The sequence below is a fragment of the Amblyraja radiata genome, chromosome 14, assembly GCF_010909765.2.
Source record: "Amblyraja radiata isolate CabotCenter1 chromosome 14, sAmbRad1.1.pri, whole genome shotgun sequence".
Taxonomy (NCBI): domain Eukaryota; kingdom Metazoa; phylum Chordata; class Chondrichthyes; order Rajiformes; family Rajidae; genus Amblyraja; species Amblyraja radiata.
In genome coordinates, this window is record NC_045969.1 from 3,996,278 (window position 1) to 4,138,521 (window position 142,244).

The following is a 142,244-nucleotide window of genomic DNA, read 5'->3' on the forward strand; positions in this document are numbered from 1 at the left end:
GAAGGATGAGAGGGTATCTTATTGAAACATAAAAGATTGTTCAGGGTTTGGACACGCTAGAGGCAGGAAACATGTTCCCGATGTTGGGGGAGTCCAGAACCAGGGGCCACATTTTAAGAATAAGGGGTAAGCCATTTAGAACGGAGACGAGGAAACACTTTTTCACACAGAGAGTTGTGAGTCTGTGGAATTCTCTGCCTCAGAGGGCGGTGGAGGCCGGTTCTTTGGATACTTTCAAGAGAGAGCTAGATAGGGCTCTTACAGATAGCAGTCAGGGGATAAGGCAGTAACGGGGTACTGATTGGGGATGATCAGCCATGTTCAAATTGAATGGCGGAGCTGGCTCGAAGGGCCGAATGGCCTACTCATGCACTTATTGCCTATTGACGGTGGAGACAGACATGACTGTGGTGTTTTGGATCGACACATGGATAATGCAGGGAATGGAGGTGATATGCATCAGGTGCAGGCCGATATTGGCCGGTATTGCTACAACAAGAATCGGCCGGTAGAACTGAACGTAGCGGGCAAGTTGGGGACACCCGCCATTCCTGTCACTCCCATCACCCTGCCCCAAAATGGCTGATGTGGAGGAAGAGCCTCCTTCACAAAGCCCAGCCACTGTCTCCGCCTCCTCAAGCAACCAGACTAGCCTGGTGGGGAAAAGAAACGCAGCGAAAAGCACCACCACGTAAAGATGCCGAACCCAACCGAGGAACAGCCGCCACCTGGTCACAGGTGTGACTGGAAGATCCGGAGGTCCCTGGATAGGCTTCGTACCGGGATGGGTGGATGCAAGGCCAATATGAACACATGGGGCTGTGCAGATGTGGCAGTCACAGAATCCGAATGTGGAACATCTGTACAACTAGACAATAGACAATAGGTGCAGGAGTAGGCCATTCGGCCCTTCGAGCCAGCACCGCCATTCAATGTGATCATGGCTGATCATCCCCAATCGGTTCTCCGTTCCTGCCTTCTCCCCATATCACCTGACTCTGCTATCTTTAAGAACTCCGAGCGTCCATCCAGCCAACTGAGACAAAAGCACACTGGATGGCCACCAAGTGGTCACAGGAGTGGAGGGCAACCTCATCTCCATTACACAGCTACATCTCTTCACCAGATAAAAGGTGTCCAGGGTCTGACCTCCCCAGAGGAGCTTGGGTGAAGCTCAACAAACTTGGTACTGGAGTTGGGCGTTTCAACGCCAGCGTGTGGAGATGGGGGCTCCCTCCGCCAGAGCCCAGCCTGTGAATGCGGAGCAGAACAACAGACAGCCAACCATGTCATCTCTGGGTGCCCGCTCTACCACCCACCCAATGGAGCTCAGGGCCTGGCAGACATTGACGCCAACAGAGCCAACAACCTGGCTGCTCAACGCCCGGCTTGAGATCTAACTATTCCTTTGGTTTGTTTATGTTTCATTCGCAAGAAGAAGAAGAGGATCTGTGCAGTCCACGCCACACCTACTAAGATGCCCACTTCTTGGTGAACAATGCTGCCTGGAACATCTAACGGTGGCAACCGAGAAGGCTGTCCACTGTGTAAGAGCCTGGCCGAACATTTAGGGGTAACATGAGGGGGAACTTCTTTACTCAGAGAGTGGTAGCGGTGTGGAATGAGCTTCCAGTGGAAGTGGTGGCGGCAGGTTTGTTGGTATCATTTAAGAATAAATTGGATAGGCATATGGATGAAAAGGGAATGGAGGGTTATGGTATGAGTGCAGGCAGGTGGGACTAAGGGAAAAAAATTGTTCGGCACGGACTTGTAGGGCCGAGATGGCCTGTTTCCGTGCTGTAATTGTTATATGGTTATATGGTTATATGGTTATTTGAAACATAGATGATGGAAACGAAAGAAGAAGATAAGAGTTAGTTGTCTTCATGTTCAACACAGACATCGAAGTTCACTCCGAGGTTCAGTTTCAGTTTAGTTTATTGCCATACGTGTACCGAGGTACAATGAAAAGCTTTTTAGTTGCGTGCTATCCAGTCTGTGGAAAGACAATACACGATTACCATCGAGCCATTCAGAGTGTATAGATGCAGGATAAGGGAAGAACGTTCAGTGCAAGGTAAAGCCAGTAAAGTCCAATTAATGTTCAAGAAGGAACTGCAGATGCTGGAAAATCGAAGGTAGACAAAAATGCTGGAGAATCTCAGCGGGTGAGGCAGCATCAATGGAGCGAAGGAAATAGGCAACGTTTCGGGCCGAAACCCTTCTTCAGACTGATGCAGGGTGGGGGGGCAGGAAGAAGAAAGGAAGAGGAGGAGCCAGAGGGCTGAGGGAGAGCTGAGAAGGGGAGGAGATAGCAAGGGCTACCTGAAATTGGAGGTCAATGTTTATGCCGCTAGGGTGCAGGCTGCCCAAGCGGAATATGAGGTGCTGCTCCTCCAATTTCCGGTTGGACTCACTCGGGCCATGGAGGAGGCCCAGGACGGAAAGGTCGGATTCGGAATGGGAGGGGGAGTTGAAGTGCTGAGCCACCGGGAGATCAGGTTGGTTAATGCGAACCGAGCTGAGGTGTTCGGCGAAACGATCGCCAAGCCTACGCTTGGTCTCACCGATGTAGATCAGCTGACATCTAGAGCAGCGGATGCAATAGATGAGGTTGGAGGAGGTGCAGGTGAACCTCTGTCGCACCTGGAACGACTGCTTGGTCCTTGAATGGAATCGGGGGGAGGGGGGGGGGCGGGGGATAAAGTGACAAGTTTGGCATCTCTTGCAAGGGAAAGTGCCCGGGGAGGGTGTGGTGCAGGAGGGAAGGGAAGAATTGACCTGGGAGTTACGGAGGGAGAGGTCTTTGCGGAAAGCAGACGCGGGGGCGAGATGGGAAGATGTGGCGAGTGGTGGGGTCATGTTGGAGGTGGCGAAAATGACGGAGGACTATTTGTTGTATGTGGCGGCTAGTGGGGTGGAAGGTGAGAACTAGGGGGACTCTGCCCTTGTTCCGAGTGGGGGGGATGGGGAGAGAGAGCAGTGTTGCGGGGTATTGAAGAGAGTCCAATCTAAAGTCCAATTCATGGTGTGGCCAGTGGTGGGATCCCGTTGGAGGTGGCGAAAATGTTGGAGGATTATCTGTTGTATCTGTTGGATTATCTGACAACAGATAATCCTCCAACATTTTCGCCACCTCCAACGGGATCCCACCACTGGCCACATCTTCCCATCTCCTCCCCTTTCGGCTTTCCGCAGAGACTGCTCCCTCCGTAACTCCCTGGTCAACTCGTCCCATCCCACCCAAACCACCCCCTCTCCTGGCACTATTCCCTTGCAACCGCAGGAAGTGCTACACTTAATAATAATAATAATAATAATAATATAATCATAATATATTTTATTGTCATTAATAATAATAATAATAATAATGGATGGGATTTATATAGCGCCTTTCTAATACTCAAGGCGCTTTACATCGCATTATTCATTCACTCCTCAGTCACAGTCGGTGGTGGTAAGCTACTTCTGTAGCCACAGCTGCCCTGGGGCAGACTGACGGAAGCGTGGCTGCCAATCTGCGCCTACGGCCCCTCCGACCACCACCAATCACTCACACACATTCACACACATTCACACACATTCACACACAGGCAAAGGTGGGTGAAGTGTCTTGCCCAAGGACACAACGACAGTATGCACTCCAAGCGGGATTCGGACTGGCTACCTTCCGGCTCATTGCACATAAGTATGCAGCTTCCATCCGATGTCATGACATAAATAACTAATAAGATTTAGATTTAGATACCCCGAGAACATGGATTGTAAAAAGAACAGTAAAATAGACAAAACAGTTCAAACAGACTAAAGTGCAGATGTGTCTGTGCGACGTGACCATCCGAGGGAGACAGTCCAGGGAGGATGGGGGGCACTCAGCAGGGCCGGTTCAGAGCCGCTATAGCTTTGGGAATGAAGCTGTTCCTGAGTCTGGAGGTTTACCTCCCCCCTTCACTCCGTCCAAGGACCTACGCAGTCTTGCCAGGTGCGGCAGAGGTTCACCCGCACAACTCTACCGCTGCGCTATCGTGCCGCCTCATGTTATCCCGCTTTCATATCCACTCCCCACACACAGTGGCCAATTTACAGAGGGACAACTAACCTGGTTTAGTTTAGTTTAGAGATAGAGCATGGAAACAGATCCTTTTGCCCACCGAGTCCAGGCTAATCACCTGTTTACACTAGTTCCATGTTATCCTACTTACTCGTCCACTCCCTGCACCCGGGGCAATTCACAGGAGGTCGATTAACCTACAAACTCGCACGTCTTTGGGATGTGGGAGGAAAGTGGAACATAGAAACATAGAAACATAGAAAGTAGACGCAGGAGGAGGCCATTGAGCCCTTCGAGCCAGCACCGCCATTCATTGTGATCATGGCTGATCGTCCCCTATCAATAACCCGTGCCTGCCTTCTCCCCATATCCCTTGACTCCACTAGCCCCTAGAGCTCCATCTAACTCTCTCTTAAATCCATCCAGAGACTTGGCCTCCACTGCCCTCTGTGGCAGGGAATTCCACAAATTCACAACTCTCTGGGTGAAAAGGTTTTTTCTCACCTCAGTCTTAAATGACCTCCCCTTTATTCTAAGACTGTGGCCCCTGGTTCTGGACTCGCCCCGACATTGGGAACATTTTTTCCTGCATCTAGCTTGTCCAGTCCTTTTATAATTTTATATATATGTTTCTATAAGATCCTCCCTCATCCTTCTAAACTCCAGCACCAAGAGGAAACCCACGCGATCACAGGGAGAAGGTGCAAACTCCACACAGACAGCACCCAAGGTCAAGGGCCACATTATCACACAGAGGGTGGAGAGTTACATAGAAAGACCTGCCGGAAGAGGTACTTGAAGCAGGCACAATAACAAGATTTACGGGACATTTGGGCAGATGCATGGATAGGAAACGTTTAGTGGGATATGGGCCAAACGCAAGCTATTGGGATGACCTTAGATGGAGGCATGTTGGTCGAGATGTACAAGCTGGACTTGAGGACCTGTTTCTGCGCTGTTATACCCTATGAGAACCAAGGCTCCATTTTGGGGTGAATTCACAGTAGCGCAGCGGTAGAGTAGCTGTTTTATAGTGCCGGAGGCCCAGGTTCGATCCTGACTACGGGTGCTGTCTGCACGGAGTTTGTACGTTCTCCCTGTGACCTGCGTGGGTTTTCTCCGGGTGCTCCGGTTTCCTCCCACACCCTGAAGACGTGCTGGTCTGTCTGCAGGTTATTTGGCTGCTGTAACTTGTAAACTGTGTCCCCCTGGTGTGTGTGTGTGTGTGTGTGTGTGTGTGTGTAGGATAGTTCTAGTGTGCGGTGCGATGGCTGGTCGGCGCGCCGGTGGGCCTATTTCCGCGCTGTATCTCTAAAATCTAACGGGAAGTAAAACAATGGGAACCCTTTGAGCCAATTCGTGGGAGAATGCATTATTGTTTCAAATGGGAAGTGAAAGTGAAGGGAGCTTGAGTAGTGGGGACCAGTGGATTCGCATCTTAACAAAAGGAAGGACAACTTCCCGTTTAAAAATGCAATCTCACACCGCACAGAACCAGTGTATCTCCACTGCTTTTTGCTTGCGGAGATAGACCAACGTCAGGCTTTTTGCATTCCCGTACTTTACTTTAGAGGTACCGTGCAGAAACAGGCCCTTCGGCCCACCTAGCCCATGCTGGCCAGCGATCACCATGTGGACTAGGGGAACAGTTTAAAATTTTTACCGAAGCCAATTAACCGACAAACCTGCACGTCTTTGGAGTGTGGGAGGAAACCGGAGCACCCGGAGAAAATCCACGCAGGTCACGGGGAGAACGTACAAATTTCGTACAGACAGCGCCCGTAGTCAGGATCGAACCCGGGTCTCTGGCGCTGTAAAGCAGCAACTCTCCTGCTGCGCCACCGTGCCACCAAAATGTGTATGGTGATAGTCTTGCTTAGTTGTAGTTTAGTTTAGTTTAGAGATACAGCGCGGAAACAGGCCCTTCGGCCCACCGGGTCCGGGTCGACCAGCGATCCCCGCACATTAACACCATCCTACACCCACTAGGGACAATTTTTACTTTTACAAAGCCAATTAACCTACAAACCTGCACGTCTTTGGAGTCTCGGAGAAAACCCACGCAGGTCGCGGGGAGAATGTACAAACTCCGTACAGACAGCGCCCGTGGTCGGGATCGAACCCGGGCCTCCGGTGCCGCCTTCGCTGTAAGGCAGCAACTCTACCGCTGCGCCACGGTGACCGCCCCCAAACGAGTATGCAAATAAGTATAGATAGACACAAAGTGCTGGAGTAACTCAGTGGGACAGGTAGCACCTCTGGGAAAAAGGAATAGGTGACGTTTCAGGCTGAGACCCTTCTTCAGACCCTTGGTGCATGTGATAATAAATAAACCATTGAGCAACCCCTAGGTACACAAAAATGCTGGAGAAACTTAGCGGGTGCAGCAGCATCTATGGAGCTATCTCCTTTAAACTTGTCTCCTTCCAGACAATAGACAACAGGTGCAGGAGTAGGCCATATGGCCCCTCGAGCCAGCACCGCCATTCACTGTGATCGTGACTGATCATCCCCAATCAGTACCCCGTTCCTGCCTTCTCCGCATATCCCCTGACTCAACTAACTTTAAGAGCTCTATCTAACCCTCCCTTGTAAGCATCCAGAGAATTGGCCTCCACTGCCTTCTGAGGCAGAGAATGCCACAGATTCACAACCCTCTGTGTGAAAAGGTTTTTCCTCACTTCCGTTCTAAATGGCCGACCCCTTATTCTTAATCTGTGACCACTGGTTCTGGACTCCCCCCAACATTGGGAACATGTTTCCTGCCTCTAGCGTGTCCAAACCCTTAATAATCCTATCTGTTCCAATAAGATCCCCTCTTATCCTTCTGAACTCCATCCTTCTAAACGTCTGAAGAAGGGTTTCGGCCCGAAACGTTGCCTATTTCCTTCGCTCCATAGATGCTGCCGCACTCCAGCATTTTTGTGTACCTTCGATTTTCCAGCATCTGCAGTTCCTTCTTAAAAACATTGGGCAACCCCTTGCCTGCTTGCTATCGTTTCACAACCTGTGACCTCAATAACGCAAGCCGATAAGCCCCAAATCACTTATAAATGATGTAAACAGTTATGGAACCAAGATGGAATGCAGTGCCACCCAGTTAATGAGATCTTGTCACGTCACCATGTCTCCACTTTGCATCTCAACCCGAAACGTCACCCATCCCTTTTCTCCAGAGAAGCTGCCTGTCTCGCTGAGTTACTCCAGCTTTTTGTGTCTATCTTCTATATAAACCAGCGTCTGCAGTTCCTTCCTGCATTCTCCACTTTGCATTCTGTGGGAAAGTCAGTGTTAATGCATTTAGTGTTAATGCATTCAGTGTTAGTGCTTGCCTCCTACGCATTCCTTGAAATACCTTTGGTTAAAGTGCCATTGCTTTAACCACCTCCATTCAAAGTGCTGGAATTCCCATCCGAAGCCTCTCCACCCATCCTCCTCTCGCTCCAGCTTCAAGTCAAAAAGGCATCACATTCCTCGAGCTGACTGCTCTATCTAACTGCCAGACACAAGGAACTGCAGATGTTGGTTTACAAAAAAAGCGGCCACAGATGTGCTGGAGTAACTCGGCGGGTCAGGCAGCAACTCTGGAGAACATGTTAGAAGAAGGGTCCAGACCCAAAGCGTTGCCCATTCCATGTTCTCCACAGATTAGTTTAGTTTAGGAAGGAACTGCAGATGCTGGTTTGACAATAGACAATAGACAATAGGTGCAGGAGTAGGCCATTTGGCCCTTCGAGCCAGCACCGCCATTCAATGTGATCATGGCTGATCATCCCCAATCAGTACCCCGTTCCTGCCTTCTTCCCATATCCCCTGGCTCTGCTATTTTTAAGAACCCTATCAAGCTCTCTGTTGAAAGCATCCAGAGAACCTGCCTCCACCGCCCTCTGAGGCAGAGAATTCCACAGACTCACAACTCTCTGTGAGGAAAAGTGTTTCCTCATCCCTGTTCTAAGTGGCTTACCACTTATTCTTAAACTGTGGCCCCTGATTCTGGACTCCCCCAACATCGAGAACATGTTTCCTGCCTCTAGTGTGTCCAAGCCCTTAACAATCTTATATGTTTCAATGAGATTTCCTCTCATCCTTCTAAACTCCAGAGTGTAAAAGCCCAGCCGCTCCATTCCATCAGCATATGACAGTCCCACCATCCCGGGAATTAACCTTGTAAACCTACGCTGCACTCCCTCAATAGCAAGAATGTGCCAAAGATTGACCCAATCTTACAGCAAATGCACGCGCCGGAGACCCGGGTTCGATCCCGACTACGACTGCTGTCTGTACGGAGTTTGCACGTTCTCCCCATGACCGTGTGGGTTTTATCCGAGATATTCGGTTTCCTCCCACACTCTAGGTTTGTAGGTTGATTGGCTTGGTACAAGTGTAAAGTGTCCCTCGTGCGTGTAGGATAGTGTTAATGTGCGGGGATCGCTGGTCGGTGCGGACTCGGTGGGCCGAAGGGCCTGTTTCCGCACTATATCTCTGAACTAAAATACTGGAGTAACTCAACGGGGCAGGCAGCATCTCTGGGGAGAAGGAATGGGCGACGTTTCAGGTCGGGACCCTTCTTCAAATTGAGAGTATGAGTCTGAAGAAGGGTCTCGACCCGAAACGTCACCCATTAGTTACGGGCGATCGTTGATCTACGCGGTCTCAGTGATACGGAATGCCGGTTTCTGTGGTGTATCCCTAAACGAAACTAAACCAAACTAAATTAAACTTAATCAAACTAAACTGTAAACGAAACTTAAATTTAAATTGCTGACTACCATGTGATTTTAATTTGCATTCTTTGTGGTACTAGTTTAGATTACTTGTCATCTAATCCAAATCTCACAGGGCTTGAGGCCATTCAGCCCTTTGCAACTATCCCAGATCCTTGAAGCAATCAGATTAGTCCCAGTGTCCCGATCCCCCGGTGCAACATGGTGTTTCAATAGACAATAGGTGCAGGAGTAGGCCATTCGGCCCTTCGAGCCAGCACCGCCTTTCAATGTGATCATGGCTGATCATCCCCAATCAGTACCCCGTTCCTGCCTTCTCCCCATATCCCGTGACTCCGCTAATTTTAAGAGCCCTATCTAGCTCTCTCTTGAAAGCATCCAGCGAATCCGCCTCCACCGCCCTCTGAGGCAGAGAATTCCACAGACTCACCACTCCCTGTAAGAAAAAGTGTTTCCTCGTCTCCATTCTAAATGGCTAACTCCTTATTCTTAAACTGTGGCCCCTGGTTCTGGACTCCCCCAACATTGGGAACATGTTTCCTGCCTCTAGCGTGTCCAAACCCATAACAATCTTATATGTTTCAATAAGATGCCCTCTCATCCTTCTAAACTCCAGAGTGTACAAGCCCAGCTGCTCCATTCTCTCAGCATATGACAGTCCTGCCATCCCGGGAATTAACCTTGTAAACCTACGCTGCACTCCCTCAATAGCAAGAATGTCCTTCCTCAAATGAGGGGACCAAAACTGCACACAATACTCCAGGTGTGGTCCCACTAGGGCTCTGTACAACTGCAGAAGGACCTCTTTGCTCCTATATTCGATTCCTCTTGTTATAAAGGCCAGCATGCCATTCGCTTTCTTCACTGCCTGCTGTACCTGCATGCTTACTTTCCATTTCTTTTTTGCCACCTGTGTGGTTTACTGTGCTATCTGCTTCCATCACATGACATGGAGCACCTGTAGTGCAGCGGTAGAGTTGCTGCCTTACAGTGAATGCAGCGGCAGAGACCCGGGTTCGATCCTGACTACGGGTGCTGTCTGTACGGAGTTTGTACGTTCTCCCCATGACCTGAGTGGGCTTTCTCCGAGAGCTTCGGTTTCCTCCCACACTCCAAAGACGTGCAGGTTTGTAGGTTCGGTAGCACTGTAAATTGTCCCTGGCGTGTGTAGCAACAGTATTAGTGTGCGCTGGTCGGCATGGACTCAGTGGGCCGAAGGACCTGTTTCCGTGCTGTATCTCTAAAGTAAAAACTAAACTTAACATAGAACAACATAGAACTCCATAGATGCTGCTGCACACGCTGAGTTTCTCCAGCATTTTTGTGTACCTTCGATTTTCCAGCATCTGCAGTTCCTTCTTAAACACATAGAACAACATCCGTTCCTTCCCTCCAGAGATGCTGCCTGTCCCGCTGAGTCACTCCAGTTTTTTGTGTCTATCTTCGGTTTAAACCCAGCATCTGCAGTTCCTACATATTCATTGGGGTACTGATTGGGGATGATCAGCCATGATCAAATTGAATGGCGGTGCTGGCTTGAAGGGCCGAATGGCCTACTCCTGCATTGTCTACGTACATAGTACGATACAATACAGGAACACCACCTCATATTTCACTCGGGCAGCTTTCAACCCAGCCGTGCGAATATTAATTTTTCTCATTTCCGGGTGCTCCGGTTTCCTCCCACATTCCAAAGACGTGCGGGTTTGTAGGTTACTCGGCTCTCTGTAAATTGCCCCTGATGTGTGGGGAGTGGATGCAAAAGGTGGGATAACTTAAGATGAATGAATGGATGAATAAGTTTATTGGCCAAGTAATCACATACAAGGAATTTGCCTTGGTGCTCCGCCCGCAAGCGACAACATGACATACAGTCTGAAGAAGGGTCTCGACCCGAAAAGCCACCCATTCCTTCGCTCCATAGATGCTGCCTCACCCGCTGAGTTTCTCCAGCATTTTTGTCTACCTTCAATTTTTCCAGCATCTGCAGTTCTTTCTTAAACACATGACATACAGTGACAGGAATGACACATAAAATATTAAACATTAATAATAAAACATTATCGATTAAATATGTGAATTAAATAAAATACCAGAGCAAACGGAGGCTACAGGTTTTTGGTTGTTGAGTAGAGCTACCACTCGTGGATAAAAACTGTTTTTATGTCTGGCTGTGGCAGCTTTGACAGTCCGGAGTCGCCTTCCAGAGGGAAGTGATTCAAAGAGTTAGTGGACAGGGTGAGAGGGGTCAGAGATGATCTTACCCGCTCGCTTCCTGGCCCTTGCAGTGTACAGTTCATCAATGGAGGGAAGGTTGCACTGGTGTGATCGGGTGATTTCACACACTAGTGTGAAACTAGTGTGAACGGGTGATCGATGGTCAGTGTGGACTCGGTGGGCCGAAGGGCCTGTATGCATGCTGTCTCGAAACTGAACTAAATAATCACCAATAGCACGCGGCTAATCTGGCATCACCATAGACCCAGGAGATAGACACAAAATGCTGGTGTTACTCAGCAGATCAGGCAGCATCTCTGGAGAGAAGGAAATTGCTAACGTAGGGATTCCAAGAGTGAAACTATTCACTTGCACAACCCAGCGGGTATGAATATCAATTTCTCTAATTTCAAGAAACCCCTCTCTCGACCCCTCCCTCACCCTAGTCGTCGAACTAGTTTCAGTTCCTATCCCTTCGTTGTCACCTCTTCCACAGCCAACAATGGACCATTGTGGGCTCCTTGGTCATCGGTGCCGGCTCTGATTTGTACTGTACCTTTTCATACCTCTAGTTTCTCTCTCCCCTGACTCTCAGTCTGAAGAAGGGTCTCGAGCAGAAACGTCACCCATTCCTTCTCTCCAGAGGTGCTGCCTGTCCCGCTGAGTTACTCCAGCGTTTTGTGTCTATCTTCATAAATCAGTATCTGCAGTTCCTGCTTACACAGGAACAGGCACTTTGGCCTCTAAACTCCATGCCAAGTTAAACTAATCTCCTCTGGAAAAGAGGGGACAGGGGGTGGGGCGAAGAAAAGGGGGAAGGGAGTCGGGGAGGGGAAGGGTGAGGGGGAAGAGAGGGGGAGGGGTGGAAGAAAGGGGGAGGGGGAGCGGGGGGAGGGGAGAGGAGGGGAAGGGGGGAGGAGGGTGGAAAGGCGGGAAGGGGGAAGTGGGGGGGGAGGGGGAAGAGAGGAGGGAGAGAGGAGAGAAAGGGGAGAGAGGGAGAGTGGAGGGGAGAGAGGGAGAGATGGAGGGGAGGAGAGAGGGGGAGGGGACGGGAGAGAGGGAGAGGGGAGGGGAGGAGAGAGGGGGATGGGAGAGAGGGAGAGATGGAGGGGAGGAGAGAGGGGGAGGGGACGGGAGAGAGGGTGAGGGGAGGAGATATAGGGAGACGGAAGAGAGGGAGAGGGAAGAGAGGGAGAGGGAAGGGAGAGGGGGAGAGGAAAGGGGGGAGAGGAGAGGGAGGGAGAGGAGAGGGGGGAGAGGAGGATGGGAGAGGAAGGAGAGAGGGAGGAAGGAGAGAGGGAGGGAGGAGAGTTTAGGGGGGAGAGGGAGAGGGAGGGGAGAGGGAGAGGAGAGGGAGAGGGGGGGGGAGGAAGGGGGGAGAGAGGGAGAGAAGGAGAGAAGAGGAAGGGGGGGGGAGGAAGGGAGAGAAAATGATGGAAATAGAGATGAGAATGAAGGTGAGCTTGGGCAGGGATGAAGGAGGAGCGGGAGGAGGCGGTCATTGAGGTTTGCCTCCGCCCATTGGACATGATGGTTGGTTGGAACAGATGCCAAACAGCCAGCAGCTGCAGAGGGTAAACAGGCTGGACGAGAGAGAGACAGACAGAGAAACATTCTGTTTATGCTCTTGGTACCAGTCTCACCTGGTGTCCCTGCATCCTGCGCTCTGCTGTCCATTGGTGAAGGCAACCAAGCATCATTTTTGTTTAAAAAAAAAAAAATTCCCATATAGTTTTCTTTTCTTTCCTTTCCCCCAAAATTTCTACCCTCTGCTTAAAAATACTTCAATTGCCACATTGCTGAGTCTGTGTGCGGGTGAGTTCTGTCATTTCTCTTTATTCTTTAGAGGTCTTTGTGTGGGAAAGGGGTCGATGCGTTGTTACCGACCCAGAGGAACAATCTCTTGGCAAACGTTGCAAGAGAAGGAAACGCTGCCTACCCTTTCATCACCCGTCTCTTCGATAAGCCAACGTTTAAATCAGTGTTGATTGTCTCCTCTTGGACCCAATCCCTGCACATTTGTTGTTTAAAATAAAGTTTCTTGCAAAAAAAAAAAAAGCTTAAAATTGTATCTTAAAAATCCGAGGCGTCACATCGAGGTGAGTTCATCTTCCAATACAGTTAGCTAGCGCACTCTGTATTAATAGACCTTGTTCATCTCATCAAAGCATTGTTAATAATAATATATTTTTTAAAGTCATCACGATTTTGTGCATTGTTTGCAGATCTTTTTTTCTCTTGTGTTTTGCATTTTCTGTTTTGATGCAACGTTAAAGTGTTGAATAGTTTGTAGGATTTTGGAAATCGGCTCTGATTATTGTTAGTAGGATAACCACTCCATCACTGCTATTGGTTTGGTTTTCATTGACCGAAAGTAACCCCCGCTTATTTTTCTTTTAACCGCAAGGGGGGCAGAACTGAGCAACTGGAAAATGCTGCCAACGTTGATGTAATAATGTTTACTGTAATCAATATTAAACAAGGAATGATATTGCAAAACAATATTTAATGCTGTATTTATCCCCTTGTAGCTTCAAACCCCCCAACCCTATTCTAAAGAGGTTGAGAAGCAAATGTGAGAGATACAAGGAACTGCAGATGCTGGTTTACACAAATAAAGTGCTGGAGTAACAACCACAGAGTTCTTTCAGTATTTTTTTAAAGCAGAGATAGACAGGTTCCTGATTAGTACGAAGTAAGAAAGTCTGAAGAAGGGTCTCCACCCGAAACGTCACCCATTCCTTCTCTCCAGAGATGCTGCCTGTCCAGCTGAGTTACTCCAGCATTTTTGCTTTTTTAACCAGCATCTGCAGTTCCTTCCTGCACAGGGTGACAAAGGTTACAGGGGGGGGAAGGCAGGAGAATGGGCTTCAGTGAGCGGTAGAATCCCAGAGTTGCAGTAGAGAATTAAAAAAATGGGTATAGTATAGATAGCACATGCTTGGTGGGCCGAAGGGCCAGTTTCTAAGCTATGTGACTCTAATTAAATAAATACCTGATTGATTCCAGCGTGTGGCAAGAAATAAACTGCTGGAGGACATAAAGTGCTGGAGTAACTCAGCGGGTCAGGCAGCATCTCTGGAGAACTTGGATAGGTGACGTTTTGGGTCTTCAGATATCAACAATCCTTGGTCTCTAGAGATGCTCCCTGACTCGCTGAGTTATTCCAGTATTTTGTGTCCTCTTGTGTCAACCAACATCTGGAGTTACTTGTTGCTGGGGGAAACTTAGCGGGTCGGGCAGCATCTGTAGAGGGAAATGAAGAGTCAATGTTTCGGATCGAGACCCAACCTCTAGATTCTTGCATGCAGTCTCTGAACAAAGTCAATGGGTCACAAGATAGACACAAAGTGCTGGAGGAAGTTGGTGGGCCAGGCAGCATCTCTGGAGAAAAAGGATGGGTGACGTTTCAGGTCAGAACCCTTCTTCCCACCAAAGATAGACACTGCAGCGGAGTTACTCCAGCATTTTATGTCTATCTTTGGTATAAACCAGCATCTGCAGTTCCTCCCTGTAGATCAAATGGGTCAAGAGACCATGAGTACCGGGAATGGTCGAGAAATGTCTTAAAATTCTAAACAAACTATGCTACCGTTAGACAGCTGTGGAGGCCAAGTCACAGGGTGATGCTGAGTAGAAACAGGCCCTTCGGCCCAACTTGCCCACACCGGCCAACATGTCCCAGCTGCACTAGTCCCACCTGCCTGCGTTTGGGCCATATCCCTCCAAGCCTGTTCTATCTAGCTGTTTATTTTCAAATGTTGGGATAGTCCTTGGGTACTGATTGTGGATGATCAGCCATGATCACATTGAGTGGCGGTGCTGGCTCAAAGGGCCAAATGGCCTACTCCTGCACCTATTGTCTATTGTCCCTGCTTTGATTACCACCTCAGCCAGCTTGTTCCATACACCCGCCACCCTTTATGTGAAATTGATATTTTTAAGGCAGGGATAGGAAGATTGATGATTAGTACGGGTGTCAGGGGTTATGGGGAGAAGGGAGGAGAATGGGGTTGAGAGGGAAAGTTAGATCCGCCAGGATTGAATGGCGGAGGAGAGTTGATGGGCCGAATGGCCTAATTCTACTCCTATTACTTGTGAACTTATAAATTGTCCCGAATGGCCTGATTCTGCTCCTAGAACTTAGGCACCTTTGAATCTTAAGAAGTACGTTGATCCTAATCGAGGGTTAGCTAGAGAGAGAGTTAGATTGGGCTCTTAAGAGAGAGTTAGATTGGGCTCTTAAGAGAGAGCTGGATAGGACTGTTAAGAGAGAGCTGGATAGAGCTCTTAAGAGAGCTAGATTGGGCTCTTAAGAGAGAGTTAGATTGGGCTCTTAAGAGAGAGTTAGATTGGGCTCTTAAGAGAGTTAGATTGGACTGTTAAGAGAGAGCTGGATAGAGCTCTTAAGAGAGCTAGATTGGGCTCTTAAGAGAGAGCTGGGTAGGGCTCTTAAGAGAGGGCTAGATAGGGCTCTTAAGAGAGGGCTAGATAGGGCTCTTAAGGATAGCGGAGTCAGGGGATATGGGGAGAAGGCAGGAACGGGGTACTGATTGGGGATGATCAGCCATGATCACATTGAATGGCGGTGCTGGCTCGAAGGGCCGAATGTCCTACTCCTGCACCTATTGTCTATTGTCTTGTTGCCGTTGCAGAAGGGATGGCGGATGGCAAGTCCGTGTGCGTCTCCGTCGACGAGGTGGTCTCCAACGGTACGGCGGCCCGGCAGGTCCCCCTCTTCCAGGGGCACCTGAAGAAAGTGGAGAACAAGGTGATGGACCCACACCGCTTCTCCTACCTGCCCAAGAGACTGGCCGTGTCCATCGAGTTCCAGGACCTGTCCTACTCCGTCTCCGAGGGCCCCTGGTGGAAGAAGAAAGGTATGGACATTAGGTGGGCGCAGAAAAGCTGGAGTAACTCAGCGGGACAGGCAGCATCTCTGGAGAGAAGGAATGGGCGCCGCCCATTCCTTCTCTCCAGAGATGCTGCCTGTCCCACTGAGTTACATCAATCTTCGGTTTAAACCAGCATCTGCAGTTCCTTCCGACACAATGGACTGTGGATGTTTAGTGCTGGGGTTGGACTGAGCTGGATGGACGTGGGATGCGACAGTGGGAAGTAGGAATATTGGATTCCCAACCCACTCTCAACTAATTACTGGTAGTCACAAGATGCTGGAGTAACTCAGCGGGACAGGCAGCATCCATGGAGAGAAGGAAACATAGAAACATAGACAATAGGTGCAGGAGTAGGCCATTCGGCCCTTCGAGCCTGCACCGCCATTCGATATGATCATGGCTGATCATCCAACTCAGTATCCCATCCCTGCCTTCTCTCCATACCCCCTGATCCCTTTAGCCACAAGGGCCACATCTAACTCCCTCTTAAATATAGCCAATGAACTGTGGCCTCAACTACCTTCTGTGGCAGAGAATTCCACAGATTCACCACTCTCTGTGTGAAAAATGATTTCTCATCTCGGTCCTAAAAGACTTCCCCCTTATCCTTAAACTGTGACCCCCTAGTTCTGAACTTCCCCAACATCGGGAATAATCTTCCTGCATCTAGCCTGTCCAACCCCTTAAGAATTTTGTACGTTTCTATAAGATCCCCCCTCAATCTTCTGAATTCAAGCGTGTACAAGCCGAGTCTATCCAGTCTTTCTTCATATAAAAGTCCTGCCATCCCAGGAATCAGTCTGGTGAACCTTCTCTGTACTCCCTCTATGGCAAGAATGTCTTTCCTCAGATTAGGAGACCAAAACTGTACGCAATACTCCAGGTGTGGTCTCACCAAGACCCTGTACAACTGCAGTAGAACCTCCCTGCTCTTATACTCAAATCCTTTTGCTATGAAAGCTAACATACCATTTGCTTTCTTCACTGCCTGCTGCACCTGCATGCCTACTTTCAATGACTGGTGTACCATGACACCCAGGTCTCGTTGCATCTCCCCTTTTCCTAATCGGCCACCATTCAGATAATAGTCGACTTTCCTGTTTATGCCACCAAAGTGGATAACCTCACATTTATCCACATTATACTGCATCTGCCATGCATTTGCCCACTCACCCAACCTATCCAAGGAATGGGTGACGTTTCGGGCCGTTAAAGCTCCGAGTGCCCGGGAGATCATGTAGGATGCTCAGCACATTTAATGCCCCTGTCCCACTTAGGAAACTTAGGTGAGTGGGGGAACACAGATAGAATGTTGTCAGAGACAGTAAGACTGCATCTCTGGAGGACATGGATAGGTGACATTTCTAAAGACTGAAGAAAGGTCACCTATCTCCAGAGATGCTGCCTGACCTGGTGTGTTACTCCAGCACTTTGATTCTTTTTTTTTGGTAAAACAGCATCAACTGTTCCTTGTACCTACAGTGTCATTAAAAAAAAAAAAGAAAATCAGCCTACGTACTGTTCCGTTCAGTTAGTTTATTGTCACGTGTACCGAGGTACACTAAAAAGCTTTTGTTGCTTGCTGACCAGTCAGCGGAAAGACATTACATGATTACAATTGAGCCATTCACAGTGTACTGGTACATGATAAGGGAATAACGTTTAGTGCAAGGCAATGCCCAATCAAAGATAGTCCGAGGGTCACCAATGAGGTAGATAGTAGTTTAGCACTGCTCTCTGGTTGTGGTAGGATGGTTCAGTTGCCTGATTACAGCTGGGAAGAAACTGTTCCTGAATCTGGAGCATGTGCGTTTTCACACTTCTGTACCTTTCTGCGCCGACCTTTGATCCCCGTTACACTAGCACACGTTACACACTCGGGATAATTTATACAATTTTTACTGAAGCCAATTGAACCTACAAACAATAGACAATAGGTGCAGGAGTAGGCCATTTGGCCCTTCGAGCCAGCACTGCCATTCAATGTGATCATGGCTGATCATCCACAATCAGTACCCCGTTCCTGCCTTCTCCCCGTATCCGCAGACCGCTATTTTTAAGAGCCCTATCTAGCTCTCTCTTGAAAGCATCCAGAGAACCCGCCTCCGGCGCCCTCTGAGGCAGAGAATTCCACAGACTCGCAACTCTCTGTGTGGAAAAAGTGTTTCCTCGTCTCCGTTCTAAATGGCTTACCCCTTATTCATAAACTGTGGCCCCTGGTTCTGGACTCCGCCAACATCGGGAACATGTTTCCTGCCTCTAGTGTGTCCAAACACTTAATAATCTTATATGTTTCAATAAGATCCCCCCCCCCTCTCATCCTTCTAAACCTGCACATCTTTGTAGTGTGGGGGGGAAACCGGAGCATCCGGGGAAAACCCACATGGTCAAGGGGAGAACCTGCAAACTCCGTACAGACAGCACCCGTAGTCGTGATCGAACCCAGGTCTCTGGCGCCGTGAGGCAGCAACTCTACAGCTGCGCCACCGTGCTGCCCCTTGGCTCAAACTCCCTCACTCCCACACCCTGTCACCCAATCTTCTGACTGTCTTTGACATCATTAGTATTTTTCTCATCGCTCCCAGAATCTTCACAGCGCTGGGGTTCGATTGAGCTGGATAGGAGACGGATGTGACATTAATGAAGAAAGAATGTTGGGCACGAGATTCCCAACCGGCTCTCAACTAATAGACACCGAATGCTGGAGTAACTCAGCGGGACAGGCAGCATCTCTGGATAGAAGGAATGGGCGACGTTTCAGGTCGCGACCCTTTTCCAGTCTCGACCCGAAACGTCACCCATTCCTTCTCTCCAGAGACGCTGCCTGTCCCGCTGAGTTACTCCAGCATTCGGTGTCTATTATCGGTTTAAACCAGCATCTGTAGTTCCATCCTGCACCATTTGCAAGTAATTATTGTTTTGTCAGGGCGGCACTGGTGGGGCAGCGGGTAGAGCCACTGCCTCATAGCCCCAGGGACCCCGGTTCAATCCTGACCTCGGGTGCTGCCTGTGTGGAGTTTGTTCTTCCCGTGACTGCGTGGTTTTTCCTCACAAATCCCAAAGACTTGCCTGTTTGCAGGTTAATTGGCCTCGGTGTGAAATGTTTCAGTTTCAGTTTAGTTAATTGTCACGTGTACCGAGGTACAGTGAAAAGCTTTTAGTTGCGTCCTGACCAGTCAGCGGAAAGACAAAACATGATGAATGAGAGAGTGGGATAACACAGAGCTAGTGTGAACGAGTGATCGATGGTCGGCACGGACTTGGTGGACTGAAGGATCAGTTTCCTTCCACACTGCAAAGACATAAAGGATTGCTCGTTAATTGGCTTCGGTAAAATTGTAAATGGTCCCTAGTGTGTGTAGGATAGTGATCGTGTGCGGGGGTCGTTGGTCGGCGCGGACTCGGTGGTCCCAAGGTCCTGTTTCCGCACTGTGTCTCTAAAATAAACATGTCTGTTTTAGATTGAAGATAGAAACAAAAAGCTGGAGTAACTCAGCAGGACAGGCAGCATCTCTGGAGAGAAGGAATGGGTGACGTTTCGGGTCGAGACCCTTCTTCATTCTGTTTTAGATTATTGTCCCTGCCAGATCTCGGGTCTGTTGCTTCTCGCATCATTCTAAAAATAAGAGCTGGTACCAAAGGCATCTTCTAATCTGGGAGGGATCGATGCTGTAATCAGGTGCAGTGCAGCATAAATGCATCATCGCAGCTGCTAGCGAGGTTACAAGCGGGCAGTGTACGATAGTTACCCTCCCGATATGCTCAACACCCACTGATTGGCTTCATCCCTGTTGCCGGGGCGAAGAGAAGCAGCGATGTATTTTGGGAGGAGAGGGGTTTGATGTGGAGGACAAGCGTGTGTGTCTGTGTGTGTGTGTGTGTCTCTCTGTGTGTGTGTCTCTGTGTGTGTGTGTCTCTCTGTGTGTGTGTGTGTGTGTCTGTGTGTCTCTGTGTGTGTGCGTATGTCTCTATAACTGTGTGTGTGTTTCTGTGTGTGTGTGTCTCTCTCTCGGTGTCTGTGTGTGTGTGTGTGTGTGTGTGTGTCTCTGTGTGTGTGTGTATGTCTCTATAACTGTGTGTGTGTTTCTGTGTGTGTGTCTCTCTCTCTCGGTGTCTGTGTGTGTTTACGTGTGTGTTTCTGTGTGTGTGTTTGTGTCTCTGTCAGTATGTGTGTCTGTGTGTGTGTGTGTCTCTCTCTGTCAGTGTCTCTCTCTCTCTGTCAGTGTGTGTGTCTCTTTATGTTTCTGTGTGTGTCTCTGTGTCAGTGTGGAATAGAGATGGGGAGACAGAGAGGGGGAGACAGAGAGAGTCAGACAGAGACACAGGGACCTGCTGTTATGACCAGCAGGATTAATGGAACTGGGTGCCTGCATCTGTGAAACAGTGCACAACACTATTAGCCAGTCTGAAGGTCTCCACCCCAAACATCACCCATTCCTTCTCTCCAGAGATGCTGCCTGTCCCGCTGAGTTACTCCAGCTTTTTGTGTCTATCTTCGGTTTAAACCGGCAGCTGCAGTTCCTTCCTGCACACATCCAGCATGACAGGGGTTGATTCCAGCCCTGTGTTGCGCCCAGCCCTGTATCTGCTTGTCTCTCACGCACACAGGAGTTCCTGCAACACTCTCTCCCATGCTCCTATTTTTATAAATTATTAATACAAATTCCGATTTATTTAAATCCCTAATCTGCTCGTCTTTCAAATTTCTGGAAAATTAACCAGTATCTCTGATGTGTACATAAAATATGTAATGGCGATGGAATATACAATATGAATGATATTTCTTTTGGTGTCATCCTTGCGGTGAAGGTGAGTCGTGGTATTGCACGGATATCTACAAGGCAGGTGGTGTTTGGAGAGTGCTGGAGGAACTCAGTGGGTCGGGCAGCATCTGTGATGATAATAATAATACACCTTATTGTCATTGTATATACATACAACAACGTTTCAATACACAATAGACAATAGGTACATGCCCTTCGAGCCAGCACCGCCTTTCAATGTGATCATGGCTGATCATCCCCAATCAGTACCCCGTTCCTGCCTTCTCCCCATATCCCCGACCCCGCTATTTTTAAGAGCCCTATCTAGCTCTCTCTGGAAAGTATCCAGAGAACCGGCCTCCACCGGCAGAGAATTCCACACTCACCTCAACTCTCTGTGAGAAAAAGTGTTTTCTTGTCTCCGTTCTAAATGGCTTGCCCCTTATTCTTAAACTGTGGCCCCCTGGTTCTGGACTCCCCCAACATCGGGAACATGTTTCCTGCCTCTAGCCCCCCCCCCCCCCCCCCCCCACCCCACAGTCAGTCTGAAGAAGGATCCCGACCCGAGACAGCACCTATCCATGTTCTTGAGTTGCGAGTCTGTGGAATTCTCTGCCTCGGAGGGCGGTGGAGGCAGGTTCCCTGGATGCTTTCAAGAGAGAGCTAGATAGGGCTCTTAAAGATAGCAGAGTCAGGGTATATGGGGTGAAGGCAGGAACAGGGTTACTGATTGTGGATGATTAACCATGATCACATTATTGCTATGACTGCATAGTTGAGAGGGATGATGATTATATTATAAAGGACTGTGCGTGCCATCCCACTGCGTGTGGACTCTTGGCTCAGTGAAGTTCGATGATGTGTTTATCGCAGACCCAGGGAAATAATGCTTGTCCGTCGAGCCCCCCCCATTCTGCTACAAACTGATCCGTGCGGGACAAAATGGGAGATTGAAGAACTGAGTGTTTACAGTTCAGTCTAGTTTATTGTCACGTGTACCGAGGTACAGTGAAAAGCTTTTGTTGCGCGCTAACCAGTCGGCAGAAAGACAATACATGATTACAATCGAGCCGTTTACCATATCATGTACAGATACATGATAAGGGAATAACGTTTAGTGCAAGGTAAAGCCAGCAAAGTCCGATCAAGGATAGTCCGAGGGTCACCAATGAGGTAGATAGTAGTTCAGGACCGCTCTCTGGTTGTGGTAGGATGGTTCAGTTGCCTGATAACAGCTGGGAAGAAACTGTCCCTGAATCTGGAGGTGTGTGTTTTCACACTTCTGTACCTTTTGCCCGATGGGAGAGGGGAGAAGAGGGAGTGGCCGGTGTGCGATTCGTCCTTGATGATGCTGCTGGCCTTGCCGAGGCAGCGTGAGGTGGAGATGGAGTCAATGAAAGGGAGGTCGGTCTGTGTGATGGTCTGGGCTGCGTCCACAATTCGCTGCAATTTCTCGCGGTCTTGGATGGAGCTGTTCCCGAACCAGGCTATTAGCGCGAGTTATTAAACTATGCGCTCTATGTGCGGTGACAGAGAGTCAACACCACTGGGTAGGCTTTGGAGAAGTGGGTCAATGACCTGCAGTGACCTCCAGCTGTCTGCCCCGAGCCAAGAGATTATTGGAGTTGGTATTGGTATTGACTTATTCTTGTCACATGTTCAGTTTATTCTCACGTACACGGAAGTAGGGTGAAAAGCTTTTTTTTTTTTTTTTGCATGCTAGCCAGTGAAAGAAGAGACTATCCATCAAGCCGTCCACAGTCCACAGATGAAGGATACTCACTAGAATTTAGAAGATTGAGGGGGGATCTGATAGAAACATACAAAATCATTAAGGGGTTGGACAGGCTAGATGCAGGAAGATTGTTCCCGATGTTGGGGAAGTCCAGAACAAGGGGTCACAGTTTAAGGATAAGGGAGAAATCTTTTAGGACCGAGATGAGGAAAACATTTTCCACACAGAGAGTGGTGAATCTCTGGAATTCTCTGCCGCAGAAGGTAGTTGAGGCCAGTTCATTGGCTATATTTAAGAGGGAGTTAGATGTGGCCCTTGTGGCTAAAGGGATCAGGGGGTATGGAGAGAAGGCAGGTACAGGATACTGAGTTGGATGATCAGCCATGATCATATTGAATGGCGGTGCAGGCTCGAAGGGCCGAATGGCCTACTCCTGCACCTATTTTCTATGTTTCTATGTTTCTATGATACAAGATTCAGTGCATGGGGCGGCATGGTGGCTCAGCGGTAGAGTTGTTGCCTTACAGTGCCAGAGACCCGGGTTCCATCCAAACGGAGTTAGTACGTTCTCCCCGTGACCCGAGTGGGTTTTTTCCAGTGTCCTCCCACATTCCAAGGACGTACATGTTTGTAGATAAAATTGTAAAAGGAAGTGTGTGTGTGTGTGTGTGTGTGTGTGTGTGTGTGTGTGTGTGTGTGTAGATGTGTGTGTGTGTGTGTAGGTGTGTGTGTGTAGGTGTGTGTAGATGTGTGTGTAGGTGTGTGTAGATGTGTGTGTGTGTGTGTGTGTGTAGGTGTGTGTAGATGTGTGTGTGTGTGTGTGTGTGTAGGTGTGTGTAGATGTGTGTGTGTGTGTGTGTGTGTGTGTGTGTGTGTCTCTCTCTCTCTCTCTCTCTCTCTCTCTCTCTCTCTCTCTCTCTCTCCCGTTGGTCAGCGCGGACTCGGTGGGCCGAAGGGCCCGTTTATTTTAGAGATGCAGCGCAGAAACAGGCCCTTCGGCCCACTGAGTCCACACCGACCAGCGATCCCCGCACACTAACACTATCCTACACACACTGGGGACAATTTACATTTATACCAAGCCAATTAACCTACAAACCTGTACGTCTTTGGAGTGTGGATCTCGGAGAAAACCCACGCTGGTCACGGGGAGAACGTACAAGCTCCGTACAGACAGCACCCGTAGTCAGGATGGAACCATGGAATCTAGCGCTGTAAGACAGCAACCACCGCTACGCCACCGTTCCGCCCGTTTCCGTGCTGTCACTAAAATTAAAACTAAACTAAACCCCAGTAATGAAAAGACTTTGTAATAATACAAATGTCCTTGTGCGTGTTGTGAAGTGTCATTCTCAAGGGGAATTTTTTTTTTTTTCTACTGCGGAAATATTCTCCTTCCTGGAGGGCAGTGGAAGCTTTGACGTTGATCACCTGCGGGCATTTGTGTTGCAAGGGTAGGAACTGCAGATGCGGCCTTAAACTGAGGTTAGACACAAAAAGCTGGAGCAACTGGGCGGGACAGGCGGCATCTCCGGCGTGGAGGAAAGGGCGACGTTTCGGGTCGAGACCCTTCTTCAGACTGAAAGTCACGGGAAAGGGAAACGAGAGATCTAGACGATGATGTAAAAGAACAATGAATGAGAGACATGCAACAAGGGAACGATGATAAAAGAAACACGGGCTGTTTGTTGGGTGAAAGACTAAAGGGCCTGTCCCACCTGGCGATTTGTTTCGGCAACTGCTGGCGTCATATCAGTGTCGCCAAAAGATTTTGAACATTTCAAAATCCAGCCGCGACAAAAGAAAAAACACCGCGTGCCATGCGTCATCACGCCGCGCCGCGCCACGTAATTTTCGGTGACCTGATACGTCAGTCAATGATGCCGGCGGTCGCCGAAAAAAACCTCCAAGTAGGACAGGCCCTTAACCCTAACCAGTCTGAAGAAGGGTCTCGACCCGAAACGTCACCCATTCCTTCTCTCCAGAAATAGATGCTGCCTGTCCCGTTGAGTTAGCCCAGCTTGTTGTGTCTTCCTTCGATATTTTTGTGTTGACTTTGTCACCGGTCGCCCTGTAAATGAATGCAGTGACCGATTTATGTTTAGAAGTTTTCACACTCACTCTCCTTGCTGTCTGGAAGGTTACAAGACTCTGCTGAAGGGCATCTCGGGCAGGTTTAGCAGCGGAGAGCTCATTGCCATCATGGGTCCCTCGGGAGCCGGCAAATCAACGCTGATGAATATTCTGGCTGGCTACAGGTAAGGAGAAACTAGGGCAGCGATCAGCTGAACGTCACAGCTACCGTAATTCCCACAATACACCCGCCCCCCGCCGTTACCAAATCTCGGAGAGGAACAATTTCTCTCCTCCTCTGTGAAATCTCCTCGATTACGCTTGTATCGAAGACGTTCTCCTCCTCCTCCTCTCTCCGAGGAGAGTTCTACACCGCCCGCTCACGGCTCTGCCATTCATTTGCCCCCAATCACCATAAGTTCTTGAAGCTGAATAAGGCCATTCATAGAAACATAGAAACTTAGACAATAGGTGCAGGAGTAGGCCATTCGGCCCTTCGAGCCTGCACCGCCATTCAATATGATCATGGCTGATCATCCAACTCGGTATCCCATCCCTGCCTTCTCTCCATACCCCCTGATCTCTTTAGCCACAAGGGCCACATCTAACTCCCTCTTAAATATAGCCAATGAACTGGCCTCAACTACGTTCTGTGGCAGAGAGTTCCAGAGATTCACCACACTCTGTGGGGAAAAATGTTTTTCTCATCTCGGTCCTAAAAGATTTCCCCCTTATCCTTAAACTGTGACCCCTTGTCCTGGACTTCCCCAACATCGGGAACAATCTTCCTGCATCTAGCCTGTCCAACCCCTTAAGAATTTTGTACGTTTCTATAAGGCCCATCAAGTCTACTCCGCCATTCAATCACGGCTGATCTATCTTTCCCTCTCAACCCCATTCTCCTGCCTTCACCCCATAACCTCTGATACCTTTGCTAATCAAGAACCTACCAGTCTCCACCTTACAAATGTCCACTGACTTGGCCTCCACAGATCCAGCACCCTCTGACTAAAGAAATTCCTCCTCATCTCCTTCCTCCTCTTGCCACCTAGCCCACAGCCAACAATGGACCATTGTGGGCTCCACCTTTCCCTGATCATCCTTACTTTTTTTGCAAATCTTTCATTCATTTGTTCTATATCTCTCTCTATATCACCGTCTCCATCTCTCGTTTCCCTTTCTTCTGACACAGTCCGAAGAAGGGTCCCGTCCCGATATGTCACCTATATCCTATATTCCAGAGATGCTGCCTGACCCGCAGAGTGACTCCAGCCTTTTGTGTCTCTTGGGTGACACCTGTCACTGTTGGTTGGTGGTGATGCCAATGCCGTAGACGCCAAGTTCGGCAGTGGCCACACCAACAGGCACAATAGACAATGGTGCAGAAGTAGGCCATTCGGCCCTTCGAGCCAGCACGGCATTCAATGTGGTCATAGCTGATCATCCCGAATCAGTACCCCGTTCCGGCACAGTAGAGTGAACCTCACCATTTCTCTTCACATTTACCTGCAGCAGTTTAGTTTAGTTTAGAGATACAGCGCGGAAAGGGGCCCTTCGGCCCGCCGAGTCCGTGCCGACCACTGATCCCCGCACACTAACACTGTCCTACAAACACTGTGGACAATCTACAACCATACCAAGCCAATTGACCTTCAAACCTGCACGTCTTTGGAGTGTGGGAGGAAACCGGAGATCGCGGGGAAAACCCACGCAGGTCACGGGGAGAACGTGCAAACTCCGTACAGACAGCACCCGTAGTCAGAGAGTGAACCAGGGTCCCTGGTGCTGTGAGGCAGAGAATTCCACAGACTCACCACTCTCTGTGAGGAAAAAGTGTTTCCTCATCTCCGTTCTAACTGGCTTACTCCTTATTCTTAAACTGTGGCCCCTGGTTCTGGACTCCCCCAACATCGGGAACACGTTTCTTGCCTCTGGTGTGTCCAAACCCTTGACAATCTTATATGTTTCAATGAGATCCCCTCTCATCCTTCTAAACTCCAGAGTGTACAAGCCCAGCTGCTTCATTCTCTCGGCATATGACAGTCCCGCCATCCCGGGAATTAACCTTGTAAACCTACGCTGCACTCCCTCAATAGCAAGAATGTCCTTCCTCAAATTATCACTAAACTAAACCACACTAAACAGTGTTTCTGACATTTTCTGGTTATATCTGGCAGTATTATTGGAAGTCCATTTGTTAATAATCCTTTAATGTCGGGTTGAGATACTGATCATGCCTTGTTCTTTGTGATCCTTCGTACAGAGAGACGGGAATGAAAGGCCAGATCTTGATCAATGGGCGTCCTCGCGAGCTCCGATCCTTCCGCAAGGTCTCCTGCTACATCATGCAAGATGACATGTTGCTCCCCCACCTTACCGTCCAAGAGGCCATGATGGTAGGTCAATGCCGTCGCCACCCTGTACCACTGCAACATGTTGCATGCGCCTGGCTCCACTCACTTGAGACCACATCTCAGGAGCACCTTCATAAACTCATACAGCATGGATTTAAGGTATCGCTCTGTTTGGAGATAGCACGGACTTCGATTGATTCAGCATGGAAGCAGGCCCTTCGGCTCAACTTGCCCAACATGTTCCATCTACACTAGTCCCACCTGCCTGCCTTTGGCCCACATCCCTCTCAACCTTTCCCCATCCATATATATCTGAATGTTTCATAAACGTTGCGATAGTACCTGCCTCAATAGACAATAGTCAATAGGTGCAGGAGTAGGCCATTCGGCCCTTCGAGCCAACACCGCCATTCAATGTGATCATGGCTGATCATCCCCAATCAGTACCCCATTCCTGCCTTCTCCCCATATCCCCTGACTCCTATATTTTTAAGAGCCCTATCTAGCTCACTCTTGAAAGCATCCAGAGAACCTGCCTCCACCGCCCTCTGAGGCAGAGAATTCCACAGACTCACCACTCTCTGTGAGAAAAAGTGTTTCCTCGTCTCCGTTCTAAATGGCTTACTCCTTATTCTTAAACTGTGGCCCCTGGTTCTGGACTCCCACAACATCGGGAACATGTTTCCTGCCTCTAGCGTGTCCAAGCCTTTAACAATCTTATATGTTTCAATGAGATATCCTCTCATGCTTCTAAACTCCAGAGTGTACAAGCCCAGCTGCTCCATTCTCTCAGCATATGACAGTCCCGCCATCCCGGGAATTAACCTTGTAAATCTACGCTGCACTCCCTCAATAGCAAGAATGTCTTTCCTCAAATTAGGGGACCAAAACTGCACACAATACTCCAGGTGTGGTCTCACCAGGGCTCTGTACAACTGCAGAAAGACCTCTTTGCTCCTATATTCGATTCCTCTTGTTATAAAGGCCAACATGCCATTCGTTTTCTAAACTCCAGGTGTACAAACTCCAGCTACTCTCAGCATATGACAGTCCCGCCATCCTGGGAATTAACCTTGTAAACCTACCTCAACTACCTTCTCCAACAGCTCCTTCCATACACTCGCCACCCTCTGTATAAAAATAGGTTACCCTTCAGATTCCTAGTAAATCTTTCACCCCCCTCACCTTAAACCTATGTCCTCTGGTTCTCGATTCCCCGACGCTGGGCAAAATACTCTGTGCATTTACCCGATCGATTCCTCTCATGAGCTTATACACGCAGACTGGATAGCACGCAACAAAAAAGCTTTTCATTGTATCTTGGTACACGTGACAATGAACTAAAGTCAACCATACTGACATTCCCCCCTGAAAGTTCCCCCCTCAATCTTCTAAATTCTAGCGTGTACAAGCCGAGTCTATCCAGTCTTTCTTCATATGAAAGTCCTGACATCCCAGGAATCAGTCTGGTGAACCTTCTCTGTACTTCCTCTATGGCAAGAATGTCTTTCCTCCGATTTGGAGACCAAAACTGTACGCAATACTCCAGGTGTGGTCTCACCAAGACCCTGTACAACTGCAGTAGAACCTCCCTGCTCCTATACTCAACTTGTGGTGACTTGGTCTTCGTTACGTTTCAGGTGTCGGCAAACCTGAAGCTCCAGGAGAAAGATGAAGGCCGGAGGGAAATGGTGAGGCCCATCTCGAACTTGGACCCAGCTCCTCCTGACCCAAAGATGGACACAAAAAGCTGGAGTAACTCAGCGGGGCAGGCGGCATCTCTGGAGAGAAGGAATGGGTGTGGCGTTTCGACCCGAAACGTCACACCCATTCCTTCTCTCCAGAGACGCTGCCTGCCCCGCTGAGTTACTCCAGCTTTTTGTGTCTATCTTCGGTTTAAACCAGCATCTGCAGTTCTTTCCTTACACATTCCTCCTGATGCCATCTCCCTTCCCAATATAACGACCGCCCTACACAATGGCTGCATGTCGAGTGGATAGTTCGCCTGGTCCAGAGGGCAGGCAACTTGGGTTCATCAAACACTGGTCCAACCACCAATAAGCAAAAGGATCTGCCGATCATAGGGTGTCACGGTGGCGCAGTGGGTAGAGTTGCTGCCTCACAGCGCCAGAGACCCTGGTTCGATCCTGACTACGGGCGCTGTCTGTACGGAGTTTGTTCGTTCTCCCCGTGACCTGCGTGGGTTTTCTCCGGGTGCTCCGGTTTCCTCCCACACTCCAAAGACGTACAGATTTGTAGGTTAATTGGCTCCGGTAAAATTGTAAATTGTCCCTAGTGTGTAGGATAGTGCTGGTGTACGGGGTGATCGCTGGTCGGCGCGGACTCAGTGGGCCGAAGGGCCTGTTTCCGCGCTGTATCTCTAATGTCTAAAGTCATCCCAGAGATTACAGGTCAAAACTGCTCAGCTTTCCCTTGTGGAACAATCCCTTCATCCGGAGTATCAGCCCCTTGCAGGCACAAGGAACTGCAGATGCTGGTACACAAAAAGAGACAAAGTGCTGGAGTAACTTAGCGTGTCAGGCAGCATCTGTGGAGAACGTGGGTAGGTGACATTTTCGGTCGGGAACCTTCTTCAGACTGATTGTGGTTGAAGCGAGTGTCACCAAACTTCTGAATTCTCTGGGGTGGAACCCTCTCCAAGCTCACCATTTGACCTGCTTTTACAAAATGTTAAATGGTCAGCTCGACATAGTTTGCAAAACCTACACCAAACCTAAACCAATTAGGAGCAGACGAGGGCATTCGATCCAATTTGTGATCCCAGCTACCAAGACAGATGTGTACAGCAATTAGTTCTTCCCCCGCACTATTAAGGCATGAAGAATAGTCTTCACCCTACTATAGTTACCCAACCAGATGCAACTACATTAAAGGTAGCTCTTTCTTCCCAAAAGCCCTTTCTGGCTTAAGTCCTCCCTCCACCACCTCCAGTTTAAATTCCATTTGGAATATTTTGGACGACCAAGAACCAAGAACAAGGGGAGAAAGCTGGAAGAGAGGAAGGGCAGGCAATATCTCACCTGTAGGGGGCGCCTCAAGTCTACTCCGCCATTCGAACATGGCTGATCTATCTCTCCCTCCGAACCCCATTTTCCCGCCTTCTCCCCATCACGCCTGACACCCGTACTAATCACTTGTGAAGTTGTAAATCTCATAGCCTCTTTGACCTCTGTGCAGGTGAAGGAGATTCTCACCGCTCTGGGACTGCTGGAGTGTGCGAACGTCCGCACGGGAAGCCTGTCTGGAGGCCAACGCAAGCGTCTGGCCATTGCCCTCGAGCTGGTGAACAACCCCCCCGTCATGTTTTTCGACGAGCCGACCAGGTAGGTTTTGCTCAGCCTCGGCGCAGAGGGTAAAGCAGAGACCCCCCCACCCCCCCACCGGTTCGATCCCGACCTCAGGTGCTGTCTGCGTGGAGTTTGCACATTTGTACAGTGTGGGAAAACAGTCCCTTCGGCCCAACTTGCCCATGCTGACCACACACATTAGCGACGCAGTGGCGCTGGTTTCCGACGGGAACGGTGACGGACGCACCACACATCTCCGTCCTCCAGTTCCTGCCGACTTCCGCCGCTGGAAGTCTAGGATTTAGGTGTGTGTGTGTTTTATCATCATTCCTTACAATGCTCACAATTCAGACTGAAGAAGAGACTCGACCCGAAACATCATCCATTCCTTCTCTCCAGAGAAGCTGCCGGTCCCGCTGAGTTCCTCCAGCTTTTTGTGTCCATCTTCAAATGACGTCACGCGCTCCAGACGGCCGTGCGGAGGCATGATGACCGTCGTACGTCAGTCACTTCCGGCCTGTCGCGTAAATGACGGCCCAAGTGGGACTGGCCCTTAAGGCTGTGACCTCTAGTCCTAGACTCTCCCACTAGTGAAAACATCCTCTCCACATCCACTCTATCCAAGCCTTTCACTATTCTGTCCGTTTCAATGAGGTTCCCCCCCCCCCCCCCATTCTTCTAAACTCCAGCGAGCACAGGCCCAGTGCCAACAAAAGCTCATCACAGGTCAACCTACTCATTGGCGAGGACCAATTTCAGCTTCTGTGTGTGCTTGGTTGCAGTGGGCTGGACAGTTCCTCATGTTACCAGGTTCTGTCACAGATGAAGTCCCTGGCACAAGGTGGACGGACCGTGATCTGCACCATCCACCAACCCAGCGCCAAGCTGTTCGAGCTGTTCGACAAGGTAAGGCACAACACTGTTTCTCCTTCCGCTGGCCTTGCCCCAAGCGACGGGCTGCTCCCTGCAGTTCACGACCGCCCCTCGCCTCCTGTCGGACAGTCCCGCCCCCCCCCCCCCCGTAGGTAGCGAAGCTGATGGGGGGATTCTATCTCTCTCTGTCTGGAGGGACCCTGCTGACAGAACAGAGTGAGACAGCACCAGGGCGCAGAGGCCCAGCGGTAGAGTTACTACCTCACAGTGCCAGAGACCCATGTTCGATCCTGACTATAGATGACAATAGACAACATGTACAGGAGTAGGCCATTCAGCCCTTCAAGCCAGCACCGCTATTCAATTTGGTTATGGCTGATCATCCCCAATCAGTACCCCGTTCTTGCCTCCTCTCCATATCCTCTGACTCCGCTATCTTTAAGAGCCCCATCTAGCTCTCTCTTGAAAGTATCCAGAGAACCGGCCTCCACCACCCTCTTAGGCAGAGAATTCCTCAGACTCACCACTCTCTGTGAGAAAAAATGTTTCCTCGTCTCCGTTCTAAATGGCTTACCCCTTATTCTTAAACTGTGGCCCAACATCGGGAACATGTTTCCTGCCTCTAGCGTGTCCAAACCCTTAAAAATCTTATATGTTTCAGTAAGATCCCCTCATCCTTCTAAATTCCAGAGTGTACAAGCCCAGCCACTCCATTCTCTCAGCATATGACAGTCCCGCCATCCCGGGAATTAACCTGGTGAACCTACGCTGCACTCCCTCAATAGCAAGAATAGTTCTCTGGATGCTTTCAAGAGAGAGCTAGGTAGGGCTCTTAAAAATAGAGGAGTCGGGGGATGTGGGGAGAAGGCAGGAACGGGGTACTGAATGGCTCGAAGGGCTGAATAGCCTACTCCTGCACCTATTGTCTATTGATTGTGGATGATCAGCCATGATCACAGTGAATGGCGGTGCTGGCTCGAAGGGCCGAATGGCCTACTCCTGCACCTGCTGTCTATTGTCTATGTATCTGTGAGCAATTGAATAAAAATGCCAAATACAAAATTCAAATTCAAAGTTCAAATTCAGATTTACTCGTCCCATGCACCATAAGGTGCAGTCAAATGTCATTTACCATGCAGCGTTACAATTAAAAAAGGACACAACACACAACATAATTCAACGCAGCCATCCACCGCAGCATTCTTCACTGTGGTGGAAGGTAATACAGTTCCAAGACAGTCCTCCTCCTCCTGCTCCCTTGTTCACCCGAGGTCGGGGTCCTGAGCCTCCGTAGTCGCTGCTATGTACGGCCCGATGTTCAAGCCCCCTTGTTAAGGAAGAAAAAGAGAAGAAAGAAGGGAGGGTGATCGGGGGGGGGGGGGGCGAAGGAAATTGCCTTTAACTCGAATGTTGTCCCTTTCTTTCTACCCAGCTGTATGTCCTGAGCCAGGGACAGTGCATTTACCGTGGAAACGTCTGCAGCCTGGTCCCTTATCTCAAGGAGATTGGTCTACACTGTCCCACCTACCACAATCCTGCTGACTTCAGTGAGATCTCGCGCGGTGAACGGCCTGCGGTTATAAAGCAACGCAAGGGTCTTATAGAAACATATAAAATTATAAAAAGGACTGGACAAGCTAGATGCAGGAAAAATGTTCCCCATGTTCCCGTTCTAAATGGCCCACCCCTTTTTCTTAAACTGTGGCCCCTGGTTCTGGATTCCCCCCAATGTTCCCAATGTCCGGAACCAGGGGCCACAGTCTTAGAATAAAGGGGAGGCCATTTAATATTGAGGTGAGAACAAACTTTTTCACCCAGAGAGTTGTGAATTTGTGGAATTCCCTGCCACAGAGGGCAGTGGAGGCCAAATCACTGGATGGATTTAAGAGAGAGTTAGCTAGAGCTCTAGGGGCTAGTGGAGTCAAGGGATATGGGGAGAAGGCAGGCACGGGTTATTGATTGGGGATGATCAGCCATGATCACAATGAATGGCGGTGCTGGCTCGAAGGGCCGAATGGCCTCCTCCTGCACCTATTTTTTAAAATGTTTCTATGTTTAATGTGCATCAGAGAGGGAAGGTGCAGACTGAATTCAATGGCGCCTGCTGCAATGCAGCGGTCCCTCTGGGCTGCACTGGTGCGTGCTGCAACACAGCAATGGACAATAGGTGCAGGAGTAGGCCACTCGGCCCTTCGAGCCAGCAACGCCATTCAATGTGATCATGGCTGATCATCCCCAATCCGCACCCCGTTCCTGCACTCCATGGCTGCTTTGGCTAGGGACTAGTAGAACGTCCCTTGTAGCTGGGGACCAGAGGGCAAGGAGCACCGGGTCCGTAGAGCGGGGAGGGGGGGGGGGGGAGCGGCTCAGCTGTCAGCCACCGGAGGACTGGTGACGGGATCTAGGGAGTGGGCAGGGCAGAAGATGTCCTGGTTGGGTTGCTGCTCCTGGGCCTGGTCAAGCTGGCCATCCGCGAGTCACCGCGCCAGGCGGAAGAGGGCTCTGCCCGAGCCGGATGCTTGCCCCTTTCCCGGGGTTACGTCCGCGCCCGGCTGGTGATAGAGAGGGACATGGTGACGAGTGTTTTATATAGGGCTCTTAAAGATGCCTCCGAGGCCGGGTCTCTGGATGCTTTCAAGAGAGAGCTAGATAGGGCTCTTAAAGATAGCGGAGTCAGGGGATATGGGGAGAAGGCAGGAACGGGGTACTGATTGGGGATGATCAGCCATGATTACATTGAATGGCGGTGCTGGCTCGAAGGGCCGAGTGGCCTACTCCTGCACCTATTGTCTATTGTGTTACCACAGTTTTGTTGTTGTTTTTTTTTGTATCGTGATCATAATTAAATAAATTATTTTTGATACACAAAAAATTAAAAGATGGCTACTTTGGCGCATTGGCACAGTGGTAGAGTTGCTGCCTCAGAGACCCTGGTTTGATCCTGACCTCGGTTACTGTATGCAGGAAGTTCGTACATTCTCCCCGTAAATTGTAAATTGTCCCTCGTGTGAGTAGGATAGTGCTAGCGTACGAGGCAGAGTGGGGGGGGGGGGGGAGGGGGGCACGGTCTCGGTGGGCCGAAGGGCTTGTTTCTGTTTCTGCGATGTGTCTCTGAAGTCCGGAGGCTTAATCGGTCGGGCGCGATGGGCTGACGCTTCGTGCTTGCTCCCGCAGTGATGGAGATCGCGTCCGGGGAGCACGGGGAGCAGAACCCCAGGCTGGTGACAGCGGTGCAGGAAGGAAAGTGCGACGCCGACTGCAAGGACCGAGCGAGCGAGGACAAGGATCTGAGTCCCATGCCCTGGCACCGACCGTCCATCGAGGTAGGTCCACCCCCCTTCCCATCCTCCCCTCCCTCCCTGCCCACTCCACCCCCCCATCAACCCCTCCCCACTCCCCCCCGGCCCACCCCCTCACCTTCCCCCTCCCCCTCCCCCTCCCTCCCACCTTCCCCCTCCGCTCCAACCCCCCATCAACCCCGCGGACCCGATGGGCCGAAGTGCCTGTTTCCGCGCTGTATCTCTAAACTAAAAAAAAACATGTGGGTTTTTCTCCAAGATCTTCGGTTTCCTCCCAGACGCGCAGGTATGTAGGTTAATTGGCTTGGTAATTGTAAAAATTGTCCCTGGTGTGTGTGTGTGTGTAGGATAGTGTTAATACGTGGGGATCGCTGGTCGGCGCGGACCCGGTGGGCCGAAGGGCCTGTTTCCGCGCTGTATCTCTAGACTAAACTACTATCACGATCCATGACGTGGCCCGTGACTGATCCCAGGATTGGCCAGAGTATCTTCTCAGAGCGATACTCTCTTTTTTTTTTATTTATTTATTTTTTTATTTTTTTATTTTTTTATTTTAAGGCAACTAATTTGTCGCCACATGTTCGCCGGTGGTTGCCGCAAAAAGTCGTCGTGTCTTTCTGGTCGCCGCTAAATTTTCAACACGTTGAAAAATCTTCGGCGAAAGTAGTGGGCTTGACGCCAATGAGCGTAGCTTGACTTCTCCTGACGTGGGCTGTCGCCAGGGTGACGCGGGTTGCCGCCGGTTTTTCGGCAACCTGCTACGACCATGACGGTCACCGGCAAAAATGGTCAAGTGGGACAGGACCCCAAGTCTCATCTTTTGTCTTTTCTAGGACCCGTCGCCGTCGGAAGGCTGCCACAGCTTCTCGGCCAGCTGCCTGACCCAATTCTGCATTCTCTTCAAAAGGACCTTCCTCAGCATCATGAGAGACTCGGTAATGGCGGCGGCAATGGCGGCATCCACTCACCGTTCAACGCGGCGTCACATAGCACGGAAACTGTCTGTGGTCCAAGTTATCCATGCCAATAGACAATAGAAGCAGGAGTAGGCCACTCGGCCCTTTGAGCCAGCACCAACATTCAATGTGATCATGGCTGATCATCTACAATCAGTACCCCGTTCCTGCCTTCTCCCCATATCCCCTGACTCTGCTATCTTTAAGAGGCCTATCTAGCTCTCACTTGAAAGCATCCAGAGAACCGGCAGAGAATTCCACAGACTCACAACTCTCTGTGAGAAAAAGTGTTTCCTCGTCTCCGTTCTAAATGGCTTACCCCTTATTCTTAAACTGTGGCCCCTGGTTCTGGACTCCCCCAACATCGGGAACATGTTTCCTGCCTCTAGCGTGTCCAAACCCTTAATAATCTTATGTGTTTCAATAAGATCCACTCTCATCCTTCTAAATTCCAGAGTGTACAAGCCCAGCTGCTCCATTCTCTCTGCATATAACAGAACCGCCATCCCGGGAATTAACCTTGTAAACCTACGCTGCCGACAAAGATGCCCCATTCACGTTGGTTCCACCTGCCCGCGTTTGGCCCTTATCCCCCTAAACCTTTGCATGCACTTGTTCAAATGTCTCTTAAATGTTGTTAGAGCCATAAAGCATGGCCCACGCCGACTAACATGCCCCATCTGCACAGGTCCCACCTGCCCCTGTTTGGCCCATATCCCTGTAAACCTTTCCTACCTATGTACCCATCTAAACACCTTTTTAAATGTTGTTATAATATCTTATAGAAACTTATAAAAGGACTGGACAAGCTTGATGCAGGAAACATTTCCCCAATGTTGGGCGAGTCCAGAACCAGGAGCCACAGTCTAAGAATAAAGGGGAGGCCATTTAAAACTGAGATGAGAAAAAACGTTTTCACCCAGAGAGTTGTCAATTTGTGGAATTCCCTGCCACAGAGGGCAGTGGAGGCCAATTCACTGGATGAATTTAAAAGAGAGTTAGAGCTCTATGGGGCTAGCGGAATCAAGGGATATGGGGAGAAGGCAGGCACGGGTTACTGAGTGTGTATGATTCGCCATGATCACAAAGGAAGAGGCGGAGACAGTGGGCTTTGGGAGAGCTGGGAAGGGGAGGGGAAGGAGTGAGAAAGCAAGGATTACCTGAAATTGGAGAAGTCCATGTTCATACCGCTGGGGTGTAAACTACCCGTAGTCGGGATCGAACCGGGTCTCTGGCGCTGTAAGGCAGCAACCCCACCGCTGCGCCCCAAATCCCTTCAGCTCCTTCACTACAAGCACCAGAATGGTTTGTGTTGTGTGTTTAGGTGCTGACTCACCTGCGCATCATCTCACACCTTGGCATCGGCCTGTTGATCGGTCTCCTCTACCTGGGCATCGGCAACGAGGCCAAGAAAGTGCTGAGCAACTCAGGATTCCTCTTCTTCTCCATGCTCTTCCTGATGTTCGCTGCCCTCATGCCCACTGTCCTCACCTGTAAGTATCGCCGCGCACACACACACACGCGCCTCGAACAGCCCGTGTAGACGCTGGTTTACACTGAAGATAGACACAACATGCCGCGGTAACTCAGCGGGTCAGGCAGCATCTCTGGAGAAAAGGAATCGAGTCAAGTCAAGTCACTTTTATTTCTATAGCACATTTAAAAAACAACTCTCGTTGGCCAAAGTGCTTTACATTGGTGGAGGTACTACCGTTATACAACAGTGGTTCATAGATGAAGTACATACATCACTACATACATATAGCCCTCGTTCAGAGGACGTCAAGAAAGGCTTGAGAGTCAAGATGAGTTTTTTTAGTGGGCGGTCACGGTGGTGCAGCGGCAGAGTTGCTGCCTTACAGCGAATGCAGCGCCGGAGACGCGAGTTCGATCCCGACTACGGGCGCTGTCTGTGCGGAGTTTGCACGTTCTCCCCGTGACCTGCGTGGGTTTTCTCCGAGAGCTTCGGTTTCCTCCCACACTCCAAAGACGTACGGGTTTGTAGGTTAATTGGCTTGGTATAAATGTAAACTGTCCCCAGTGTGTGTAGGATAGTGTTAATATTCGGGGATCGCTGGTTGGCGCGGACCTGGTGGGCCGAAGGGCCTGTTTCCGCGCTGTATCTCTAAACTAAACTAAATATGATGTTTTGGGTTGAGACACATTTTTGGTTTAGTTTAGTTTAGAGATGCAGCGTGGAAACAGGCCCTTCGGCCTACCGAGTCCGCTCCGACCAGCGATCCCCGCACACTAACACTACCCTACACACATATAGGAACAATTTACAATTTTGCCAAGGCAATTAGCCTACAAACCTGTATGTCTTTGGAGGAGACCGGAACTCCCGGAGAAAACCCACGCAGGTTACGGGGAGAACGTACTGACAACGGCCGTAGTCGGGATCGAACCCGGCTCTCTGGCGCTGTAAGGCAGCAACTCTACCGCTGCACCACCGTGTCCTGCCTTACTTCAGACTAAGAGTTTGGGAAGAGGGAAAATAGAGGTAGGAAAAGGTATGGAACAAATCAGAGTCGGCGCCGATGACCAAGGAAAGGTGGAGCCCACAATGGTCCATTGTTGGCTGTGGAAGAGGTGATAGCGAAGGGATACGAACAGTGAAACTAGCAGGATGACCAGGGTGGGGGAGGAACAGAGAGAGAGAGAGAGAGAGAGGGAATGCAAGGGTTAATTGATATTGGAGAAATCAATATTCATACCGCTGGGTTGTAAGTTGCCCAAGTTAATAGTTTCACTATTCGTATCTGACTTGTTCTGGACCTTTTCATACCTCTAGTTTCCCTGTCCCCTGACTCTCAGTCTGAAGAAGGGTCTCGACCCGAAACGTCACCTATCCATGCTCTCCAGAGATGCTGCCTGACCCGCTGAGTTACTCCAGCACTTTGTGTCTACCCCCTGGTTATATGGTGATGTTAGATTAGCCACGTGCTGCTGGTGATTATTTAGTTCAGTTTTGGCACAACTTGGAAACAGGCCCTTCGGCCCATCGAGTCCACACTGACCATCGATCACAGTTATCACACATTTGCATCCACTCCCTACACACTAGGGGCGATTTACAGAGGGCCGATTAACCTACAAACCCACATGTCTTTGGGATGTGGGAGGAACCCGAAGTCGCCCATTGGAAACTGTGCAGTCACAGGGAGAACGTACAAACTCCGCACACGGGCAGTAGCCGAGATCGGAATCGAACCTGGGCCTCTGGTGTTGTGAGTCAGCGGTGTTGTCTACCAGCTGTCCTAAAGGGGCTGTCCCACTTGGGTGACCTAATCCGCGAGTTCTGGCGAGTTTGCCCTCGACTCGTACTTGCAGCATGGTCGACACGAGGTCCTAGGAGGTCTTCGTAACTCTCCTTCATCCTCGAGAGCGGTCCCCGCGTACTCGGGGCCTCAGCTAGGTCGCGGAGCATTTTTCAATAGGTTACAAAATGCCCGCGAGTAAAAAAAGGTCGCCAAGGAAAAAATCGATACTTTTTTTTACTCGTAGGTTTAGTCGAAGTAGGTCGTAGTAGTTCGGCATGTTAGTCGTAGGTAGTCGAGGGTAGTCGTAGATAGTCTTCATCATAGTGGAAGGGAGGTCGAAGGAGGTCGTCTTTTTTTTCAAACTCTTCTAAACTCGCCAGTTAGGTTGCCGCAGTGGGACAGCCCCTTAAGATTGATTGGAGCGATCTTGGCTTATGTGCGACCTCAGGGTCATCTCATCTCCCCGAAGGCTGTCGAACTCTTTGTCACGGAAGGCTGTGGAGGCCAAGTCAATGGATATTTTTAAGGCATAGATAGATTCTTGATTAGCACGGGTGTCAGGAGTTATGGGGAGAAGGCAGGAGAATGGGGTTAGGAGGGAGAGATAGATTGATCCACATTATACTACATCTGCCCAAGTCACCCTGCAGCCTCATAGCATCCTCCTCACAGCTCACACTGCCACCCAGCTTTGTGTCATCCACAAACTTGGAGATATCACATTTAATTCCTTTTTCTAAATCATTAATATATAATTGTAAATAACTGGGGTCCCAGCACTGAGACTTTAGATTAATAGCTATTTGATTAGTCAGGGGTGATGGGGAGAAGACAGGAAACATCGAAAATAGGTGCAGGAGTAGGCCATTCGGCCCTTCGAGCCTGCACCGCTATTCAATATGATTATGGCTGATCATCCAACTCTGTATGGGGCTAGGATTTTTTTTAGTTTAGTTTAGAGATACAGAACGGAAACAGGCCCTTCGGCCCACTGGGTCCGCGCCGACCAGCGATCCCCGCACACTAACACTATCCTGCACCCACTAGGGACAGTTTTTACATTTACCAAGCCAATTAACCTACAAACCTGTACGTCTTTGGAGTGTGGGAGGAAACCGAAGATCTCGGAGAAAACCCACGCAGGTCACGGGGAGAACGTGCAAACTCCGTACAGACAGCACCCGTAGTCGGGATCGAACCCAGGTCTCCGGCGCCGCTTTCGCTGTAAGGCAGCGACTCTACCGCTGCACAAACCGCGACCGGGAGAGATAGATCAGCCATGATTGAATGGCGGAGTGGACTCGATGGGCCGAATGGCCTAATTCTGCTCCTGGAACGTGGAAACTTATGGGGCTTGTTCTGTCTCTTTCCTCCTTGCAGTTCCGCTGGAGATGGGAGTGTTTCTGCGGGAACACCTGAACTACTGGTACAGCCTGAAGGCCTACTACATGGCAAAGACAATGGCCGACATTCCCTTCCAGGTACGGCAACCTGAAAGAACTGCAGATGCTGGTAAAATCGAAGGGAGACACAAAATGCTGGAGACACTCAGCGGGTGAGGCATCATCTATGGAGAGAAGGAATGGGCGCCGTTTCGGGTCGAGACCTGCTGAGTTTCTCCAGCATTTTGTGTCTAACTGCAACCTGATGTTAATTTTGTAGAAGTTTAGAGATATAGCACGAAAACAGGCCCTTCGGCCCCACTGAGTCCGCACCGACCAGCGATCCCCGCACACTAACACTATCCTACACATACAAGGGGTAATTTACACGTACACCAAGATTCAGATTCAGATTCAATTTTAATTGTCATTGTCAGTGTACAGTACAGAGACAACAAAATGCATTTAGCATCTCCCTGGAAGAGCGACATAGCAAATTATTTGAATAAATAATAATAAGTGTCCGGGGGGGGGGGGGGGGGTGATTGGCAGTCACCGAGGTACGTTGTTGAGTAGAGTGACAGCCGCCGGGAAGAAGCTGTTCCTGGACCTGCTGGTCCGGCAACGGAGAGACCTGTAGCGCCTCCCGGATGGTAGGAGGGTAAACAGTCCATGGTTGGGGTGAGAGCAGTCCTTGGCGATGCTGAGCGCCCTCCGCAGACAACGCTTGCTTTGGACAGACTCAATGGAGGGGAGCGAGGAACCGGTGATGCGTTGGGCAATTTTCACCACCCTCTGCAGTGCCTTCCGGTCGGAGACAGAGCAGTTGCCATACCATACTGTGATGCAGTTGGTAAGGATGCTCTCGATGGTGCAGCGGTAGAAGTTCACCAGGATCTGAGGAGACAGATGGACCTTCTTCAGTCTCCTCAGGAAGAAGAGACGCTGGTGAGCCTTCTTGATCAGAGTTGAGGTATTGTGGGTCCAAGAGAGGTCATCGGACATGTTGACTCCCAGGAACCTGAAGCTAGAAACACGTTCCACCTCCGTCCCGTTAATGTGGATGGGGGTGTGCGTGCCGCCCCTGGACTTCCTGAAGTCTACAATGAGCTCCTTGGTCTTCTTGGAGTTAAGGGCCAGGTTGTTGTCAGCGCACCATGCTGCTAAGTGCTGGACCTCCTCCCTGTAGGCCGACTCATCGTTGTTGCTGATGAGGCCAATCACCGTTGTATCATCTGCATACTTGATGATGGTGTTAGTACCATGTACAGGTGTGCAGTCATAGGTGAAGAGGGAGTAGAGGAGGGGGCTCAGCACACAGCCCTGTGGAACGCCGGTGTTCAGGGTGAGGGTTGAAGAGGTGTGCTTGTCTAACCTAACAGACTGGGGTCTGTTGGTTAGAAAGTCCAGTATCCAGTTGCAGAGGGAGGGGTCGATGCCCAGGTTACCGAGTTTGGTGATCAGTTTTGATGGTATAATGGTGTTGAATGCTGAGCTGTGGTCGATGAACAGCATTCTTACGTAAGTGTCTCTGTTGTCGAGGTGGGAGAGGGCGGAGTGAAGTGTCGTTGAGATGGCATCCTCCGTACTCCTGTTCTTGCGGTAGGCAAACTGATAGGGATCCAGTGTGGGGGGTAGGCAGCTTTTGAGGTGTGCCAGGACCAGCCTCTCGAAGCACTTGGTGATGATGGGGGTAAGTGCAACTGGGCGGAAGTCGTTGAGGCTTGCCGCAGTGGAGTGTTTTGGCACTGGCACGATGGAGGTGGTTTTAAGGCACGTGGGGACAACTGCTTGGGCAAGTGACAGGTTGAAGATGTCAGTCCAGACGTCTGTCAGCTGCGCAGCACAGGCCCTGAGCACGCGCCCGGGGATGCCGTCAGGGCCAGCAGCTTTACGTGCATTAGTCCTACTCAGTGCCACGTATACGTCGTAGGGGGTGAGTGTGAGGGGTTGGTGATCGGCAGGTAGCACAGCCTTGATGGCTGTCTCTAGATTGTCCCTGTCGAAGCGGCCATAGAAGTGATTAAGCTCCTCAAGGAAGGAGGCGTCGCTGGATGTGGGGGTGGTGTTGGAGGGTCTGTAGTCCGTGATGGCCTGGATGCCTTGCCACATGCGTCGGGGGTCGGAGTTGTTGTTGAAGTGCTCCTCAATCCTGAGCTTATGGCAGTGCTTGGCCTTCTTGATGCCCCTCTTCAGGTTAGCCCTGGATGAACTGTAGGCTCGAGCATCGCCTGACCTGAAAGCGGTGTCCCGTGCTTTCAGCAGTAGCCTGACCTCGCTGTTCATCCATGGCTTCTGATTCGGGAATATGGTCACCCGTTTGAGGGAGGTGACACTATTGATGGTGGAGTTTATAAAGTCCAGAACAGAGGATGTGTAGGAATCAATGTCCGTGTGGGAGTCAAGGGTGGCCTGGGCTGCAAACGCCTTCCAGTCAGTATTTCCAAAACACTGCTGAAGTGTGAAGTCCGCTTCCTCTGACCAGATTAACCTACAAACCTGCACGTCTTTGGAGTGTGGGAGGAAACCGAAGATCTCGCAGAAAACCCACGCGGGTCACGGGGAGAATGCGCAAACTCCGCACAGACAGCACCCGAAGTCGGGATCAAACCCGGGTCTCCGGCGCTGCATTCGCGGTGAGGCGGCAACTCTACCGCTGCGCCACCGTGTTCCCAACGGCAAAAGGGTCCCTGAATTAGCAGAGGAATAACACAACCGCAGCGCTGATGTACTCCTCTGCTCCAAAAATGTTTCATGTTCTGGCCCGTTGTGTGTGTGCGCAGGTGATGTTCCCCGTGGCGTACTGCAGCATCGTCTACTGGATGACCGCTCAGCCCTGTGACGCTCTCCGATTCATTCTCTTTGCGGCCCTGGGCACAATGACATCCCTCGTGGCCCAGTCCCTGGGCCTCCTGATAGGGGCAGCCTCCACATCTCTTCAGGTCAGTGGTCAAAGACTGATCTTGCATCGTCAACCCTCTTTCCCTCCCCCTCCTACCCCCTCTACCCCCCCCCCTCTACCCCCCCCTCTACCCCCCCCTCTACCCCCCCCTCTACCCCCCCCTCTACTCCCACCCCCTCTACCCCTACTTCCCCCCTCTACCCCACCCCCCGCATCCCTCTACCCCTGCCTCTACCCCCCCCCCCCTGTCCCCCCCCCCCCCTGTCCCCCCCCCCTCCCTCTCTCCCACCCTCACTCTTTGTCATCTACCCATCTTCTAGCCACTCATAGCCACTAAATCTATCCCTGCCTCCCCCCTGTCTCTTCCCCTTTCTCCTTCAGGCTGCATTAACCCTTTACTTGCCGTCCGCAGGTGGCCACGTTTGTGGGACCGGTGACGGCCATCCCAGTGTTACTCTTCTCTGGATTCTTTGTCAGTTTTGACACCATCCCCAAATACCTTCAGTGGATGTCCTACATGTCGTATGTCAGGTAGATGCAAGCACCCGAACATCGCGGGACTTTCCCCAATAACAGGAGCTGCCACGCACAGAGTCGCTTGCCCAGAGTAGGGGGATTGTGAACCAGAAGGCATAGAAACATAGAAAATCGGGGCAGGAGTGGGCCATTCGGCCCCTCGAGCCAGCACCGCCATTCAATATGATCATGGCTGATCATCCAGAATCAGTACCCCCCATTCCTGCTTTCTCCCCATATCCCTCGATTCCGTTAGTCCTAAGAGCTAAATCTAACTCTCTCTTGAAAACATCCAGTGAATTGGCTTCCACTGCCTTCTGTGGCAGAGAATCCCACAGATTCACAACTCTCTGGGTGAAAAGGTTTTCCCTCCTCTCAGTCCAAAATGGCCGACCCCTTACTCTTAACCTGTGACCCCTGGTTCTGGACTCCCCCCAACATGGGGAACATTTTTCCTGCATCTAGCCTGTCCAATCCCTGAAGAGTTTTCTATGTTTCTATACGAAACCCTCTCATCCTTCTAAATTCAATTTCTAAAGGACATGAGTTTAATGTGAGGGGACAGAGAAAGATTTAATAGGAACCCGAGGGGCAACTTTTTCACACTTAGGGTGGTGGCTGTATGGTATGAGCTGCTGGAGGAGGTAGTTGAGGAAAAATTGAGAGACATTTGGTCAGAAGGAACTACAGATGCTGGTTTAAACCGAAGATAGACACACAAAGCTGGAATAACAGCAGGTCAGACAGCATCTCTGGAGAGAAGGAAGTGGCGTTTCAGTCTGAAGAAGGGTCTCGACCCAAAACATCACCCATTCCTTTTCTCCAGAGATGCTGCATGACCCGCATGTATCAATGAGATTCCCTCTCATCCTTCTAAACTCCAGAGTTGGGACCATTTTTCAAGGAATAGGCGACTTCCTCAGACTCGCGAGACAAGATTACTGCAGTCTTGGCCGTTGTGTCCGGCACGGAAGGTTGTGGGCCGAAGGGCCTGTCGCCGTGCTGTTCCAGGCTCCGCGCTCCGCGAGTGATTGACCGCGTTGTGTCTCCCGCGCAGGTACGGTTTTGAAGGCGTCATCCTGTCCATCTACGGGCTGGACCGCGAGGACCTCCACTGCGAGGAGGACGCCACCTGTCACTTCCAGAAGTCGAAGGCCATTTTGAAAGAGCTCGACGTGGAGCACGCCAAACTTTACCTCGATTTTATCGTCCTCGGCATCTTCTTCGTCTCCCTCCGCATCATCGCCTACTTCGTTCTGAGGTACAAGATCCGAGCCGAGAGGTAATAAAACAAAGAAGAAAAAAATCGTCCGTCCGACTTCACGGGCAGAAAACAGGCGAATCCGCTTGGCTCACTGCCGTGACTGTTGACCTCAGGACTGAACTTTGCCCTCAGGATCAAATGGTGCAAAAAAACAAAAAAAAAACTTGAGTGTGGGACTTGGCTACTTGTTCACCCTCCGCCATCACCCACAAGACATCATCACCCTGCTGGAAGACAACCCCTTCCCCAAATGTTTTCACGTGCCAAATATTATCGTCTCAAGACGGGCTCCGCCAATGCTCTCCTCCGTTTCGTTCAGGCCATCCAACTTCCTGGGGTGATATCGCCATGTTAAACGGCAGACCATCTTGTCCCTACTGCTGTATAGTCAGGGGAAGTTTAGTATTCATGGGAACAGTCGCTGGTGGGGGGGTCAGATAAGGTGGGTGGAGAGCAGGAAAATTGGATTATCAGGATTAGACAATAGACAATAGGTGCAGGAGTAGGCCATTCGGCCCTTCGAGCCAGCACCGCCGTTCAATGTGATCATGGCTGATCATCCCCAATCAGTACCCCGTTCCTGCCTTTTCCCCATATCCCCTGACTCCGCTATCTTTAAGAGCCCTCTCTTGAAAGTATCCAGAGAACCGCGAATTCCACAGACTCGCAACTCTCTGTGAGACAAAGTGTTTCCTTGTCTCCGTTCTAAATGGCTTACCCCTTATTCTTAAACTGTGGCCCCTGGTTCTGGACTCCCCCCAACATCGGGAACATGTTTCCCGCCTCTAGCGTGTCCAAACCCTTAATAATCTTATGTTTCAATAAGATGCCCTCTCATCCTTCTAAACTCCAGAGCATTCAAACCCATTCTCTCAGCATATGACAGCCCCGCCATCCCGGGAATTAACCTTGTAAACCTACGCTGCACTCCCTCAATAGCAAGAATGTCTTTCCTCAAATTAGGGGACCAAAACTGCACACAATACGCCAGGCGTGGTCTCACTAGGGCCTTGGTGTACAACTGCAGAAGGACCTTTTTGCTCCTATACTCAACTCAACAGTTTTTCCCGACCCAATGTTGCACCTCCTGCATCTCCCCCAACTCAATTGGAGCCCGTCTTCTCAAAATGAGGCCAAGTGCTTGATCAAAAGACCATTTTGAAAAAAAAAAATCCTGAATGGAATTGAAAAGGCCGTCTTCGTAAATCGATGAGCAGTTGGATTGGGGACGTCTCAGCTGGAAGAAGGTTGTTGTGAAATTGGACAGCTTCCACCTTCTTCTCTCATCTCGGTCGTGTCGTCCACCCTTGGTGTTGGGAGGTGGTTGGACCAAGGCAACTGGACATTGTGTGGTGGGGTCGCAGAGCAGTGCGCCCCCCCAGAGTTTTGTAGTCATCATCGTCTTCCATCTCCGACAGTAGCCCGAGTTGCTTCAACCCCTCGCCAGGAACCTTGTCTGAGAATACTTGCCAGTCAGTAACCTACAAGCAACAATCAATGCAAACCGAACGTTACGATGAAACCTACTTTCAGTTCTGCCATGTGGCAGAAATAGTTTTTTTTTGTCACGCCCTCCACCTCTGTAGGTGGCGAGAAGGCATTTTTAAGTTATTGTAAATAGTTTAGATACCTAGAATTCAACGTACTTGAATTTCTTGCACGCTTTAATGCAGTTGTGTCAATGTGGACAGAATATTGTCTCCTCTGAGGTTGATATAGGTCACGGTGATGTCGTCGCAGTTTGGAGCAGGGTCTCGAACCGAAACGTCACCCATCCTTTTTATTCTCCAGAGATGCTGCTTGCCTGACCTGCTGAGTTACTCCATCACTTTGGGTCTATCGATCTTGTACCTACTTGGGGAGGTCAAACTTTGAAACTGGGTTGAAGGTCGTCTGGCAGCACGGTGGCGCAGCGGTAGAGTTGCTGCCTTACAGCGCGTACAGCACCGGAGACGCCCGGGTTCGACCCCGGCTACGGAGTTTGCACGTTCTCCCCGTGACCCGCGTGGGTTTTCTCCGGGCGCTCCGGTTTCGCCCCACACTCCAAAGACGTGCAGGTCAAATTGTACAAATTGTCCCGAGTGTTACTGTGCGGGGACTGCTGGTCGGCGCGGGGATCGCTGGTCGGCGCGGACTCGGTGAGCCGAAGGGCCTGTTTCTGCGTTGTGTCTCTAAACTAAACTAAATAAGAAAATGTGGGATGAGGTGATGTGTCTTGTTCCTTTTCAGCAGTTCACTGCAAACTATGGTGAAGATTACTGGGACATCTTTGCGGAGAGATGTGGTGTCTCTGTTAGGCCGACCAGGAGCAAGGTTTTCATCCGGGCACTTTATCTAGCATGGATAAGATGGCTTTGTGGACTATTAGTCAAATACCTCGACTATTGATTATAGATTGAGATTTAAGTTAAAAATCCCACCCCAGCAGTTAGATCATAAAATCATATGTGATAGAATTTGGCCCATCAAGTCTACTCCGCCATTCAATCATGGCTGATCTATCTCTCCCTACTAACCCCATTCTTCTGCCTTCTCCCCATAGCCCCTGACACCCGTACTAATCAAGAATCTATCTATCTCTGCCTTAAAAATATCCACTGACTTGTCCTTCACAGCCTTCTGTGGCAATGAATTCCATGTCCTTAAATAAACGTCCTTTAATTCTGAGGCTGTGGCCTCTGGTCCTAGACTCTCCCACTAGTGGAAACATCCTCTCCACATCCACTCTATCCAGGGTCATTGTCAAGAGGTAGATATTAGTTTAAATCGAGGGAGAAAAGATTTAATAGGAACCCGAGGGGCAACTTTGCTTGACACAACTTTGCTAACACAGTGTTTATGAAACACTTGGACAAGTGCATGGATAGAACAGGTTTAGAGGGATGTGGGCCAAACACAGGCAGGTGGGCATAGAGTAGATGGGGCAAGTTGGTCAGCATGGGCAAATTGGGCCGAAGGGCCTGTTTCCTGACTACGCGTGCTGCCTGTATGGAGTGTATAAGTTGACCGCGTGGGTTTTATCCTGGAGCTCCAGTTTCCTACCGCACTCCAAAGACGTGCAGGTTTGTAGGTTAATTAGCTTCAGTAAAATAAAATTTTAAGTTGTCCCTTGTGTGTAGGAAAGTGCTAGTGTACAGGGTGATCGCTGCTCGGCACGGACTGGGTGGGCCGGAGGGCCTGTTCCCGTTCTGTATCTCTAAAGTAGGAAAGAACTGCAGATGCTGGTTTACACTGAAGATGGACACACAAAAAGTTGGAGTAACTCAGAGTGTCAGGCAGCATCGCTGGAGAAAAGGAATAGGCGATGTTTCGGCTCGAGAAGAGTCTGAAGAAGGGTCTCGACCGAAAAATGCGGCGTGGTCCTTTTCTCCAGAGTTGCTGCCCGACCCGCTGAGTAACTCCAGCATTCTGTATCTCAAGAACCTGATTGTTGTGGGAACTAGGGTCGCCAACTTTCTCACTCCCAAATAAGGGACAAAAGGTCAAAATACGGGATAAATTCCCCACGGCAATTCGTTGACCGACTCGGCCCGTGGCTGGGTGAGTGATGAGTTGGCCCGGGTGCCGGACTGCACACAAAGCCCAGCTGGTGGGCCAGCTGAGGAGTTTTGGCCCGGGGGCTGTGCGCAAAGTCCGGCGCCCCATCCAACTCATGAACCGATGATCGGCCATGCGAAGGAGGGGTGGTGGTGGTGGTGGTGTCGGCGGTAAGCGAAGGTCGGACAGCTGCCGACCGACGGGGCGAGGTGCTGCTGCTGCACTCCATGGGCTGCACCAAAGATCCTATAGCGGAGCAAGATAGACCACTCCTGCTAAATGCAATGGGCTGACGTGTAGTACGCAACGGAGCGGAACGTGGGTCTTTTTTTCATCTATTTCCATAACCAAACCCGACCCGACTCGCAGTGTAATCAGCGTTGCGGGGGAACAGTTTGTGTTAATAAATTATAATTCTGAAAATGAGGAGAGAAGATTTTGCCCAAATAATTTTGATTTTACGAGGATGTTTCCGTAACCGGCGTCCGTCTCCGCACTAGTATCCTACGGGATCTTTGGTGCGGAGACGGAAGCCGGTTACGGAAATGGGGCCGAAAATTACCCATGACCGCACTACGTCTTTTTCATCGGGTGATCTATCTTGCTCGCTATAGGATCTTTGGGCTGCACTGGACGGGATGGGTGAGGCGGGGCCGGACGCGGTGCTCCGACCTCGACCCGAGTAGTGGCGGTCAAATACGGGACAAGGGCGGTCCTGTAGGGGACAAACCAATATTGCCCAATACACGGGATGTCCCGGCTAATACGGGACAGTTGGCGACCCTAGTAGGAACCCTAGTAGCTGTTCCTAAACCTGATGGTGTGGGAACTAATACTACTGTGCGGTACCTCCTGCCCGATGGGAGCAGCGAGGATGATACGGAACGAGATGACACACGACAACATTAATTCCACATAAATAAAAAATGTTTACCTATATTTGGCTGCTGAACCACCTTCCACGTTCATGGGCCTTGCACTGAATCTGTCCACAGTATGAATACAGGGCCACATGGACAATACTATGAGCTGTCTGCTGCACGTAATGAATGTTGGCTCCTTCTCAACTGGAATCTTAAGAAAGTTCTTGGTATTTAAAATTGTTTAAAAATTTGTATTGTTTCACCAAGGAACTGGGACTGGACCCAGTTACAAAATAGTCCTTATTTTTAGCCAGTATTTCTGTACAATAAATATATTTAATGCTCATTGAGATGTCGAACGTTTTAATATCAGAGCAGGCTGCAGGGAATGGATAAATGTGCTGACGTGATCAGTCCTATTTTGTCTGCTTATAATAGGAACCGTTAAATAAAATACTATTTTTAAAAAGCTTGTCTGCTTTTCCTTTGCCAAGATTTTTCATTTGTCCTTCATCTTTCCACATTGCTACATCTTTGTCACATGGGGGAGGGGAGTAGGGGGGGGGGGAGGGGAGGGGGGGGAGGAGTTCATCTTCCATGTAGCATGGTGGCACTGAGTGCCATTGCCAGAGACCCGGGTTCAATCCTAGCTGCGGGTGCTGGCTGCGTGGAGTTTGCACGTTCTGACCGCGTGGGTTTCCTCCGGGCGCTCCGGGCTTCCTCCCACATGCCACCGGTGTGCAGGTTGCAATAAAGGGGATGCTGGTTTATACCAAAAAATAGATGCAAAAAGCTGGAGTAACTCAGCAGGCCAGGCAGCATCTCTGGAGGAAATGGATAGGTGACGTTTCAGGTCAGGATCCCTCATCAGACTGATTTCAGCAATGATCAGTCTGTTACCATCAGCCTGAAGAAGGGTCCCGGCCTGAAATGTCACCTATCTCAGATCAGGCAATCACCAAGGTGCAGAGTTAAGTAGTGAAACCGCCGCAGGGTAGAAGCTGTTCCTGAACCTGCTGGTCTGGCAACGGAGAGACCTGTAGCGCCTCCCGGATGGGAAGAGGGTAAACAGTCTGTGGTTGGGGTGAGAGCAGTCCTTGACGATGCTCTATTGGGTCACGACCCAAAACGTCACACCCATTCCTTCTCTCCAGAGATGCTGCCTGTCCCGCTGAGTTACTCCAGCTTTTTGTGTCTATCTTCGGTTTAAACAAGCATCTGCAGTGCCTTCCTACAGACTTCTCCACAGATGCTGCCTGACTCACTGAGATACTCCAGCATTTTATGTCTGTCTTAGATTTGGACGCAGGTTGTTCGGACCATAGTGTGTAGGATGCAAAACTGGGATAACATAGAACTAGTGTGAACTAGTGGTCGGTATGGACTCTGTGGGCCGAAGGGCCTGTTTCTGTGATGTACGACTGTGATTCCACAGCTACCAGCCATGTCCTGCCCATCTAATCTGTGATCCTTTCAGCCATGGTTGGCACAGCGGTAGAATTGCTGCCTTACAGCACCAGGGACCGGGGGTTCGATCCTGACCACGGGTGCTGTCTGTACGGAGTTTGCACGTTCTCCCTGTGACCTGCGTGGTGTTCCTCTGGGTGCTCCGGTTTCCTCCTGCATGCCAAAGAATTGCGGGTTTGTAGGTTAATTGGCCCTCTGTAACTTTCCCACTCTAACGTGTGGGGAAGTCAGGAGAAAATGGGATAAGATGGTCGGCACAGGCTCGGTGGGCCGAAGGGCCTGTTGCCATGCTGTATCTCTAAACGGAACGAAAGATGGTTGGACAAAGGTGTCTGAATCAATGCAGAGATGTTTGCCAGCATGTTTTGTTGCCATGACAACTCCCCATCTTAGACTGGAGGGTGAGAGACACAATGCCAGGAAAAAAAATGCAAAAAGCAAAACAATTATAACACATTTTAAAAAGGTGACGGTTTCCTCAAAAGCACCCAATTAAAGCGCGTTTCATCTTCGTGACAAAAGAATTGCCAATGAGACAGCTCACTGCTTAGTTTAGAAAATAGAAAATAGGTGCAGGAGGAGGCCATTCGGCCCTTCGAGCCAGTTTAGTTTTAGAGATACAGCGTGGAAACAGGACCTTGGTCAGTCCGCACCGACCAGCGATCCCCGCACATTAACACTACCCTACACACTAGGGACAATTTTACATTCATACCAGGCCAATTAACCTACAAACCTGTACGTCTTTGTGTGGGAGGAAACTAACGATCTCAGAGAAAATCCACGTGGTCACAGAGAGAACGTACAAACTCCATACAGACAGCACCCGTAGTCGGGATCGAAACGCGATCTCTGGCGCTGTAAGGCAGCAACTCTACCCCTATGCCTCCGTGTCGCACAGATATGGTGCGAATCAAAGAAGGTCATCTAATTTAAAACATTCATTATCTTTCAGATGACTCAAACACAGATTAATGATAAACACTTAAAACAAAAGACGGAGGTGTTATCTGTAAAATGATGTCCAATTATTCACTTCACAAGGCAATTTTGTGGTCGCAGTGTTTTACTTTAGAATTTTGAGATACAGCGCGGAAACAGGCCCTTCGGCCCACCGAGTCAGCGCCAACCAGCGATCCCCCCGTACATTAACACAATCCTACACACTAGGGACAATTTTACATTTACACCAAGCTAATTAACCTACAAACATGCACGTCTTTGGAGTGTGGGAGGAAAGCAAAGATCTCGGAGAAAACCAACCCAGGTCACGGGGAGAACGTACAAACTCCGTACAGACGAGCGCCCGTACCCGGAAGATAAAATATGATCCTAACACTGAATTGATTATATTCGGATTACTGGAATATGAGAATAAATTGAATATGTTTCAAAAATCTTTCCTGAATTATGGTTTAATAACGGCAAAAACACTTATACTGACGTTTTGGAAAAATACATCGACACCAACGTTTAAAATGTGGATTTCAAACATGTTGGAAACCTTACATCTTGAAGAAATGCGATTCCTCCTAACAGACAAACTAGACCAATTCCTAAGGATTTGGTCTCCACTTGTCGACTCCTTACAAGCATATGGTGCAACACAAACATAGAAATGATCTGTTTCAGGACTGGGTGAATGATGGTCAAGAATAATAAATAGCTATCTCTCCTTTATTCTTCTGCTTCCTACCTTTTCTTCTTTTCTCTCTATTTTCTTCTCCATTTATCTTCTTCTCACTTTCCGATATCACACTCCTCTCTATTCCTTTTCTATTCTCTTTCTATCCCTTTTTTTACTGTTAAAATTTAAAAAAAAATAAGAAGCTGTACATGAACCGTAACATGTCAATATATACTAGGTAGCTATGATACCATATCGACACCAACACCATCGTGAAGTTTGCAGACGACACAACAGTGATTGGGCTGATCACCAACGGTGATGAAACAAACTACAGAGCGGAGGTGCAGAACCTGGCGGACTGGTGCGCCAATAACAACTTGGCACTAAACACCTCCAAGACCAAGGAGCTGATTATTGACTTCAGGAGGTCCCATTCTGGAGAATACGCCCCAATCTCCATTTACGGGGAAAGTGTGGAGAGAGTGTCCAGCTTTAAGTTTCTGGGCACTCACATTTCAGAAGACCTCACATGGTCCACAAACACCGCCGCACTGGTCAAGAAGGCACAGCAACGACTGTTCTTCCTGAGGACATTAAAAAAGACTGGTCTGCCCCAACAGCTGCTGACAACGTTCTACCGCTGCACCACAGAGAGCATACTAACGTATGGCATCTTTGTGTGGTATCTCAGCTGCACGGAGGCGGAGAGGAGAGCTCTTCAGCGCGTCGTCAACAGAGCGCAGCGGATCATCGGGACAGAGCTACCAGCCTTGGAGGGCATCGACCACACACGGTGCCTCAGGAAGGCCCTCAGCATCCATAAGGACTCATCACACCCCTGCCACGGTCTGTTTCAACTACTTCCCTCCGGCAGACGTTACAAGGCCTTCTACGCCCGAACCTCCAGACTCAGGAACAGTTTTATCCCAAGAGCTATAGCGGCTCTGAACCGGCCCTAATGAGTGCCCCCCCACCCACCCCCTTTGGACAGTCTCCCTCAGATGGTCACGTCAATCAATTCAGCTTGTTTATTTATGTATTGTATTTATTTACCTTTATTGTACATCAGTGGAGCTGCACACTAAATCTCGTTGCACTGATGTGCAATGACAATAAAAGATATATTATTATTATTATTATTATTATTATATTATTGTACTTACTTCTAATAAAAATTAAAAAAAAGACAAGCACCCGTAGTCGGGATCGAACCCTGGTCTCAGGCGCTGCAAGCACTGTAAGGCAGCAACCCTACCGCTGTGCCACAGGTGCTCCATGTCATGTGATGGAAGCAGATAGCACCGTAAACCACACAGGTGGCAAAAAAGAAATGGAAACACCATGTTGTACCGGGCGATCGGGGAACTGGGACTAATCTGATTGCTTCAAGGATCTGGGATAGTTGCAAAGGGCTGATTGGCCTCAAGACCCGTGAGATTTGGATTAGATGACGAGTAATCTAAACTAAGACCACAAAGAATGCAAATTGAAATCACATGGTAGTCAGGAATTTCAATTTAACCGGAGCTCCTAGAGAAAACCCACGCAGGTCACGGGGAGAACGCACAAACTCCGTAGAGCACCCGTAGTCGGGATCGAACCCGGGTCTCTGGCGCTGAAAGCGCTGTAAGGCAGCAACTCTACCGCTGCGCCACCCGGTGGTAGTCTAGCAGCTTGTGAATATGTAACTAATTCCAACCCTCCCCCACTGGGCATGTAACATATGCTAAGATTGCAATATTCATATTGAGACATGACTCATTGTGTAATTAGGACAAAACTTAGACGTGGTTTTATTCAAACGCTTCACTTTTGGTTGTCTTCAGCCATTTGACTCTTCCTTCTGTGAAATGAAAGTAGATTAAAAGCATGATTAACTGAAGTAATATCATTAATAGACAATAGGTGCAGGAGTAGGCCATTCGGCCCTTCGAGCCAGCACCGCCATGCAATGTGATCATGGCTGATCATCCACAATCAGTACCCCGTTCCTGCCTTCTCCCCATATCCCCTGACTCCGCTATCTTCAAGGGCCCTATCTGACTCTCTCTTGAAAGTATCCAGAGAACCGGCCTCCACTGGCTTCTGAGGCAGAGAGTTCCCCAGACTCACCACTCTCTGTGTGAAAAAGTGTTTCCTCAACTCCATTCTAAATGGCTTACCCCTTAATCTTAAACTGTGGCCCCTGGTTCTGGACTCTCCCAACATCGGGAAAATGTTTCCCGCCTCTAGTGTGTCCAAGCCCTAAACAATCTTATATGTTTCAATGAGATCTCCTCTCATCCTTCTAAACTCCAGAGTGTACAAGCCCAGCCACTCCATTCTCTCAGCATATGACAGCGCCGCCATCCCGGGAATTAACCTTGTAAACCTACGCTGCACTCCCTCAATAGCAAAAATGTCCTTCCTCAAATTAGGGGACCAAAACTGCACACAATACTCCAGGTGTGGTCTCACTAGGGCTCTGTACAACTGCAGAAGGACCTCTTTGCTCCTATACGCAATATGTTTTTTTTTACTCCCCCATGTTAAGGGAAAATGAATATCAAATGTGTGCGGGGGGGGGGGGGGGGTGGGGGGGGGGGGGGGGGGGAGGGGGTTACATTTCAGTTATATCATTTAGTTTATTGTCACGTGTACCGAGGTACAGTGAAAGGCTTATTTTGTTGCGTGCTATCCAGTCAGCGGAAACACTATACATTGATTACAATTGAACCATCCACAGTGTACAGATATAGGATGAAGGCAATAATGATCAGTGCAAGATAAAATCCAGCAAAGTCTGATTAAAAGTACTCCGGGGGTCTCCAGTGAGGAAGATAGTAGCTCAGGACCGCTCGTTTTAAGGATGTTGAGACCTTATCTGGAGTATAGTGTCCGTTTTCAGTTCACGAGGTTAATCCCCGGGATGGCGGGACTGTCATATGAGGAAGGATTGAAAAGACTAGACTTGTATTCACTGGAATTTGCAAGAATGAGGGGGGGTCATATAGAAACATATAAAATTATAAAAGGACTGGGCAAGCTAGATGCAGGAAAAATGTTCCCAATGATGGGGGAGTCCAGAACCAGGGGCCACAGTCTAAGAATAAAGGGGAGGTAATTTAAAACTGTGATGAGAAAAAACTTTTTCACCCAGAGAGTTGTGAATTTGTGGAATTCCCTGCCACAGAGGGCAGTGGAGGCTAATTCACTGGATGAATTTAAAAGAGAGTTAGATAGAGCTCTTGGGGCTAGCGGAATCAAGGGGTATGGGGAGAAGGCAGACACAGGTTATTGATTGGGGATGATCAGCCATGATCACAATGAATAGCAGTGCTGGCTCAAAGGGCCAAATGGCCTCCTCCTGCACCTATTTTCTATGTTTCTGTGTTTCCTTATGTAAGGATGAACCTTATTGTCCCTTGGTTTAGTTTAGTTTGGAGATAATTCATGAAACAAGCCCTTCGGCCCATCGAGCTCATGCCGACCATCCATCCCCCACTGACACAACTTCCATGTTATCCCATTATCGCGTCCACTCCCTACACACCGGGAACACTAGTGTGAACGGGCGATCGACGGGTCTGTTGCCGTGGCTGTATCTCTAAACGAAACGAAAACTACAACTAAAGTAAAAGTAAAACTGAAACTAAATGTAAAACTAAAGGGCCTGTCGCACTTGGGCGTCATTTGCAGGTGGCGCGCGAAGATTTTGTGAATCCCAAAATCCTGGGGCACCACGCGCGGCCGCGCATCACTACCTACGCCACCGCTTCCCACCGCTATGCGTGCGTCATCACGCGCGCGTGAGGCGTAAATGATGTCGCCGCATGCGTTGCGACGTGTAAATGATGTCATTTACGGAAAGATGTCAACAAAATAGAGAGAGTACAGAGGAGATTTACTAGAATGTTGCCTGAGTTTCAGCAACTAAGTTACAGAGAAAGGTTGAACAAGTTAGGTCTTTATTCTTTGGAGCGCAGAAGCTTAAGGGGGGACTTGATAGAGGGCTTTAAAATTATGAGAGGGATAGACAGAACTGACGTGGATAAGCTTTTCCCATTGAGAGTAGGGAAGATTCAAACAAGAGGACATGACTTGAGAATTAAGGGACAAAGGTTTAGGGGTAACATGAGGGGGAACTTCTTTACTCAGAGAGTGGTAGCGGTGTGGAATGAGCTTCCAGAGGAAGATAGGTATATGGACGGGAAAGGAATGGAGGGTTATGGTCTGAGTGCAGGTAGATGGGACTAGGTGAGAGTAAGTGTTCGGCACGGACTAGGTGGGCCGAGATGGCCTGTTTCCGTGTTGTAATTGTTATATGGTTATAAATGATGTCGCGTAAATGAAGCGCAAATAACGCCCGAGTGGGACAGGCCCTTCAATAGAAATGAAGACTAAACTGTAAACAAACTAAATTAAAATGTCAAAACTGAAACTGAACTAAAATTAAAGTACAACTAATTTAAACAACGAAACTGGAATTAAACTAAGGCTACATTGAAACTACAACGAAACTGCAACTGCGACTACAATTACAACTAGACTAAACGATGAAACGTAGGCTGGGCCATATCCGTGCCATTACCTCCATTTGCTGGTGGATCCACTCGAGGTATTCGGTGACCCTGGTGTAGACGCCAGGTTTGTTCTGGTTTGCACAGCCAGCTCCCCAGCTGGTAATCCCCACCAACCTCCATCCGCTCTCTTCGCTGCAGGCCAGTGGTCCACCACTGTCCCCCTGTGTGTATTCAAACGGATATTACACTTGCACCAAGCCAATTGACCTACGCAGCGGTATGCCTTTGGAGTGTGGGAGGAAACCGGAGATCTCGGAGTAAAACCCCCCACGCGGGTCACGGGGGAGAGCGCAGGAACTCCGCGCAGACAAGCGCCCGTGGTCGGGATCGAACCCGGGTCTCCGTGAATGAATTAATACGTTTATTGTCCAAGTATTCACATACAAGGCATTTGCCTTGGTGCTCCGCCCGCAAGTGACAACATGACATGCAGTGACAGTTAGGAATGACACATAAGACATTAAACATTAATAATAAAACATTTTTGATTAAACATGTGAATTCAATCAAATACCAGAGCAAAAGCTCCGTGAGGCAGTGACTACCGCTGTCCCAGCGTGACCACTCAGGTCCAAAGTAAACGGAAAACCCACGGATTGGGAAGAACTTTACAAGATGCTGGTCGGAGGCTGAGAGGAGACCTGACAGACGTATATAAGATGATGGAAGGTGTAGAATTAGATTTGAATAGATTTTACTTTGAACTTTAGAGTGTAGGGATATTGAGAGCCAAAGGGCATCGGGTGAAGGTGAGAGGGGAAAGATTTAATAGGAACCTGAGGGACAACGTTTTCACTCAGAGCATGGTGGGTGTATGGAACGGGCTGCCAGAGAAGGTAGTTGAGACTGGTCTAGGTTAGTTTAGAGATACAGTATGGAAACAGGCCTTTTAACCCCACGAGTTCGTGCCGACCAGCGATCCCTGTACACTGACACTATCCTACACACACTAGGGACAGTTTACAGTTTTTCAGGGGCCGATTAACTTACAAACCTGTTCGGCTTTGGAGTGTGTAAGTAAGTAAGTCAGTAAGTAAATTTTATCTATATAGCACGTTTAAATCAACTCGCGTTGAAACCAAAATGCTTTTCATAGAAGAAATAATTAAGTTTCCGTACATCCATAGAAAAATTAAAAAAAAGAAAAATGACACAACACGTTATAGAACTCCACATGAACGTCCCCCCACAACAGAATCAAAATGTTCCACTGTGGGGAAAGGCATCAGAAAGTTAAGTCCCCTTCTTCTGTGATCACCCGAGGTCGGGGCCTATTTGTGGCCTCCGCAGCCAGTCCGATGTTACAGGCCCTCTTGCCGGGAAGATGGAACTCCGGCATCTGGTGAACACTCCTCAAAGTGTGGGAGGAAACCGGAGCACATGGAGAAAACCACACACACTAGGGACAATTTACATTTACACCAAGCCAATTAACCGACAAACATGTGCGCCTTTGGAGTGTGGAAGGAAACCGAAGATCACGGAGAAAACCCACGCGGGTCACGGGGAGAACGTACATACTCCGTACAGACAGCGCCCGCAGTCGGGATCGAACCTGGATCTTCGGCGCCGACAGGCAGCAAATCTACCGCTGCACCACTGTGCCGCCCAATAGAATAGACGGTTCAGTTTATTGTCCCGTGTACCGAGGTACAGTGAAAAGCTTTTGTTGCGTGCTAACCAGTCAGTGGAAAGACAATACGTGATTGTGAATACAATCGAGCCGTCCACAGTGTATGAATGTGTGTGAGTGATTGGTGGTGGTCGGAGGGGCCGTAGGCGCAGATTGGCAGCCACCCTTCCGTCAGTCTGCCCCAGGGCAGCTGTGGCTACAGAAGTAGCTTACCACCACCGAGTGTGACTGAGGAGTGAATGAATAATGCGATGTAAAGCGCCTTGAGTATTAGAAAGGCGCTATATAAATCCCATACATTATTATTATTATAGTGTATAGATACATGCGAAGGGAAAAACGTTGAGCGCAAGGTAAAGCCCGATCAAGGATAGTCCGAGGTAGACAAAAATGCTGGAGAAACTCAGCGGATGAGGCAGCATCATAGATGCAGCCTCAACCGCTGAGTTTCTCCAGCATTTTTGTCTACCTTCGATTTTTCCAGCATTTGCACATCCCTGAAGATCTTTCCTGGTCCGAGAACACTGATGCAATTATTAAGAAAGCACATCGGCGCCTCTACTTCCTGAGAAGATTACTGAGAGTCGATTTGTCAAGGAGGACTCTCTCTGACGTCTACAGGTGCACAGTAGAGAGCATGCTGACCGGTTGCATCGTGGCTTGGTTCGGCAACTTGAGCGCCCTGGAGCGGAAAAGACTACAAAAAGTAGTAAACACTGCCCAGTCCATCATCGGCTCTGACCTCCCTTCCATCGAGGGGATCTATCGCAGTCGCTGCCTCAAAAAGGCTGGCAGTATCATCAAGGACCCACACCATCCTGGCCACACACTCATCACCCCGCTACCTTCAGGTAGAAGGTACAGGAGCCTGAAGACTGCAATGACCAGGTTCAGGAATAGCTACTTCCCCACAGCCATCAGGCTATTAAACTTGACTCGGACAAAACTCTGAACATTAATAGCCCATTATCTGTTTATTTGCACTTTATCAGTTTATTTATTCATTCCAGAACCAGGGGCCACAGTCTTAGAATAAAGGGGAGGTCATTTAAGACTGAGGTGAGAAAAAACAGTTGTGAATTTATGGAATTCCCTGCCACAGAGGGCAGTGGAGGCCAAATCACTGGATGAATTTAAGAGAGAGTTAGATAGAGCTCTAGGGACTAGTGGAGTCAAGGGATATGGGGAGAAGGCAGGCACGGGTTATTGATAGGGGACGATCAGCCATGATCACAATGAATGGCGGTGCTGGCTCGAAGGGCCGAATGGCCTCCTCCTGCACCTATTTTCTATGTTTCTATGTTTCTATGTGTGTGTATATTTATATAATGGACACAATATGTTTCCGTGCTGTAATTGTTATATGGTTATATGGTTATATGGTTATATGGACACACTGATCTGTTCTGTAGTCAATGCCTACTATGTTCTGTTGTGCAGAAGCAAAGCAAGAATTTCATTGTCCTATCAGGGACACATGACAATAAACTCTCTTGAATCTTGAACCTTCCTAAACAAGGATAGTCCGAGTGTCTCCGGTGAGGTGGAGAGTCGCTCAGGACCGCTCTCCGGTTGTGGCGGAGATGATGGAATCTTTTCGCCAGGTTCCAACCCTTACCTGACAGGTGTCCACACCTCCGTGCAGGTAGCCAGCGCAGATCATCCTGGAACTTATCCTCTTGTGGTAAACATCGGGACGGCGGCAAATGTTGTTGGCAATCAGCGGGACCTCCGCTTCGCGCAGATCGAGTGAGATTTCATCCGCTGCATCGTAAAAGCAGTTTCAGTTTAGTACTGGAGATACAGCGTGCAAACAGGCCCTTCACCCTAATTCTATTCCATGGAGCGTAGGAGGATGAGGGCAGATAGAAAACATAGAAACATAGAAAAATAGGTGCAGGAGGAGGCTATTCGGCCCTTCGAGCCAGCACCGCCATTCATTGTGATCATGGCTGATCGTCCCCAATCAATAACCCGTGCCTGCCTTCTCCCCATATCCCTTAATTCCACTAGCCCCTAGAGCTCTATCTAACTCTCTCTTAAATCCATCCAGTGATTTGGCCTCCACTGCCCTCTGTGGCAGGGAATTCCACAAATTCACAACTCTCTGGGTGAAAAAGTTTATTCTCACTTCAGTCTTAAATGGCCTCCCCTTATAGAGGTATTTCATTCATTCAATCTCAGAGATCTTTAGTTTCCTCCCACACTCCAAAGACGCACAGGTTTATAGGTTAATTGGATTGGTAAATGTAAAAATTGTCCCTAGTGGGTTTAGGATAGTATTAATGTGTGGGGATCGCGGGTCGGCGCAGACCCGGTGGGCCGAAGGGCCTGTTTCCATGCTGTATCTCTAAACTAAACTAAACCGGAGCACCCGGAGAAAACCCACGTAGGTCACGGGGAGAACGTGCAAATCCGTACAGACAGCACCCGTAGCCAGGATCGAACTCACGGTTGGTTTGACACTAGTTCTACGCTACACACTAGGGGCAATTTACAGAAGCCAATTCACCCACAAACCAGCACTTCAGGGGGAAACCAGAGCACCCAGAGAAACCCACGCGGTCACAGGGAGAACGTGCAAACTCCGTACAGACAGCGCCCGTGGTCAGGATGGAGTTTGGAAACCACAAAACCATTTACAAAACTCGCCTCACCTCCTTCACTTGTCAGGCCCCAGCCTGAGATCCAGCAGGCTTTGCCATTCGGAAATTCTTGTCCCGAGTTCGGTAGGCAGATGGGCTGAATCCAATCTACATTTGAAATGAGACGTGGCGATCACTTCCTGAGAGTGTGCTCCAAAAATGGAATTTCAAGGCACAGAGCGACAGAGAGGCAGAGGTCATAAGGTCATGTGATAGGAGTAGAATTGGGCCATTCGGCCCATCGAGTCTACCCTGTCATTCAATCATGGCTGATCTATCTATCCCTCCCTCCTAACCCCATTCTCCTGCCTTCTCCCCGTAACCTCTGACACCCGTACTAATCAAGAATCTATCTATCTCTGCCTTAAAAATATCCACCGACTTGGCCTCCACATCCTTCTGTGGCAAAAAAATCCACAGATTCACCACCCTCTGACTAAAGAATTTCCTCCTCATCTACTTCCTAAAAGAAGTTCCTTTAATTCTGAGGCTGTGACCTCTAGTCCTAGACTCTCCCACTAGTGGAAACATCCTCTCCACATCCACTCTATCCAGGCCTTTCACTATTCTGTACGTTTCAATGAGGTCCCCCATCATCCTTCTGCTCATTCCTTTCTAGATGGTGAATCTGTGGAATCCATTGGCATAGATGGTTGTGGAGGCCAAGCCATTGGGTATTTTTAAAGCGGAGATTGATAGGATCAAGGAGGCCCTTCTGCAGTTGTACAGGGCCCTAGTGAGACCACACCTGGAGTATTGTGTGCAGTTTCGGTCCCCAAATTTGAGGAAGGACATTCTTGCTATTGAGGGAGTCCAGCGTAGGTTTACAAGGTTAATTCCCGGGTTGGCGGGGCTGTCATATGCTGAGAGAATGGAGCAGCTGGGCTTGTATACTCTGGAAATTAGAAGTATGAGAGGGGATCTTATTGAAACATATAAGATTATTAAGGGCTTGGACACGCTAGAGGCAGGAAACATGTTCCCGATGTTGGGGGAGTCCAGAACCAGGGGCCACAGTTTAAGAATAAGGGGTAAGCCATTTATAACGGAGACGAGGAAACACTTTTTTACACAGAGAGTTGTGAGTCTGTGGAATTCTCTGCCTCAGAGGGCGGTGGAGGCGGGTTCTCTGGATACTTTCAAGAGAGAGCTAGATAGGGCTCTAAAGAAGGGTTTCGGCCCGAAACATTGCCTATTTCCTTTGCTCCTTAGATGCTGCTGCACCCGCTGAGTTTCTCCAGCACGTTTGTCTACCTAGGGCTCTTAAAAATAGCGGAATCTGGGGAGAAGGCAGGAACGGGGTACTGATTGGGGATGATCAGCCATGATCACATTGAATGGCGGTGCTGACTCGAAGGGCCGAATGGCCTACTCCTGCACCTATAGGGTGATTTCACGAAAGGTCACTGGAGCGTAAATCCCCACTCACGTGACCGAAAATTTTAACTGGGGGACAAGCGTCACTTCCGGTACATGTTAGTGGATGGGAAAACACGCACTTTCACACCCGTTAAAAACATCGAAAACGGCCCGTTTTTGAGCTGCAATTAAGTGAGCCAGTCGGGGTGACCGTGAGGAACAGCTACCTAAATTTACAGTCCAAAAAAAAGATAGAAACTAAGGTAAATACAAGAGTGAGCTGAAGGTGTCAAAACGGCGGAAGTGCTAGCGGACTTTTTTCTTGGAGATTTAAAGATCCAAAATATCGGGAATTATCGCGTTTGCTCGCTGCATTTCATCAAAAGTGGCATTATTGACTTTTTTATCTTTATTCATTTGTTATATGAAAAGTATTAAAAGTTAGAAACCCGTCAGTAAAATTGCAAAATCGCCCATGGTTCTCGGGTGGGTTTTAACATGCAAAATGAAAACGCTTCTGAAGCTACATTTACCATTTAAATAATCGTAAACTCTCAATGCGTTTGGAAATCAATTTTACTGAGATGCAAGTTTACGATTATTTAAATGGTAAATGGAGCTTCAGAAGCGTGTTCATTTTGCATGTTAAACCCCACCCGAGAACCATGGGCGATTTTGCAATTTTACTGACGGGTTTCTAACTTTTAATACTTTTCATATAACAAATGAATAAAGATAAAAAGTCAATAATGCCACTTTTGATGAAATGCAGCGAGCAAACGCGATAATTCCCGATATTTTGGATCTTTAAATCTCCACGGCAAAAGTCCGCTAGCACTTCCGCCTTGTTTACACCTTCAGCTCACTCTTGTATTTACCTTAGTTTCTATCTTTTTTTTGGACTGTAAATTTAGGTAGCTGTTCCTCACGGTCACCCCGACTGGCTCAGTAAATTGCAGCTCAAAAACTGGCCGTTTTCGATGTTTTTAACGGGTGTGAAAGTGCGTGTTTTCCCATCCACTAACATGTACCGGAAGTGACGCTTGTCCCCCAGTTAAAATTTTCGGTCACGTGAGTGGGGATTTACGCTCCAGTGACCTTTCGTGAAATCACCCTATTGTCTAAACCTGTCCTATCCATGTACCTGTCCAAATGTCTCTTGAATAGTAAGTCTATTGTCTATTGGAACCAATTCTCTACCTTCCTCAGGCAGAGTTCAGAGGTACGATGTCATGAGTTTCCCCGAAAGGAAAGAGAGGTGGAGTTACCATTGAACGCCAGCGGCTGTTCCAGCTTTATGAGGGCCAGGTCATAGTCGTACGTCTGGCTTCTAAATTTCTGGTGGTGTATGATCTTCTTGACCAGGTGGGAAGAGCTTTCGGTCAGAGGCTGCTCCACGATGCCAGCATACACCCTCCACGAGGAGAGAAATATGAACCTAAACCCCAGGGGGGGCAGAAGCAAAAAAAAAAACAAATCACTGCTTCACCCATTCCTTCTCTCCAGATGTGTTCAAAAGGGAACTGCAGATGCTGGAATATCGAAGGTACACAAAATTGCTGGGGAAACTCAGCGGGTGCAGCAGCATCTATGGAGCGAAGGAAATAGGCGACGTTTCGGCACGAAACGTCGCCTATTTCCTTCGCTCCATAGATGCTGCTGCACCCGCTGAGTTTCCCCAGCAATTTTGTGTACCTTCTCTCCAGATGATCGAGGGTCTCGACCCGAAACGTCACCCATTCCTTCTCCGCAGAGACGCTGCCCGTCCCGCTGAGTTACTCCAACACATCTTCGGTTTAAACCAGCATCTGCAGTTCCTTCCTCCACACAAGTCATTACTTGGTTTGTTCATTTGGTTTGGTTCATCTTAGAGATACAGCGCGCAAACGGGGGGCCACCGAGTCCGCGCCGACCAGCGATCTCTGCACACACACACTAGGGACAATTTACAATCATAACCTACCGGGCGGTCACAGTGGCGAATGCAGCGCCGGAGACCCAGGCTCGATCCCGACTACGGGCTGCTGTCTGTGCGGAGTTTGCACGTTCTCCCCGTGACCTGGGTGGGTTTCCCCCGAGATCTTCGGTTTCCTCCCACACTCCGAAGACGTGCAGGTTTGTAGGATAATCGGCTCGGTAAATGTAAAATAGCAAGTGTCGCTAGTGGGTGTAGGATAGTGTTAGTGTGCGGGGATCGCTGGTCGGCGCGGACCCGGTGGGCCGAAGGGCCTGTATCTCTAAAAACTAAAACTAAAAACTAAAACTGCCAACCTGTACACACAACAAATGCTTTTTGCTGTACATCGGTACACGTGACAATAAACTAGACTAAACTAAACTAAACAAACCTCTCTCTTGATTCTGGGAAAAGCCTTAGGCTGCCACACACATCCCCTGTTCCATTATCTAAAGGGGCTGCCCCTAGCCTTCTGGCTGCACTTCCCACCCACCCATCATCCTCATCTTCAGACACCCTGTGTGTAGGGGAGAGGGTAGAGGGCCGAAGATGTCCTGGTTGGGTTTGCTGCTCCTGGGCCTGGCCAAGCTGGCCATCCGCGAGTCACGGCACCAGGCAGAAGAGGGCTCTGCCCGAGCCGGGCTGCCTGCCCCTTTCCCGGGGTTACCTCCGTGCCCGGGTGGTGTTAGTGAGGGAATACGCGCTGTCCACAAGCAACCTGGGGGATTCCCGGGACCGCTGGGCACCGCAGGGTGTTGAATGTATCCTCAATAAGGATTGTATCATAATTGTCTAATAGTTTATTATGAATATATGTTTGTATTGTATTATGGTGGTGGGTTCTGGCTTGTTTTATTGTAGTGTCAATATTATTTTTTAATAATTGAATACATTTTTTGATAATAAAACAAAGAGGAGCGTAACAGTCCGCAATAACCAACCTGACCTCCCCTGGCTCAGCACTTCAACTCCCCCTCCCATTCCCAATCCGACCTCTCTGTCCTGGGTCTCCTCCATTGCCAGAGTGAGCACCAGCGGAAATTGGAGGAACAGCACCTCATATTCCGCCTGGGGACCTTGCGTCCGGATGGCATTAACGTTGAATTCTCCCAATTTTGCTAGTCCTTGCTGTCTCCTCCCCTTCCTTAACCCTCTAGCTGTCTCCTCCCACCCTCCCATCCGCCCGCCCTCGGGCTCCTCCTCCTCCTCCCCCTTTTTCCTTCCTTCTCCCCCCCACCCCCCATCAGTTTGAAGAAGGGTTTCGGCCCGAAACGTCGCCTATTTCCTTCGCTCCATAGATACTGCTGCACCCGCTGAGTTTCTCCAGGAATTAACATAGAAACATAGAAATTAGGTGCAGGAGTAGGCCATTCGGCCCTTCGAGCCTGCACCGCCATTCAATATGATCATGGCTGATCATCCAACTCAGTATCCCGTACCTGCCTTCTCTCCATACCCTCTGATCCCCTTAGCCACAAGGGCCACATCTAACTCCCTCTTAAATATAGCCAATGAACTGGCCTCGACTACCCTCTGTGGCAGGGAGTTCCAGAGATTCACCACTCTCTGTGTGAAAAAGGTTCTTCTCATCTCGGTTTTAAAGGATTTCCCCCTTATCCTTAAGCTGTGACCCCTTGTCCTGGACTTCCCCAACATCGGGAGCAATCTTCCTGCATCTAGCCTGTCCAACCCCTTAAGAATTTTGTAAGTTTCTATAAGATCCCCTCTCAATCTCCTAAATTCTAGAGAGTATAAACCAAGTCTAACCAGTCTTTCTTCATAAGACAGTCCTGACATCCCAGGAATCAGTCTGGCGAACCTTCTCTGCATTCCCTCTATGGCAATAATGTCCTTCCTCAGATTTGGAGACCAAAACTGTACGCAATACTCCAGGTGTGGTCTCACCAAGACCCTGTACAACTGCAGTAGAACCTCCCTGCTCCTATACTCAAATCCTTTTGCTATGAAAGCTAACATACCATTCGCTTTCTTCACTGCCTGCTGCACCTGCATGCCCACTTTCAATGACTGGTGTACCATGACACCCAGGTCTCGCTGCATCTCCCCTTTTCCTAGTCGGCCACCATTCTGTGTACCTAGGAGCGTAACATAGTTGTGTAGTAGTTTATTTAGTGTATTTGTTTGTCTTGTATTATGGTGGTGGGTTCTGTTTTTGTTGTATATTGTAAATATTATTTTTAATAATTGATTACATTTTTTGATAATTTTTAAAAAATGGCGCCACACGTGCATGGAGTCAGGGTGGCGTGGCAAGCAGTGAGACGTGAATGGAAGACTTACTGGACGACGCAGTGTGCAGCGGTTGCTATCCAGAGCGGGGCGATGATAGATCCTCCACACAAGTGGTGTCCGTCAAAGTGCAGACTGACCTGCCACGGCCACTGCCCGCCAGCCGAGAGATTCCCTCCGACGATCCGAGGCAGGAACCTGGGTCTGGAGCCGCACTCTGCATAAGGAAAGCCAGGCGTGTGATTCAGGACGAGGTTCAGAGTCCAGATCGAAGACAGACACCAGAATGCTGGAGCAATTCTCGCTATTGAGGGAGTGCAGCGTAGGTTTACAAGGTTAATTCCTGGGATGGCGGGACTGTCATATGCTGAGAGAATGGAGCGGCTGGGCTTGTACACTCTGGAGTTTACTTTGATTGCTTCGTTGTCAGCATCTCCTAGCTATCAATGATCTATTCAGGCTCGAAGAGCCGAATGGCCTACTCTCTGCACCTATGGCAAAAAGCCTTTTTGACCACCTTATCTACCTGTGACTCGACCTTCAAGGAACCATGCACCGGGAAGAACGTACAAACTCCGTACAGACAGCACCCGTAGTCAGGATCTTACCCGGGTCTCTGGCGCTGTGAGGCAGCAACTCTACTGCTGTGCCACCGTGCCTCCCCTATGGATATGTGTGGGGAGGGGGCAGTATGGGTCAAATGTCGTTGTGTCCTTGGGCAAGACACTTCACCCACCTTTGCCTGTGTGTGAATGTGTGTGAGTGATTGGTGGTGGTCGGAGGGGCCGTAGGCGCAGATTGGCAGCCACGCTTCCGTCAGTCTGCCCCAGGGCAGCTGTGGCTACAGAAGTAGCCTACCACCACCGAGTGTGACTGAGGAGTGAATGATAATGCGATGTAAAGTGCCTTGAGTATTAGAAAGGCGCTATATAAATCCCATCCATTATTATTATTATTAAATGATGTCCTGTCTGAACCAAAACATCATCTGTCCTTTCCCTCCCCAGGTGCTGCCTGACCCGCTGACTTCCTTAGAGAGACACAAAAAGCTGGAGTAACTCAGCGGGTCAGGCAGCATCTCTGGAGAGAAGGAATAGTTGATGTTTGGGGTCGAGACCCTGCCTTGGACTCTTGTGTAAATGTTGAACCTGCTGTCAGTTCAAAGCATCTTCCAGCAGGTGGCAGTGGCGTTCCACCAATGTCAAAGGTCTCAAAGGTGCCCCCGATAGTCAGTGAACGGTACTGCAGCCAGGACTTCCACCTTGAGGAAAGTTTCAATGAGGTCCCCCTCACCCTACTTTCTTTGTTTTCGCTGCTTTCTTTGCCTCCGTACCTGTGGCCCTCTGACTATTCAGAGCTAGGGTGGGGGCATTTATCTGCTCGATGATAGAACTTCGAACAAAACAAAAATTACTTACCTAAACACTTGAGCGACGTCACTCTTCCCGAACTACACTTACTGGGGGAGAGAATAACAAAAACACATTTATATTTCATCATCAAGATTTGGAATAAGAGGTCACAAGTGATAGGAACAGAATTAGGCCATTCGGCCCATCAAGTCTACTCTGTAGACTGGAGGTCTTAGGAGCAGGAGAACTAGAATTGAAAGCCTAATGTTCAAGAAGGAACTGCAGATGCTGGAAAATCGAAGGTAGACAAAAGTGCTGGAGAAACTCAGCGGGTGCGGCAGCATCTGTGGAGCGAAGGAATAGGTGACGTTTCAGGCCAAAACCCTTCTTCAGACTAATATTGGGAGCAGATGCAACAGATCAGGCTGAAGCCACATCATACGTCCATAATAAGGTCATAAGTGATGGGAGCAGAATTAGACCATTCGGCCCATCAAGTCTACTCCGCCATTCAATCATGGCTGATCTATCTTTCCCTGTCCTGCCTTCTCCCCATAACCCCTGACACCCACACTGGTCAAGAAGGGCCGAATGGCCGACTCCGGCACCTATTTTCTGTGCACTATATTAGTCGGAGTCGGAGCCCGAGCCTCGAGGGGTCTAGGTCGGTGCCATGGAGGCTTCCGGAGGGGACATGGCGGTGTTTGCGGAGAGGTCAGTGCGGTGGTCGATGAGGGCGCCGGGGGTAGAGGACAGACAGGTGGAAGTGAGGACACCATCGCCGGTGGGGGGGGGGGGGGGTGAGGATCACCGTGAGGGGGGAGGGGGAGGGAGGGGGAGAATAAAGGATGACCTGGTATGGGATACTTTATGTGGCCGCCCTTTATGTAGTGTCTATTTGCATACCTTGTGCATGTGAAGAATCTCACTGTGGCCCGTTACATGTAACAATAAAGTATTCATTAATTTAATCATTCATTCATTCGTTCATTCATTCATTCAATCTTTCAACCTCTGCCTTAAAAATGCCCATTGATGTTGGATGTTGCCAGGACTAGAGGGTGTGAGCTATTGGGAGAGGTTGAGTAGGCTGGGTCTCTATTCCATGGAGCGCAGGGGGATGAGGGGAGATCTTATAGAGGTGTACAAAATCATGAGGGGAATAGATCGGGTAGATGCACAGAGTGTCTTACCCAGAGTAGGGGAATCGAGGAGCAGAGGACATAGGTTCAAGGTGAAGGGGAAAAGATTTAATAGGAATCCGAGGGGTAACTTTTTCACACAGAGGGTGTATGGAACAAGCTGCCAGAGGAGTCAGGACTTTCATATGAAGAAAGACTGGATAGACTCGGCTTGTACTCGCTAGAATTTAGGCGATTGAGGGGGGATCTTATAGAAACTTACAAAATTCTTAAGGGGTTGGACAGGCTAGATGCAGGAAGATTGTTCCCGATGTTGGGGAAGTCCAGGACAAGGGGTCACAGCTTCAGGATAGAGGGGAAATCCTTTAAGACCGAGATGAGGAAAACATTTTTCACACAGAGAGTGGTGAATCTGTGGAACTCTGCCACAGAAGGTAGTTGAGGCCAGTTCATTGGCTATATTTAAGAGGGAGTTAGATGTGGCCCTTGTGGCTAAAGGGATCAGGGGGTATGGAGAGAAGGCAGGTACGGGATACTGAGTTGGATGATCAGCCATGATCATATTGAATGGCGGTGCAGGCTCGAAGGGCCTACTCCTGCATCTATTTTCTATGTATCTATGTATTTATGTATCTAGGAGGTAGTTGAGGCAGGGATTATCCCATCGTTTAAGAAACAGTTGGACAGGTACATGGATAGGACAGGTTTGGAGGGTTGTGGACCAAACGTAGGCAAGTGGGACGAGTGTAGCTGGGACATGTTGGCCGGTGTGGGTGAGTTGGGTCGAAGGACCTGTTTCCACACTGTATCACTCTGTGACTTGGCCTCCACAGCCTTCTGTGGCAGTGAATACCTGGGCAATGTTGAACATTCTCTGCTTTTAATCATTCCAAAGGAGATGAATTTTGAAGAGTTCTACCATCATTCCAGGCCAGCAATACGCTGCCAAATCTATTCCATGATGTCAGGGTTAAGGGCCTGTCTCACTTGGGCGTCATTTACGCGACATCATTCACCCATCACGATGCATTACGTGCGCATGGTGCGTGGTGACGCCCAAGTGGTGCAGGCCCTTTACAAGTGGGACCGGACGTCCTGTGCGGCTTATCTGTGGCTCCTCATGGAAGTCCAACATGGGCAAGACCTTCACAGTGAGGAGTGAGGAGATGTGGAGCAGTAAAGGACAGAAGGGACATGTGGAACAGAGAGACCCTGGAGTACCGTGGGCGGCAAGGTGGCGCAGCGGTTGCCTTTCAGCGCCAAGGACCCGGGTTCGATCCCGACTACGGGTGCTGTCTGTACGGAGTTTGCACGTTCTCCCAGTGACCTGCGTGGGCTTTCTCCATGATCTTCGGTTTCCTCCCACACTCCAAAGACGTACAGGTTTGTAGGTTAATTGGCTTGTCATCAAGGTAAAATAGGATAGTATTAGTGTGCGGGGATCACTGGTCAGTACGGACTCAGTGGGCCGAAGGGCCTGTTTCCGCACAACATCTCTGAACTACACTTACATAGTTCCCTGAAAATGATATGACTGGTGGACAGGGTGTTGAATTAAGGCTTTTGCAACATTGTCCTTACATCATTCAGGGCATCCGTGGTAGATAACAGACACAAAGTGCTGGAGTAAAGGGGCTGTCCCACTTGGGCGACCTAATCCGCGAGTTCTGGCCAGTTTGCCCAGACTATTATCTAATGGTGGCCGACTAGGAAAAGGGGAGATGCAGCGAGACCTGGGTGTCATGGTACACCAGTCATTGAAAGTGGGCATGCAGGTGCAGCAGGCAGTGAAGAAAGCGAATGGTATGTTAGCTTTCATAGCAAAAGGATTTGAGTATAGGAGCAGGGAGGTTCTACTGCAGTTGTACAGGGTCTTGGTGAGACCACACCTGGAGTATTGCGTACAGTTTTGGTCTCCAAATCTGAGGAAGGACATTATTGCCATAGAGGGAGTGCAGAGAAGGTTCACCAGACTGATTCCTGGGATGTCAGGACTGTCTTATGAAGAAAGACTGGATAGACTTGGTTTATACTCTCTAGAATTTAGGAGATTGAGAGGGGACCTTATAGAAACTTACAAAATTCTTAAGGGGTTGGACAGGCTAGATGCAGGAAGATTGCTCCCGATGTTGGGGAAGTCCAGGACAAGGGGTCACAGCTTAAGGATAAGGGGGAAATCCTTTAAAACCGAGATGAGAAGAACTTTTTTCACACAGAGAGTGGTGAATCTCTGGAACTCCCTGCCACAGAGGGTAGTCGAGGCCAGTTCATTGGCTATATTTAAGAGGGAGTTAGATGTGGCCCTTGTGGCTAAGGGGATCAGAGGGTATGGAGAGAAGGCAGGTACAGGATACTGAGTTGGATGATCAGCCATGATCATATTGAATGGCGGTGCAGGCTCGAAGGGCCGAATGGCCTACTCCTGCACCTAATTTCTATGTTTCTATGACTCATACTCGCAGCATGGTCGACACGAGGTCCTAGGAGGTCTTTGTAACTCTCCTTCATGCTCGAGAGTGGTCTCCGCGTACTCGAGGCTTCAGCTAGGTCGCGGCGTATTTTTCAACATGTTGAAAAATGTCCGCGTAAAAAAAGGTCGCCATGGAAAAAATCGATACTTTTTTTACTCATAGGTTTAGTCGTAGTAGGTTGTAGTAGGTCGGCATGTTAGTCGTAGGTAATCAAGGGTAGTCGAAGGTAGTCGTAGATAGTCTTCATCATAGTCAAAAGGAGACCGAAGGAGGTCGTCTTCACTCTCCACTATTCGGCGTCCAATTTTCTCGGTTAGTTGTAGCTAGTCTTCAACATAGTTGAAGGAGGTCTTCAACATGACATTTTTTCAAACTCTCCTAAATTCTTCTAAACTCAGCCCCTTTACTGGGCCAGGCAGCATCACTGGTGAACATTTTGGGTCAGGACTATTGCTCTGCCAATTGACCGGCAAACCCTGTACGTCTTTCGAATGTAGGATGGGGAAACCGGGGGGAAACCAGAGCACCCGGAGAAAACCCACGTGGTCACTGGGAGAACGTTCAAACTCCGTACAGACAAGCACCTGCAGTCAGGATCGAACCCGGTAATCTGGCGCCGTGAGGCAGCAACTCTGTCGCCGTGCCAACATGCAGCGAGACGAAGAGACGATCACAACATGCGGCAGCGCTCACACCACAGGCCCCGGCGTACCTGAGTGTGGCGGCCATTTGTACTCGGTTAACGCGGAGGCTGACGTCGACTTCCACAAAGTTGTTCCTCAACGTCTCCTCGATGGACGTGACGGGAAGCTGCGTGGAGCTGATGTAGCTGGGGGGGGGGGGGGGGGTGGGGGGGGAGGACAGGAAAGAATGAAGTTTACTTTAGAGATACAGCGCGGGAAAAAAGATCCCTTCAGCCCACCGATTCCGCGCCGACCAGCGATCCCCGCGCACTAACGCTACACTGGTGACAATTCACAATCACGCCAAGCCAATCAGCCTACGAACCTGCTTGTCTTCGGAGTGCGGGAGGAAACCAAAGCACCCGGAGAAAACCCACGCAGGTCACGGGGAGAACGTGCAAACTCCGTACAGACAGCACCCCCTGGTCAGGATCGCACCCGGAAAGAATGAACCAAAAACTACATTTCAACGGAAGAAGACACAAAGAGTGGTACTGCATGGATACAGGCCATTCGGGGGCCTGAAGAGGTACAGACGTGTGTGAAAATTCACGCCTCCAGTTTCAGGGACAGTTTCTTCACAGCTGCTACCATGAATAAGTTCACTTAGTAACAGACAAAGCCACATAGTTAAGACCATTCATAGCTTTAATTTTAACGTCCGACAGGCGTGGTTCTAGAGACCCAGAGGCAACAGTGTACGTCTGAGTTCTCCAGCAACACACACAGAAATACCAGAAAACGGGGGTTAATATACCCCCCAGACTCAGAATCAAATTGCATGAGGTAATGTCCCAGGAAACATCAGCCACCTCCGCCAATGTGGAGTTGTTTTTCACTCTTTACCAAAATTCAGGCATTCCAATGGCATCAGTAATCCTCCCCTGGCCCCTTCTTATTTGATTAAACTAGTCAACTTCCTTAAAAAAATCTTGCCATGATATTTGGCCAAGTATCCCACAATGCAATAGCAATTGCATTTTTACCACAGGTAAGCTAAAATACGACAGCAACCGATAATAGTAACTAACTTCTACCACTGCACCATCGAGAGCATCCTTATCAATTGTATCACAGTATGGTATGGCAACTGCTCTGTCTCCGACCAGAAGGCATTGCAGAGGGTGGTGAAAATTGCCCAACGCATCACCGGTTCCTCGCTCCCCTCCATTGAGTCTGTCCAAAGCAAGCGTTGTCTGCGGAGGGCGCTCAGCATCGCCAAGGACTGCTCTCACCCCAACCACGGACTGTTTACCCTCCTACCATCCGGGAAGCGCTACAGGTCTCTCCGTTGCCGAACCAGCAGGTCCAGGAACAGCTTCTTCCCGGTGGCTGTCACTCTACTCAACAACGTGCCTCGGTGACTGCCAATCACCCCCGTGATTTTTGTATACCAAAGATCCATTGTTGTTCTAACAGTCATAGAGTGATACAGCGTGGAAACAGGCCCTTCGGCCCAACTTGCCCACACCGGCCAACATGTCCCATCCACACTAGTCCCACATGCCCCCGCATAGCCCACATCCCTCTAAACCTGTCCTATCCATGTACCTGTCCAAATGTCTCTTGAATAGAATCATTGTGCCTGCCTTAACTACCTCCTCTGGCAGCTTGATGTTGCCTCACCCGCTGAGTTTCTCCAGCATTTTTGTCTACCTTAAATCTTTTTCCCCTCACCTTAAACCTCTGTAGCTCTGGTTTCTGATTCCACTACTCTGGGCAAGAGACTCTGTGCATCTGCCCGATCTATTCCTCTCATGATTTTGCACACCTCTATAAGATCCCCCCTCGTCCTCCTGTGCTCTGCGGAATAGAGTCCCAGCCTGCCCCCCCGAACCTCCCCCTGTAGCTCGGGCTCCTCGAGTGCTGGCGACATGCTTGGAGAATGCGCGTGCAGGAAGTGCGCCCACCTGCCGTATCCCAGTTGCGCGCAAGCCGCGGTGCCGTGCGCGGAGTTCCAGCCATCCCAGCACACGGTCCTCCACGCCCCTCCGCTGTAGATCTGCACCACCGAGCTCTTCCCGCTGACTCGCACTGCGGGAGACAACAACACCACCACTAGGGGGAGCGTTACCCGCGCGTGTAAGGGGGGGGGGGAGAGACGGTAGAGGGCCGAGGATGTCCCAGTTGGGATGCTGTTCCTGGGCCTGGCCAAGCTGGCCATCCACGGGTCACAGCGCCATGATCACGTCTGCGCCCGGGTGGTACTAGCGAGGGACTACGCTCTGTCCGCGGGCGCCCTGGGGGATTTCCGGGACCGCTGGGCACCGCGGGGGGTTGAATGCATCCTCAATAAGGATGGGGAGATTTAGGGCAGATACAAAATGCTGGAGTAACTCAGCGGGTGAGGCAGCATCTCTGGAGAGAAGGAATGGGCGACGTTTCGGGTCGAGACCCTTCTTCAGACTGAGCGTCAGGGGAGAGGGAAAGGGAGAGGGAATATAGATATATGGGACTTCTCTGTGGATCGTCACCTTGTCGTGGTGGAGAAGCTTGTGTGGACCTGAGATCCTGATAGTGATGCAGTCTGGAGCTGTGCTCCTGGTATGGCGGTAAGGTCGAGGCGGGGGAGGTCCAACCAAAGAGCAATCCAACCAAGATCCCACCGAGTCCGCGCCGACCAGCGATCACCCCTTACACTGGCACCATCCCACACACGCTATGCTGTGCAGCGTAGGTTTACAATGTTAATTCCTGGGATGGCGGGACAGACATATGCTGAGAGAATGGAGCGGCTGGGCTTGTACACTCTGGAGTTTAGAAAGATGAGGGGATTTTATTAAAACATATAAGATTATTAAGGGTTTGGACACGCTAGAGGCAGGAAACATGTTCCTGATGTTGGGGGAGTCCAGAACCAGGGGCCACAGTTTAAGAATAAGGGGTAAGCCATTTAGAACGGAGATTAGGAAACACTTTTTCACACTGAGAGTTGTGAGTGTGGAAATCTCTGCCTCAGAGGGCGGTGGAGGCCGGTTCTCTGGATACTTTCAAGAGAGAGCTAGATAGGGCTCTTAAAGATAGCGGAGTCAGGGGATAAGGGGAGAAGGCAGGAACGGGGTACTGATTGGGGATGATCAGCCATGATCACATTGAATGGCGGTGCTGGCTCGTTGGGCCGAATGGCCTACTCCTGCACCTATTGTCTATTGTCTATTGTCCAACTCGTCTCTGCTGACCAAGATGCCCCATCTAAACCAGTCCCATTTACCTGCATTTGGCCCATATCCCTATAAACCGTTCCTATCCATGTACCTGTCCGAGTGCCTTTTAAATGCTGTTATAATACCTGCCTCAACTACCTCCTCTGGCAAATTGTTCCATAGACCCACAAGAAGAACTTTCCCCTCTCCCCTTAAACATTTGTCCTGCTGATTTTGATTCCCTGCTGTGGAAAAGAGATTGTGGTTTTGCAAGTTAATTGGCCCTCTGTAAATTGCCACTAGGGAGTGGATGAGAAATTGGGAAAACAAAGAACCAGTGTGAACGGGTGATCGATGGCCGATCAGATGAAGAACATGTTTCAACGCAGTATCGCACAAGACAGATCATGTTGTCAAACACTGATGCAATTATAAAGAAAGCACATCAGCGCCTCTACTTCCTGAGAAGTTTACGGAGAGTCGGTTTGTCAAGGAGGACTCTCTCTAACTTCTACAGGTGCACGGTAGAGAGCATGCTGACCGGTTGCATCGTGGCTTGGTTCGGCAACTTGAGCGCCCAGGAGCGGAAAAGACTACAAAAAGTAGTAAACACTGGCCAGTCCATCATCCGCTCTGACCTTCCTTCCATCGAGGGGATCTATCGCAGTCGCTGCCTCAAAAAGGCTGGCAGCATCATCAAGGACCCACACCATCCTGGCCACACACTCATCTCCCCGCTACATTCAGCTAGAAGGTACAGGAGCCTGAAGACTGCAACGTCCAGGTTCAGGAATAGCTACTTCCCCTCAGCCATCAGGCTATTAAACTCAACTGAAACAAATCTCTGAACACTAATAGACCATTATCTGTTTATTTGCACTTTATCTGTTTATTTATTCATGTGTGTATATATTTATATAATGGTATATGAACACACTGATCTGTTCTGTATTCATGCCTACTATATTCTGTTGTGCTGAAGCAAAGCAAGAATTTCATTGTCCTATCTGGGACACATGACAATAAACTCTCTTAATTCTTGACTTGACTTGAATGCCAGCAAATAATTAGCTGTGTGTGGGGTATCTGGCTCTTAGTGTATTAGTAAATATGGGCGGCACGGTGGAGCAGCGGTAAAGTTGCCACCTTACAGCGGCAGAGACCCGGGTTCAATCCTGACTACGGGTGCCGTCTGTAGGGAGTTTGTGCCTTCTCCCCGTGACCTGCGTGGGTTTTCTCCGGGTGCTATGGTTCCCTCTCACACTCCAAAGACGTACAGGTTTTGTAGGTTAATTGGCGTGGGTAAAAATTGTAAATTGTCGGTAGTGTGTGGGATAGTATTAGTGTGCGGGGTGATCGCTGGTCGGCGCGGACTCGGTGGGCCGAAGGGCCTGTTTCTGCACCATATCTCCAAACTAAACTAAACGGTATCTCTGTTGAATTTGGTGGCAATTTGTGAACATTGCAAACACACGATATTTTCTTCCCCCCAAGAATGACTTGACTCTTTTGGAAGTGGAATTCATTGCCACAGACTGCTGTGATGGCCAAGTCTATTTTTTTTTTTTTTTAAAAGGCAGAGATAGATAGATTCTTGATTAGTACGGGCGTCAGGAGTTATGGAGAGAAGGCAGGAGAATGGGGTTAGGAGGGATAGATCAGCCACGATTGAATGGCATAGTAGACTTGATGGGCCGAATGGCCTAATTCTCCTCCTAGAACTTATGAATAGACAATAGACAATAGGTGCAGGAGTAGGCCATTCGGCCCTTAGAGCCAGCACCGCCATTCAATGTGATCATGGCTGATCATCCCCAATCAGTACCCCGTTCCTGCCTTTTCCCCATATCCCCGGACTCCGCTATCTTTAAGAGCCCTATCTAGCTCTCTCTTGAAAGCATCCAGAGAACCTGCCTCCACCGCCCTCTGAGGCAGAGAATTCCACACTCACCACTCTCTGTGAGAGAAGGCAGGAGAATGGGGTTGAGAGGGCAAGATAGATCAGCTATGATTGAATGGCGGAGTACATCTGATGGGCCGAATGGCCTCATTCTGCTCCTATCACTTATGAACTTATGAAGATATACAAGGAAGGATCTTTACCGCAGCCCAGCTCATCTTCCCCGGCAGGGCAGTCTTTAACGCCATCACAGCGAGCGGAGAGCCAGAGGCACGATGAGGAGTTCGTACATCGGAACTTGCCGATACAGCTGTAGGTCACTGAAAAGGTGAACACTGGTGAAACATCCAACGTCAGGCTCAACGTTAAGCTCCGTTACAGAGATCAAAAACCAACAAACGGCGACACAAGGAACTCCAGTTGCTGGAATCGTGAGTAAAAAAACACAAAGTGAAATGTAGAAAATACAAACACAGAAAATAGGTGCAGGAGTCGGCCATTTGGCCCTTCGAGCCAGCACCGCCATTCAATATGATCACGGCCGATCATCCAGAATCAGTACCCCGTTCCTGCTTTCTCCCCATATCCCAAGATTCCATCAGCCCTAAGAGCTAAATCTAACTCTCTCTTGAAAACATCCAGTGAATTGGCCTCCACTGACTTCTGTGGCAGAGAATTCCACAGATTCACAACTCTCTGGGTGAAAACATTTTTTCCTCGTCTCAGCTCTAAATGGCCCACCCCTTATTCTTAAACTGTGATCCCTGGTTCAGGACTCCGCAATATTCGTGAAATTTTTTCTGCATCTAGCCTGTCCAATCCCTTAATAATTGTATATGTTTCTAGAAGAAGCCCTCTCATCCTTCTAAATTCCAAAGTGAATATTTATATAATTAAAAGTCTCATCTTGACCACTTCCTGTTTGCACTGTGCTTTGATTTTAGAAAAAATGCTATCTCATATGGCTGTGATTTTTGGCCATCTTACTCAGAGTCCTCCTCCGCTGCACAGGCCCCGAGGATTTTTCCCATCGATTAAAAATAAAACACTTATTAGTGTTTAAGAAATCTTGACATTATCTCTCCTGTCAATCACTGCCATGAAGGCCACGCCCTTTCCGGTAGGAGGGGGGGGGATTATAAAATCCGGAAGTGTGGGTGTGGCTCAGTCTGTCTGCAAGATGATGAGGGAGAGGTCACGACTCTCTGTCTGAGTTGGGAAACTGTAGAAGAAGGGTTTTGGCCTGAAACGTTGCCTATTTTCTTCGCTCCATAGATGCTGCTGCACCCACTGAGTTTCTCCAGCACTTTTGTCAAACTACAGAACACTGTGAGTATGCAATGTACTTGAATAAATGATTTATTAGCCCTTAATGAGAATGAAATGAGTTGTTTGGCCTGCCCTGTGCTTGAAACTGCAATGGCAATGGAAATGAAGTGAAAATGCAATGAGCAGTTTGGCTTGAGCCTGCCATGTGCTTGAAACTGCAATGGCAATGGAAATTAAGTGAAAATGCAATCAGCTGTTTGACCCAAGAATCCATTTGGCCCAAAATGTCCATACTAGCCTTCTGGAAACCAGTCCCTTCGGCCCACAACACCCATACTAGCGCTCCAGAAAGCCTCCCCCCCCCCACCGGCCACCAATATTGGAATTGGTGGAGAGGTGGAATATTGCGTTGGGGGACCAGCCCTCCCGTGTGAATATGAGACCCAACGGGTCCCACTTAGTCTAGTAAGTTAATATAAGAATGTAAAGTGGAGGTGAATCTGTGCAACTCATTGCCACAGATGGCCGTGGAGGCCAAGCCAATGGATATTTTTAAGGCAGAGATGGATAGATTCTTGACTAGTATGGGTGTCAGGGGTTATGGGGAGAAGGCAGGAGAATGGGGTTAGGAGGGAGTGATAGGTCAGCCATGATTGAATGGCGGAGTAGACTTGATGGGCCGAATGGCCTAATTCTGCTCCTATCACTTAACACCTTATGAACTGATGAGATCAAGTGACTTTAGCCGGAATAATACTAAAGAGAACAGTTAGATGAGAACTTCCTAAGGTTGGATAAACAGATCGTGTTCAGCTTTTCAATGTGAATGCAACCTAATATCCAGCAAAGGTCATTTTGAAATTTGATTAACATCTGCTTTGTATTTCTTCAATTAAATATTCTCACACTTTCTAGCACCTGACTCAAATTGCACAGGGGATGCGAACACAGCCTAACCCCCCTTTCATTGTCTCCATCTATAATTCACGCTCGGGAAAGCTATTAAGGACCATTCTCTCCCCGAAGGGAGGCACAAATAGCTGGAGTAACTCAGCGGGGTCAGACAGCACCTCTGGAGAAAGGGAATAGGTGACGTTTCAGGTTGTCTCATCCCATGGGGACATAGGGTGGACACAAAATGCTGGAGTAACTCAGCGGGTGAGGCAGCATCTCTGGAGAGAAGGAATGGGCGATGTTTTCGGGTCGACCCGAAACGTCGCCCATTCCTTTTCTCCAGAGATGCTCCAGAGATCTCTCCAGAGATGCTGCCTGCCCCTCTGAGTTACTCCAGCTTATTATGCCTACCTTCGGTTTTAAGCATCTGCAGTTCCTTCCCACAACATTTCATCCCCATTCATTCTCTCTTCTCCCTTCTCTGCTCGGGTTGAAACTTGTCACTGTGATAATAATAAACCTAATCCTAAATATCTACCCCATTTATAGTTGACAACTGTTCCGTATTAGTCGGGACATCCCGTATATTTGGGCTAAATTGGTTTGTCCCGTACGGGACCGCCCTTGTCCCGTATTTGACCGCTACTACTCGGGTCAAGGGGACTGTCGGGTCGGAGCGCCGCGTCCGGCCCCCGCCTTACCCGTCCCGACGTAGTGCAGCCCATGGAGTGCAGCAGCAGCAGCAGCGTCTCGCCCGTGGCCCCGTCGGTCGGCAGCCCGGCCAGCTGTCCGACCTTCGGACCTACGCTTACCGCCGACACCACCACCACCCCTCCTTCTCATGGCCGATCATCGGTTCATGAGTTGGATGGGGCGCACGACGTCGCGCAGTGGAGGCCATCAATTCACTGGATGCATTCAAAAGAGAGTTAGATAGAGCTCTTAGGGCTAGCAGAATCAAGAGATACGGGGAGAAGGCAGGAACGGGGTACTGATAGTGGATGATCAGCCATGATCACATTGAATGGCGGTGGTGGCTCGAAGGGTCGAATGGCCTCTACTCCTGCACCTATTGTCTACGTATCTATGTATCTAAAATGGCCTACCTTCTTAAACTGGACTCCCCCAACATCGGGAACATTTTTCCTGCTTCTACCCTGTCCAATCCATTAAGAATGTTATATGTTTCTATAAGATCCTCTCTCATACTTCCAAATTCCAGCGAATACAAGTCCAGTCGACCCATTATTTAATCTTACATCAGTCCCGCCCATCAGTGACTGATGTACTAGGACACCCAGGTCTTGTTGTACTTCCCCTTTTTCTAACCTGACACCATTCAGATAATAATCTGCCTTCCCATTCTTGCCTCCAAAGTGGATAACCTCACATTCATCCACATTATACTGCATCTGCCATGCATCTGCCCACTCACCCAACCTGTCCAAGTCACTCTGCATCCTCATAGCATCCTCCTCATAGTTTACACTGCCACCCAGCTTTGTGTCATCTGCAAATTTGCTAATGTTATTTTGAATCCCTTCATCTAAATCATTGATGTATATTGTAAATAGCAGTGGGCCCAGCACCGAGCCTTGCGGTACCCCACTAGTCACTGCCTGCCATTCTGAAAGGGACCCGTTAATCCCTACTCTTTGTTTCCTGTCTGCCGACCAATTTTCTATTCATCTCAGCACTCTACCCCCAATACCATGTGCTCTAATTTTGCCCTCTAATCTCCTGTGTGGGACCTTATCAAAGACTTTCTGAAAGTCCAGGTGCACTACATCCACTGGCTCTCCCTTATCCATTTTACTTGTTACAACCTCAAAAAATTCCAGAAGATTTGTCAAGCATGATTTCCCCTTCGTAAGTCCATGCTGACTCGGACCGATCCTGTTGCTGCTATCCAAATGCGTCGCTATTACATCTTTGATAAGAATTTATGAAGAAGGAGTAAGCCATTTAGAACAGAGACGAGGAAACACTTTTTCTCACAGAGAGTGGTGAGTCTGTGGAAGTCTCTGCCTCAGAGGGCGGTGGAGGCAGGTTCTCTGGATGCTTTCAAGAGGCAGCTAGATAGGGCTCTTAAAGATAGCGGGGTCAGGGGATATGGGGAGAAGGCAGGAACGGGGTACTGATTGGGGATGATCAGCCATGATCACATTGAATGGCGGTGCTGGCTCGAAGGGCCGAATGGCCTACTCCTGCACCTATTGTCTATTGTCTATTGATAATCGACTCCAGCATCTTCCCCACCACCGATGTCTATAATTCCCTGCTCTTTTTCTCCATCCTTTATTAAAAAGTGGGATAACATTAGCTACCCTACAATCCACAGGAACTGATCCCGAATGTATCCATTTTTAGTTTAATTTAGTTTACGGCGTCGAAACTGGCCCTTCGGTCCACCGAGTCCGTGCCCACCGACGATCACCACGTACACTAGTTCTACCCCACACGCTAGGGGTAATTTTCAATTAAACCTACAAAACCGGCACATCTTTGGAATGTGGGAAGAAACCTGTGCACCTGGAGAAAACCCACGCGGTCACGGGGAGAACGTACTAACTCCGTACAAGGTCGAACCCGCCATGAGGCATCATCTCTACCGCTACGCCACTGTGTTCTCCAGAGCTGCTGCCTGACATGTTGAGTTCCTCCAGCACTTTGTGGCCTTTTTAAAAAACATAAACCAGCACTTGCAGTTCCTTGTGGGACCAACTGGCTTTACTAATTAAGGATCGAGACTGTGGCCATATTCTACTGGACTATTTTTTAATGTGGAAAAAAATTCACTGTGTTAGCACTTTGCACATGAAACAATAAAAGCATAATTGAAAATCACTATTGAGCCATTGAGACAGATCCACACCATTCCCCGCCCAGCACTGGGAACCTGCAAATGTTTAGGTTAGAGGGGGGATTCGCAGGAGTGCAGCCAAAAACTAAGCGGACACTAGTTGTGTCCTTGAAATGTGTTTCAATCGGTCAGACACAGCTCCCTACTCCTCAAATGGGCCCGACCTCAAATACCCCTAAGGGTCAACCCCGTGACCTGCGCTTCGCACACCGAGACACCTAACTCCTCCCTCCAGAGCCGAAGGCTCGCTCTGCCAGTGGTCGACCACCAGGTGCTGCCACAAGTTTAGTTTAGTCTAGTTCAGAGATACAGCGCGGAAACAGGGCCTGTGGCCCACCGGGTCCGCGCCAACCAACGATCCCCGCACACTAACACTATCCTACACACACCAGGGACAACTTACATTTATACCAAGCCGATTAACCTACAAACCTTACGTTTTTGGAGTTTAGTTTAGTTGAGTTTAGAGATACAGCGCGGAAACAGGCCCTTCGGCCCACCAAGTCCGCACCGACCAGCGAACCCCACATATTAACGCAATCCTACACACACTAGGGACAATTTTAAACATACACCAATTTACCTACATACTTGTACCTCTTTGGAGTGGGGGGGGGGACCAAAGATCTCGGAGAAAACCCACGCAGGTCACGGGTGTCTGTAGGTACAAACTCCCTACAGACAGCGCCCGTAGTCAGGATCGAACCCGGGTCTCTGGCTCTGTGAGGCAGCAACTCTACCGCTGCCCCACCGTGTCAGCTATTCTTACCAAGGGATTTGAACCCATGTATGAATGGACAGCCCATACCCAATGGCCCACATTTGATATGGTCAGTAGAGTATAGACAGTGTACTTACCACCCACACTGATGACTATTATAAGTAACACGGTGCTGGTTGCCACTCCGGCAGCCACCAACAGCAGAAACTTCTTGGATGTAATAATGTGGCACTTGGATGTGGCTCCGTCTTGTTGTCCTGAATAAAGTTAAAGGGTCATAGAGTCACAGAGTGACACAGGGTGGAAACAGGCCCTTCGGCCCACATCGGCCAACATCGGCCAACATGTCCCAGCTACACTCGTCCCACCTGCCCGCTTTTGGCCCATATCCCTCCAAACCTGTCCTATCCGTGTACCTGCCTAACTGTTTCTTACAAGTTGGGATAGTCTCAGCCTCGATTAAGTTCAAGTTCAAGTGAGTTTATTGTCACAGGCCCTTCGGCCCACATTGGCCAACATGTCCCAGCTACACTAGTCCCACCTGCCCGCGTTTGGCCCATATCCCTCCAAACCTGTCCCATCTATTTACCTGTCCAAATGTTTCTTAAACGTTGGGATAGTCCCTGCCTCAACTACCTCCTCTGGCAGTTCGTTCCATACACCCACCACCCTTTGTGTGAAAAGGTTACCCCTCAGATTCTTATTAAATCTTTTCCCCTTCACCGTAAACCTCTGTCCTCTGGTCCTCGATTCACCTACTCTGGATAAGAGACTCTGTGCCTTCTGTGGCAGAGAATTCCACAGATTCACAACCCTCTGGGTGAAAAGGTTGTTCCTCATCTCAGTTCTAAATGGCCTACCCCTTATTCTTAAACTGTGCCCCTGGTTCTGGACTCCCCTGTTGGTGGGGTAGAGAAAATCCTTTGGTCAGGTCAGCACAGTGGCGCAGTGGTAGAGTTGCTGCCTTACAATGTCAGAGACCCGGGTTTGATCCTGACAACGGGAGCTGGATATTGGCCCAAGTGTGTACAACTAGTATTCACTGGAATTCTTTCCCACAGGAGGCTGTGGAGGCCAAGTCAATGGATATTTTTAAGGCAGAGATAGATAGATTCTTGATTAGTACAGGTGTCAGGGGTTATGGGGAGAAGGAGGAAGAATGGGGTTAGGAGGGAGAGATCGATCAGCCACGATTGAATGGCAGAGTAGACTTGATGGGCCGAATGGTCTAATTTTGCTCCAATCAGTTATGACCTTATAAACAAAACTAAGTTTTCAAGAGAGAGTCAGATTTAGCTGTTAGGGCTAACGGAATCCAGGGATATGGGGAAAATGCCGGAACGGGGTATTGATTTTGGATGATCAGCCGTGATCATATTAAATCTCCTAATCTGAGAAAAGACATTCTTGCCATAGAGGGAGTACAGAGAAGGTTCACCAGACTGATTCCTCGGATGTCAGGACTTTCATATGGAGAAAGACTGGATAGACTCGGTTTGTACTCGCTAGAGTTTAGAAGATTGAGGGGGGATCTTATAGAAACTTACAAAATTCTTAAGGGGTTGGACAAGCTAGATGCAGGAAGATTGTTCCCGATGTTGGAGAAGTCCAGAACAAGGGGTCACAGATTAAGGATAAGGGGGAAATCTTTTAGGACCGAGATAAGAAAAACATTTTTCACACAGAGAGTGGTGAATCTGTGGAATTCTCTGCCACAGAAGGTAGTTGAGGCCAGTTCATTGGCTATATTTAAGAGAGAGTTAGATGCGGCCCTTGTGGCTAAAGGGATCAGGGGGTATGGAGAGAAGGCAGGTACAGGATACTGAGTTGGATGATCAGCCATGATCATATTGAATGGCGGTGCAGGCTCGAAGGGCCGAATGGCCTACTCCTGCACCTGTTTTCTATGTTTCTATGTTTCTAAACTAAAGAAAGTCACGTTACCTGCCTCGGCGGGCAATACTTTAGCTTCGAGGATGTTGAGAATCCGTTGCGTGACGTTGGGAATGGCGGTGGTGGGGAGTTCCTCTTCGGTCACTGACACTATTTCGATCTTTGCGTCATCCTCTGCGTTCCTCGTTGGCTCAGATTGTCGCTGACCGTGAGAGAGGAAACAAAAAACCAATACATTGGCGTTGTCACAACTTTGCTGTGCTCTGGGGATGAGCATCAGAGACTTTGACCAATGACCCAAAGATGCAAGGTTAAACCTTTCAATCAGAGGGTAGTTACGGCCCGTCCCACTTTGGGATTGTTTCGGCGACTGCCGGCGACTGTCACAGTCGTAGCAAGTCGCCGAAAATGTGGCGACTGGACCCCCTCCCCCCCCACTACGACAATGTCTACGACAGCCTACCACCTAGTCGACATCAAGCTACCGACAACCGGCGACCCACTAGCACGTCCACCTACGACTACACAGGCGACAACCTACGTCAACCGAAGTCAACCGAAGTCCACTTGCTTTACAACAAGATGAATCGAATATAGGAGCAAAGAGGTCCTTCTGCAGTTGTACAGGGCCCTAGTGAGACCACACCTGGAGTATTGTGTGCAGTTTTGGTCCCCTAATTTGAGAAAGGACATTCTTGCTATTGAGGGAGTGCAGCGTAGGTTTACAAGGTTAATTCCCGGGATGGCGGGACTGTCATATGCTGAGAGAATGGAGCGGCTGGGATTGTATACTCTGGATTTTAGAAGGATGAGAGGGAATCTCATTGAAACATATAAGATTATTAAGGGCTTGGACACGCTAGAGGCAGGAAACATGTTCCCGATGTTGGGGGAGTCCAGAACCAGGGGCCCCACAGTTTAAGAATAAGGAGTAAGCCATTTAGAACAGAGACGAGGAAACACTTTTTCTCACAGAGAGTGGTGAGTCTGTGGAATTCTCTGCCTCAGAGGGCGGTGGAGGCAGATTCTCTGGATGCTTTCAGGAGAGAGCTAGATAGCGGAGTCAGGGGATATGGGGAGAAGGCAGGAACGTGGTACTGATTGGGAATGATCAGCCATGATCACATTGAATGGCGGTGCTGGCTCGAAGGGGCGAATGGCCTACTCCTGCACCTATTGTGTATTCTCTATTGACTAGCTACGACCCTGTCGGTGACAACTGAAGACTCAAGCCAATTCAGATTCTTCAGATTAAAGGAATGGGTCACGTTTCGGGCCGAGACCCTTCTCCAATCTGAAGAAGGGTCTCGACCCAAAACGTTACCCATTCCTTCTATCCAGAGGTGCCGCCTGTTCCGCTGAGTTACTCCAGCATTTTGTGTCTATCTTTACCTTAGACTTTCGGAGAGATACAGCACGGAAACAGGATCACCGAGTCCATACAGGACCCCGTACATTAGTATTATCCCCCAACACACCAGAGGCAATTTACAATTTACATGAAGCCAATGAACCTTCAAACCTGCACGTCTTTGGGGTGTGCGAGTAAAATGGAGCACCCGGAGAAAACCCACGTGGTCACAGGGAGAATGTGCAAACACTGTACAGACAGCACCCGTTGTTAGGATTGCACCCTGGTACAGTACCAGAGACCCCGATTCGACCCTGACCAAAGGTGCTACCTGCACGGAGTTTGCACGTTCTCCCTGTGAACCGCGTGGGTTTTTTCTCCGGGTGCTCAGGTTTCCTCCCACACTCTAAAAACGTGCATCTTTGTTGGTTCATTGGCTTCTCTACATTTTCGCTGGAGCGTTGGATAGAATTAGCGCATGGGTAATCGCTGGTCAGCATGGACTCGATGGGCCGAAGGGCCAGTTTCCACACTGTATCTGTAGACTACACTAAACCAAACGACCTCCTGTATCAGCTTGTTCCCTACACCCGCCACCGAATGAGTGGAAATCCTCAGGTTCCTATTAAATCTTTCCCCTCTCAACTCCATGGATATGATTTTCTTCATTCTTTTAAGTCCAATCTACGAGATGGTCTCTCCCTCAAACTCCTGCACTCCAGAGAAAAGAATCAAAGTGTGTGCAAAAAAAGACACAAAGTGCTGGAGTAACCCAGCAGGGCAGGCAGAATCCCTGGAGAACATGGATGGGGTCCCGACATCCTTGTCCTCCAGTGCTGGAGATAACTCCAGCACTGTGCCATTTCATAAGCCAGCATCTGCAGTTTATTTTAGTTTAGAGATAGGGTGTAGAAACAGGCCCTTCGGCCCACTGGGTCCGCGCTGACCAGCGATCCCTGAACACTAGCACTTTCCTACACATCAGGGACAATTTACGATCTCTTCCCAAGCCAAATAACCAACAAACCTGCTCGTCTTTGGAGTGTGGGAGGAAACCGGAGCACCCGGAGAAAACCCAACGTACAGACTCCGTACAGACAGCACCCGTTGTCAGGATTGAACCCGGGTCTTTGAAGCCGTGAGACAGAGACTCTACCGCTGCTCCACCATGCCGGCCCTCCCCCGGCCTCTTCTTATAGCCAAACAGAGTTAACAATAGACGATAGGTGCAGGAGTAGGCCATTCGGCCCCTCGAGCCAGCACCGCCATTCAATGTGATCAAGGCTGATCATCCCCAATCAGTACCCCGTTCCTGCCTTCTCCCCATATCCCCTGACTCCGCTATCTTTACGAGCCCTATCTAGCTCTCTCTTGAAAGTATCCAGAGAACCTGCCTCCAACGCCCTCTGAGGCAGAGAATTCCACAGACTCACAACTCTCTGTGTGAAAAAGTGTTTCCTTGTATCCGTTCTAAATGGCTTACCCCTTATTCTTAAACTGTGGCCCCTGGTTCTGGACTCCCCCAACATCGGGAACATGTTTCCCGCCTGTAGCGTGGCCAAGCCCTTAATAATCTTACATGTTTCAATGAGATACCCTCTCATCCTTCTAAACTCCAGAGTGTACAAGCCCAGCCGCTCCATTCTCTCTGACGTTTCAGATCGGAAGTGGGAATCACACAAAGAGATGCTGAACATCACAAGAAGAGTCGGCTTGGCACACAACTAAGGCTTTTCATTGCACCTCGGGACAAGTGACCAAAAAAACTAAAAGTAAAATAAATGTCTGGAGAAAGTCTGGAGAAACTCAGCGGGTGAGACAGCATCTATGGAGCGAAGGAAATAGGCAACGTTTCGGGCCGAAACCGTTCTTCAGACTGATGGGGTTTCGGCCCGAAACGTTGCCTATTCCTTCGCTCCATAGATGCTGCCTCTCCCGCTGAGTTTCTCCAGCATTTTTGTCCACCTTTGATTATCCAGCATCTGCAGTTCCTTCTTAAACTAAGAAGTCTGTTCAATTGAGACACGCATCCATCACACAAAACTTTCCCCATAACAACCGACCAAAAAGATGACTTTTCATAGCTCTTGTTATCCCTGGCTAACTTACTTCCACGGATGACATTTCGTACAGGGGCGGTGATTCCAAGTCGGGATCAACGCATGACTTGATCCAAAGAGGAAGTCGCACGGATAGTCTCCGCTGTCTGGTGAAGCCGCCTGTCAGAGGCACTGTGACTGTCTCGAGCTAGCGGATAGTTCAGTCCGCGGCTATCCGGTTTCCCCTCTGCTGAACAGGTGCCCATAGAAACCAGGCATCACCGCAGGGCTCCTCATTACGGTCAGAATCAAGAGGTAAGCCAACACCACTTTGTGGTTGACACATAAATATAACAGGAGGTGTGTGTGTGTCAATGGGGCATGATGCACACAGAGTTTCTGAAGAAGGGTTTCGTGCCGAAACATTGCCTATTTCCTTCGCTCCATAAATGCTGCTGCACCCGCTGAGTTTCTCCAGCATTTTTGTGTACCATGGTGCACACAGGTCCAGCTCAGTCGAGGTCAATGTCAGGGGTACCGAAGTACAGTGAGATGTTTTTGTTGCGTGCTAACCAGTCAGGTATTGCTCTGAATCTTCTTGCAGTGCGGATGAACCGTCTTGGCGATCGTTTCGCTGAGTACCTCTGCTCAGTCCGCCTAGGCCTTCTTGATCTCCCGATTGCCAAACACTCCCCCTCCCATTCCCACACTGACCTTTCTGTCCTGGGCCTCCTCCACTGTCAGAGTGAGGCCCAGCGCACATTGGAGGAACAGCACCTCATATTTCGCTTGGGCAGCTTACACCCCGGCGGTATGAACATTGACTTCTCTAACTTCAAATAACCCTTGCATCCCCTCTCTCTCCATCCCCTCCCCCATTCGAGTTCTCCGACTAGTTCTACCAAAGATCCTACAGCGAGCAAGATAGATCACTCGACGAAAAAGACGTAGTACGGTCATGGACAGAATCATGGGTAATTTTCGGCCCCATTTCCGTAACCGGCTTCCGTCTCCGGACCAAAGATCGCGTAGGACACCAGTGCGGAGACGGAAGCCGGTTACGGGAACATCAAAGTTATTTGGGAAAAATCTTCTCCTCATTTTCAGAATTATAATTTATTAACACAAACTGTTCCCCCGCAACGTTGATTACACTGCGAGTCGGGTCGGGTCGGGTCGGGTTACGGAAATGGATGAAAAAAAGGCCCATGTTCCGCTCCGTTGCGTACTACACGTCAGCCCATTGCATTTAGCAGGAGTGGTCTATCTTGCTCTGCTATAGGATCTTTGAGTTCTACTGTCCTCCTGGTTAAACATTACTGACTTTATGCTGTGTTGTCATCTTCCCTTCAACTAACAGTGAACCATTCTACTTTTTTCCCCTTTCATCTGCTTTGATCTGTCATTTTCACACCTCACCCCTCCATATCTCCAGACTTTGGTTCCAATGTAGGAAGGAACTGCAGATGTTGGTTTACACTCAAGATGGACACAAAATACTGGGGTAATTCAGCAGCTTTCACCCAAGCGGTATGAATATTGACTTCTCTAACTCCAAGCCGGGGAGTGTGTTCCGATCCGTCCCGACGTCGGAGTTTCGATCATCCCGACGAGAGGGCCTGAACATCTGTAGCAGCAACTGCAGAGGGTTCAAGGCCCCACTGTATCTCTAAAACTAAACTAAACTAAACTCCAAAAACGTACAGGTTGTTGTCGTTTTAATCAGCTTTGTCGTAAAACATATAAAACGCTGGAAACACTGAGCAGATAATAGGCTATAATAGACAATAGGTGCAGGAGTAGGCCATTCGGCCCTTCGAGCCAGTACCGCCATTCAATGTGATCATGGCTGGTCATCCCCAATCAGTACCCCGTTCCTGCCTTCTCTCCATATCCCCTGACTCCGCTATTTTTAAGAGCCGTTTCTAGCTCTCTCTTCAAAGCATTCAGAGAACCGGCCTCCACCGCCCTCTGAGGCAGAGAATTCCACAGACTCACCACTCTCTGTGAGAAAAAGTGTTTCCTCGTCTCCGTTCTAAATGGCTTACCCCTTATTCTTAAACCGTGGCCCCTGGTTCTGGACTCCCCCAACATCGGGAACATGTTTCCTGCCTCTAGCGTGTCCAAACCCTTAACAATCTTATATGTTTCAATCACGCAGCATCTGTGGAGAGAGAAACAGAATTAAGGTTACTGTTACGATAGAGTCATCGTGTGATACAGCGTGGAAATTCAGCGTGGAAAAGTGTTACTCCAACATTTTGTGTCCTGCTGTTCAAAGACTTTAGTTTAGTTTAATTTAGTTTAGTTTGGTTCAGTTCAGATTAGTTTTAGTTTCGATAAGAAAAACAGCATGGAAACAGGCTCTTCGGCCCGTAGTGTAGGGTAGTGTAAATGTGCGGGGATCGCTGTAGGGTAGGTGCGGACTCGGTGGGCCGAAGGGCCTGTTTCCGCACTGGATCTCTAAACTAAACTAAACTAAACTAAACTAAACTAAACTAAACTAAACTAAACTGAACTGAACTGCCTATAATGTACACATCCTATGGATATTCAACGCCAAACTTCGTGAAGAGTACTTGCATCGCTGTATGAAGTGGGGTCAAGGAAACAGCAGCACATTGCAGCCCTGTTTCTATCAAGTTGAGTAGATTAGATTAGATTAGATTAGATTATTTAATGACCACACAGTCAAACTGGTGGAATTCAGGTTCAGTACAGGATGTTACAAGGTAGGCTGATTCCCGTCAAACATAACATAAAACACAACATCATACAATATACAGTACATGCATGGGGAGGATATGTGCTGTTATCATAGTGTGTTCAGAATTCGGATTGCGTGTGGGTAAGAACTGTTTTTAAATCGAGATGTCTTGGCGGGCAGTGAGCTGTAGTGCCTTCCAGATGGCAGCAGGTGGAAGATGTGGTGAGCTGGGTGGGAGGGATCAGAGATGATTTTCTTCACCCTTGACACGGACCGTTTGTGATGGAGTGATTCTATTGATGGAAGGGGAGTGCTGATGATTTTGGATGCTTTGTTAACTATGCGCTGTAATTTATTACGGGAGTGAGTGTCTAAACTGCTGAACCAGACTGTAATTGATGAAGTGAGCATGCTTTGGATGATGGCTGTGTAGAATCGGATTAGGAGGTGTTTCCTTACTCTAAACTTCTTGAGCTGGCGGAGGAAGAAGAGTCTTTGGTTGGCTTTTTTGTAGATGTGATTTGAATTGATTTTCCATTTGAGGTTATTGCTTATGTGAGTGCCAAGAAATTTGAATGAGTCAGTGGTGGATATGGGTTCGCCTGAGATGTGTAGGGGGGTCTTGGGTTGTGCCTTACGTCTGAGATCAATGATGAGTTCGTGTGTTTTTGATGTGTTGAGTAAGAGGTTATTATCTGTGCACCAAGTGACTGCTCTGTGTGTTTGAGTGCGGTATTCTGTTTCATTATTGTTCGAGATGAGACCTATGATGGTTGTGTCATCTGCGTATTTATATATTTTAACTGAGCATAGGAGCAAAGAGGTCCTTCTGCAGTTGTGCAGGGCCCTAGTGAGACCACACCTGGAGTATTGTGTGCAGTTTTGGTCCCCTAATTTGAGGAAGGACATTCTTGCTATTGAGGGAGTGCAGCGTAGGTTTACTAGGTTAATTCCCGGGATGGCGGGACTGTCATATGCTGAGAGAATGGAGCGGCTGGGCTTGTACACTCCGGAGTTTAGAAGGATGAGAGGGTTTCTTAATGAAACATATAAGATTATTAAGGGTCTGGACGCGCTAGAGGCAGGAAACATGTCCCCGATGTTGGGGGAGTCCTGAACCAGGGGCCACAGTTCAAGAATAAGGGGTAAGCCATTTAAAACGGAGCCAAGGAAACACTTTTTCTCACCTTGTAAACCTACGCTGCACTCCCTCAATAGCAAGAATGTCCTTCCTCAAATTAGGGGACCAAAACTGCACACAATATTCCAGGTGTCCAGATGCCGAGAGGTGTCCTCAGCTCTGGCTGAACACCTTCTAATCATAGTGTTCAAAAAGGAACTGCAGATGCTGGAATATCGAAGGTACACAAAATTGCTGGGGAAACTCAGCGGGTGCAGCAGCATCTATGGAGCGAAGGAAATCCTTCGCTCCATAGATGCTGCTGCACCCGCTGAGTTTCCCCAGCAATTTTGTGTACCTTCTAATCATATGTGTGGACTCGATAAGAAGAGGAGTGTATAAAGTTACAAGCAAGCTGTTTACAGCAGCAGAGGGTTAATATTTAGTTATAAGTTAATTAATGACGTATGGGTCGAAGCAAATATGAAAGATGAACCGCAGACCAAACATGCACACATCACACTTTAATCTTCTCCCCCTGGATATGAGTGTGGTTGGACTGCACTCCGCAGCCACGATTACCAGTGGAAGTTGCTCAATGCCAGGCGGTGCACTCCCTGTCATTAATCTGTGTCGATCACCGCTGCGGGGAGGAACCTCTGGAGCTGGTGGGATCAACGTTGCCACTGGAGCGGGAATGGGTCGCCTGTGTGTCTACGGAACAGCGTTTCCATGTGAACGAGAGGAGCTGGTGGGGAAGACGTGACGGGGGGAAAGGAGCGAACGCAGACGACCACGGCTCCGTTGACTCGTTCCAACTTCACCCCTCCCACACACGCCGCCTCGACCACGGAGGAAAGGCGAAGGCAGTGGGGGCGTGTGGGCGCTCCGCCTCTCCGCGATGGTAAGCGTGGACGCCCCATGAAGTGGAGGGAACAAGGGATGCTGGAGTTTCAGTCGACACAAAATGCTGGAGTAACTCAGCGGGACAGGCATCATCTCTGCAGGGCTCTTCAAGACGGTTGGAGGCAGGTTCTCTGGATGCTTTCAAGAGAGAGCTAGATAGGGCTCTTCAAGATAGCGGAGTCAGGGGATATGGGGAGAAGGCAGGAACGGGGCACTGATTGGGGATGATCAGCCATGATCACATTGAATGGCGGTGCTGGCTCGAAGGGCCGAATGGCCTACTCCTGCACCTATTGTCTATTGTCTTTTGTCTATTGGAGAGGAGGAATGGGTGACGTTTCGGGTCAAGACCCTTCTTTAGAATGTCCCGTTGAGTTACGTACTCGAGCATTTTGTGCCTATCTCTGGTTTAATAGACAATTGACAATGGGTGCAGGAGTAGGCCACTAGGAGTAGGAGTACATTACACGAGCTCGAATCAGGGGAGAACTCGGGAGAACTCTTGAATTACCTTGTACAGTGGGACAGGCCCTTAACTCTCTCTTGAAAACATCCAGTGAATTGGCCTCCACTGCCTTCTGTGGCAGAGAATTCCACAGATTCACAACTCTCTGGGTGAAAAGGTATTTCCTCATCTCAGTCCTAAATGGCCGACCCCTTATTCTTAAACTGTGACCCCTGGTTCTGTGCTCCCCCAACATTGGGAACATTTTCCCTGCATCTAGCCGGTCCAGTCCTTTAAGTACTTGCTGCCTTCCTAACGGGCCCGTCCCACTTACGCGACTTTTTCGGCGACTGCCGGCACCGTCATAGGTCGTTACAGGTCGCCGAAAATGTTCAACATGTTGAAAATCCAGTGGTGACTAGAGCAAAGTACGACTCTTTGGGCGCCTACTCACGACCATACAGGCTTCACCCCTTCAAGCAAAGAGTAGGAGTAAACGGGTCCTTTTCACAATGGCAGGCAGTGACTAGTGGGGTACCGCAAGGCTCAGTGCTGGGACCCCAGCTATTTACAATATATATTAATGATCTGGATGAGGGAATTGAAGGCAATATCTCCAAGTTTGCGGATGACACTAAGCTGGGGGGCAGTGTTAGCTGTGAGGAGGATGCTAGGAGACTGCAAGGTGACTTGGATAGGCTGGGTGAGTGGACAAATGTTTGGCAGATGCAGTATAATGTGGATAAATGTGAGGTTATCCATTTTGGTGGCAAAAACAGGAAAGCAGACTATTATCTAAATTGTGGCCGACTAGGAAAAGGGGAGATGCAGCGAGACCTGGGTGTCATGGTACACCAGTCATTGAAAGTAGGCATGCAGGTGCAGCAGGCAGTGAAGAAAGCGAATGGTATGTTAGCTTTCATAGCAAAAGGATTTGAGTATAGGAGCAGGGAGGTTCTACTGCAGTTGTACAGGGTCTTGGTGAGACCACACCTGGAGTATTGCGTACAGTTTTGGTCTCCAAATCTGAGGAAGGACATTATTGCCATAGAGGGAGTGCAGAGAAGGTTCACCAGACTGATTCCTGGGATGTCAGGACTGTTTATACTCTCTAGAATTTAGGAGATTGAGAGGGGATCTTATAGAAACTTATAAAATTCTTAAGAGGTTGGACAGGCTAGATGCAGGAAGATTGCTCCCGATGTTGGGGAAGTCCAGGACAAGGGGTCACAGCTTAAGGATAAGGGGGAAATTCTTTAAAACCGAGATGAGAAGAACTTTTTTCACACAGAGAGTGGTGAATCTCTGGAACTCTCTGCCACAGAGGGTAGTCGAGGCCAGTTCATTGGCTATATTTAAGATGGAGTTAGATGTGGCCCTTGTGGCTAAGGGGATCAGAGGGTATGGAGAGAAGGCAGGTACGGGATACTGAGTTGGATGATCAGCCATGATCATATTGAATGGCGGTGCAGGCTCGAAGGGCCGAATGGCCTACTCCTGCACCTAATTTCTATGTTTCTATGTTTCTATGACATGTCGCCTGTATGGTCGTGAGTCGTCTCCTCAGTCGCCCAAAGAGTCGTAGCGTCTTTCTGGTCGCCGCTGGATTTTCAACACGTTGAACATTTTTGCCAACCTGCAACGACCTATGACGGGTACCGACAGTCGCCGAGAAAGTTGCGCAAGTGGGACAGGCCCATAAGGTGATGTTTCTCTTCATTTACGGCTGGGACAGGTTGTGAGGAGTCTGCAGGGAGCAGAAGCTGTTATTCTACAAACATACGGTCGTGGCCATGTTCCTGGTGGTGGTCGGTTTACGGGCTTACTGCGCGGAGCCGCGCTCTCTGGGATTCTAATTGTCATGAAAACCCAGCGTTCTGGAGCAGCTGTATAGTGTTCAAGAGCCCGATGTTTGTTGGGAAGAAGATCACATGATCATAAGTGATCACCCACCTTTGCCTGTGTGTGAATGTGTGTGAGTGATTGGTGGTGGTCGGAGGGGCCGTAGGCGCAGATTGGCAGCCACGCTTCCGTCAGTCTGCCCCAGGGCAGCTGTGGCTACAGAAGTAGCTTACCACCACCGAGTGTGACTGAGGAGTGAATGAATAATGCGATGTAAAGCGCCTTGAGTATTAGAAAGGCGCTATATAAATCCCATCCATTATTATTATTATAAGTGATAGGAGTAGAATTAGGCCATTCGGCCCATCAAGTCTACTCCGCCATTCAATCACGGCTGACCTATCTCTCCCTCCTAACCCCATTCTCCTGCCTTCTCCACCATAACCTGTGACCAGGTTTGAGACGCAAGCTGTTCTTAAACCTGGTGGTCATGGTTTTCAGACTCCTTTACCTTCTTGGCTGGACAATCATTTTGCATTGGCTCCACACTGTTGATCGGAGCAGAATGCAATGTTCTCCCTGTGATTGTGTGGGTTTCCTCCAGGTGCTCCGGTTTCCTTCCACATCCCAAAGATGTACAGGTTTGTAGGTTAATTGGCCCTCTGTAAATTGGCCTCCTAGTGCGGAGAGGAAGTGGATGCGAATGTGGGATAAAGTGAGACCACACCTGGAGTATTGTGTGTAGTTTTGGTCTCCAAATTTGAGGAAGGGCATTCTTGCTATTGAGGGAGTGCAGCGTAGGTTCACAAGGTTAATTCCCGGCATGGTGGGACTATCATATGTTGACAGATGGAGCGGCTGGGCTTGTACTCTCTGGAATTTAAGAGGATGAGAGGGTTTCTTATTGAAACATATAAGATTATTAAGGGTTTGGACACGCTAGAGGCAAGAAACATGTTCCTGATGTTGGGGGAGTCCAGAACCAGGGGCCACAGTTTAAGAATAAGGGGTAAGCCATTTAGAACGGAGATGAGAAAAATCTTTTTCACACAGAGGGTTGTGAATCTGTGGAATTCTCTGCCTCGGAAAGGCAGTGGAGGCCGGTTCTCTGGATGCTTTCAAGAGAGAGTTAGATAGAGCTCTTAAAGATAGCGGAGTCAATGGATATGGGTAGAAGGCAGGAACGGGGTACTGATTCTGGATGATCGGCCATGATCACAGTGAATGGCGGTGCTGGCTGGAAGGGCCGAATGGCCTACACCTGCACCTATTGCCTATTGTCTATTGTCTAAGTGTGAACGGGTGATCGATAGTCCGCATGGACGTGGTGGGTCGAAGGGCCTGTTTCCGTGCTGTATCTCTAAACGAAGAACTGAGAAAGGGGATGTTGCCAGATCTCAAGTTCCTGAGCTACGAATTGTCTATTGAACCTGGGGGACAATTACTTCACTCGGAGGGTGGTGGATATGTGGATAGAGCTTTGGAGAGATATGGGCCAAATGTGGGCAAATGGGACTAGTTTAGACGGGGCAACTTGGCCGGCATAGACGAGTTGGGCTGAAGGGCCTCTTTCTGTGCTGTATGGCTCTATAACTAAGAATGAACTTGTTACCAGGAAAGGGGAGTGGGCAGTGCAAATATTTGCCTGCAGTACAGCATTAGACCACCGGAGGGCAGAATGGCTCCATGTGAAAATGGAAGGTGGACAAAAATGCTGGAGAAACTCAGCGGGTGAGGCAGCATCTATGGAGCGAAGGAATTAGGCGAGACCCTTCTTCAGACCAAATGGTCACCATTATCAGAGCCAAGGTTTCAACCTGCCCACGCCGACCAAGATCCCCTGTTGAATGGTGTGGAAGACTAAAAGAGACTGACACAAAATGATGCACAGAGTCTCTTGCCCAGAGTAGGGGAATCGAGGACCAGAGGACATAGGTTTAAGATGAAGGGAAAGAGATTTAATAGGAATCCGAGGAGTAACTTTTTCACACAGGTGGGTGTATTGAACAGAGGAGGTAGTTGAGGCTGGGACTATCCCAACGTTTAAGAAACAGCTAGACAGGTACATGGATAGGACAGGTTTGGAGGGATATGGACCAAGCTCAGGCAGGTGGGACGAGTGTAGCTGGGACATGTTGGCTGGTGTGGGCAAGTTGGGCCGAAGGGCCTGTTTCCACACTGTATCACTCTATGACTTATGCAAATGCTGGAGTAACTCAGCGGGACAGTCAGCATCTCAGGAGAGAAGGAATGGGTGACGCTTCGGGTCGAGACCCTTCTTCAGTCTCGACCCGAAACGTCGCCCATTCCTTCCCTCCAGAGATGCTGCCTGTCCCGCTGAGTTACTCCAGCATTTTGTGTCTATCTTCGGTTTAAACCAGCATCTGCAGTTCCTTCCTACACAGCCTGAAAGGGGCATTTGTCCCACTTCAGTTCCTCGGTCTTGTGAGTTAATGATATGTTATTTTTTAGGGACACAGCATGAAACCAAGTGAGTCCAGAGCAACCATCGATCGCCCGTTCACACTCGTTCCACTTTCGTATCCACTCTCTGCACTCCAGGGTCAATTTGCAGAGGCTAATCGGCCTACAAACCGGGAAGCGAGAGGAAACCGGGGCACCCGGAGGATACCTGCATCGTTACAACATGCAAACTCCGCGCAGTCAGCACCCGAGGTCAGGATCGAACCCGTGCCTCTGGCGAGGTGAGGCAGCAGCTTTGTGCCTCATTAACAATTGTTGCTTTGCAACTTATAAATAATGGGGTGGATGTTAGAACAAGGGGTCACAGTTTAAGGATAAAGGGGAAATCCTTTAGGACTGAGATGAGAAAAACATTTTTTACACAGAGAGTGGTGAATCTGTGGAATTCTCTGCCACAGAAGGTAGTTGAGGCCACAGTTCATTGGCTATATTTAAGAGGGAGTTAGATGTGGCCCTTGTGGCTAAAGGGATCAGGGGGTATGGAGAGAAGGCAGGTACAGGATACTGAGTTGGATGATCAGCCATGATCATATTGAATGGCGGTGCAGGCTCGAAGGGCCGAATGGCCTACTCCTGCACCTATTGTCTATGTTTCTATGAGTGCGAATGGGTAGTGTACAAAATGACGCAAAGTGCTGGGGTAACTCTGCGGGTCAGGCAGCATCTCTGGAGATCATGGATAGGTGACGCTTCAGGTCGAGACCCTCCTTCAGTCCTCTCTCATTGCTTTCCCCCTCTGTGATAGTTGTATGTCTACTATAGAGATACCATCATCATTGGTGGTCATTCGAAACGAGTATGACTGCCTCTCATGGAGGACGCCTGTGCGTGACTTTGTTTAACGTGGGGAGACTGGTGCACAGACAGCCACCCCACGGTCCTTGACAGATCTGGGTCAGGATCCAGTGGCGTAGAGTCCAAGACGACCGGAGACCCTTTTCTGCTGCAGCCTTCATCCGCCTTCCCAGCCGTTGTGACGTTAGCTCCACTAAGGTCATCCATCGTCCTCCGCCTGTTCCACCGTTGAGGTCTTGGTTGGATTGCTCTTTGTCAGAGACCTCCTCCCCCTCAACCTTACCGCCATGGGTGGCCCTACCAGGAGCACAGCTCCAGACGGCATCGCTCTCAGGATCTCAGGCCCACACAAGCTTCTCCACCACGACAAGGTGACAATCCACGGCGAAGATTATATTTGGAGATACACACAAGAGACAATTTACAACTTTTTACTGAAGCCAATTAACCTACAAACCTGCACGTCTTTGGAGTGTGGGAGGAAACCAGAGCGCCCGGAGAAAACCCACGCAGGTCACGGGGAGAACGTACAAACTCCGTACAGACAGCGCCCGTAGTCAGGATCGAACCCGGGTCTCTGTCGCTGTGAGGCAGCAACTCTACCGCTGCACCACCCTGCCGCCCTCTCAACCCCATTCTCCTGCCTTCTCCCCCTAACCATACGCCCTGGATTTTGAGCCCCCGATATTTATTCTCTATTTTTTAATATTTTCACGATCCCTCACAAGATTACACACGGTGGAATTGTATAAACGTTTTTTTAAAAATCGCCCCTACTGGGTGTAAGATGGCGTTGGTGTACCTGGCACCACCGTGACGCCTACCGCCACACTTGGGCGGTGGATGGTCGGTACTGACTGGGTGGGCAGAAGGGCCAGATTCCATGCCAGCCCTGTGTGACTCGACCACTTCCGGCCCGGACTGAGAAGGGGATGGTCCGTGAAGGCGGACGTTGCAGCTGCTTCCCCTCGGAACTGCAACAGAGTCGGGAAGTGGGACAGGAAATGGGCGCTGACTGACGCGTGCCCAGGTTAACAGGATGTGCCTCTCAGACCAACATCAGCAAACATCAGTGGCATCCTCTGAGAGATGTGAACTGCACGACAATGTTGGATAAGTTCTAGGAGCAGAATTAGGCCATTCGGCCCATCAAGTCTACTCCGCCATTCAATCATGCCTGATCTATCTCTCCCTCCTAACCCCATTCTCCTGCCTTCTCCCCATAACCTCTGACCCCCGTACTAATCAAGAATCTATCAATCTCCGCCTTAAAAATATCCATCGACTTGGCCTCCACAGACGTCTGTGGCAATGAATTCCACAGATTCACCACTCACTGACTGAAGAAATTCCTCCTCGTCTCCTTCCTGAAGGTACGTCCATTATTCCGCGGCTATGGCCTCTGGTCCTAGACTCTCCCACAAGTGGAAACATCCTCTCCCCTCCCACTCCATCCAAGCCTTTCATAGATTGGCTTTAGAAGGTATTGTGTCTACTGAGTGCTGGTGTAACTCAGGCAGCGTCTCTGGAGAAAAGGAATAGGTGATGTTTCAGGTCGAGACTTTTCTTCAGACCCAAAACGTCACCTATTCCTTTTCTCCAGAGCTGCTGCCTGACTCGCTGATTACTCCAGCATTTTGTGTCTATCTTCAGTGTAAGCCAGCACCTGTGGTTCTTTCCTACACGTTGATAAGAGGCATTTCGCAAAGGGGGACTACCTCCAGGTGAGAATCTGTTGAGAAAGTTACGGCACAGTGTTGTGCCGTTCAGCGCCAGGGCCCCGGGTTCCACCCTGACCACAGGTGCTGCCTGTACGGAGTTTGTACATTCTCCCTGTGACCTCGTGGGTTTTCTCCGGGTGTTCCGGCTTTCTCCTACACTCATAAAGTCATAAGGTCACAAGTGATCGCTGCAACCGCGGCCTGCGGATTTTACCATCAAGGGCTGGCAGTCTCGGGAGAGACCGGGTCGGGAAGCTCCAACGAGGCAGAGGTTCGACCAGCCCCGACCTGGGGTCTGATCGCTTGGCGTGGGGCTCAGATTCCCCCCCGATGCAGGAGCTTGATCGCTCCGACGCGGAGGGCTCGAGCGCCGGCTACGGGAGTCAAGATCGTCCCGTCAACGGAGGGCTCGAGACCCCAACCCCAGGAGAGCAAAGAAGGGAAAAGATTGAACTTTTTTGCGCCTTCCATCACAGTGAGGAATGTGGAGGAGTCACTGTGGTGGATGTTTATGTTAAAATGTATGTTGTGTGTCTTGTTGCTTCTTATTAATATGACTGACTTGGCAAATGAAATTCTTCATATGTGTTGCAAAACATACTTGGCTAATTGAGTGTTATTGTATTGTATTGTGATAGGAGAAGAATTAGGCCATTCGGCCCATCAAGTCTGCTCCGCCATTCACTCATGGCCGACCCATCTCTCCCTCCTAACCCCATTCTCCTCCCTTCTCCACATAAGACTCCAGAGAGGTGCGGGTTTGTAGGTTATAATTGCCTTCAGTAAATTGTCCCGAGTGGGTTTAGGATAGAACTGGTGTGCGGGGGATCGTTGGTCGGCGCGGATTCGGAGGGCCGAAGGGCCTGTTTCCGTGCCGCATCTCCAAAAACTAAAAGTAAAGGCTTTGCGTGTCCAAACATGGCCACCCTGGAAGAGGATGATTTATTAATCACTCTAATGAAATTGTCATTTGCAAGTTTGGATTTGGTTTACAAAATGCTAATTAAAATGGTTTAATGGCAGGTTTATTACATGTTGGTGTCCAGCGCCTACAGCAACGCTAAACGGCCATGTCTCTGGGTGGATCCCCTGCTTTGTAAACCAAAGACGCCTTTGTGATTTCATCTCATTTAATGAATCCCCAGTGTCTTCGGTTGACAGAGGCTCCTGATTTAGAAGTGCGCATAAGGCAGATTTATGACTGTGAATGCTCCTGGTGATGTAAAAGGCAATGACGCCGCGAATACAACCGCTGCCCAGAGCTTCGTTAACCCTCTCCTAAAGTGCCGGCCCCACTTAGGCGATTTTTACGGCGAATACAGGCGACTAGGCTGTCGCCACATGGTCGCTGGGGTGACGCCTGTACGGTCGTGAGTTTATCTCCTCAAGTCGCCTAAACAGTCGTAACGTTTTTCTGGTCGCCGCTGGATTTTGAAATGTTCAAAACTTTTCGGCGACTGTGGGCTTGTCGTAGCTTGTCTACTCCTGACGTAGGTGCTGTCGTTGGTTGTCACCAGGATGACGCAGGTTGCCGCCGGGTGACGTTGGTTGTTGCCGGGTGCTGACTTTGGTGAATTCCATTGGCGACTACCTACGTCAACCGGCGACAGGGTCGTTGCTGTCGTAGCTTGTCGTGGGTGGACGTAGGTTTACTTCGGTTGTGGAAGGTTGTTGCCTGTGTGATCGTAGGTTGTCGTAGGTGTGGTCACAGGTGGACGTCCTAATGGGTCGCCGGTTGTCGACAGCTTGCCGTAGCTTGACCTCGACTAGGTGGTAGCTTGTCGTAGCTTGTCCTAGACATTGTCGTAGGGTGGATGGGGGGGGGGGGGGGGGTGGGTCCAGTCGCTGTTTTTTCGGCGACCTGCTACGACTGTGACTGCTGCCTGTAGGGAGTTTGTACTTTCTCGTTTGTAATTTAGAAGGATGAGAGGGTATCTTATTGAAACATGTAAGATTGTTAAGGGTTTGGACACGCTAGAGGCAGGAAACATGTTCCCGATGTTGGGGGAGTCCAGAACCAGGAGCCACAGTTTAGGAATAAGGGGTAAGCCATTTAGAACGGAGATGAGGAAACACTTTTTCACACAGAGATTTGTGAGTCCGTGGAATTCTCTGCCCCAGAGGCTGGTTCTCTGGATACTTTCAAGAGAGAGTTAGATAGAGCTCTTAAAGATAGGGGAGTCAGGGGATATGGGGAGAAGGCAGGAACGGGGTACTGATTGGGGATGATCAGCCATGATCACGGTGAATGGCGGTGCTGGCTCGAAGGGCCGAATGGCCGACTCCTGCACCTATTGTCGATTGTGACCTGCTTGGATTTTCTCTTTGTGCTCCGGTTTCCTCCCACACTGCAAAGACGTGCAGGTCTGTAGGTTAATTGGCTTCTGTTAAAAAGTTGTAAATTGTCTCTCGTGCGTGTAGGATAGTGCAAGTGTGTGGGGATCGCTGGTCGGGGCGGACTCGGTGGGCCAAAGGGCCTGTTTCCGCACTGTATCTCTAAACTAAACAAAACTATTGCACACGAGGTGGAGAAATGGAGAAACAGGAGAAACAGGGAACTGCAAATGCTGGTTTACAAAGTCACCGGAAATCCATGTTCTTTCTCCGCAGATGCTGCCCGACCCGTTGAGCTACTCCAGCACTTTGTGTCCGTTTTCATCAACCAGCATCTGCAGTTCTTGTATCGACACCAAATCCATTATTACCAGCATGTCATAATCTCCTGTGTGGCACGGTGGCGCAGCGGTAGAGTTGCTGCCTCACAGTGCCAGCGACCAAGGTTCAATCCTGACTATGGGTGCTGCCTGTACGGAGTTTGTACGTTCGCCCTGTGACTGCGTGCGTTTCCTCTGGGTGCTCCGGTTTCCTTCCACATTTAAGAGAGAGTTAGATAGAGCTCCAGGGGCTAGTGGAATCAAGGGATATGGGGAGAAGGCAGGCATGGGTTATTGAATGGGGACGATCAGCCATGATCACAATGGCTGGCTCGAAGGGCCGAATGGCCTCCTCCTGCACCTATTTTCTATGTTTCTATTCCAAAGTCATGCGAGTTTGTGGATTAATTGAATTCTGGAAGAATTATCTCTGGTGTGTAATAGTTTGTACGTTCTCTCTGTGACTGTGTGGGTTTCCTCTGGGTGCTCTGGTTTCCACCGACACTCCAAAGACATGCAGGGTTGTAGGTTAACTGGTTTTGGTAAAATTGTAAACTGCCCCTTGTGTGTGTAGGATAGTGCTAGTGTAGTGGTGATCGCTGGCCGGTACGGACTCGGTGGGCCGAAGGGCCTGTTTTCAAGCTGTATCTCAAAAGTCGAAAGTAAAGTTTAAATCGCACGATATTGTCTGCCAAGCTTACAGAATGTATTCCGAATGCAATGTCTTCTTCAGGATTGTAACGAATAGAATGGATCATTCCTGCTCCTCCTCCAACCTCATCTACAGCCTCCGCTGTTCTCGATGTGGACTCCTGTACGTCGGTGAGACCAAGCGCAGACTGGCGATCATATCGCTGAACACCTGCGCTCAGCCTGCCTTGGCCTGCACGGTCTCTGAGTTGCTAAATACTTCAACTCCCCCTCCCATTCCCAAACTGACCTTTCTGTCCTGGGCCTCCTCCACTGCCCGACCAATATTGGAGGAGCAGCATCTCATATTTCGCCTGGGCAGCTTACACCCCAGCGGTATGAATATTGGTTTCTCAAATTTCAAGTAACCCTTGCTTTCCCTCTTTCGAGGTTAGAGATACAGCGCGGAAAACAGGCCCATCGGCCCACCAGGTCCGCGCCGACCAGCGATCCCCGCACACTAACACTGTCCTACACACACTAGGGACAATTTTACCCAGCTAATTGGCCTATAAATCTGTACGTCTTTGGAATGTGGGAGGAAACCGGAGCACCTGGTGAAAACCCACGCAGGTCACGGGGAGAACGTGCAAACCCCACACTGACAGAATCCGTAGTCAGGATCGAACCCGGGTCTCTGGCGCCGTAAGGCAGCAACTCTGCCGCTGCGCCACCGTGCCTCTCTCTCTCTGTTCCTCCCTCATCCTAGACATCCTGCTAGTTTCACTGTTCGCATCCCTTCGTTATCACCTCTTTCGCAGCCAACAATGGAGCATTGTGGGCTCCACCTTTCCTTGGGTCAACGCTGCCGGCTCTGGTTTGTTCTGTCCCCTTTTACACACCTCTAGTTTCCCTCTCCCCTGACTCTGTCTCCGAAGAAGGGTCTCGACCCAAAAACGTCACCTATTCCTTGTCTCCAGAGATGCTGCCCCCTGACCCGTGGAGTTACTCCGCCACTTTGTGTCTACCTGAGGGATTAGTCCTGGTGGTTTGACGGGTAAAGGGACTTTGTGTGGGGAGGAACGGTTTTACAAATGGGAAGGACCAGCGTGGAGCGTGTGTTGTTGGCTGAGCGGGATGTTACTCTTGGCTGCCCCTCACTTGGATACGGAGAGGGAACGCGCTCCCAGCTCCTCTCAAATTACTCGTTACTGGAGAGTGCGGATTTCTGAAGGTCAGGCCGGGACAACCGCAGATCCACCGCTGGCAACAGCACTGTTGCACATAAAGAGACATCTAGGATTCATCTACGACCTTCCATAAAGTTACAAGCAATCGAGAACTGTTTAACTGCTGTCCCCATTATTCATAGGTTCAAAAGTTCAAAACTGATAGGAGAAGAATTAGACCCTTCGGCCCATCAAGTCTGCTCCGCCATTCAATCGTGGCTGCCCTATCTTTTGCCTCTCGGCCCCCTTCTCCTGCCTTCTCCCCATAACCCCTGACACCCGTACCAATCAAGAATCTATCTATCTCTGCCTTAAAAATATCCATTGACTTTTTCTCACAGAGAGTGGTGAGTCTGTGGAATTCTCTGCCTCAGAGGGCGGTGGAGGCAGGATCTCTGGATGCTTTCAAGAGAGAGCTAGATAGGGCTCTTAAAAATAGTGGAGTCAGGGGATATGGGGAGAAGGCAGGAACGGGGTACTGATTGGGGATGATCAGCCATGAACTGATTGGGGATGATCAGCCATGATCGCATTGAATGGCGGTGCTGGCTCGAAGAGCCGAATGGCCTACTCCTGCACCTATTGTCTATTGTCTATTGTCTATTGTCTATTGACACCCGTACCTAATCAAGAATCTATCTATCTCTGCCTTAAAAATATCCATTGACTTGGCCTCCACAGCCGTCTGTGGCAATGAATTCCACAATTGCACATTATATGTGTAGGAAGGAACTGCAGATGCTGCTTTATAATGAAGACAGACACAACATGCTGGAGTAACTCAGCGGGACAGGCAGCATCTCTGGAGCGAAGGAATGGGTAACATTTCGGGTCGAGACCCTTCTTCAGACTGATGTCAGGGGAGTGGGCGGTACATAGATATGGAAATGTATAGATAAGGAGGTGTAAGGTGTGAAACCAGGACAAAGGAGATGGAGATCAAGGAAACTGTAGAGTAGATCACTGTTGGTTGGGAGAAGGTTACAGCAAAGCAAACAGATAAAATGTAAATGAGGACTGGTGGGAGAACTGGGAAGGGGAGGGATGGCGAGAGAGGGAAAGCAAGGTTTACTTCAAGTTAGAGAAGTCAATGTTCATACCGCTGGGGTGTAAGCTGCCCAAGAGAAATATGAGGTGCTGTTTCTCCGATTTGCGCTGGGCCTCACTCTGACAACGGAGGAGGCCCAGGACTGAAAAGGTCAGCGTGGCAACGGGAGGGGAAGTTAAAATGTTTGGCAACTGGGAGATCTGTGTGTGAGTTAGTTACTTAAAGTTGGGCGTTCATATCGAAGATGGACACAAAATGCTGGAGTAACTCAGCGGGACAGGCAGCATCTCCGGAGAGAAGGAATGGGTGACGTTTCGAGTCTTTTTCAGACTCTCTTTTTGTAGATTAATTGGCCCTCTGTAAATTGCCTCGAGTTTGTAGGAAGTGTATGCGAAAGTGGGGCGACATAGAACTAATGTGAACTGGCGATCGATGGTCGGAGTGGACTCGATGGGCCGAAGAGCCTGTTTCAATGCTGTATCTCTAAACTAAATTGAACTAAAATTTGAGGGCCATATCGGGGTTAGGAGGGAGTGGGATTGGAAGGGTTCGGTATCTGACATACACTGTGCACAGAGTCACAGAGTGACGCAGCCCTTTGGCCCAACTTGTCCACACTGGCCAACGTGTCCCTTCTGCACTTGTCCCACCTGCCTGCATTTAAATTAAATTAAATTAAATTTCTTTATTTATATAGCACATTTTTAGTCAACTTGCATTGACCCCAAAGTGCTTCACATAATTACATTTACACACACAGGCAAAGGTGGGTGAAGTGTCTTGCCCAAGGACACAACGACAGTATGCACTCCAAGCGGGATTCGAACCAGCTACCTTCCGGTTGCCAGCCGAACACTTAGCCCATTGTGCCATCTGTCGTCCCTGGCCCACATCCCTCAAAAACTACCCTACCCTCCTAAGATGTGGGAATGGCAGCCAACCCACGCACAGCAGACAATAGACAATAGACAATAGGTGCAGGAGCAGGCCATTCGGCCAATCGAGCCAGCACCGCCATTCAATGTGATCGTGGCTGATCATCCCCAATCAGTACCCGGTTCCTGCCTTCTCCCCATATCCCCTGACTGCTATCTTTAAGAGCCCTATCCAGCATCCAGAGAACCTGCCTCCACCGCTCTCCGAGGCAGAGAATTCCACAGACTCACAACTCTCTGTGTGAAAGGAAACTTATTGGTCTTCAAGGATTATATATACCAGTTAATCCAGAATGGTTCCTCAAAGTGAGGGTTGGTGGGGGTGGGTGAGGGGGGGGGGGGGTGGTGAGGGGTGTGGAGGGGTGTGGGGGGGGGGTGATGGTGAGGGGGGAGGGGGGGTGATGGTGAGGGGGGGGGGGGGTGAGGGGGAGGGGGGGTGATGATGAGGGGGGGGGGGGGATGGTGAGGGGGGGGAGGGGGGTGATGTTGAGGGGGAGGGGGGGGTGATGGTGAGGGGGGGATGGTGATGGTGAGGAGGGTGGGGGGGGGCGGAGGAAGGCACCATCCTTGTCTACAAAATGATGCACGGGAGCGAGCATGTCTAACCCATGCTATTTCCTCTCTCCGCCCCCGGAGGGTTTAACAATGACCGTGTCACTGCTGCTTTGAGGCAGGATGCTGCTGCTGTGGTCACTTTTATTAGCCAGATGATTTGTGGGGAAGCGTGGAGGTGTAACGCTGGAAACACTCTGTGTGCCCCCCCCCCCCCCCCCCCCCCCCCCCCAGAGCCTGTGTGCAGGAAATCGGATTTACAGCATGGAATCTGTTTGGCTTTTCCTTTGAAGTGTCTCTGTGCTGAATTGTCAGATATCCTGCAGTCATTCCAAAGGATCATAGCAGCATATGTGTGTGTGTGTGTGTGTGTGTGTGTGTGTGTGTGTGTGTGTGTGTGTGTGTGTGTGTGTGTGTGTGTGTGTGTGTGTGTGTGTGTGTGTGTGTGTGTGTGTGTGTGTGTGCGTGCGTGTGTGTAGGTGTGTGAGAGTGTGTGTAGGTGTGTGAGAGTGTGTGTGTCTATGTGTTTGTCTATGTTTTGTGTGAGCGTGTGTGTGTGTAAGTGTGTGCTCGTGTGTGTGTGTGTATGTGCGTGATGCATGTGTGATGCATGTGTGTATATGTGCATGCTTGTGTGCATACATGTGTGTATGTGTATGTGCGAGTGCATGCATGTGTGTGAATGCATGTGTGTGTGTGTGAATGTCTGCATGCATGTGTGCGCGTGCATGTTTGTGTTCATGCGTGTGCGGGTGTCTGTGTTTCTGCAAGACCATGTGTGACTGTGCGTATGCTTGCGTGCATGTGTGTGTGTGAGTACGCATGTGTGTATGTATGCATGCGTGTGTGTGCATGTGTGTGTGTGCATGTGTGTGTGCACACATATGTGTGTATGTGTGCATCTCTATTTTGTATAGAATATAGAACAGTACAGCACAGGAGCAGGCCCTTCGGCCCACAATATCTGTGCCAAACACAATGCCAAGTTAACTAACCTCGGCCTGTGTGTGACTCATATCCCTCCATTCCCATGCCCTCTAATATTTGATATTTCTACCTTGGGAAAAAGGTTCTGACTGTCGTCCCTATCTATCATGTTTCATGTATGTGTGCCTGTGCATGTCCTTGAACAGTGGCGCAGCTGTTAGAGCCACTGCCTCACAGCGCCAGATACCCGGGTTTAGTCCTGACCTCGGTTGCTGTCTGTGTGGAGTCTGCACGTTCTCCCTGTGACTGCCTGAGTGGTGTTCGTGTGCTCCCGTTTCCCAAAGACGTGGGATTTTTTTGGGCTATTGGCCTCTGTAAAACTGCCTTAAGGTGGGGACTGAATGAGAAAGTGGGATGATATTTAACAGGTGTAGATGGGTATGCAATGGTTGGCATGGACTCGGAGAAACAATGAAGTCTTTACAGGAGATGTGCGGGGCAGGCTTTTTACACAGAGGGTGGTGGGTGCATGGAACACGCGGCCAGGGGTGGTGGTGGAGGCAGATTCAATTGGCATGGATATGCAGGGAATGGGTGGGATATGGACCATGTGTAAGCAGAGGATCTCATATTTCGCTCTGGCAGCTTCCACCCCAGTGGTATGAACATTGACTTCTCTAACTTCAAGTAGCCCTTGCTTTCCCTCTCTCTCCATCCCCTCCCCCTTCCCAGTTCTCCCTCCAATCTTATTGTCTCCGACTACATTCTATCTCTGTCCCGCCCGCTCCCCAGACATCAGTCTGAAGAAGGGTCACGACCCGAAACTTCACCTATTCCTTCTCTCCAGAGATGCTGCCTCACCCGCTGAGTTACTCCAGCATTTTATGTCTATCTTCAGTTTAACTTGGAATCTTGTTTGGCATGGACACTGCGGGCCGAAGGGCCTGTCCCTTAACTTGTATTCTTATTTGGCTTGGACATTGGGTGTTGAAGGAGTACTACAGGTTCTAGGTTCTATGTTCTATGTCAAACCGTAACAACTGCCTTCGGCACAGATATTGTGGGCCGAAGGGCCTGTTCCTGTGCTGCACTGTTCTATATTCTATGTACATGTGCATACACGATACAGATGCATATGTACACACACATGTGCGCGCACACACATACACACACCCACATGTACACACACACACATGCACACGTACATACATGCATGCTCACACACACATGCACACGAGCATACACAGACACATGCACACACACAAGAACACACATGCACACACACACATACACACACAAGCACACACATGCACACACACACATACACACACAAGCACACACATGCTCACACACACACACACACACATTCACACACAAGCACGCACATATGCGTTTGCATGCACGCACACATATATACACACACGCAAGCACACACATACACACACACACACACACATAATGTATAATACATGCACACATATAAGGTATAATATACATTGATATATACGTTGAATATAATATAATGTACAATATAACGTGTGGTGGACTATTGGCTGATGCATCATTCCGTTGCCTTATAAGTTCCCGTTCCCCTCCAGATAAAGGAAGTGTACAACGTGATCATATAGGAAGCGCTACCAGGCGGCGAGGGTCAAATCCTAGAAGGATATGTTCACGCACGCTTCCTTCCTGCGGTGAGGGTACTTTGAAAACCTTCATCGGTCACTGGCGCCTGTGCAGGGTGGGTGGCTGAGTGGGCCCAGAGCTCACGGCACAGATGGAGAATGAATGTGAGGGGCGGTGAGTCGAGGAAGAACTGCAGGAAATCACAGCCGGTTGCCAAGGTCGTCTTGGATTACGAACTGCAAGTGTCATATCCACTGTATCTCACTGGGAGTTCAGGTTGAGCACAGATCCTCCCCTCTCTCGCTCGTACAATAGACAATAGACAATAGGTGCAGGAATAGGCCATTCGGCCCTTCGAGCCAGCACCGCCATTCAATGTGATCATGGCTGATCATCCTCAATCAGTACCCCATTCCTGCCTTCTCCCCATATCCGCTGACTCCGCTATCTTTAAGAGCCATATCTAGCTCTCTCTTGAAAGTATCCAGAGAACTGGCCTCCACCACAGAGAATTCCACAGACTCACAACTCTCTGTGAGAAAAAGTGTTTTCTCATCTCCATTCTAAATGGCTTGCCCCTTATTCTTAAACTGTGGCCCCTGGTTCTGGACTCCCCCAACATTGGGAACATGTTTCCTGCCTCTAGCGTGTCCAAACCGTTAATCATCTTATATGTTTCAATAAGATCGCCTCTCATCCTTCTAAACTCCAGAGTATACAAACCCAGCTGCTCCATTCTCTCAGCATATAACAGTCCCGCCATCCCGGGAATTAACCTTGTAAACCTACGCTGCACTCCCTCAATAGCAAGAAAGTCCTTCCTCAAATTTTGGGACCAAAACTGCACACAATGCTCCAGGTGTGGTCTCACTGTGGCCCTGTACAACTGCAGAAGGACTTCCTTGATCCTATCAATCTCCACTTTAAAAATACCCAATATTCTCTCGGCATATGGCAGTCCCGCCATCCCGAGAATACAAAAAGCACTGGAAATCCTGCAGAATTCAGTTTGCAAGTTTAGTTTAGTTTTAGAGTTGCAGCGTGGAAACAGGCCCTTCGGCCCACCTGGTCCGCGCCGACCAGCGATCCCCGCACATTAACTCTATCCTACACACACCAGGGACAATTTTTACATACACCAAGCCAATGAACCTACAAACCTGTACGTCTTTGAGTGCGGGAGGAAACCGAGGATCTCGGAGAAAACCCACGCAGGTCACGGGGAGAACGTACAAACTCCGTGCAGACAGCAGCCGTGGTCGGGATCGAACCCGGGTCTCCAGCGCTGTATTCGCTGTAAGGCAGCGACTCTACCGCTGCTCTACTATGACCACCCCATAGGTGGCGGTTTTTAGCATACGGAGTTATTTATTGTAAATTGGTATATTTAGTTAGATAGTTACATAATACTTTGTTTAAGTAGGAACAGCAGATGCTGGAAAATCGAAGGTAGACAAAAAATGCTGGAGAAACTCAGCGGGTGCGATTTCGGCCCGAAACATTGTCTATTTCCTTCGCTCCATAGATTCTGCTGCACCCACTGAGTTTCTCCCGCACTTTTGTCTACTAAAGATAATCCTTTGGCTTGGTTTTCTTAGTTGAGCGCTTATCCTGGAGTTATAGCACAAGTACTTTGCATTTTAATTGCAATCTAAAATTGTTAACAGTAGATCCACATTTTTGTTTCAATGTACAGGCATAACCGATGACCATCCTGTTAGATTTCTTCTGGAGTTTCCTGCCACCGCAATAGCACAATCCACATCTCCATTTACTAATTGCAGTCCTCACTATCGGTTACCCAAACAACAGTCGTTATTGAATAATACTCTTATGAAAAATAAAAGCTTCTCTGGCCCAACATTGGAACATAAACAGTGTTCTGCTATCCAATTTTATTGCAACTTCTTTTGCAGAGATGTTTCCAAGATGCTGGGCTGCGGAATTACAAGTTTCGCAACGACCACAGGCCTGAACATGTTGTAGGCCTCAAGTTACAAGAACATAAACACAGCTCTCTGTTTTTTTTCTGATCAGGTCAGATTAACTTGTCGGAATATTAAGGGCACTGGATTGCATTTTACTGCTTCACGGTTCCTTGGGTTCAGTCAGTGATGTGGTGAAGTTTAGCCTTTAGACTTCAGAGATCTAGCGTGGAAACAGGCCCTTCGGACCACTGGGTTAGCGCCGATCAGCTTCTTCTCCTTGTCGAGTCCACACACAAGATTAGAATTTGTTCGGCCAGTGCTGGACACACCACTCGGCGTCTGCATACAATGGTGTCCCTTTACACTGGCATCAGCCAATCTTCCCTGTCCCACCTGCAACTGGTCCAAAACGCCGCAGCCAGACTCCTGACGGGCACCCGAAAAAGGGACCACATCGCCCCGATCCTGGCCTCTCTCCACCGGCTCCCTGTGCGGTTCCGTATACATTTCAAGACCCTCCTCTATGTCTACAAAGCCCTCAATGTGTGCTTGCCCCCACCTACATTAAAAGTCTTCTCACCCACCACTCCACCTCCAGGTCCCTCAGATCGGCCGACTTGGGGCTGCTGAATATCCCGCGGTCTAGGCACAAGCTCAGGGACGACCGTGCCTTTGCGGTTGCAGCTCCTAGACTGTGGAACAGCAGCATCCCCGTTCCCATCAGAACTGCCCCCTCCATCGACTCCTTTAAGTCAAGACTAAAAACTTATCTGTACTCCCAAGCCTTTCCTGACGTCCACTGAGCGAGGGCTATACGTATATATGTATGTCGTTTGTTTGTTTATACTATTCTTATAACAAATGTAAAGCACTTTGGCCAACGAGAGTTGTTTTTTATATGTGCTATATAAATAAATGTGACTCGACTTGACTTGACTTGGCGCTTCTTGTGCTTCTTGTGCGTGGTGGTGGAAAGATTGGTGGAAACAGGGCCGCGAGGTGAACGCTCTTTCCTTGACCACGCGCAGATCAGCGATCACCCCGTACACTAGCACTATCCTACACCAGTACAGACCATCGCGCAAACAAAACCTCCCTTCCACTGACTCCATCTACATTTCAGATAAAAGACTACAAAGAGTAGTAAACACTGCCCAGTCCATCATCGGCTCTGACCTCCCTACCATCGAGGGAATCTATCGTAGTCGCTGCCTCAAAAAGGCTGGCAGCATCATCACACCACACGCCCACACCATCCTGGCCACACACTCATCTCCCCGCTACCTTCAGGTAGAAGGTACAGGAGCCTGAAGACTGCAACGCCTAGGTTCAAAAATAACTGCTTCCCCACAGCCATCAGGCTGTTAAACTCAACTGAAACAAATCTCTGAACATTAATAGACCATTATCTATTTATTTGTACACTATCTACTTATTTATTGATGTGTGTATATATTTATACAATGGTATATGGACAATAAACTCTCTAGACTTGACTTGACTTGAGATATACGGAGCAGGTTTTATACACAGAGTGCCTGGAGGATTTACGAGCATGTTGGGTGAGTGGGCAGATGCAAAGCAGATGCAATATAATGTGGATAAATATGAGGTTATCCACTTTGGTGCCAAGAACAGGAAGGCAGACTTTTGTCTGATTAGGAGTAGGGGCGGTGCAACGAGACCTGGGTGTGCTTGTACATCAGTCACTGAAAGTAAGCATGCAGGTACAGCAGGCAGTGAAGAAAGCCAATGACATGTTGTCCTTCATTGCGAGAGGAATTGAGTTTAAGAGCAAGGAAGTCCTACAGCAGTTGTACAGGGCCCTGGTGAGACTGCACCTGGAGTATTGTGTGCAATTTTGGTCTCCTAATTTGAGGAAGGACACTCTTGCTATTGAGGGAGTGCAGCGTAGGCTCATCAGGTCAATTCCCGGGATGGCGGGACTGATGTATGATCAAAGAATGGGTCGACTGAGCTAGTGTTCGCTGGAATTTAGGATGAGAGCGGATCTTATAAAATTCTTAGCGGATTGGACAGGATAGATGCAGGAAAAATGTTCCCGATGTTGGGGGAGTCCAGTTTAAGAATAAGAGGTAGGCCATTTTAAATACATAGATACATAGATAATAGGTGCAGGAGTAGGCCATTCAGCCCTCCGAGCCAGCACCGCCATTCAATGTGATCATGGCTGATCATCTAAAATCAGTACCCCATTCCTGCTTTCTCCCCATACCCCTTGATTCCACTAGCCCTAAGAGCTCTATCTAACTCTCTTTTGAATGCATCCAGTGAATCGGCCTCCACTGCCTTCTGAGGCAGGGAATTCCACAAATTTTGGCCTGAGATGAGGACAAATTTTTCACCCAGAGAGTTGTGAATCTGTGGAATTCTCTGCCACCAAAGGCAGTGGAGGCAAATTCAATGGGTGTTTTCAAGAGAGAGTTAGACATAGCTCTTAGGACTAATGGAAACAAGGAATATGGGGAAAAAGCCCGGAACGGGGTACTGATTTTGGATGATCAGCCATGATTATATTGAATGACGGTGCTGGCTCGAAGGGCCGAATGGCCTACTGCTGCACCTATTTTCTATGTTTCTATGTTTCTATGTTGCCAGGACTAGAGGGTGTGAACTATAGGGAGAGGTCAAGTTGGTTGGGACTCTATTCCTTGGAGCGCAGGAGGATGAGGGGCGATCTTATAGAGGTGTATAAAATCATGAGAGAAATAGCTCGGGGACATAGGATTAGGGTGAAGGGGAAAAGGTTTAATAGGAATCGGAGGGGTAACTTTTTCTCACAGAGGGTGGTGGGTGTATGGAACAAGCTGCTAGAGGAGGTAGTTGAGGTTAGGTCTATCGCAACACTTAGGAAATGGTTAAGGCCCTGTCCCACTGTACGAGGTAATTCAAGAACTCTCCTGAGTTAAAAAAAAATCAAACTCGTGGTAAGCTCGTAGAATGTACGTAGCGGGTACGTCGGAGCTCGGGACGTCTCTTAGCGGCTCGTAATGCTAACGGTAGGTATTCGGGAGACGTGGTAAGCGCGTGAAGACTCGTGAAGATTTTTTAACATGTTGAAAAATGTCCACGAGAGCCCCGAGTACCTACGAGCGGCTATTACCGTAATTCTCCGAGTTCGAATCAGGGGAAACTCGGGAGAACTCTTGAATTAGCTCGTACAGTGGGACAGGCCCTTTAAACAGGTAAATAGATTGAACATGTTTGGAGGGATATGGGCCAAACGCAGGCAGGTGGGACCAGTGTAGCTGGGACATGTTGGCCAGTGTGGGCAAGTTGGGCCGAAGGGCCTGTTTCCACACTGTATCACTCTGTGACTCTATAAAACTGTCGGGAGTGCTGGTGGAGGCAGACACAATAGTGGTGTTTAAGAGACTATTAGATGGTCATATATAGATATGCAGGGAATGTAGGGATCTGGATTATGTGCCGGCAGGTATGAGTTGGTCTGGCCATCAGGTTTGGTACAAACCTCGTGGAGCACATGGCCTGTTCTTGTACCGTACCGTTCTACAATCTATAAGAGCGCCACGGTGGCGCAGCGGTAGAGTTGCTGCCTTACAGCGCTTGCAGCGCCAGAGACCCGGGCTCGATCCCGACTACGGGTGTTGTCGGTAGTTTGTACATTCTCCCCGTGACCTAATGGCTTTTCTCCAAGATCTTCGGTTTCCTCCCACACTCCAAAGACGTGCAGGTTTGTAGGTTAATTGGCTTGGTGTAAGTGTAAATTGTCCCTCGTTATGTGTAGGATAGTGCTCGCGTGCGGGGATCGCTGGTTGTTGCGGACTCGGTGGGCCGAAGGGCCTGTTTCCGCGCTGTATCTCTAAACTAAACTAAACTAAATAATGCACCGCATGCATGGTTTATCAATTTGTCTATGATTTTAGAGACACAAGGAACTGCAGATGCTAGAATCCTGAGGAAGACACAAAGTGCTGGAGTAACAGCATCTGTGGAGGAAATGTGAAGGACAGGCGACGTTTCGGGTCGGGAACCTTCTTCAGGCTTATGGGCCTGTCCCACCTAGGCGACTGGAACGGTGACTGTCAGAGTGGAACACACACACACACACACACACACACACACACACACACACACACACACACACACACACACACACACACACACACACACACACACACACGCACACACACATACACACACACACACACACACACACACACACACACACACACACACACACACACACATCGCTTCCTTCACCAGCCCGTTATGCAGGCGGGGGACAGGGCAAGCGGGGGGAGCGCTGACTGAGTGAAATTCACACGGTGCAAAGCCAATGTGATACAGGCACACACCGCGATGAACAGGAAGGTTGGCGCTGTAATTAAGACGGTCAAAGCACAGTGTACGGTAAGTCCTTTAAAAGAGGGGGGAAGAGGGGGTGGAGGAGAAGGGGGGAGAAGGAGGGAGAACGAGTGGAGACAGCTTTTAAGAAGCCAGAGATACACGGCTGTGAAGCTCGGCGGACATTTAACGTTACCGGTCGGTTATCCTTGGTTCTGAAAACTACTGCTTACGTTTTATTTCTCCCAATGAGCCAATGAAATTCACTGGTCAGCACCGGCTACAACCTACGAGAACCTCCTGGCAACCCACGGGCGACCCCCACCTACGGCACGAGAATTCTCGCTACTCTCCATGGCGGCTTCATTCCGGTCGCCGCTAATTTTTCAACGTGTTGAAAATTTCGCGGCGACCACAATGAGGCCGCGACTAGTTCCCAGAACGTTGGGAACTCCTCGCGACCATGAAGGCGACTCCCCGGCAACCACCCGCGGCGAACATGTGGCGAACATGTGGCGACCGCAGAGTCTCCTGCAGTCGCCGAAAAAGTCGCCCAAGTGGGACAGGCCCGTTACTATTTCCAACCAAACTGATGTAGAGGAACGAAAATTTAAAAAAATCCAGCGTGGGATGTGTTCCCACATCTGCCACCGAAAGTCTGGAAGCAGAAGTAAATAGACATCAGCATTTGTCCTCATCTGGCCTTTCATAAGATGTGGCCAGCTAGATTAACACGTGCGAGACATTCCTAATTTACACCATGAGGCACTCCTAATTAAAACCACCTCAGACTAGAAGCAGGAATGAAATCCCAAATGGGAAAACGATGGAGTCGAGATGTTTAACCTTGTTATAATGAGGGATGATCCAAAGAAGTTTTCACTTTGGTGCTTTGAAGTTAAAAGTTCCTTTATTTATCAGGTCGGAAAATATATTGTGTGGTTTTGCTTCTCTCTCTCATTATGGCAGAAGATGCTGGTTTAATTTAGTTGAGGTTAGTTCAGAGATACAGCAGGGAAACAGGCCCTTCGGCCCACCGAGTCTGCGCCGCCCAGCGATCCCCGCACATTAGCACTACCCCTACACACACCACGGACACTTATAACAGGCCAATTAACCTACAAACCTGCACGTCTTTGGAGTGTGGGAGGAAACGGAAGATCTCGGAGAAACGCCACGCAGGTCACAGGGAGAACGCACAAACTCCGTACAGACAGCACCCGTAGTCAGGTTTGAACCCGGGTCTCTGGCCAGCGCTGTAAGGCTGAGATATAGTGAAAACCTTTGAAGCAAAATGCTGGAGTAACTCAGCGGGGCAGACAGCATCTCTGGAGACATTGGATAGATCACTTTTCTTGTCAGGACCCTTCTTCAATAGACAATAGACAATAGGTGCAGGAGGAGGCCATTCGCCCTTCGAGCCAACACCGCCATTCAATGTGATCATGGCTGATCATCTCCAATCAGTACCCCGTTCCTGCCTTCTCCCCATATCCCCTGACTCCGCTATCTTTAAGAGCCCTATCTAGCTCTCTCTTGAAAGCATCCAAAGAACCGGCCTCCACCGCCCTCTGAGGCAGATAATTCCACAGACATACCCGCCACGTTCATTCTCCGTCCTTACCACGAGTTTGATTTTTTTTAAACTCTGGAGAGCTCTTAGAATGAACTCGTACTGTGGGACAGGGCTTTTAGAACCAATGCAGCGCCGGGCACCCGGGTTCGATCCCGACTGCGGGTGCTGCCTGTGAGTCGGGAGTCTGTGAGTCCCCGTGAGTGTGAACTGTGAGGAGGATGCTATGAGGATGCAGGGTGACTTGGACAGGTTGGGTGAGTGGGCAGATGCATGGCAGATGCAGTTTAATGTGGATAAATGTGAGGTTATCCACTTTGGTGGCAAAAACAGGAATGCAGATTATTATCTGAATGGTGTCAAGTTGGGAAAAGGGGAAGTACAACGAGATCTGGGGGTCCTTGTTCATCAGTCACTGAAAGTAAGCATGCAGGTACTGCAGGCAGTGAAGAAAGCGAATGGCATGTTGGCCTTCATAACGAGAGGAGTTGAGTATAGGAGCAAAAAGGTCCTTCTGCAGTTGTACAGGGCCCTAGTGAGACCACACCTGGAGTATTGTGCACAGTTTTGGTCTCCAAATTTGAGGAAGGACACTCTTGCTATTGAGGGAGTGCAGCGTAGGTTGACAAGGTTAATTCCCGGGATGGCGTACATTGGTAGAATGGAGCAGCTGGGCTTGTATACTCTGGAATTTAGAAGGATGAGAGGGCATCTTATTGAAACATGTAAGAATGTTAAGGGTTTGGACACGCTAGAGGCAGGAAACATGGTCCCGATGTTGGGGGAGTCCAGAACCAGGGGCCGCAATTTAAGAATAAGGGGTAGGCCATTTAGAAAGAAGATGAGGAAAAACATTTTCACACAGAGGGTTCCATTTCATACGCCACAGAAACGTCACCTATTTCTTTGCTCCATAGATGCTGCCTCACCCGCTGAGTTTCTCCAGCATTTTTGTCTGCCTTCGATTTTTCCAGCATCTGCAGTTCCTTCTTAAACATTCACACAGAGGGTTGTGAATCTGTGGAATTCTGTGGAAGGCAGTGGAGACTAATTCTCTGGATGCTTTCAGGAGAGTTAGATAGAGTTCTTAAAGATAGCGGAGTCAGGGGATATGGGGAGAAGGTAGGAACGGGGTACTGATTGTGGATGATCAGCCATGACCACATTGAATGGCGGTGCTGGCTCGAAGGGCCGAATGGCCTACTCCTGCACCTATTGTCGATTGTGTATTGAAGGTAGATGTGATGAACATGTCTGTCCAGGACCTGAGGCTACAATAGGTTTTAATGCGTGTGGAATTCTCCACAGTTGCCAGGTGGTGATTGCTATAATTGTTGCTCAGAGTGTGAGTCACAGCTGATGAAAGAATGTTCTGGCAAACCACCGTCTGAATGACACAGGGCTGAAGAAACATATTGTTCTTCCATTTCCTACGCCACTCTGAGGCCTTCCCCCCGTTCAGCCTCCTTAAAGTTACAGGGTGTCCAAGACTTCAAATCCACGGCCCTTTCCCAGCTTCTGTCAAGCTTGTGAGTGTTATTGGCTTCAGTAAAGCTCCAAGATGCTACTGTACATTAAACATTAGGCTCTTCTTAAGCCTTGATCCAGGGAAATATAGCAACCAAGTGCGTCTTTTTGAAACCTCAGTCTCCTGCCACTCGGTTCGTGTAAACCACTGCAGTCGTTCATTGGGAAATGTTTAACTCATTGGGAACCAAGTTACTAACCCAGTCTGAAGAAGGGTCCCGGCACTTCACGGTGGCGCAGCGGTAGAGTTGCTGCCTTACACCCCTGTCCCACGGTACGAGTTCATTCCAAGAGCTCTCCCGAGTTTGCCCGGATTCGAACTCGGAGATTTACGGTAATGGCCGCTCGTCGGTACTCGGGGCTCTCGTGGACATTTTTCATCATGTTGAAAAATCTTCACGAGTCTTCCCCTGCTTACCTGCCGTTAGCGTTACGAGCCGCAAAGAGACTTCCCCGAGCTCCGACAATAGACAATAGACAATAGGTGCAGGAGTAGGCCATTTGGCCCTTCGAGCCAGCACCGCCATTCAAAGTGATCATGGCTGATCATCCCCACTCAGTACCCCGTTCCTGCCTTCTCCCCATATCCCCTGACTCTGCTATTTTTAAGAGCCCTATCTAGCTCTCTCTTGAAAGCATCCAGAGAACCGGCCTCCACCACCCTCTGAGGCAGAGAATTCCACAAGCGTACCCGCCACGTTCATTCTCCGTGCTTACCACGAGTTTGATTTTAACTCGGGAGAGCTCTTAGAATGAACTCGTACCGTGGGACAGGGCTTTTACAACCAATGCAGCGCCGGAGACCCGGGTTCGATCCCGTCTGCGTGTGCTGCCTGTATGGAGTTTGTACGTTCTCCCCGTGATTTTCTCCGAGATCTTCGGTTTCCTCCCACACTCCAAACACGTGCAGGTTTGTCGGTTAATTGGCCTGGTAAATGTAAAATTCTCTCTAGTACATGTAGGATTGTGTTAATATGCGGGGATCACCGGTCGGCGCGGACCCGGTGGGCCGAAGGGCCTGTTTCCGGGCTGTATCTCTAAACTAAGCTAAACTAAACTAAACTGCTCACTGGCTGCAGTAGGTTGGTTCAGTTGCCTGACAGCAGCTGATACGTTCATGTTCCCAGGGCATGAATCCAGCCTTGGCTGATGAAGCCATTTCCCTCGGTCTCTGTCTCAACTCAGCGTGAAGAGAAGCAGACTTGTCCTTTGTGATCCCCGGTCCCTTACCACGATCACAAGCGGTCAATGTTGTTCCACTGAAGTGGCATCACGCCAATAATGCGGCTCAGGCTAGGTTGCATGTTGCAAGCAAACCCAAAGCTGTGGGAAAGTAGTAATCAGTACAGGGTTGGTACAATCATTCTTCATTAATACGGGTGTCAGGGGTTAGATCATAAGATCATAGGTAATAGGAGCAGAATTAGGCCATTCGGCCCATCAAGTCTACTCCGCCATTCAAATCATGGCTCTTCTATCTCTCCCTCCTAACCCCATTCTCCTGCCTTCTCCCCATAACCTCTGGCGCCCGTACCAATCAAGAATCTATCTACAGTACCTCTGCCTTGAATAAATCCACTGGCTTGGCCTCCGCAGCCTTCTTGGTCATGGGGAGAAGGCAGGAGAATGAGGTTGAGAGGAAAAGATAGATCGGCCATGATGGAAAGGCAGAGTAGACTTGATGGGCCGAATGGCTGAATTCTGCTCCTATGAACTTATGAACTTATGAATAATGCTGCATTCTGGAATATTGCTATCTACGCCCATCCATAAGTCACAGAGTCATACAAATACAGAAACATGCCCTTCAAACCAACTTGTTCATGCCGACCATGATGTCCAACTCGGCTAATATCCCCATATCCCCTGACTCCACTATCTTTAAGAGCCCTCTCTCTTGAAAGTATCCAGAGAACCAGCCTCCATCGCCCTCTGAGGCAGAGAATTCCACAGACTCACAACTCTCTGGCTGAAAATGTGTTTCTTCATCTCCGTTCTAAATGGCTTACCCCTTATTCTTAAACTGTGGCCCCTGGTTCTGGTCTACGGGTCCGATCCCGACTACGGGCGCTGTCTGTACGGAGTTTGTACGTTCTCCACGTGACCTGCGTGGTTTTGCTCCGAGATCTTCGGTTTCCTCCCACACTCCAAAGACGTGCAGGTTTGTAGATTAATTGGCATGGTAAATGCAAAAATTGTCCCTAGAGCGTGTAGGATAGTGTAAAGGCCCTGTCCCACTGTACGAGGTAATTCAAGAGTTCTCCCGAGTTCTCCCCTGATTCGAGCGCGTGTAATGTACGTAGCGGGTACGTAGCGACTCGTACGAGTAAAAAGCAACAATTTTTTTCATCACGAGTATTTTTTACTCGTGGACATTTTTCACAGTGTTGAAAAAACGTCCCGAGTTTACCGGATTTCCCGAGTGCCTACCGTTACTCGTACGAGCCGCTACGGGACATCCACGAGCTCCTACGTACCCGCTACCCAATCTGAGGAAGGACATTCTTGCCATAGAGGGAGTACAGAGAAGGTTCACCAGACTGATTCCTGGGATGTCAGGACTTTCATATGAAGAAAGACTGGATAGACTCGGCTTGTACTCGCTAGAATTTAGAAGATTGAGGGGGGATCTTATAGAAACGTACAAAATTCTTAAGGGGTTGGACAGGCTAAATGCAGGAAGATTGTTCCCGATGTTGGGGAAGTCCAGAACAAGGGGTCACAGTGTAAGGATAAAGGGGAATTCTTTTAGGACTGAGATGAGAAAAACATTTTTTACACAGAGAGTGGTGAATCTGTGGAATTCTCTGCCACAGAATGTAGTTGAGGCCAGTTCATTGGCTATATTTAAGAGGGAGTTAGATGTGGCCCTTGTGGCTAAAGGGTTTAGGGGGTATGGAGAGAAGGCGGGTACAGCATACTGAGTCGGATGATCAGCCATGATCATATTGAATGGCGGTGCAGGCTCGAAGGGCTGAATGGCCTACTCCTGCACCTATTGTCTATGTTTCTATGTTTCTATTACACGAGCCCGAATCAGGGGAGAACTCTGGAGAACTCTTGAATTACCTCGTACAGTGGGACAGGCCTTTTAATATGCGGGGATCGCTGGTCGGCGCGGAAAAAGTGAAAAAGTGACAATAGAAGGAATGGATGACGTTTCAGTGCATGAGGAAGGGTCCCGACCCGAAAAGTCACCCATTTCTTCTCTCCAGAGACGCTGCCTGTCCCGCTGAGTTACTCCAGCATCTGGTGCCTGTCTTGCAGATAGGTGATGAATCAGTTTGGGACCCTTCGTCAGGCAGAGGACTTGCGGAATGTCATGACTCACTTTCTGCTCCCTGAACAATGACCCTGCCCTGAGAAAAGTCTTTGTCACCGGAGACAGCGCTGGTCACACTGGGAAGTGACAAATGAACAAGGGGACGGTCAGGATGGGGGGGGGGGGGAGGGGTTGCCACGGTTTCCCCTTCCCGTCAGGTCCCCTTGTACTCTGAGTCTGGGAAATCCCAGGAGAAGGAGCCATACGCACGCCACCCCGTTTACGGCACAGTAGTGATTATTTTGACGATGACAAATTGGATTACGTAATTCTGTCGGGGTCTGCTATCAATTTATACTTGCGTAATTCCACTGGCTTTCCACCACCCAAACTGAAACCTAGCAGCTTGTTTTGCAGCGCTCGCCCATGCCAAGTCCTCTCTGTACATTTAATTGGCTGTAATGTAGCAGCACGTGCAAGCAGTTGGCCGACAAAGGCCAGGGTGGTGCAGCGGTAGAGTTGCTGCCTTACAGCGCTTGCAGCGCCGGAGACCCGGGTTCGATCCCGACTACGGGTACGGAGTTTGTGCGTTCCCCCCCCCCGTGACCTGCGTGGGTTTTCTCCGAGATCTTCGGTCTCCTCCCACACTCGAAAGACGCACCTGTTTGTAGGTTAATTGGCTTGGTGCAAATGTAAAATTGTCCCCAGTGTGTGTAGGATAGTGTTAGTGTGCGGGGATCGCTGGCTGGCGCTGACTCGGTGGGCCGAAGGGCCTGTTTCCGCGCTGTATCTCTAAACTAAACTAAACTAAATAAGGTTCATTCCCAGGATGGCGGGAATGTCATATGCTGAGAGAATGGAGCGGCTGGGCTTGTACACTCTGGAGTTTAGATGAATGAGAGGGGATCTCATTGAAACATATAAGATTATTAAGGGTTTGGACACGCTAGAGGCAGGAAACATGTTCCCGATGTTGGGGGAGTCCAGAACCAGGGGCCAGAGTTTAAGAATACGGGGTAAGCCATTTAGAACGGAGATGAGGAAACTTTTTTTCCTCACAGTGAGTTGTGAGTCTGTGGAATTCTCTGCCTCAGAGGGCGGTGGAGGCCGGTTCTCTGGATACTTTCAAGAGAGAGCTAGATAGTGCTCTTAAAGATAGGGGATATGGGGAGAAGGCAGGAACGGGGTACTGATTGGAGATGATCAGCCATGATCACATTGAATGGCGGTGCTGGCTCGAAGGTGCCTACTCCTGCACCTGTTGTCTATTGTCTATTGTCAAGCCTAATGTTTTAGTCAGTCGGAGGAAGGGTTCAGACCCAAAACGTCACCTATTCCTTTTCTCCAGAGATGCTGCCTGACCCGCTGAGCTGCTCCAGTGTTTTGTGTCTATCTTAAGTATAATGTCGCAGAGTCAGGGCGTGCAGTGCAAGTCCACCACCCATGTTCCTGCAACTGGCGATCTGGTACCTCCTTCAATCCGGACAAAATTACCTTGAAATCCTCCACCTGGGAGACCCCCGAAAATGGGGCGCCTAGGCCGGGTGAGAGGGCCGGTCTTGACCTCGTCGGGACTTCAGCAGCCGATCGGCTGCTCGAATATGCCCCCTGCGGCCGGGGCTCTGGGGCTAGTCGTATTCAGTATCCTAAGGAGTATGCTATATCTCCACAACTAAAACCTATCAATAAGATGAATCAATTCTAGCAGCATTAGGCCATTCAGCCCACTGTCTAGTACGCCATTCAATCTTTTCCGCTCTCTCCCATTCTCCACGTAACCCCTGACACCCGTACTAATCAGGAACCTGTCAATCTCCGCCTTAATCATATCCATTGACCAGGCAGCCGTCTGTGGCAATTAATTCGCCACCCTCTGACGAAAGGCATCCTCCTCATCTCCTTTCTAAAGGTACGTCCTTTTATTCCGAGGCTGCGGCCTCTGGTCCTAGACTCTACCACTGGTCATCATTGGTGGTCACTCGAAACGATTATGACTGTCCTCTCCTCTCCATAGGGTCAAGTCGTTACATTTATTTCTATAGCACATTTAAAAAACAACTCTCGTTGGCCAAAGTGCTTTACATTTGTTATAAGAATAGTATAAACAAACAAACGACATACATATATACATATAGCCCTCGCTCAGTGGACGTCAGGAAAGGCTTGGGAGTATAGATAAGATTTTAGTCTTGACTTAAAGGAGTCGATGGAGGGGGCAGTTCTGATGGGGAGGGGGATGCTGTTCCACAGTCTAGGAGCTGCAACCGCAAAGGCACGGTCGCCCCTAAGCTTATGCCTAGACCGCGGGATATTCAACAGCCCCAAGTCGGCCGATCTGAGGGACCTGGGGGTGGAGTGGTGGGTGAGAAGACTTTTGATGGAGGTGGGGGCAAGCCAACATTGAGGGCTTTGTAGACATGGAGGAGGGTCTTGAAATGTATACGGAACCGCACAGGGAGCCAGTGGAGAGAGGCCAGGATCGGGTGGTCTACTTGTGGGTCTGCAGATGTCTGTAGAGGCCGATCCGTGATCCACACACACCTTGGTGCAACGTGGGCTGTGGAGACTGGCGGTGGTCCGTAGTCGTCGAGCCTCCTTCTCTCTCTTTCTATCCGTCCGGTGCTGTCGCTTTGTCTCTGCGACACGGCGTAGTTCCGTTTCGTCACGTGAAGCTCCTTCCCGCACGGATTTCCTCCAGGAGCGCCTGCCCGTCCAGTGCAACGTGCTCCCAGTTGCCCGATGTGACGTGGAATTTCTTCAAACTGTTCTTGATGTTGTCCTTGAAGCGTTTCTTTGGCCCGCAGGGGGCTCGCTGGTGGAAACATCCTCTCCACATCCACTCTATCCAGGACTTTCATGTTGAAATAAGAAAGTGCTTGGATTATGGGTGAAAGGGCCTGTTTGTGTACTTTTGTGTCGTACTTTTCCATGTTCTCAGAACAGAAATTCTTTCCTAATAATCACCCCCGCCTTGCAGATATAACAGAAAATGAAATAACAGCTTTTGGAAAAGGTTTAGATATTGTTTCCAGTCAAGTTTAGCTTCTTTAGAAAACCAGTGAATAGAATTTCAAATCGGAGAATTGTCTCATTCCATGGATTTTGAACCACGGAAATCTCGCATTTCTTTCCCTTAGGCACTTTTCCCGAAAAAGGATCACATTCACAGACAGAAACAATCTCTGCTTTAACCAAATCTTAATGGGTAACATGGTCTGAAGTGCAAAATCTTTTCTCATGCACACTTGCTTTACTGAGAAAAAGAGCGGTTTCTCTGGAGAGCAGGAATGGGTGACGTTTTGGGGTCGAGACTCCCTTCTTCAGACTGACCCAATTCCTTGTCTCCAGAGATGCTGCCTGTCCCGTTGAGTTATGCCCCTGTCCCACTTAGGAAACCTGAACGGAAACCTCTGGAGACTTCGCGCCCCACCCAAGGTGTCCGTGCGGTTCCCGGAGGTTGCAGGTGGTTGCCGGAGGTTGCAGGTAGTGGAAGCAGGTAGGGAGACTGACAAAAACCTCCGGGAACCTCCGGGAACCGCACGGAAACCTTGGGTGGGGTGCAAAGTCTCCAGAGGTTTCCTAAGTGGGACAGTTACTCCAGCATTTTGTGTCACAAAATTTGGTGGGTGTGTAGAACGAGCTGCCAAAGGAGGTAGTTGAGGCAGGGGCTATTGCAATGTTTAAGAAACATTTAGACAGGTACATGGACAGGCCAGGTTTGGAGGGATATGGGCCAAAGGAAGACAGGTGGGACTAGTGTTGCTGGGACATGTTGACCGGTGTAGGCAAGTTAGGCCCGAGGGCCTAGTTCCACGTTGTCGGGTCAGAGCGCCGCGTCCGGTCCTGTCTCACCCGTCCCGACGTATTGCAGCCCATGGAGTGCAACGGCAGCCCGGCCAGCTGTCCGATCTTCGGACCTTCGCTTACCGCCGACACCACCACCACCCTTCCTACTCGTGGCCGATCATCGGTTCATGAGTTGGACGGGGTGCCAGAATTTGCGCACAACGCCAACTCCTCAGCTGGCCCGCCGGCTGGGCTTTGTGTGCAGTCCAGCACCCGGGCCAACTCATCATTCACCCAGCCACGGCCTAGTCGGTCAACGAATTGCCTTCGGGAACTTGTCCCATAGTTTGACCCTTTGTCCATTATTTGGGAGTGAGAACTCTATGAGAATGAAATGAAGCAGGCAGGCTAATGATAGTGGGAGATTACTGAATGACCAAAGGCTTTGCCTGGGTGAACAATTCTTGCTTGCCAAGGGCAGAGTCAGAGACTTAATGTGTTTTTCTTGTCTGACCAGCCCGTTCAATAATTAATTGCCCGTGATATATTTGCAAACTTTGCTCGTTAAACAAAGACAAACTGAACAGTGTCTTTGTCTACAAATAAATTGTCAATAAGAATTTAATTTTGCAATCCGGTAACCTTGTTATCGTCAGTGGAACTGGAATGACTGCTGGTAATAGTGTTTCGTAATATTATTTCCCCTCCTCGCCCACCCAACGAAAAGCATCCAAGCGCTAATTGGGATCTTCAAAACATCCGATGATTTTTTGAGCTCGGTTAACCTTGCAACGACTTAAGTTGCAACCCTCAAATCCCAGTGGACACAGCAAATTGTTGATCACAGGAGAAATCGAGACGTCATTGTTATTCATCCTGTTGATTACTGTGATAAATCACTGCTGGGTTTGGACCCCGGGCTCTGTGAAAGAGGACAAGAGTCTTGGGCCATGTTTAATAGCCCTGTCCCACGGTGCGAGTTCATTCCAAGAGCTCTCCCGAGTTAAAAAAAAAAAAAAAATCAAACTCATGGGAAGCACGGAGAATGAACGTAGCGGGTACGTCGGAGCTCGGGGACGTCTCTTAGCGCTAACGGCAGGTACTCGGGAAGACTCGCTAACGGCGGGTAAGCACGGGAAGACTCGTGAAGATTTTTCAACCTGGTGAAAAATGTCCACGAGAGCCCCGAGTACCGACGAGCGGCCATTACCGTAAATCTCCGAGTTCGAATCAGGGCAAACTCGGGAGAACTCGTGGGATGAACTCGTACAGTGGGACAGGGGTTTAAGAACCTCGTTTTGGTACGGGGAGGCTGAGGACACTCAAACCTAATCAGGTCACTCCAGAGATTTTTGTGTGCGCATACTCTTCGGCCATGGTGCAATGCGAAAGAGTGAGTGTTGGTGTCCTAATATCTGACCTCGATCACACACACACATGTCCATCTGATGTCAAGACCACCCCCCCCCCCCCCTTTCACAAGTACAACCAGATGTATGGAGTTGGAACACTTGCAAACAGTGCATTCCACGAACCGCATGATGACGTCCACACATCAACCAAGGTAATATTATAGCCCGGCTATTAACGCAAGCTCATTTCTCCGACAAACTATTAAATACCTTTCGAAATGCAAATGCCCGGAATGAGCTGAAAGAATAACAACTGCAATCAGTGCTTTTATTCTTAATATAATATTCTTATATTCACTGGAATTCAGAAGGATGAGAGGGTATCATGTAGAAACATATGACATTCCTAAGGGATTGGACACGCTAGATGTTCCCGGTGTCATGAGAATAGGCAATAAGTGCAGGAGTAGGCCATTCGGTCCTTCGAGCCAGCACCGCCATTCAATGTGATCATGGCTGATCATCCCCAATCAGTACCCTGTTCCTGCCTTCTCCCCATATTCCCTGAATCCGCTATTTTTAAGAGCCCCATCTAGATCTGTCTTGAAAGCATCCAGAGTAACTGCCTTCTCCGCCCTCTGAGGCAATTCCACGTGTTAGGGGGAGTCCAGAACCAGGGGTCACGGTTTAAGAATAAGGGGTAGGCCATTTAGGACTGAGATGAGGAAAAAACGTTTTCACCCAGAGAGTTGTTCACGAAAGAACTGCAGATGCTGGAAAAATCGAAGGTAGACAAAAATGCTGGAGAACGGAGATAAGGAAAAACTTTTTCACACAGAGAGTTGTGAGTCTGTGGGATTCTCTACCTCGGAGGGTGGTGGAGGCCGGTTCTCTGGATGCTTTCAAGAAAGACCTCTTAAAGATAGCGGAGTTAAGGGATATGGGGAGAAGGCAGGAACGGGGTACTGATTGTGGATGAACATCCATGATCACATTGAATGGCGGTGCTGGCTCGAAGGGCCGAATGGCCGACTCCTGCACCTGTTGTCTATTGTCTGTCATTGCAACATTATCATAGAACATAGAACAATGCAGCACAAGAAAGGTCTTGACCCAAAACGTCGCCCATTCCTTCTCTCCAGAGATGGGTCACGTTTTGGGTATTTTGCGCCTATCTTCACTGTCGGGGACTTGTTGGGAAAGTGCTCCAATTTTCCCTGTACAGGCATCAAAAACCCAGCAGGTGTGATTCACCAAAAACCAGGTGAACTTGTCTCATCAAGACAAGTCAATTTTACTTGTCACATACACATACAAGATGTACAGTGAAATGAAAGTGGCAAAGCCTGCGGGGATTGTGCAAAGCAAAACAACAGAACAAAACAGAACAGGACAGAACAGCGTAGATGTGTTAGTAGTAAGAAAGATATTAAAAATAAACAGAATAATTAAAAATAACACACAAGCTCCATGGAGCTACCACAACATCAACTGGACCCGGCCAAGCCATCGGCTCAGCTTATATCTTAGGATAGTTGACAAAGAAACATAGAAAATAGGTGCAGGAGTAGGCCATTCGGCCTTTCGAGCCTGCACCGTCATTCAATATAATCATGGCTGATCATCCAACTCAGTATCCTGTACCTGCCTTCTCTCCATACCCCCTGATCCCTTTAGCCACAAGGGCCACATCTAACTCCCTCTTAAATATAGCCAATGAACTGGCCTCAACTACCTTCTGTGGCAGAGAATTCCACAGATTCATCACTCTCTGTGTTAAAATGTTTTCCTCATCTCGGTCCTAAAACACTTCCCTCTTATCCTTAAACTGTGACCCCTTGTTCTGGACTTCCCCAACATCGGGAACAATCTTCCTGCATCTAGCCTGTCCAACCCCTTAAGAATTTTGCAAGTTTCTATAAGATCCCCCCTCAATCTTCTAAATTCTAGCGAGTACAAGCCGAGTCTGTCCAGACTTTCTTCATGTGAAAGTCCTGACATCCCAGGAATCAGTCTGGTGAACCTTCTCTGTACTCCCTCTATGGCAAGAATGTCTTTCCTCAGATTAGGAAACTGTACGCAATACTCCAGGTGTGGTCTCACCAAGGGCCTGTCTCACTTTCCCGAGTTATTCAGGAATTCTCCTGAGTTATTCACGAATTCTCCCGAGTTTTCAAACTCGCCGAATGTTCGTAGCGAGTCCGTAGGAGTCCGTGGATATTTCGTAGCGGCTCGTTACGCCAGCCAGTAGGTACTCGGGGCATCAGGTAAGTCGGGACGTTTTTTCCAGCCTGATGAAAAATGCCCACGAGTAAAAAAATAGCCCCGAGTACCTACGGTTGGCTTAACGAGCCGCTACGATATATCCACGGACACCTAAGGCCTCCTACGGAATCATTACGAACATTCTGCGAGTCTGAGAATTCGTGAATAACTCAGGAAAGTGGGACAGGCCCTTAACATGGAACCTAGAAAAGTACAGCACGGGAACAGGCCCTTCAGCCCACAATGTCTGTGCTGAGAGTAATGCCAAGACCAACTGTACGGTGTTGATCGACACAAAGTGCTGGAGTAACTCAGGCAGAATCTCCGGAGGAAAAGGATGGATGAGGTTTCGGGTATGAATCCTTCTTCGGATTATAGGCCTCAGATTTTAGACTTAGTGGGGAAACAGGCTCTTTGGCCCATCGAGTCCATGCTGACCAGCGATCGCCCACTACCCTAGCACTATCCTACACAATAGGGACAATTGAGAATTTGCAAAAGCCAATTAATCTGCAAACATACCTGCACATCTCTGGAGTGTAAGGAGTAAATAGCAGCACCCGGAGGAAACCCACGTGATCACAGGGAGAGAGTACAAACGCCATACAGACGGCACCAGTAGTCAGGATCGAACCCGGGTCTCTGGCGCTGTGAGGCAGCGCTCCACCGCTGCGCCATCGTGCCGCCTTCAACTCCTATCTGCTGCACGTGATCCATATCCCTCCATTCCCTGCATATCCATCTGCCTATCTGAAAGCCTCTTAAATGCCACCATTGCATCTGCCTTCACCTCATAGAAACATAGAAACATAGACAATAGGTGCAGGAGGAGGCCATTCGGCCCTTCGAGCCAGAACCGCCATTCATTGTGATCATGGCTGATCGTCCCCTATCAATAACCCGTGCCTGCCTACTCCCCATATCCCTTGACTCCACTAGCCCCTAGAGCTCTATCCAACTCCCTCTTAAATCCATCCAGTGACTTGGCCTCCACTGCCCTCTGTGGCAGGGAATTCCATAAATTCACAACTCTCTGGGTGAAAAAGTTTTTTCTCACCTCAGTCTTAAACGACATCCCCTTTATTCTCAGAGACCTCCACTCAAGGCAGCCTGTTCCAGGCACTTGCCACACTCTATATAAAAAGACCCACACATCTCCTTGCACCTGGAGATCTTTATTACGTTGAGACGTACTGCATTAGGGATTGCATTGAGGAAAATGCAGTTCAGAAGAAAAACTCGACAGAAGCATCAGTGATCATGACATTTCATTGACCTGATTCACTGTCACCGCTTCTCATTCTATTGATGCTGCTTGACCCGATATTAATGCTGGCAGCATACTTTGTTTCATTTCAAGGTCATTTCCAAGTCTATATTTCATCATGGTTAGGTCGCTGTGAAACAGAACAATAGGAAACAAACTCAAGTGAATTCAGAAAATCAAAGTGTGTTTAAGAAATCGAAAGTGATTTATGAATATTCTCTGCCACCATCAGGTTATTGAACAATACAACCTCAATATAAGCTCCAAACTACATAGACTTGGGGGCTGTGTGTGTGTGTGTGTGTGTGTGTGTGTGTGTGTGTGTGTGTGTGTGTGTGTGTGTGTGTGTGTGTGTGTGTGTGTGTGTGTGTGTGTGTGTGTGTGTGTGTGTGTGTGTGTGTGTGTGTGTGTGTGTGTGTGTGTGTGTGTTCTCTGGATACTTTCAAGAGAGAGTTGGATAGAGCTCTTAAAGATAGTGGAGTCAGGGGATATGGGGAGAAGGCAGGAACGGGGTACTGATTGGGGATGATCAGCCATGATCACATTGAATGGCGGTGCTGGCTCGAACGGCTGAATGGCCTACTCCTGCACCTATTGTCTATTGTCTATTGTCTATTGTCACAAAGTGGTCCATGGGTCGTCTAGTATATTGCAGGCTGAGCTGGACCAGAGGGCCTGTTTCTGCACTGCATGACTATGACTCTACCACACCAATATAGGCTCAGGGAAAGACAGAGAACTGGCGGGAACCACTTTGGAAAATCCCAACCAATATCTGTGGTATAGACAATAGACAATAGGTGCAGGAGTCGGCCATTCGGCCCTTCGAGCCAGCACCGCCATTTAATGTGATCATGGCTGATCATCCCCAATCAGTTCCCCGTTCCTGCCTTCTCCCCATATCCCCTGACTCCGCTATTTTTAAGAGCCCTATCTAGCTCTCTCTTGAAAGCATCCAGAGAACCAGCTTCCACCGCCCTCTGAGGCAGAGAATTCCACAGACTCACCACTCTCTGTGAGAAAAAGTGTTTCCTCGTCTCCGTTCTAAATGGCTTATTTCTTATTCTTAAACTGTGGCCCCTGGTTCTGGACTCCCCCAATATGTTCCCTGCCTCTAGTGTGTCCAAGCCCTTAACAATCTTATAAATGTCCAAGCCCTTAACAATCTTATATGTTTCTTCTGGATCTTCTGGAAGTCTAGCTTTACCTTGCACTCCTCAGCAGTCCTGAGCTACCATATCCACCTCATTTGGAGACTATCTTTGATCGGACTTTACTGGCTGTATCTTGCGCTGAATATTATTCCCTTATCACGTATCGGTACACTACAAATGGCTCGATTGTAATCATGTATTGTCCGCTGACAGGATAGCATGCAACAAAAGCTTTTCACTGTACCTCGGGACACGTGACAATGAACTAAACTGAACCGAGCTGGGAAGAAGTTGTACCGGTCTGTGTAAAAGATCGGGGGGGGGGAGGTTGCAGCTTATTTTTCAGCTGGTGCTGGAGATCGGAGCTTGGAGCCAGGTGTACAATGTGATCCCTAACGTGACAGGCAGTACACTGCACCTCCCATCTGGCCTGACGCAGGACCCCACTGACTGTGACGCAAGAACTATGTTATGTTCCGTAGCTGGAGACTAGCGCTTCACACCTGGCAGTGGGACGCACAAGTTCACAAGTTCACAAGTTGCTGGAGAAGAACTAGGCCATTCGGCCCATCGAGTCTACTGCGCCATTCAATCGCGACTCATCTGTCTCTCCCCCCCTAACCCCATTCTCCTGCCTTCTCCCCATAACCTCTGACACCCGTACTGATCAAGGATTTGTCTATCTCTGCCTTAAACATATCCGCTGACTCAGTCTCTCCTAAGTGCGGGGATGGTGTTTATCAGCTGGATATATCCGCCATGCTTGCCTACTTTTCATGCCTCCTTAACTGCAGCCTGCCCAAGTGAATTCCAACCTCAGAAACAAATTATAATCTGAGACCGTCTTGGTGCTGTCTACTTGAATACATCAACTATTGTCGATCTTGACAGGAAACTTGTAAAGAATAGCAGAAATGTTCATAGACATAAAAATGCTGGAGGAAACCAGTGGGTCAGGCAGCATCTCTGGAGAAAAGGATGAGATGACATTTTGGGTCAGTCCCCAGACCAGTCAGCTGAGGCAGATATTATAACAACATTTAAGAGACATTTCTTCCTTTAACTGTGACCTTCTGGAACTCTGGCTTTACCTTGCACTCCTCAGCAGTCCTGAGCCACTATCCACCACTTGGGCGCCATCTTGGAAGCTGTTGCCAAGCAACTGAACCATCTCACCACTAGCGAGCAGTCCTGAGCTACTATCCACCTCATTTGGAGGCCCCGTGGACTATCTTTGATCGGACGATACTCAAGGGACGGGTAGATGGACAAGAAAGGTTTAGAAACATAGAAACATAGAAAATAGGTGCAGGAGTAGGCCATTCGGCCCTTCGAGCCTGCACCGCCATTCAATATGATCATGGCTGATCATCCAACTCAGTATCCCATCCCTGCATTCTCTCCATACCCCCTGATCCCTTTAGCCACAAGGGCCACATCTAACTCCCTCTTAAATATAGCCAATGCACTGGCCTCAACTACCTTCTGTGGCAGAGAATTCCACAGATTCACCACTCTCTGTAAAAAATGATTTTCTCATCTCGGTCCTAAAAGACTTCCCCCTTATCCTTAAACTGTGACCCCTTGTTCTGGACTTCCCCAACATCGGGACTAATCTTCCTGCATCTAGCCTGCCCAACCCCTTAAGAATTTTGTAAATAGTTTAGGGGGATATGGACCAAATGCACCAAAAGGCTCTCTTGCGACGGAGCCCGGAGGCTGGGGCCTGGGTCGGCGCGATGGAGGTGTCTGGAGAGGACCCGGTGGCGATAGCGGAGAGGTCGGCGCGGGGGTCGATGATGCCGCCGCCCGACGGAGGAGGACGGACCATGTGGATGTGAGGAAGCCGCTGCCGAGGGAAGGAACAAAGGGGGACCCAGCGTGCGGGGGGGGGGGGAGGGGGACCGCCGTGTGGGAGGGTGGAGGGAGAGGGGGGTGGGAGAACAAAGGGGGAACTGGCGGGAGGGGGGAATTTGTAGCTTTGTAAGCGCCCTTTAAGGGCGACTATTTGTATACCTCGGGGACGCAAACGAAGAATTTCACTGCGACTTAGCAATAAAGTATTCAATTCAATTCAATAGACAATAGACAATAGGTGCAGGAGTAGGCCATTCGGCCCTTCGAGCCAGCACCGCCATTCAATGTGATCATGGCTGATCATCCCCAATCAGTACCCCGTTCCTGCCTTCTCCCCATATCCCCTGACTCCGCTATCTTTAAGAGCCCTATCTAGCTCTCTCTTGAAAGTATCCAGAGAACCAGCCTCCACCGCCCTCTGAAGCAGAGAATTCCACAGACTCACCACTCTCTGTGAGTGTTTCCTCGACTCCGTTCTAAATGGCTTACCCCTTATTCTTAAACTGTGGCCCCTGGTTTTGGACTCCCCCAACATCGTGAACATGTTTCCTGCCTCTAGCGTGTCCAAACCCTTAATAATCTTATATATTTCAATGAGATATCCTCTCATCCTTCTTAACTCCAGAGTGTACAAGCCCAGCCGCTCCATTCTCTCAGCATATGACAGTCCCGCCATCCCGGGAATTAACCTCGTAAACCCACGCCGCACTTCAAAGGCGGACAAATCTAGCTTAGATGGGGCATCTTGGTCAGCATAGATGGGTTGGGCTGCACAGAGTTTGTACGTTCTCCCCGTGACCCGCGAGGGTTTTCTCCGAGATCTCCGGTTTCATCCCACACTCCAAAGACGTGAATGTTTCGTGGCTTGGTATGAATGTAAATTGCCCGTAGTGTGCGTAGGATAGTGTTAGTGTGCGGGGATCGCTGGTCGGTGCGGGCTCGGTGGGCCGAAGGGCCTGTTTCCATGCCGTATCTTTAAACTGAAAACTAAAGAACAGACCCTTCGGCCCACTGTGTCTGTGCCGAACAGGTGGCCAAGATAAACTAATCTCCTCTGCCTCTGCAGTTTAGTGTAGTTTATTATCGTCATGTGTACTGAGAAACAATGGAAAGGATTTGTTTGCCTGCTATCCATCAGACTGTACAGGAATGCAATCTAGCCGTCCACAGTGCACAGATAAAGGACAAAGGGTACAGTGTTGAGAGCAAAGATATTACATTGAAGTCTGGGAAAGTTAATTAAAAGTCTCCAGAGATTTAGATTTTTAGTTTAGTTTAGAGATACAGTGTGAAAACAGGCCATTCGGCCCACTGAGTCTGTGCCGACCAGCAATCCCCGTACACGAGCACTATCCTACTCACTATTAGGGACGATTTGCAGAAGCCAATTTACATCTACAAACCTGCACGTCTTTGGAATGTGGGAGGTGGCTGGAGCACCCGGAGAAAACCCACGCGGTCAGCGGGAGAACGTGCAGACTCGGCACAGACAGAGACAGCGCCCGTGGTCAGGCCTCTGGCGCCGTGAGGCAGCAACTGTACCGCTGCGCCACCGTGCCGCCCCCCACATAAATAGACGGGAAGAAACTGCCCGTGAATCTGGAGGCTGCGCGTTTTTCACGTTTGCGTGCCGCGATGCCTGGCAGGGGGAGGGGAGAAGAGGGAGTGGCGGCGGGTGAGCCTAGCCCTTTATAAATGTGTTTCTTTACATTGGTGTGTTTTCTGCTTGCCAGATTTACTGGCAGGAGGACGTGATGGAAAAATCAATATTAACCTAAATGTCCCCTTTCTGCACCACGCCCCAGCCCCTAACCACATGTACTTGCTCTGCTAAAACTTGGCCGAGATTGCTGGAACATCTGTTTGACCTTCAGTCTGCTTAGCTGCTTCTAGTTACAAGCTGATCTTCATTATCTCGACGTGCCTCAGGCTCTGAACAAGCTTTTTGATTTGCAAGATCGCACAAAACAGCAGCTGATCTTATTTCATGGGGTCCTACAGTGTGGAAACAGGCCCTTCGGCCCAACTCGCCCACGCCGGCCAACATGCCCCAGCTGTATCAAAGAGTTGTCTTCCTCTACTTCTTGCGAATGATACATAAACAAACCAAAGGAATAGTTACAGCCCTGTCCCACGGTACGAGTTCATTCCAAGAGCTCTCCCGAGTTTAAAAAAAAATCAAACTCGTGGTAAGCACGGAGAATGAACGTAGCGGGTACGTCGGAGCTCGGGGACGTCTCTTAGCGCTAACGGCAGGTACTCGGGAAGACTCGCTAACGGCGGGTAAGCGCGGGAAGACTCGTGAAGATTTTTCAACATGATGAAAAATGTCCACGGGAGCCCCGAGTACCGACGAGCGGCTATTACCGTAAATCTCCGAGTTCGAATCAGGGCAAACTCGGGAGAGCTCTTGGAATGAACTCGTACAGTGGGACAGGGGTTTTAGATCTCAAGCCGGGTGTTGAGCGGCCAGGTTGTTGGCTCTGTTGGCGTCAATGTCTGCCAGGCCCTGAGCTCCATTGGGTGGGTGGTAGAGCGGGCAACCCAGAGATGACATGGTTGGCTGTCTGTTGTACTGCTCCGCATTCACAGGCTGGGCTCTGGCAGAGCCCCCATCTCCACACGCTGGCGTTGAAATGCCCAACTCCAGTACCAAGTCTGTTGAGCTTCACCCATGCTCCTCTGGGGAGGTCAGACCCTGGACAGCTTTTATCTGGTGAAGAGATGTAGCTGTGGAATGGAGATGAGGTTGCCCTCCACTCCTGTGACAACTAGGAGGCTTCAAGAGTCCTGGAGTCACATCACCCAGAAACAGTCCACCAAGTCCACCAGGTGGGGCCAACGTGGATGGGTCACCCTTCAGTCCACCAAGAATGTTTGAGGAGCATTGTACACGGATTTTACACACCTCTTAGAGTCATACAGTGTGGAAACAGGCCCTTCGGCCCAACTTACCCATACAGGCCAACATGCCCAATCTATGTTAGCCCCACCTGCCTGTGTTTGGCCCGTATCCCTCCAAACCTGTCCTATCCATGTACCTGTCCAAACGTTTCTTAAACGTTGCGATGGTACCCTCCTCAACTACCTCCTCCGGCAGCTCGTTCCATACACCCACCACCCTCTGTGTGAAAAGGTTACCCCTCATGTTCCAATTCAATCATTCCCCCCCTCACCTTAAACCTATGTCCTCTGGTTCTCGATTCCCCTACTCTGGGCAAGACACCGTCTACCCAAACTATTCCTCTCATGATTTTGTACACCTCTATAAGATCAACCCTCATCCTCCACCACATATGAATCCTCATTTCATACTCTTCCCAGAGAACAGAAGAGCTTTTATTTTTCAATTAGCCATGGAAGAGGTTCTCCATCAGGTTGCTATTAAATCTCCCCCCCCCCCCACCTTAAACCTATGTCGTCTGGTTCTCGATTCCCCGACGCTGGGCTCTGGGCGTCTATCCAATCTATTCCACTCATTCTTTTCTCAAACCTGAACGTCACCTTGAACCTATGTACTCTGGTTCTTAAATGATAAGCACGTTAGTCAAGGCAGTTTTGCAACACTGATGCAAATCAGGTCTGAAGATCAATGCACATCTGAAGAAGACCATAGGACCATGACAAAGGAGCAGAATTAGGCCATTCGGCCCATCGAGTCTACTCCGCCATTCAATCATGGCTGATCTAGATACATAGAAACATAAAAACATAGAAAATAGGTGCAGGAGTAGTCCATTCAGCCCTTCGAGATAGCACCACCATTCAATATGATCATGGCTGATATGATCATGACCAAAATGGTTAGAGGTTAGATAGGTCTCTGCTCTAATGCTCCAAGTAAAAGCTTGCATCTGACAGTTCAGAAGCACCTCACCACCTCATATCTCGCTTGGTCTGCTTACCCCCCCGGCAGTGCGAACATTGACTTCTCTAACTTCAAGTAACACTTGCTTTCCCCCTCTCTCCATCCCTCCCCCTTCCTAGTTCTCCGACTAGTCTGACTGTCCTCCTGATTAAATTTTATCACTGTATGCTTTGTTGTCACCTTCTCCTAGCGACCAATGATCTATTCTACATTTATATACTATTCTACAATGATCTATTCTACATCGTTCCGCTTTGATGTCTCGTTTTCACACCAAGCCCTCCCTCCCTTACCTCTGAGTCTCCCTCTCCCCTGTCTCTGAAGAAGGGTCTCGACCCACAACGTCACCCATTCCTTATTACCAGAGATGCTGCCTGACCCGCTAAGTTACTCCAGCATCTTGCGCCTATCTTCGGTGTAAAGTAGCTTCTGCAGTTTCTTCCTACACATATAGAATAGAATAGAATAGAATGCTATTTATTGTCATTCAAACCTGGGTTTGAACGAAATATAATTTCTACAGATTTTTACATTACAAACACAATCCAAGACCCACACTTAACACAGTTTACATAAACATCCATCACAGTGAGTCTCCAACATCTCCTCACTGTGATGGAAGGCAAAGTCTTTATCTCTTCCCTTTGTTCCTTCTCCCGTGGTCCAGCAGTCCAACTGCAGTGTCGAGGTGAACTGGGACTCCGATGTTAAAGCCCCCGGCGGGCGATGGTAAGTCCTGAGGCCGTTTAAGCCACGCCAGGCGATGTTAGGCCCCGGCTCCATGTCCTTTAAACCCGCGATTCCAGCGGGAGAAGTCGCCGCTGCGGAGCTCGGAAAAGCGGTCTCCCACCAGGGACCCGCGAGCTCCCGATGTTCCCATCCACCGGGTCTGCGGCCGGTGCCTCCGAACTCCGAAAGTCGGGTCGCAGCCGCGCGCCACCACAGCTCTTCCCGCTCCGAAGTTGGCCAGCTCCGCGATGTCAGTTCCGCCGGCTCTGCAACTGGAGCCCCCAGGTTAGTCCCGGCCGGAGATCGCCGCCGGCTCCACGATGTTAGGCCCAACGACATCCGAGACCCGACAGGGAATAGTCGGGTCTCCGCACAGGGAAGAGATTTAAACGGTTTCCCCCACAGCCCCCCCCCACATATACACAGCTAAAAAATAATAATAAAAACTAACTCAAGACATACATTTAACAAGACAAAAAATAAAAAAAGACAGACGACTGTAGTCGAGCCGCTGCGGTTAGGCACCGCCACTAACACCAGAATAATGTACAATTGTGGAATTCATTGCAACAGAGGGCTATGGAGGCCAAGTCAATTGATTTTTTTTAAGGCAGAGACAGATAGATTCTTGATTAGTACGGGTGTCAGGGGTTAGGGGGAGAAGGCAGGAGAACGGGATAGAGAGGGGAAAGATAGATCAGCCATGATTGAATGGCGGAGCAGACTTGATGGGCCGAAGGGTCTAATTCTGCACCTATCAGTTATGAACTTATGAACCCATGAATAATGGGGACCGCAGTTTAACAGTTCTCGATTGCTTGTAACTTTACGGAAGGTCGTAGATGAATTCTAGATGTGTCTTTATGTGCAACAGTGCAATCTTCAGTTCATTTGTACGCAAAAAGAATTGAAATGCAAGGGGAAAGTATTGGAGAAATTCAATGAGCTAAACTCCAATGAAGCTCAAAGTCACCACCTCTCCTTCAGGGGCTGTCCCACTGCGGAGACTTAATTGGCGAGTTTAGAAGAGTTTGCCCTCGACTCATACTCGCAGCATGGTCGACACGAGGTCCTAGGAGGTCTTTGTAACTCTCCTTCATGCCCGAGAGTGGTAGGTTTGGTCGAAGTAGGTCGTAGTAGGTCGGCATGTTAGTCGTAGGTAATCGAGGGTAGTCGAAGGTAGTTGTAGATAGTCTTCATCATAGTTGAAGGGAGGTCGAAGGAGATCGAAGGAGGTCGTCTTCACTCTCCACTATTCGGTGTCCAATTTTCCCTTAGTTAGTCGTAGCGAGTCGAAGCTGGTCTTCAACATACTCGAAGGAGGTTGAAGGAGGTCTTCAACATGACATCTTTTCAAACTCTCCTAAACTCTTCTAAACTCGCCAATTAGGTTGCCGCAGTGGGACGGCCCCTTTCCAACTCAGCACGTTGCAGTCTTCCAGACTCAACAATGAGTTCAATTGTAGATAGCGAGTATTTCTAGCATTTTTATTCCAGTTTCCCTGAATCTATTGTGTGCAGTTTTGGTCTCCTAATTTGTGGAAGGACATTCTTGCTATTGAGGGAGTGCAGCGTAGGTTCACCAGGTTAATTCCCGGGATGGCGGGACTGACATATGACGAAAGAATGGGTCGGCTGGGCTTGTATTCACTGGAATTTAGAAGGATGAGAGGGGTTCTTATAGAGACATATTCTTCAGGGAATGGACAGGCTAGATGCAGGAAAAGTGTTCCCGATGTTGGGGGAGTCCATATCCAGGGGTCACAGTTTAAGAATAAGGGGTAGGCCATTTTAGATACATAGATACATAGGTACATAGACAATAGGTGCTGGAGTAGGCCATTCAGCCCTTCCAGCCAGCACCGCCATTCAATGTGATCATGGCTGATCATCCACAATCAATGTCCTGTTCATGCCTTCTCCCCATGCCCCTTGATTCCGCAAGCCCTAAGAGCTCGATCTAACTCTCTTTTGAACGCATCAAGTGAATCGGCCATTTGGAGATGAGGAAAAACGTTTTCACCCAGAGAATTGTGAATCTGTGGAATTTTCTGCCACCGAAGGCAGTGGAGGCTAATTCACTGGATGATTTCAAGAGAGAGTTAGATAGAGCTCTTAGGGCTAACGGAATCAAGGGATATGGGGAGAAAGCAGGAACGGGGTACTGATTGGGGATGATCAGCCATGATCACATTGAATGGCGGTGCTGGCTTAAAGGGCCGAATGGCCTACTCCTGCACCTATTTCACATTCCTTTGGTATTTTCAGATAAATGCTCTTGACTTTTCACTTCAGTGGAGCCTTAGTTACTTTGCACCTCGACTACTTAATTAATGAATCTCTCCTGCCCCACTCTGTATATCACCCGTGGCATATTGTCCTTGGCTTATCGACACAAGACCTGTCTTGAATCCGCTTACGAGTTTCAGATGGGAACTACAGACTGCCAGGGAATTTTATTTTTTCACCCGTTGTGTCATCGGTGGCGCAGCGGTAGAGTTGCTGCCTCACCGCGCCAGTTCGATCCTGACTACGGGTGCTGTATGTACGGAGTTTGCACGTTCTCCCTGTGACCATGTGGGTTTTTTACTGGGTGCTCAGGTTTCGACAATAGACAACAGACAATAGACAATAGACAACAGACAATAGACAATAGGTGCAGGAGTAGGCCATTCGGCCCTTCGAGCCAGCACCGCCATTCAAAGTGATCGTGGTTGATCATCCCCAATCAGTACCCCGTTCCTGCCTTCTCCCCACATCCCCTGACTCCGCTATCTTTAAGAGCCCTATCTAGTTCACTTTTGAAAGTATCCAGAGAACCGGCCTCCACCACCCTCTGAGGCAGAGAATTCCACAGACTCACAACTCTCTGTGAGAAAAAGAGTTTCCTTATCTCCGTTCGAAATGGCTAAATTTCCTCCCACACTCCAAAGACGTGCAGGTTTGTAGGTTAATTGGCTTCTGTAAATAGTCACTAGCTCGTAGGATAGAACTAGTGTACGCGTGATTGTTGGTCGGCACGGACTTGGTGGGCTGAAGGGCCTGTTTCCACCTTGCATCCCGAAACTAAACTAAACTACCCACCTAAAACACCTCTGCCCAGAACATTTATTGTCTGCATTGTCCCATTTGTGAATTTAAAAAATGGCCTTGCATAATTAGAACATTGGTCTCAGCCTCAGGATATCTCAAGTGAGGAAGTTAATACAATTGAGACCTGCTATTTCCATTGCCCTGCGCCAATCCTGACTGCTGGTGCTGACTGTGTGGAGTTTGCACGTTCCCCCGGTGGCTGTGTATGTTTCCATGTGTTTTCTGGTTTCATAGTCAGAGATTTAAACAGCATAGATACAAGCCCTTTGGCCCATCTCATCCATGCCAGCCAAGATCTATGCTTGTCTCATTTGCCTGCATTTGGCCCATATGCCTCTAGTTTAGTTGAGATTAATTTAGTTAGTTTCATTAGTTAAGTTTAGTTTATTATTGTCATGTGTACTGAGGTACAGTGCAACGTTCTGAAATGG

General features: G+C 49.2%; 2 protein-coding genes across 3 annotated transcripts; one reads left to right on the forward strand and one right to left on the reverse strand.

The window, feature by feature from the left end:
* The first annotated feature begins 12,587 nt into the window (after positions 1-12,587).
* On the forward strand, positions 12,588-45,040 carry LOC116980296 (ATP-binding cassette sub-family G member 1-like). Its single transcript, XM_033032378.1, has 15 exons — positions 12,588-12,807; positions 15,648-15,872; positions 24,529-24,646; positions 26,725-26,857; positions 28,456-28,506; positions 30,014-30,159; positions 30,906-31,029; positions 32,429-32,543; positions 34,171-34,319; positions 35,129-35,230; positions 36,576-36,744; positions 39,895-39,995; positions 42,680-42,838; positions 43,211-43,329; positions 44,372-45,040. Exons 2-15 carry the CDS (start codon positions 15,653-15,655, stop codon positions 44,598-44,600), a joined length of 1,935 nt encoding a protein of 644 aa, XP_032888269.1. The 5' UTR covers positions 12,588-12,807; positions 15,648-15,652; the 3' UTR covers positions 44,601-45,040.
* Positions 45,041-53,841: 8,801 nt separating this feature from the next.
* On the reverse strand, positions 53,842-88,496 carry LOC116980297 (transmembrane protease serine 3-like). 2 transcript variants are annotated; one of them, XM_033032380.1, is made up of 13 exons: positions 88,273-88,491; positions 84,864-85,014; positions 83,057-83,176; positions 77,376-77,492; positions 74,040-74,163; positions 72,159-72,275; positions 67,900-67,940; positions 66,533-66,698; positions 63,543-63,712; positions 60,928-61,023; positions 59,889-60,034; positions 56,646-56,798; positions 53,842-53,918 (listed from the first exon to the last, which is right to left on the reverse strand). In XM_033032380.1, the coding sequence occupies exons 1-13, from the start codon at positions 88,285-88,287 to the stop codon at positions 53,898-53,900; spliced, it is 1,437 nt and encodes a 478-aa protein (XP_032888271.1). In that variant the 5' UTR covers positions 88,288-88,491; the 3' UTR covers positions 53,842-53,897. The 2 variants fall into 2 exon arrangements, with proteins under 2 accessions (XP_032888271.1, XP_032888272.1); XM_033032381.1 differs by lacking the exon at positions 60,928-61,023 and having other exon boundaries at positions 88,273-88,496.
* Between the last annotated feature and the right edge of the window lie 53,748 nt (positions 88,497-142,244).

Excerpts from the sequence above, each read along its gene's own strand:
- LOC116980296 (XM_033032378.1), top strand. The coding sequence starts at position 15,653 with ATGGCGGATGGCAAGTCCGTGTGCGTCTCCGTCGACGAGGTGGTCTCC. Across the intron at positions 15,873-24,528 it reads CCCCTGGTGGAAGAAGAAAG|GTTACAAGACTCTGCTGAAG; the intron begins GTATGGACATTA and ends GCTGTCTGGAAG. Across the intron at positions 35,231-36,575 it reads TCAGCATCATGAGAGACTCG|GTGCTGACTCACCTGCGCAT; the intron begins GTAATGGCGGCG and ends TTGTGTGTTTAG.
- LOC116980297 (XM_033032380.1), bottom strand. Across the intron at positions 74,164-77,375 it reads GGAAGATGAGCTGGGCTGCG|TGCGAGTCAGCGGGAAGAGC; the intron begins GTAAAGATCCTT and ends TGTCTCCCGCAG. Across the intron at positions 63,713-66,532 it reads GCTGCACACTGCGTCGTCCA|GTTCATATTTCTCTCCTCGT; the intron begins GTAAGTCTTCCA and ends CCTGGGGTTTAG.